At 36.6% G+C, this 144,179-nt stretch overlaps 1 protein-coding gene across 6 annotated transcripts; it reads left to right on the forward strand.

Annotated features, from left to right (window-relative positions):
* The first annotated feature begins 3,884 nt into the window (after positions 1-3,884).
* Positions 3,885-110,331, forward strand: epha3 (EPH receptor A3). 6 transcript variants are annotated; one of them, XM_023336866.1, is made up of 19 exons: positions 3,885-4,084; positions 13,703-13,767; positions 21,364-21,375; positions 22,117-22,777; positions 64,800-64,955; positions 68,220-68,579; positions 74,331-74,455; positions 81,038-81,200; positions 82,639-82,744; positions 83,177-83,241; positions 84,214-84,339; positions 86,391-86,576; positions 91,431-91,492; positions 94,091-94,300; positions 98,712-98,861; positions 99,387-99,580; positions 105,128-105,283; positions 107,653-107,771; positions 108,644-108,732. In XM_023336866.1, the coding sequence occupies exons 1-18, from the start codon at positions 3,991-3,993 to the stop codon at positions 107,732-107,734; spliced, it is 2,973 nt and encodes a 990-aa protein (XP_023192634.1). In that variant the 5' UTR covers positions 3,885-3,990; the 3' UTR covers positions 107,735-107,771; positions 108,644-108,732. The 6 variants fall into 6 exon arrangements, with proteins under 6 accessions (XP_023192634.1, XP_023192635.1, XP_023192629.1 ...); XM_023336867.1 differs by having other exon boundaries at positions 107,656-107,771; XM_023336861.1 differs by lacking the exon at positions 107,653-107,771 and having other exon boundaries at positions 108,644-110,331.
* Positions 110,332-144,179: the final 33,848 nt, after the last annotated feature.

Below are 144,179 nucleotides of genomic sequence, written 5' to 3' on the forward strand. Positions count from 1 at the left end.
ATGAAGAGTTGTGGCGTTGGCAAACATATGAAAGCGTTCCTAGTACGATGTTTGCTGTGGGGGGATAGAGTTACATGCCAGCAGCCTGCTGGCTTCTCCTCCTTCTCAACCCCGCAAGTATGGAGGAATGCACTGCCCTTAGAACCGCAGGGAGGAAGAGAGCACTGACAGCGAGCAGTAAACACACTCAGCTTATGTGTTTGTTTGTTTGTGCGTTACTGTGTAAGAGGGCCAGGACATGGCAGCTTCAAAGCTGCTTCTAAACAACATCTGCTCCATGAGTCTGGAGCGGTATTCAGCCTTGTCGGGACACACCACGACTTCGAACTGTGGCTGTAAATCAATATTTTCCTCCTTTTTGTACTTGATTGTTCCACTGGCAGGAGATCAGGATGGACAAGCGTTCTTTGAGAAAAGTAGAAAAAGAAAATGTTGGAATGAATGTAGATGGGAGGGACCCATCACATTCTTCCAATTCACCGCAATAAGAAACAGATTTTCAGCAATTAGTTGGGACTGACTTGGTTTATTGACTAAAAGCATTGACATAGCTTCTCAGACAACCAAAGAAAAACAATTACAATTTATTATCTTTGGCTGTCAGCTCAAAGTTTTTTTCCAAAGCAACGAACGCCATACCACGTCATTCGTATGTTATTATCAGAGATGACTGGTTATGCTCTTTCCTACTGTGTCACAAAAAGATTTTCTACATTATTTTTCATGACAATTTACAGTTAATTAACTACCTCAAATCTTTTTGTGATTCTAAACAGTAAAACTATCATGACAAAATGCTAAATCTAAATTAAAGAACATTGCAATAGTAATTACACCACTTTGATCTATGTTCACATTTTGACATAATAAGGCCACGTGTCAATATAATTATGTACATTATTATGAATAAAACACAAAGTAGTGAAAAATTTTAATGTAACAATAAATGATGATTTTAAAAATGTTTTAAGAACAAAAACTAAAAAATTAAGAGTGTGTGTTTGTATTCAGTCCACCTTTACTCTCATACCACTAAACAAAATCCAGTGCAACCATCAGTATACAGATGTAATCTCAAAGCTATAGAAAAAAAAAATCATCTGCATGTAATACAATCTAATGGTAATAACAGCTATTTGGTGAAAAACTTAAAGTGTGAAAGTATTTACAAAGCACTATAGCTTTCTTTGCAACTGCATTGAGATCTTTTCTCTGCTTACATTTATAATATATTTGTAAAAATAAATCAAGGCACGTTCATTGCCAGAATGTCAATCTTCTGAATTGATTGTTAGCTGTGTGGCTTCTCATATTAATCTTTTTCTCTGTGTAATAAGTGAATTAGTAGGATGTAGAGGATGATGTATGACAAAGGCTGGCGTGTCTAAAACCTGCTGTAAATCCACATGCCATAGTCATTTAATAATGTAGCAAGGAGAGCACTCGCATCATTCTTCTCTGCATTCACCACAAGCTCAAGAGCTGTGAATCTTACAGTTGGTGCTCTTTGTTGGCTATTAAGGTAGTTGGTCTAAGATTTACAGTAAATACACTGTAAAAATTCAGCAGTTAAAGCTAAATGGTGCTTGAACACGTTGACCTCACAGGATACACAGGGGATGATGAACAAACAACTGAAAATTTCAAAACATGGACTGTTTGCTTGAAATTGCGTAATTGGTTTAGCAATCATCTTCAAGAAATTGCATGGTTTTTTAACTTGTATGAAGCCTTAAATAATTTCTCATATAATGGTTAGTATAAGATTAGCAGTATAGCATAATTAGATGTATGGAGTAGTCTGCATCTATCACACAGTTATGCTACACATGTTCCAACATATTTCCATTAAGCACGCTGTAAAACTCTACAGTTGAATCCAAAGGGTTCTTGAACATCCTATCCACCAAAAGCATGCAGAGCATAACATGTGAAAACACCCTAAAAATCTGAATATTTAGTACTGTCTTGAATTTGCATCATTGTGTTATAGATTATGTTTACAAACATTTTCCATTATTCCACAATGTGCACATATACATTGAACTAATGATTTTAAAAAGCTGCAGCATCATCAGTGCCAGATTATGAATAGCATAGCTAGATGTCATTCTAGTGGCATGAGAATCCCAATTAAAAGGCAGACAGAAGATCATAAAACTATACTTCTGTGTTAAGTTATACTGTTCTATATATATATTTGGCTTGGAATATCATTTATGCAACACTGATTAATATATGATTAAACATGAGGTATTTGTCCATGTGTATACTAATGAGATCATTTGAATTTTGGAGTGAGTTCTCAAAGTCCAAATGGCGCTATATTGTTGTGTTCACAGTGTGCTGTGTCCTTTAACTTTTCCCATATATCACATGCCTTGCCTTAACCTCCAGCTCCAACCCCCAACCACAACAGCTGGTGTCTCAGCAAGAGCCCTGACGTTATACTGCCACCCAAGCCTTTCAGGATACAACAAGCTTTGTGATGTTGGGGGCCCCTAATGGTCTTCTCAAAGAATTGTCCACAGTAGACCTGACCACATGCATATCACATGTCCATCAACATAGAAATGAATAAAACATTGTCCCTTCATGAAATTAGTATGACAAGTAAAAAGATATAATCTCGGTAGTATAAAAAATACATCCAATACAAAATTAAAATATCAACTTAACTTTGTTAATTTATTTTAGATCACAGATTCAACAGCAAAACCTCTCATGAAATGACAATGTAAAATAAATGTATTAAAAACTTTTTGAGATCACTTTTATTTTCATGTTGTTACTTTAACAACTATAACAGTGGTTTTTCTAAAAAAAAAGTCCTAAAATTAGACCTAAACCACTTATTACATTTTATTTATTTTTAACCTTCAATTGTATAGAAGTTAAAGTATTGGGTTGAAAAACTTAAAGCAGACAGCTGGATTACACTGCAAAAAACGAACCGTAAGATTTTTCCCCATGAATTCTGTTGTTGATGATGCAGGAAGTGAAGTGAAATTGATCTTAGAATCAATATGTTTAACAGATAAAATACACAAGTGAAATAGCTGAATTTCAATAAAACAAGAGAGAGTTAGAGTCATTGGCTAGTATGTGTTGTTCTTTGAATGTTAAGTTCAGTTCTGTGATTGTGTTTATGTTTTTGCTGCTTTGCTGTGCCTTTAAATGGCCCCCAGACTACAGAATACTCTTACTGACATAAATGACCATGAATATCACCTGATTAGCCTGCTAGGAAGTTTAACTGTAACAGTAGCATAGCTGCTAAGCTAAAGCATTAACTTAAGGGGTATTAAGATAGTAGCCACAAATAATCATGCAGAAATTCACTAAAATAAATGACCAAAATTTTAGGGGTTCAGTTATGCTTTTGACATTTATTATTAGAATTATTTTTAAGTGATACAGAAGACTGAACATTACATTTATAGACAGATACATTTCATTATAATTTTCTGCAGTCTACCTCTGACTTTTGTTCTCACTTGTCACAAAATATTACAGCTTTAGGTGTGCATTAACCTTCTTAACCTTATAAACTATAATATAACATAAATGCGTAGTTAGAATTACTAAATATTTCACTAATCTTACCAAATCGTTGTCTCAGTAAAACAAAACAGCATCATACAGTCCCTGTCACTCCATTTTTTTTTAGCTCGTCCCTGAAACCCAGGTCGTATTTCTTATTAGCTCGATTCAAACATTTAAAAAAAAAACATAATATGCAAAATAAAAGTAAAATGTAAAATAAAACCTATAACTAAAAACGTTCCTGCTAGACTTCAGTTTCTGCTTGACCTGTGATGAACTTGAGCGCTGTGTTTTGCTGTTGGTTTGACTCTGTAGGACCCAGCGGAAAACTGCTCTTGCTGAAGGGAGACGGAGCAGGAGAGAGGGGGGGAAAGCTGAGTGGAGAGAAGACGTTCCCAGACCAGTCAGTGGCTTCATGGAGTTCTGTACCTCTGATCCGCCGCCATGGATTGCAATCCGCGATCACTTCTTTTCATTTTACACCTTCTAATCTCCTGCGTTGTCCCTGCTTTCTTCATCATCTACCCCCCCAATGAAGGTAAGGCAACTCTGCGGACATTTGAATCAACGTGAGCGCTCGCTACTCTGTGTGTGTCAGTCAGTCGGCGTGTGTGTATATGTGTGTGTGTGTGTGTGTGTGAGTGTATGAGAGGGAGAGAGAGAGTGTGTGTGCATGTGTGTGTTTAAATGGTGCGCTTCACTCGGCACTGATCGCAGCATGCCATGCGCCCGTCGCGGATCACTGTTCAAATAACTGCGACAACAATAGGAAGATGATCCAAAGCGCACGGATATGACAGTGTGGCATCAACAGACACAAGACGTCATTTAACTAGCAAACTGTCTACGGACGTTCAAACTGAACATAGATCTCGAGAAGGGGGCGTGAAAGGCAGTTTTGAGACTGTTATTAGTTATTTAAATCTACATGAATTGAAGGTCCGTTTTGAAAAAGTTCCTGCTAAATGCGCACCTTGGGAGTTGTTACGGAGATACAAGGGAACTCTTCATGTCTAACTGTCGGTTACTGCCTACCCACTAATCCATTCGGGGTAAACGCCCCAGTTACAGGGTAACTGTGAGCCGAACTTCATTTTAAGGCAATAAGTAGAGGATGAGCACAGTCGCAGTGCGCGTAAAAACGCACAGGATTGTACTTTTAAAAAAAGAAAAGAAGAAAAAAAAAAACGCATATTTTGACCCCAAAATATACTTGCAAGCCACTGTGAACATGTACATTGTAACAGATAAAAGGCTTTGCAACAATTTAAATTTTCACATGAATTTTACCTTCTCATCAAACTCGTTATTTCTCAGTTGTGTTCCCTGTGAAAGTTAAGGAGACTTTTTCGCCCGTTATTAGACGGGTCCTATAAGTCTACACTGTCACTTCCCCATATCTGTAAAACGACGCTCAGCAAAAAATAAAGACTGTAAAAACGATAAATTGCTGAATTTTTACTATATTGACAAGCTTTATGAAATTCTCAAAACAGTGTATATTCTCAAAAATGCTGTAATTTTGTCCGATGTCTATCAGTTAGTGCCGAGCAGAGAAGCAAAAGTCAGACGAGTATTGAAGATGCTCATCTCGCAACACTATTAAAGTCGGAAAGCAATCTAAACAGGATGACGTATAATATAGTTGGTTAAGAGTTTATAAATACAGTAATTATGCACTGTATTTATACTTCTTTGTTTAGCTAGCCGGACACGAACTCACTGATGTTTCAAATGAGTGCAAATAGGTTAATCTTTTTTAGGAAAGTGGTTGATCAAAGACAAAAAAAAGCAAATTTATTAGATATACGAATCATATCTAGAGTTATCAAATTATGTTTTATTTTTCTGTTGCCACCGCTCTCTGGAAGCTCTCGAGTTTTAGGCCACACAGTGGTCTCCCTATTTGAGACTTCCCAAGTGAATGAACTTGAAAATGTACTTTTCAAGAGTTGGGCAAAGTGTCCTTATGAACTCCGAGGTTAGTTTGTAAGACAGATAAATCTAACTGAAGCTGATTTCGGGTTTGTACGCTTTGAAATGCCTGTTGAACGATATCATTAAACTTTTTATTTTTTTATTTTTTAGATAATACAGAAGAGAGTTGTCTGCTTTGGTCTCCCTGCAGTCAGGGACGATCGGACTCTGGTTCGTTTGTATAAAGCAGTGCAGGAGAGGAGAGAGCATTATATGTAATTTATGGTCGCTCCTTGACGGCGTGAGTTAGGAGAATATGCTGCGTGACAAAATGGAATAAAAACCAAACGCTTTACGCAGACCTACAGCAAACAGCCCAGACTCCGCGCGAGGAACTTTATTCAATGGTGCAAGATATCAGTACTGGAATGTGTGAAAGAGATGTATTGCTGATGCACGTTAGTGAAACTGAAAGAGATAAACACTTCACAAAATATAAGAAAAATATATCACGGTGGAGTGTGTGTGTGTGTGCGTGTGTGTGTGTGTCTGCTTGTGTATTTTTTTTTCCTGAGAAGACACTTTTATCATTCGGCATTCGTGAAAAAAAGGCATACACACAAACGCATCAAAACCATCTCCTTTAGAGTGTGGCTAGTTAAAAGCGTAACATGCCAGAAATTAGGCAATTAAGTTAATTGACAGTTTTCGATCTCATAAATCTGCCAGGGAGCGTCAGCGTGGAGCTGCTCCGTCCTTACAGAAATACATGCAGATATCAGGAGCTTATGATCTGGGTGAAAACACAATTTCAACACGAAAAGCAGCTCGCAAGAGTGAAAATGCACTGCAAAATATGTAACAGCGTCCATCATTACGACGGATCTGACTACTGCCCAACGATCAAAAACACATAGCAGAGCTGATGAACGCAGACTACTGATTTATAAAGCACACATAAGCATAAGCATTGATTTACCATTATTAATCACCATACTCATGTTCCAAAGTCACTACAAAACCACTACAAGTTGCTTTACCTTACTTATGGGTGTGTCCATATACGATATAAGTGGAAAGTGCTCCAAGCTCAGTTTTTGTAAATCAAAAACAAAACTATTTTAATAAATATAAATCTTGTTTGAATTATATGATGAAGAAATTCTAAAATTTCACTTTTGGCATATCACAAAATTAATTTTTTTCTTCTTCTTTTCTATTGTTTCGTGTGCCTCTGTGAGTAGGTGCTTTTGTTTATTTATATATTTGGTCAGTTAGTTATTACTCAACACGCTGGTAATTACATATCCTGCCTGCAGCAGATTGGATATTCATTTGAACATGCCTGCTATACAGCAATATTTCGGGATATTTCAGTCACTGAGCAATTTAGCTGGTAGAGAATAATTTTAAAAAAAAGGTCTAGAAGGGAAAGACCTTTTCTCTTTTTTTAAATTTTTTTTTAGAAAATGCCTTTTTTTTTTCTTTTTTTTTTTTTTTTTACAGATTTTATGAAGAGTGTTGCAGCATTACTTCCAAATTAAATACAAATGTTTATGCAGAAGCTACATGTAATCACAGGTTAAGCAAGCGATAATGAACCCTTTTCTGTTTATTTAGTTCTTCCTCATTGAGAGAACATGTAAGGTTTTTTGTTCTTTCGTTCCCCATGTCCAGCTATGGCTCAACCGTTTTTGACTTTTTCTTTTTTGTTTCATACACTCGTGTGGCCTTTAGTAGGTCACGACGATCTCGTTGAAACCTTTCGATGTAGTTGCAAGGTATTTATTTATCTATTTTTCAACTAAGTAAGTTGCATGCTACATTTGATTGTCGCGGTTCTTTCTTTCATCACTGATGGAAGAAAACAAAAAAAAAAAAGTTTTGAATTGGCGCAGCTTGTCCTCTCAGGTGGTGTGAGGTACAGGCCCGCTGCGGGACGCCTGGAGGCCGCGGGTATTTTTAGCTGCTCGCCCCGAAGAGCCCAGAGCTGCTGTCCCTCTGGGACACATGAACGTTTGTGAGCTATGGTACCTTTCAGAACTGCAGGAAATTTTAGTGCACTCACAAAATAATAATAAAAAAATATATAAATAAATAAATTAATCCCAGCTTCTCTGTATGTGCTGTAAAGCCATTGTGTGTGTGCTCACCAAATGAGGAAGACTGGCAATGTCAGTTTAACATGATTTCAACTAGTTTAGAGTGAAACTTAACGATTATGTAGATACTACATGTTCCCATGCTGTACACAGTATGCAGAGGAACATACTTATGTCAGTGCTAGTGTTTTTGTTTTTACAGTATGGTAAAAATATAAGGCATAAAGTATGAAAACAGATGGAATCAAAGAAAGAAAGAAAGAAAGAAAGAAGGAAAGAAAGAAAAAAGAGAGAGAAAGATAGAAAGAATATGAAATAAAGAAAGAATGGGGACAGAGGGGCTGGGCAAGTAGCAACAACATCAGACAGAGCGACTTTGCTCTTGAATAATTCATAATGGGAGGTGAACACTTCACCCTTTAACACAGACACAAGTCGCCTTGCTTTGCCTGCAGTGCGGCCTGCCAGCTCTCACATGCACAGAAGCATCCTACACAGAAACATTCTATTCTATTCTATTCTATTCTATTCTATTCTATTCTACTCCAATCTATGTGCCTGATCAACATCTTGATGCCGTTAGTCTGCCTCTGGATGTTCATCAGCTGTGCACTAGTTGCAGGGGAAGCTCGAATTAAAATGTGTGCTGGAAAAATCAGCAGCTGTAAATTATGAGAACACAGACATCAAAATGAGCAGTCCCTCTCCCCCTTTACGTGCCTGTGCTCCCCTGCTCAACATATACTACGCTGGGCAATACCAGATATATGATTATACTGCACGCACAATCATCATATATCTAGTGTCATTGACTGCCTCCATTTGTCAGGTTCAGCTTACACATTGTGGGTTTTTAGACGGTGGTCTTGGTTTGCTTCATATATATTGATTCACCTGTTTCCACCTCTGATGTTTTGCTCCCTCTCAGACAGGCTGGCTGAGTTTGCTATTAATACTCCCGTTTAGAAGCATTCCCTGATGGGGCAGGGGCCATATTCTTGGCTGACGTTAGCTTGCTAACTGATTCTGTGGGTCCATGTGTGTGTGTGTGTGAAAGAGAGAGAGCGTAAAGGCTGTCAGCAAATCTTTGTGTACAGTCTTATTTTGTGTTAGTTTGAGGGTTCATGCGCAGTAATAGCAGAAATCTTGTGGTGAAATTTCAGCATATGTAGCTCAGGGCGCAACTGCATACGAGGGCATACGACATGTGCCTTAAAAATGTTGAACTTTATCTGGTACCTGATTGCCAATGGTAACAATATAGACACACATTTACGTGTACATTCTGGTGTATTTGAATATTTCTCAATGTTACCAAATTCAAGCAGTGAAACTCATGTGTTTGACATGTTACGCACAGTGGTGTGTTTAAATTTGACAATGGCTCAAATGTGATGAAGCCCAAAAATCTTGTTTATTAGGAAAACAGTAATAGTATATAAGAGAAATAATAATGACACATTTTTGAAAAAGAAATTCTGGCCTGCACAATCATACGGAAGACCACTGACTTGAGAGTTAGTCCTAAAGAATCGCAGGTAGCTGCACCAAAACACATCAATAAAAAGCTGAATGGAAGAAAGAAGTGGAGTAGAAAAATGTGCACAAGGGACAGGGCTAACCACAGTCTTAAAAAGATTTTAAGCACACCTAATGAAGAGTTGTGGAGTTAATAATTATTTGTGCAGGAACATAATCTGCTTTATTGGTTCATTGTTTTGTATCAAGTCCAAAGTAAGCTCAGCTACCAACCAAAACATTTTGAAGCATTTCCTGAGTACCTATGCTGACAAACTTTGATTTTAGATATTTATTTTTAAGAAGGACTTGACACGTGATGACACTGTCAAAGTTCGGACACCTGCTTAAAGAACTATGAATGGCCAGAAAACCTGAATGAATTTCACCTAAGCCCATAATCTGTTAAGTTTTGTGAAGAGGAAGATAAGAGATACCAGAACCAGCAATACAGACTCAGACATTGAAGTAAATCAAACAACATGAGAAATATCTCACTTTCATTCATTTTTGTTGAACAGAGTCTAACTGACTGACACAGCAACACAGGACACAACAACGATGCAGCTGTGTGCATCATTTTATATATGTATTTGTATTTTTGTAGCCGGTATCTGTGCATCTCTATTTGTGTATTCCCATTGTTTCCTTGATGGGAAAATTTATTTGTGTTTACTTGTATATGCGTCGGTGCTGATTCCTCAAGCCAAGTACAGCTGAAGGGCCCTTTTTCCCTTCCTGCGATATGAGAGCTGTCTAATTTTCTGCACTCAAATTCCTTCGCTCAGCTCAATTTGAGATGTGGGCTTGGCTTGTTGAGAAATGTAAATTGGAAGCAATGGGCCTGGATGCGGAGCTGCTATTATCTGACATGAACAGATAGCTTCATTAGACTCTAATAGTAATGTGTATTCTGCCACTCAACTGCCTGAGTGCTGCTGCATTGCTGTGGCTCGACTTAGAAGCCAGAAGTAGATAAGTCTCTGTGTTTCTCTTCCTTTCTGAACTTCTTTGTTGCCAAATCTGCGGATATTTATAAAGAAAATTGCTATATTAGTCCATATTAGATTGTTGCCAGCTATCCTGGGATAACATTTGGAAAAGAATCGTCACTGGATTCGGAATGCTAGTTTGACCAGGAGGATCCAGGGAGTATGCGATTGCAGTGCTTGATGTCATAGCTGTAGGGTCTAGTTGCATTGCTGCTTCCCTCTGCTATGGGTGTGTGCAAGTTACTTGTTTGTACGTGCTTGGATCTAAATCACTTTGCTTTTGGAAGGAAATGAACTATAGAGATGAGTCAGTTTTGTTGGAAGAGTAATCTTTCAGGGAGTTTTTTTTTTTTGCTTTACTTTGTGATCTTTTGTGACTTTAGAAGAAAAAAAACTGCTTTGGAAAGTCTTTTAGCTCACTAATAAAAACATTAAAATCATGATGAGCATTTTCTCAACAAAAAAATGGCAAACTGAGTTACAGCTTAGAGTTCTCTTTGACACTTGCAGATTCAAATGAGGTACTCAGTTGTGCTTCTGAACAAATGGGAAAACTTTTTTGAAATAAATGTTGAAAAATATCGGCCAGCAGCTGCAGCATGTTGTACTACTGACTCACAACGTGTCGTTTTCAGCTCAGCATCAGACTGGCATGGCTCTCCAGCAATAGTAAAGCAGCATTAAACGGTGATCTGTGGTTTTTGCTTGGCAGCGGATTCATTACACACATTCTTTGTGTAATGAATCCATATAAAATGAGTTTTTCTTTTGCATCAAACTCAGCATAGATGTGATTCTGAGCTCTGGACTGGAGCTGAATTGGTTGTTTCCTCTTCTCTCTCTTGGAGGAGTCAGCTAGCATTGGGTTATCAATGGCAATTTTGGGGAACTGGCAACAACTGGACAAGGTTCTTTCTGCACATTTTTGAATGAAACCAAGACTTAGTCTTTTGGTTGGGTCAATATAGTCACCTGCATAGTTTTGGATTCAGAGCTCCTGCGGTTTCTGGAGTGGCCCTTCTCTCTGCCTGTAGAAAAAATGAGGGCGGGGTTCAGGTAGTCAGTCCACTGTCTCCCCATGATCGCCCTCCCAGGTGGCAGGAGAGAGAGATCGTTTATTATAGACCTTTACAAAGGTGTGCCATAGACCTCGACCGCACAGTTTCCTTCCTAAAACTCCTCCTCTTCCTGTTGAATCTCAAAGTCGGTTGATGCAGTGCATTGTGGGATTAATTTTCCTTCATGGCTGGATGTTTGATTTGCATCTCAAGTTTGTGTTTCTGCTTGTGACAGTTTGCCTGCTGAAGTCAGGTTTATGTTAAGCAAATAAGCTGTCTCAATATTCTTTCTGCGTGATCCATACTGACAGCTTGCTTCAATAGCAATCTTTCACTCTGCGAGAACACAACAGCAGAAAATGCTCCAATTCCATTCAGAGCTCAAGGAATACATTGTATGTCAGAGGTAATTTGTTCAACATATCCATCAGCAGGAATGACACTTTCCAATAGTACTATTTACCTGCACTGCTGGTCATAGAATTTCTATCAGCACTGCAGAATTTAAAAAATAAAATAAAACTCTGCTTCCACTGACAAGGATATGACTTCAGCTCACCACAGAAAACTGTTTTCCAGGGTTTCAGCTTGCATCATAGCACCGCTGAGTTCCTTGTCTTATTTGTCCCATGTCATATTTCCTCTATTAGACATGGATTTACTCTATCTGCTGTTGAATGCCTGTTTGAAAAATAGAGCGGCTTCTTGACAGTGGCTTCTTGAGCACACAGACACATACATGCCCACACACTCACATATGCAGGCTACATTTCCATTCTTTCTAAATGGATTCATATTTTGGTCATAGTGTGGCCAATGGAATTTTGGACTACCTCTGAAAGTGGTGATTGCATTTAAATTTTGATTTGAAGCACTTTTGCTTTACCTGGTTACACTTCTGTCGCCATGAATGAGTGTGCAGCTAGGTAGGCTGGTGTTTGAATGGGTCAAAAGCACGACTCTTTGAAACTAAGCTTGTCTCTTGGCTTCTTTAAATCCTGGCCGTATTTTTTGTTCACCACCTTCAAAATACCTGCGAGGAAAGATATGCTTTCTGTGTTCATCTGTGTCTTATGCAAGGTGTTTGTAGTTTTCCAGGCAATATAAACCTCTTTCACAGTTGAGAAAACATATTCAGCTAATACAAACTAAAATGCAGCATTTGGCATAAATGGAAAAAGGAGAGTTATTTTAGTTGTGAAACGTATTCATTGGCTTAAACTCCTCTGAGTCAGTAGCATATCTGAGTAGCAATGCTGAATTTTCTAAGTCTTATGCTCAGAGATGCATGATTTAATTATTTCATGCAAACCTTTTACTAAGGCTTACCATCAAACAGTCGAGATCATTAACCTAGAACCTAATAGTTACTAAATTTAAGCTTAAACAATCTTAACATCTCAGTAGCTCTGTCAGTATCCTGAAACATTCTGCAGGGTTGAAGCATTGGGTTCTCCCTTTCGCATGGATCAGAGGTATGCTCCTTCTATTACTGTGAAAGTCAACTTTTAGCAATGGCATATACATTTAGAAACTTTTAATATTCCTTATCAAGTTTATATTGCAGTGCACTGAAATAATGAAATTACAACTTCCATTTTTTCATAATATATACACATAATTTATTGTATGTTATTGAGATTTAATGAGATAAAACAGATTTAGCTCCATTCATTGTACTAAACCAATGGCTCTGACTAGCATACCTGTTCTTGCATCCCCACATCATGATGCTGCCAACACCATGTTTATTTTTGTTTTGTTTTTCTGTGGGGATGATGTGTTGAAAAAATGTTAGAGCATCATGCATGTAAGGCAAAAAGTTCAGTTTGACCTCATCCTATCATCTTTCTATTTTCAGATGTTGGATTGAATTGACACAGCTTCTTCCAGCTTCCAGTTAACTCTGTTCAACCAGCCTCTTGCTACTGAAAAAAAATATATATTTTCAACAGCATCGTATTATCTTATCAATATAACATAACCTATCATTCTTGTTCAATAATGACTTTCTTCTCACCACTGTTATACTTTATTTAGGAGCATGAGATTTGTAAAAAAAAAAATTGAAAGCTTTCCACTTCACATGAATTGGTCACTTGCATAAAATAAAATACTTTAAAGTTTGTGATTTTTGGTCACATATCAGAAAGCAGAAATGGTTTAACAGGTATGAACACTTTTGCAAGCTGCTATAATCCGTAAGGACCAACAATGAGGATGTTGTTCCTTATGCATTATAAGGAACAATCTACACTATTTTAGATTGTTAACATCTAAAATAGAATAGGTCTGATTGTAGTGTTAAGCTACAGACCAGGTTAGGAACCTAATAGTTAATAAAGGTTTAAAACAGAAACAGAGAGTCTTTATTTGTATCACTGTCTTCACAAAGTTAGCCATGGAGCCATTTAATGCCATCGTGTGAGTCACAGTGTGTGGCAGCTGAGTAAATAATCAGTCCTTGAGGTTGGAGATTTCTCCTTTGGGATTAAATGAAGGCTAATTGGGGCTAACAAGAACTGGTCACTCATATGCTGTCTGCTTTTCCTTTTCTCTCCTACCACAGTTAACCTGTTAGACTCTAAAGCAAGCCAAGGGGAGCTAGGATGGATTTCCTACCCATCACATGGGGTGAGTATCTTTAAGTCTTTTACCTTCACCACTTTAATCATGCCTGAACTGCATGAAGACTTAAACCACAAAAATCATGATGTTTAGACTCCATTGATCCTCTTATTGAACAACAGAATCAAGTGTAGATTAACCCACTTTCTCAGACGTTTTTGCCTGTTTTTCATCTTGCAGGTCAAAGGTTAAGTATTCAGTGTGCCGTATGGTTGAGATACGTAAGGGAAACTGTACGGCATTCATGTGCTCTCGTTTGTGCACATATGTGTGTGTGTTTAAAGAGAGATTAAGGCATTAACGGGCTTCAGGTTCTTGCCCCCAAATGATCCTCGTAAGAGGAGATATAAAAATGACTACCTCTAATAAAATATTACAAGAACAACATTGATTGTGTTTATACAATGCATGCAAACTTAGAAGTCTCATTTGTTGAACATTATTTGAGTTACTTCAAATCACAGCATTTTCTATTTTGATATCAAAAGTTTATGTTATTTCACCACATTTGTATTTGTAGGAAAAGGTTTATCGCATAATTTAAAACAAAACATGTCTTCAAATGTTATTATTCATAAGTTTTTATCATAGAAAAAAAGTATGGTTTTTATTGTGAATTGAACATGTATTGCTTATTCTTAATCTACGCCTAATAAAAAAAAAATATATATATATATATATATCTGGACACCAATGTAAGGTACTCCTAATCAATTAGGACAAGAGATAAAATGTTTTCTTAATAATTTGGTTCATTTAAATGAAACATCCACAAAATAGTAACCACAATCTTATTTACTTGAAGATTTTCAGAATTCTATGTGGTTCAAAACATTTTTTACATGCATTGTCACCCCTTAAAAATTTTAGTGCTGGTTTACAATCATGAAACCAATGTATGAATAAGAGTAAAATACAATTTACATAGCATATTGTTCATTCTGCAGCTTGAACATATGTTGAAAAATCTTGAACTGTCCTTTTTTCCTCCTAAATTCAAAACATATCACATTTTTGTAAATAATACAACACTTTATGTAAAGAAGTTATAGGAAAAAGCTGCGAAATAAAAAAGAAAATGCAGCCTCTATCATCTGCGAGTCTGTCTTTCTCCACCAAAGCCCTCCAGTGGGCTCTTGTTCAGTGTTTATTTGTCTAACTAGTTAGACTCCTGCGCCTCTGGGCTGGCCTCCTGTCACCCACCACCCCCACTTCTCTTTTACTCTCTCTCACACAGACTCATGCACGCCTTCCCCCTCTCTCACACACACACATACACAATTCCCTGTTTTTCCTTTATTAAGTGTTAGAATTACTCTTTGGCAGTAGCTTAAGGTAATCCCGTCATTTGTTCCATTGGACTGCCAAACCTAGTTTCCTTCGGCCGTATACAGCGCTGGCACTGTCGGAGTATGCCGAACTTCTCCAATGAGGATCAACCGCAATGAAAAAAAAAAAAAATCACAGAAAAAACTGCATGCACTTTAAAATCCATTTGGTCTACAGACGATTGCAGACTACACAATCGCAACTGTGCGACTAAATGACGGAAGAGATGGATGTTGTGCCGGCTTAGGTTATTTGCGTGTGAGCAACTAGGAAAATGTGCACTGATACGGGTACTTGATACAGCCCTGGCCATTGGAATGTGTGACAGAGGTTATGCAGTTTGCAGAGAAATGTCTGTTTTATTTCAGATTTTTTTCTTTGAACTAGTTTAGATAAGAAGTTTGTGGTTATCCAATTTGTAAAAGTGCTGTGAGAATGACCGTTGATGTTATTCCCTACGGAGAACCTTTCCAAGCAGAATGAGCAGGGAATTAACTAAGGGCTGAAAAGATGAGGAGAAAGAATAGATGGAGAGGTGTTGAAAGTGCAGAGGAAAGTGAGAGGAGAAAATGACAGAGATGTAGAAAGATAAATGTTGGTAAAAATCGGGCTTTTGTAGTAAAGTATTTGCCACTGCCATGACACGCACTAGATATCTGTGTTGAGGGAGATGTCTAATGTGAGTTTTCCATCTTATATAGCACTTTGTATGTTGGATAAAAAGTTCAGTTTTCATCTTATTTGAATAAAACCCATTCTTCTATTATGAGAAAGACTTCCAAAGCATGATGCTGCCTGTCTCATCTGACCAGAGAACCTTCATTTTTGAGAATGGAAGAGAAGTGAGTGACAGGGAGATCAAAAAGATGAGTAAGGAGGGTGAATGGAAGGCTGTGAAGGAAGCAGGAAAAGCTCAGAGGGGAGAAAGTCAGAGACACAGACACAGATAAATATTGCTGATGATCAGGTCCTCAAGGTGAATCATCTGTAATTACTCACGTCATCCACTGACTACGCTCTGATAAGCAGCATGCCCCTCGGAGACCGCTGCTCAGAAATGATTTCTCCAAATGTGTGGCTATGGCGGAGAACCCTTTCTACCTCCCTCACACATACACGCAGATACAAACTCATTCACACTGATAGAGAGGCTTCAACTATTGGCCTACGGAGACGCAACGTGCTCTGGTCAGAACAAATTAAGAGCTTAGCCTCCCCAGGATGTTCACTCGGGAGCCACCGAATGGACTGATGGCTGTGCGTCTGTGTGTTTGAGTGTGTTTGATCCAGATATACTGTTATCTGTCTGGGAGGCAGGCTGATTGCTTTGCAGTGTCCGGGGGGCTTAACCCATCACTAAAGACTGTTAAAGATTACATTCTCGCATGCTTTGAAAGCATTCTTCAGCAACAAACCAACACCCCAGACACCGGCTCTGCATGCAGAATAGAATTAATGGGTACATACAAAGTGAAGTACAGTCTTCAAAGCAACGGGGGATACAACGTGGTTGTCTTTGCCAGGAACTTGGCTTATTGCTGCAGTATTTCAAATCTTCATTCATGGCTACCAATATTAATTTGTTTTAAACAAGTTTAGGTAGCTGCTTTCACACATGCAGTGCAGGATAGAAATGTGTTTTTACATTTGAGGAGCTTTGCTTTATAGGACATATCAAGGGGTGTATTATACCAGAGGATTCTCTGGGATTCACATTGTTTCCTTAATTTTCTTGCATTGAGTCACAAGTCAGAAAGGTTACTTTCTTCTGTGTTCAATATCTTGATTCAAAATGGAGAGAGTCAACTCTAGACTTCAGTTTAGATGTGAAAATGGATAATGTGAGTTTTAAACCAACTAAAAGAAAATAACTCTATAGCAAAGGAATTTGTGACCATCTCAACAGTAAAGCCTACAAGATCAACAATAGCTCTTGCTCCTCATAAACACTTTACAACATAAGGGCTGTCCTTAAATTAAAATTAATTTCATTGAAAAATATGAAGCCAACAACATGTTGGATCAATACATTAGTATTTGTGCAACAACTGCACGCATACTAATAGTCAACTACCTATTACAGCATCCTGGGGAAGTTGGTGTGGAGGAGCTGCAACAAATCTTTTATTGCAGTTTGCCACATGTAGGTTACCCATCAAACATGTGGAAAAAAGAATGGTCTAGTCAGATCAGATGAAAAATCAACTTTTTTCTCCTACAAATTGCTTGCACTGTAAACAACTGTCGCCCACGTCAAAAATAGAAGAGCCGATCTGGACTAGGCAGTCACTGTTAATCCAAAATTTAGAAGTGTGGCCTTTTGAAAGTCCATATTTTATGTAATTTTATTATCATTATTGCTAAAGTAAAGAGATGTGTTGCCTTTGAAAAATAGTCAATATACAATAAATTAAAAAAAATAACACGTGTTTTGAAATGATAGTACTTATATTAATATTTCAAAAACTGTTTTAACACAAACTTTTAGAGAGCTCCTATAAATTTAGCATCCCTTAGTGATGTGTTTTATATTTCTTTAAAAACTAGAAGCATTAACTAGGCTCACCAAATTAAGAGTCATCCACAGAAAGGTCTCAAAGCTCGGCTAATGAAATAGCCTCTCAGTTGCCCTGCTGTCGTTTTTAGGTGCGGACGTATCATAGATATTTCAGCTTTTAAGAGCACTCCTCACTAGCAGTATCAACAATTGATACTTTAGTCACGCAACATTGTTTATTTTACTAACAATTACAATTTTGTTTTTTCTGAGAATAGTTAAAACTCCAGAAGAACTTTCCAGATGGTTCTGTGAAGCAGACCATCTGGCACATCAGGTTATGTTTTCTGAACTAGTGATATCATATATGATTGCGCCAATCTTGCATTGGAGCCAAGGCTGTGTCTTTGATGGAGCTGCCAAATGCATTCATGACTCAAGCTCTTTTTTAACCCTAAGCCATAAAAAGAACACCCTTCGTAAGATCATCCTCAAACCCAACACTATGTTGGTTCACGGCCAATTTAATCAAAATACATTCTAAACTCAGATCTGAAAGCACCAATGTGGAATATGTTTCAATAATGAAGTTAATTCTGAAAAAAGATGTTTTAGACTCCCGACAGGTGTTGATCTATTTTACTTCTTCCGAAATCTGTCAGTCACTGTTACATCTAAGTGCTTTGTCACCCTATATAGCCCCCCTTTAACTACCAAAGACCCTAACATCTTTGAACGAGGTGAATTAGAGTGCTGACTAGGTGTTTTTGAGGAGGTCCTGTTGCCATAGCTATGTGTTGATCAGCTCAAGTTACCACATTTCATTACTGTCTGTTTTGCTGTTTCACCTACAGCACAGATCAGAGAACCCAGGGCAGCATCACACCAACCTGTGCCTCAGCTGCGACCATTAAGGGTCAGGGTCAGAGGTCATAGAGACTAGTGTAGGGTCACTGTGTTGTTATATATCAATTAGAGTACAACGAGGAGGAGAGTTGCGCTGAAGAAATATAAGATGATGGCTTTCTTTTTCCTGATTAGCAAGTAATCCACCTTTAGTTTTCTAAATATATTGGTGTGTGATTCACACTATTAGAGAACATTCAGCTTGAAAACTTTTATAGAAATCTTCATATAGCTACATGCATCTGCAACACAACTTACCCTTGAAAAGCATTAGAAAACAAAATACAGTATGGCATTTATTTTTTATGTCATAAAGATATTGCAATAATATCTTGCAAGTTTTAAAGGCTTCTGCAAACATTTGTGAATCAGAATAGGCGTATCTAAAGGAGAAAATACATGTATCAGTCTGAACTCGCTTGGATATTTCACAACATATTGAAATGTAGACTGTCTTAAAATGTGGGACTGATGCATGAAGACATGCAAAGTGAAGTGAAATGTCAGAGTATGCTGTCAAAATGAAGTCCTTTATGTGGTCTTGAGGTCAAAGCTGTAGACTCGGCACACAGTTGTGATGTTTTACAAATGCACACATGCAGAGGAAGATAGAGTAGAAAATCCAGGGAGCATTTCAAACAGAAAAACAGATGCTCTGAATGCAGCAGAACAAGATAATTACCTCAAAGTAGTGGTCAAATTTAACTCATCGTGAATCTTTCTCTTTTGTGGAGGCAGTTTCAAACAAATCTTATCATGTTTGTAAATTGTAAAATTTCAAACTCAGTAACAGTCTATTGAAGCTCTATGAAAGAAGTTATGCTTTGATTCATGCAGTTATCTTAGAACTTCTTTGATTTTTATGAAAATAACCAGATAGGACAGCCATGACGTCCTTCAACTGAAACATTGATTTATTAAATGACCATAGTTGGTGAAAATCTATTTAAATTAAAGCAAGGTTGTGCATGAATATTAGTGAATATGTAGACTCAAGTTTACATGTTATACAAAGTGATTCATGAATCAGAACCAACATATTTAAACAGGGGTGACATGCATCTAGAACAAACTCTTCACAAATTTAATTTCAACACATAAAATCAGAGTGAAAATAAATTAAAAATCCAGTTGTAAAAATTAAAATATTTAAATGTCCAGACTCTTGTTTAAAGTTTAATTAAGCACAGTTGTATTAGTATACACTACATTGTTCACTTAGTACCAATATCTTTTTGGTACTAAAAAGATATCGGTACTATTGGTATTAAACAAAAATATGTTTAATTTAGTAAACATATTTTTGTGAATTGCTGGAAAAATTGGAAACCTGCTGCTCTGCAAAAAATTTCAGCAAGATAAGTTGACCTAAAAATGCAAACAAACACCAAAATCTTTAATGATAATGGAGAAACACATTTAAGCATGCACATTTGTCAGTGTGTTCACACAAGCAGATTTTCTTATCAAACACAATGTCAGCAGTCAGTAATCACTATGACAAAGCTGGTACTCCTTTAGGTTTCTGTTCTGTTAAAGTCTGTCAGCAACCCTTTTCGGCTTGTCATCACATCATTTTGTGCTTGTATTTATAGTTGAGCATTTAAACCTGTGAGTACAGTCAGGTGAAATGTTAACTTTAGTTTCACCTCTATATTTAACTCCTTTGAATTCTCCCATCATTTCCCTGTTATTGTAAGAGCTTCAGGGACCGTTCACTGCTCTCAGATGAATGAGGCGATGCCAAAGGAACCATGACGGGAGAGACTAAACACAAACGAAATCTCTCCCTCTGAGATTTCCTTTAATTATGTCCCTCTCTTTTACTACTTCTGCTTTTACTTTTTAAGGCTTTTACTTTTGTCTCCGGTGCCTTCCAAAAAATTCATACCCCTTAATTTTTTTTTATTTTGCCTGAAAAACTTCAGTGTATTTTACTGTGATTTTATGAGACGTGACCAACACAACGTTCAACTATGAAATGCAAAGAGAAAGGGTGCAAAGTTTTCAATGTTTTCTTTTGTTGTTGTTTTAACAAAAACAGTTTTGTAATTTTGTATTTTGCCTTCTTTACTCTGATCACCTTTAGTCCAGTCCAACCAATAGATTTCAGAGGTTACATAATTATTAAATAGAGTCCCTGCATATGTATTTTAATCTCAATATGGATATGAATGCTCAGAGTTGATGTAACATTTGATATAGCTAAATTCAGGGAATGTGTACAGAAAGTATACAGCAAGATTTACGATTTGAAATTGTGTAAATGTAGGCATAGAGTTGAGGTAGAATGAGTAGGATGGAGGTAGAATCCAGTTACTTGTAATATTTTTCTAAGAAGAATGGACAGAAATATCAGACTTTACCCCCAAAACACATGCAGCCATAGAAGCATTTGGAATGTAGTTGTGCATCATGATTAAGAGGGAATTAGATACACATGCACAGTACAGTTCTGAATTGTTAATGTATAAAAATAGTTTCTCTTTATGTTGGTCTATTGCATACAACCTTAAATGCACCAAAATGTGAAAAAGTTACATCGGTATTAATAATTTTTTAAGTCTTTGTGAATTAATGAACTCTTTCATATCTGAACACAACAGAGGGACTTATTATTTAGGCAAAATTCTATTAAAATTTCACTAAAACGAAAAAGGAAAACTATTTGCTCATTTACACCCATTATCTCATCTTAACCATTATAAGCCCACTGTTGCAGGTGTCCATCCCTCATTGCTGTGACTCAATGTTGATTTGCCCAGACAGCAAAGCCGAAGAGCATGATCAATGAGTCTTCCCGCTGTGTTGAATTCAAAAGGAATGACCCAGCTCTCTTTTTCTCCTCTCCTCTCTTTGCTTTCTCCCAGTGGAGGGAAAATGTAAGATAGACACGAACGTTCCTGGTATACACTCACATCTGTCTATACCTCGTAGCTTCTTTTTGTTTCATTTAGTGGATTCAGCACGTTTTCTTTTTTAAGTAGAAGTAGTTCTGTGATGCAAATAACAAAGACTACAGCTTGAAAGTCCTCACTATTAGAGAAATTAAAGAGATCATGTTAGTGTAAGGGTGAAAAAAAAAAACACTATGAGATTTTTGTTAATATTTAATATTAATTATGCAGCTTCACACAAATTTAGAGCAACTGAGATGGAAACATCACACTTCATGGCTTATCTTAGAGATATTTTCACAGCATCCTAATAGAGAAAAATTGGCTATGGCAGCAAGTTTGCTTTTAATTAATTTGAATCATTTACAAAAGATCTGGTAGTGTGATTTTTTTCACCCTTAAGTGTTTATTAGATGTTTAGTATTCAGAAAGAATGAATCTGGATCTAAATAATTCATTATTAAATGGTTACAGGGTGGAGATAACTATTTTTCTCTCTATCTCCCCTCCTTCCCTCTTTTTTCCTCTAATTCCAAACCCCTAATTGTCTTCAACATTATATGAATCTCTTTGCCTCTATTTTCTTCTCTTTTCACCATCTTTACTCCCATTCTCACTTCCTAATTTTCTCATTACTTTCTTTATTCGCTGTATTTCTGTTCTTTTATTCCTTCCTGCTTCCCTCTGCTTCTCCTTTCGACCCCTCCCTCTTTTTGTTTGTTGCAGTGGGAGGAGATCAGTGGTGTGGACGAGCACTACACCCCCATTAGGACCTTCCAGGTCTGCAATGTGATGGAGTACAGCCAGAACAACTGGCTTCGCACCAACTGGATCACTCGCCAGTCAGCGCAGAAGATCTACGTGGAGCTGAAGTTCACCCTGCGGGACTGCAACTCCATCCCACTGGTCCTTGGCACATGTAAGGAGACCTTTAACCTCCTCTACCTGGAGACAGACGATGACCAGGGAAGCCACTTCAGGGAGCATCAGTTTCTGAAGATTGACACCATTGCTGCCGATGAGAGCTTTACCCAAACAGACCTTGGAGATCGTATCCTCAAGCTTAACACTGAGGTGCGTGAGGTGGGCCCTTTGAGCAAGAAAGGTTTCTACCTGGCATTCCAGGACGTGGGTGCCTGCGTGGCTTTAGTCTCAGTCAGAGTTTACTTTAAGAAGTGTCCACAAACTGTGAAGAATTTGGCCTCCTTCCCTGACACTGTGCCCATGGACTCCCAGTCCCTGGTTGAGGTCAAAGGCTTGTGTGTCAATTACTCAAAAGAGGAGGAACCCCCACGAATGTACTGTAGCACAGAGGGGGAGTGGCTCGTGCCTATTGGGAAGTGTCTCTGTAACCCAGGATACGAGGAGAGAATCAGCACCTGCCAAAGTAAGAAACTTTTTAAAAATATTTTTTTTGCATTCTTTAATGTCCAATGTCTCATCTCTTCCTGTGTGTGGAACCTCTCTGATCTAAATAAGTCAAAGACCTTTCCGAGGTCACAGATTGATGTAAAGACTTCTACACTTCATATCTGTCAGTTTAAGGGCTTTAATGTGAAATACTTGGTCTTTGTGTGCACATTACATACTTGACTGTGGATGCATTCTGTTTGGGAAACCTTCAAACAAATCCAAGGCTCCTGAGGTGTCTCTGGATAGGTTGCCCAGCTGTACACATGTATCTCTCTATATGTAGACGATGTGTTATCCAGGTCCGTCAGCAGGCGGGTGCAGCCGGCAGTAATTTGGTAGTAACCTTTTCTTTGACACATCATTAGCTTTGGAAGATTTTAGCTAGAACTGCACAGACAGATCCGACAAAGGGAATAGACTGGAGTGGATTATAATGGAATAGCTGTGGTGATGATTGTGGGTGCGGGTGAAAGTATGGCAGGAGGTTAAACTGAGATTGATGCAAATATCTTTGTATATCATTGTCTGGTCATCATGACTGTTCTGCTGCTTGCACAATCTTCACACATGTTTTGAAAGGGAAATTGTTCCTGTTGTAGTTCCTTGGAAAAAATTTCTTACAGACCAACACAAACTATAATGTAGTTGTGAAGCGGGAGAACGTAATTTATCAATTTTAAATGTCTTAAACTCTGGAACTGTGGCAGATGTCAAAAATCAAAATCAAATCAAATTTTATTTGTATAGCACATTTCAGCAGCAAGGCATTTCAAAGTGCTTTACATCATATCAAACACAGAAACACAATGCAACATAGAATCAACAATCAAAACACGACATTAAGTCAGGTTCCATCAATAAATTTGTAATTGATTACGTTTCCAATACAATCCTAAACAGGCGGGTTTTTAGTCGAGTTTGCATCCATAGAAGGTTTACCTGTTACACTCCTACTGTGTTACATGGAACAAAATACCTATTGCTATTTTTATTCCCACTCACGCTCACAATCACACAGTTTAAAACGATGTAGACAGCATTTTAATGGACTTCTGGCACAAGGCTCCGTACACCTCTTTCACGGAATTTCGAGCAGGGACTATGCCGTCCCTCACTGATTTTTGTGCAATGCTATGGTACCTATTAGTGTCTAGAATTTACAGGGTTTCCGTTACGCGCAATGACCCTCAGTCACTCGTCGTTTTTCTTCCGGCACCAGGCTCCGTACACCACTCACGGAGCCTGGTCATGTCCATGTGTCATTAGATGTGGATCACAATCCGGTCTTTATAAATGTGCTAATAAGAAGCCATGTATGAAAGAAAGCCGTAAAGTAAGTTTTGTTTGCAGTTTGTCACAATCCATGGAGAATACACAAGAAACCTGAAAGAAACTTGTAGAGGTCACAGCCACATAGCTCAAATTTCTTTCCTAGTTTAGTGATCTAAGCCTATTTTTTTGGCATTTACGCCACATGCTATGTAGAGTGTGAAACAAGCCACACAGAACTCTAATTACACCATCCTTGGGGTGAAGAATGGTAGTTGCAATGTTATGCTGTGAGGATTTTTCAGTTGGGACAGGGAAACTGGTCAAAGTTGATGGGAAGATGGGAGCTAAAAACAGGGCAATTGTGAGAGAAAACTTGTTCGGAGCTACAAAAGACTTGAGACTCCGACAGAAAACGTAATCTTACTGATCTTGAGCTTTTTACAACTTGTCTGTCTCTAGATGTAGGAAGACAGTAACTACTTCCTATAATGGCTTTAAAGCAGAAACAATACTGAGGATTACAGCAAAGAATATTCCATTTTGCATTCTCAGCTTTTGTAGCTTGTCCCAAACGGTTCCTTGTTCATCAGTGCTTTTCTCTCCAGAGACATGCCCGGTGTTAATTAAAGATCAAAGGCAGTCTACTAGGTCAAGCCCCTGCTGTCAGGGCCAGGGGACGCTCTTTTTCTGGAACTCTGGACTCCAGACAAGCATTTTCGCATCGCCCAGATGCAAGGTTAATTTTAGTCAGCATGGCTGGATAAAGTCAGAAAAAAACAATATAATAAACAGAGACCGGGAATAAAATATATATCGAATGAATATATATTTCAGTGGCTAGAAAAAGTACATAACCTGTCATATTTTTGTTGCATTTTTCTATCTGTTATTCAGACTTTCTCAAAAATGTAACAAAAGAACAAGTTTGATAGATATAATGGAATGATGTTATGGAAATATATGTTGGACTCCCATCAACACACCCACACACGCACACGCACACACAAGCCCTCACCCCTCCCACTTCGTTGTCACCCTCCATTCGCTTCCTGCGTCTCTGTGAATTGTGTGAATGTTTGGATGTATTTGACAATCTCTTATTAGTTTCAGAGTGCTCTAATGGACTCTAATAAGGTCTTGTGTTACTACGGAGTGGGACAGCTGCACCAAGAGGCCCCTGCAGCCCCCTGCAAGCAGCCGTCAGGGGCCCCCATCATGCCGCACGCTCACCAGGCCCTCTGTGTTAACAGATAGATGGCCAAATGGCGTTAGGTCGCCATATATGCTGGTACCATAAAGAGGTGGAAAACATATTTACAAGGCTGCACACATGGAGTAAAATGATAGAAACAGATGCGTGAGGGATGGTTTATCAAGTATACACATGTTACAGATGCTCAAGCCGGCACATGTTGTGAAGCTTTATCGCATTAGTCTGTGATCTATTTAAAATTTTATTGTAAATGGACATGAAAGCCTTTAATTGTACTTGTACAATCCACTGTGATTTTACATTGAGAAATCTGTTAAAAATGTCTATCATTTCTAAGCTAAAACTGCAAAATCAGCTGTGAAAAGTTAACTGCACCTTTAAATGTAAGTTTTCAAATTACATTTTTCTTGCTAAGAGAAAAAAAAACTGTCCACCTAAGCCCTACACAAAAATAACATTTGCCCCCATTTTTAAATTGCGAATTAACTTTTATGTCTTGGACGCCTATGTTCAACTTTACTAGCCACACCCAGATCTGAGTACTATTTGTGCTAAAGAATCACTCAAAGCAATCTCCCTGACAACATAAAGCAGGCTAAATGGTCTTAAAAAGCCACACGTCATGTGTTTTCTAAAACTTTGGGAGTCCAAAGAAATGCAGTGAGCCATTATCTACAATTGGCAAAAGCATGAACAGGTGAAAAATCTTTACAGATTGACCTTCCAAAACTACTCCGAGATTTTTTTTGGTTCATCAAAAATGTCCCAAATTTATTCAAATGCATGTCTTTTAGGTTTATGGTGCATTCATACTTTCACAAAATGCCATGCTGGTTTGAATAAAATGTTCCCCTAGATTAAACAAAATCATAATTTAAAAACTGTTTTTGTACTTACACAGAGTGTCTTTGATTTTTTTTTTTTCTATAAACTGGAAACAAAGAAGCATTGATGGAAAAAATATGGAAAGAGTTAAATACTTTCTCACACCACTGTCTATTTTCAAATGAAAGAAGAGAGGAGAAACATTTACTAGAGTGGTGAAATTATTAAAATAAACTTTATTTTTGTTTTCATTAATACTTTAATGTAGTTTCTTCTATTTCAGTAAAATATTTTATTAGTGGGATTGTGGGAGTGTGAGAATATTTGTTTTTATTTCCAGAGACTCTAAAGTATGTTTAACTTAATTATTTGAGTACACACCACTAATAGACAATCATTGCATTGTTGGGCTGTAATTTTGTGTCCATGTTTGTTTGCTTGTGTGCAAGGCCATAGTTGCTGGTTAAATGTCAGACTGTTTTTTCAGTGGCGCCGTTGAAAGAAAACACACACTCTGCCTGGGTGAGGCCGTGAGAGTACATATCCAAGCTGCAGATATATGAGAGTACATGTACTTTTTTATTTTTTTATTTTTCATTTTTTTGTGGAGGACTGAATGCATTACTGGAACGATTCAATGAGTATTTATGTGAACATATTTTAGTTATATGATCCTTATCAGAGCAGCTGGTGTCAATTGATTTATTCATCATGTAGAAATTCAGCGCTGATGCAGAGTAATCAGAAATGTCCAACATGTATAGTGGTGTCACTCGTCTGGATTACTGTATATCTTGCAAGAAGCCTTCAGCTTTTCCACACAAATGTGAAGCCAGATCTAATCTCGCTAAGTCCATCTTTCATCTGTCAATACAACAAAATGGAGCAGGTGAACCTACTCGTATCTACCATCAGTGTGAAATTCCTGCAACCTTAATTTGATCCTAAAACAGCTAACGGCGGCCTGTTTGTGAAAACTGTGTGTGTTAAGAGGATTGTGTGTCGGTGTGTGTGTCTATGTGTTGCATGGGCAAGCAGCTGTTCTGCTGTACGGTGAGAGGAGATCCAGGTTTACATTCTTGCTGGATTTATCAAGAAACAAAGCCCTGAAACTAGCCAGCTCCACAATATTCATTGTACTGCAGAAAAAAATCTTTGCACAAAGACACACTATCAAATCTACTTCAAGCTCATATGCATCACTTGCCTGAAATTGTTCATTCATTTATTTGAAGTGAAGGATCTGGCTTTATACACAAATGTCTTGTTTTGTCAGTTTCTCGCTTTCAATATTGTTCCTACTTTTCTAAGTCCTTTTAGACTTAAACAATATATCAATATGACCTAGACTTGATTTATTACATCAACCCGGCCTAGATCAGTCTTGAAAAAAGATATTTTAATTTCAACAAGACTTTTACCTGGGAAATTGAATAATATAATTAGTATTCAATTCAATGCAATTAACACTATATTTATATAGTATTAATTCATAATAAATGTCGTCTTGAGGCACTTTACCAATAACTTCCTTTAAATTCATTCAGTCATAAATTACAATTCATCCTTCTGACTAAACTGTAAAAAAATTGACATGTTCAGATTAACATTTTTTTCCTCTCAGCAATAAAAAAGGAAAGCTAATTAAAAAATAATTAATCAAATTAAATTAAATATTATATATGAAGTATTTTTCTATATATCCTTTTTTCCTGCAAAAGTAACACATAACTATAAATAATATATATATATATATATATATATATATATATATATATATATATATATATATATATATATATATATATATATATATATATATATATATATATTCTAATCTATTATTAATATTAATATACATTTATAGTTTTCTGGTTCACATTTTTGCTATATATCATCCATAAAACATAAATACAAACACAAATAATCAATAAATACTCAGATTTTATTTTTAATTTTTTTGTGGGTGTGTGAGTTTCTAGCTGTCCAAAATCAAACAAAAATGTCTGGTGATTGCTCCTTCTCTTTCGTCCCACATGTTCTTCTCATCCCACTGCCTGATGGTCTTGGCTGCCGAGTTCAAAGCACTTGGTCCATATCACGTCAAATGTTTTATATCACTCTTCACTCTCCGGCTTAAGTGATTTAGCGGCTGCCCTTGTGCACAGAATTGCTTCGCTCTCAAGCAGATATTTTGAACTCGCATTATACATCTTCCACTGAGGCTGTCACGCGAGCCTCCATCAACTTGACCAATCATATACTTAGGCTGGGCCTGAGCTGATTTATTTTTGCTTTTAATAATAACCAAAGCTCTGTTCAGCAATATTGTGTGCTCACGCAATGAATTAAATGATTTTCTGTAATGACATTGTGGCTGCCTCTATGTAGAACCTGGTGAGAGCACACAGATAGATTTTTGCTCTCTTTCTCACAGATGTTTCAAAAAAAGTTTGCTCTTGAGTCTGAAGTAATCAAATTTATATAATTCAATCTTTATTTTATGGTTCAATAAAGATTTCTTTATTACTGTACTCACTGTTCCTTTTTAGAGATCTAAAGTATAGTACATTTAACAATAATGGATAAAATATGAAAATATCATCATTATAATACGCTGTGTTTTTTATTCGAATTAATAAATTAAAATGATGCGTCACTGCAGAGCTCCCACATTTGTGCTGACTCTTTCCTCATGATTTTCATCAAACACATTGGTCTTTGAACTACATTTTTTTTGTATATTTGTCTGCCAGACTGTTGAGATTGAGTGCTGTGAATACATGGAGCTGCTGGCTCTCCTCTTGTCCCCTTGGAAGGACTCTGTTTGTTTTTGTTGGCCATTATATAACCACCGGCTCTCACAAAAACACGTCAGTTCCACACACACTCACAAACCCCTTTGAAATCCACACACACGCACAGCAGTGGTGCTGTCTGTCCCCCATGAGTTGCAGCAAGCACAGTGTCTTCCTCTTGTCCAGGACTGAAGAAAAATACTCAGTTACTTTGGATCTATACCCAAGCATGTGTTTGCATACTGTATATTTATATGTGTGAGCTGTTACCCTTTTCATTGCATTGTCTGTATCGGCGTACACTCACAATGGGCGAAAAACAGGCACTACATAGTCCTGTTCCTACTGAAAATTCCCTGTTAAAGGGCACCTTCACTCTTTACGGTTGAGTATCCTACACTTCCGCTACAAATTTCTAAACCGAATCCAGGCAGTCAGATCAATTCAATCTTTCCTGTGCGTACTTGTTTGGGTGAACCAAGGATACAGTACAGAGCTTTGTTCTAACACTGGTGTTCTGTTGCTTAAGTCTCCTCTCCTCTTCTCTTGTCAGTTTAGCTTAGAGTGGAGGCTTTTGCTGCTGCAACTCTTTGGCTGTGTGCTCCCTGGCATTTAGCCCTCTTGGACCTGAAAAGAAGAACAGAGGCGGGAAAAGAAGGACAAGCCCTGAATTGAGTGTTCTCATAGGAAAGGTCTTGAACCAGATTGTTAACAGTATATTTGCCAGATTCAAATCTACACCCGGGCCCTCTTGCCATAATAGACTGGTGATCTGTCCAGGGTGGGCTCCACTACTCTCACGTTGACCGCTGGAAGGCTTCAGAACCTCCTGTGACCCTGAACAGGATTAGATTGGTATAGAAAATGGATGAATGGAAAACTTGAACCATTTGCCCCTCGGAAACTATGTGCAAATATTTACATTAAAATACAACATCCTTTAATCAATCTTACATACAGTAATACTAATGTACAAAATTACCTACAGTACTTCCTGGTCTCCAGCTGCCAAAAAGCTTCTGTAAATTTTACAGAAATGGTTTTACAGTGTTTTCCATTTGCAAAGACATCTGTAGCAACTCACTCTGGAGAAGTTTTCTGTAGACTTAGAGCATTGGTCAGATGTTTCATAGATTAAAAGTCACTTTCATGATCACATAAGGAATCATTGTACTGTATCTAAAGTTGGATAGGTTACCTGGCGATGTAGTTACACTGTAAAGCCTCCTGGTTTGGAAACAACTGGGCTATTGGGTTAGATCAGCAACCAAAAACTGTTTCAAAGCTTAAAGTTTGTCACAGAAAAATAACGATTCGCGATTTGTTTAGACATCCTTGAATCTGATTAAGAGATGCAGTCCTGATTCTGAAAAAATGTCATGCTTGGACCCTTAAGAAGAATTGTTTCATAAATATGTTGGGACGGTTGACATGGTTGCATCATTAGTCTGTACAAATCAATAATCACATGAGCTGCTGTAAATTTTTCATTAGTTTATGTTCTAAAGAAACCTATTTTACATTAACTTTATAACACATTAAGATAAAAAATAACCTTCTCTTCCTGTCATTCTAAGCTATGTAACATATTTTAATTTATTTACTTATTGTGTTTCCCTACATGCCATTCTATTTGTCATTTTGATTGATTTGACTATAATGTGACAGAAAAGTAGAAAAATTAAATTTCCATAATGTATAAAGTTAAATGAAGGAGATTAAAGTCATTATTCTACAAGCCCAAAGCTGAAAGCAAGTAAACAAATGGCCATTTAAAAATGATGTCTAAGCATATATTTTGATATTGCCTTTATTTCATGGTCGTAGTGGTTTGAACTTGTCAGGAAGCACCAATTGATTGGCCTAAAATCAGTGTTGATCAATATAAAGCTTCCATTGGCCTAAAGACAAAAAGGAAAACATCACTCGATGGCACTGACCAATATTGTGTGGTGTGTCCTGGATCTACTTTGCCCTTAAACTAACAGGATTTGTTAGACTTGTAAGATTTATACAAAGATATACAGTATATCTTTGTATATATGGCGAAGTTTGTGAAGCTGTTGCCTTGCAGCAATAAGTTTATTTTGCTCCTTCATTATTTTTCCCTTAAATTAAGCATTTGAGTTTCTTTTTAAAAATTTTACTTTTTTATGTGAAGCAAGTAATGCACTTTTCTAAAATTGAGTTTTCTGGGGATTTTCAAAATAACTGAAATTTGGATATAATCAATACTAAAAAGAAGACTATGTGTTTATGTATAGGCTTTACAGCCATTCCTATGATGGTGTTCTGTCTGTCTAAGACGCACTTCCCTGGTGTGAACTTCAGAACCATGTTCCATTCAAATCACACAATGCTTTGTTCTACTGTGATACAAATTAATGGTACTATATCACTCCTAAGTGTAGTTGTAGAGCCTTAGGACACTAATATGGTTAATTAACACAGCCAAATGGTAGACTGTAATTATATTTTTTACTCATAAAATATTAAGAATCATATGTCTTAAAAAAATTTCTTACTGCATTGAAAATCATATTGAGCATAATTTTTTCTTAGTATCATTTGAAACTTTTGTGTTGTGACAAACTTAGTTTGCAGTTCTTTAAATGTGGCTAAAATAGCTTACAGATCTATGTTGGTACTTTTTATAACATATTTTTTTTGTTCATTTTTCATTGTTTGCAATACAAAAAGGATTATGTTGATACTGGCTGTAAATTATTAACATCAGCCCTAACTTTTTCTATAAGTGCATCCTTACTGTGGAAATAAAATAAAAGTGGAGCTAGGGCTGTCATGCTGAGAACATAACAGTAATCATATTTACTCTCTCCGTAAAGCAGCAGAAGAATTATGTGTTCTAAAGGAAAGAAGTCACAATAACCAAAACATAGAGTATGATTATATACTATTTTCAAATTCAGCCTAAATTAGTGCAGTGCACACCAAACAAGAAAACCTTTCAATAATTTAATATGTTCTTAAAGCAAATACAGTAAATTGAGCCACCACTGCCATACAAAATATGAGATTAATGTATCATATGTTTTCTGATGCAATGTATGTCAACCCCATTTAATTTACAAGATTCTTCTTCATCTGTGTTTGCACACATAAAGTGGCTCACATCAGTGGATTTTGTGAGTGCTTCTGAGTGTGTGTGAATGTGTTTCTGGCATGGAATAGCAAAGGAAGCTGTAGCCAGGGACCCAGAAAAGGTTTGTTCATTCTGGGTATTATTGCCTGTTTGCTTTTCTCTTTTGTGGGCCTTCCAATGCAGGCTGGGGGCAGCGGGTAAAGCCTGTCACCCCGGGGCCCTGGTGCTGCTGGGACTTCAAAGCTGTTGGTAACCACAGGCTCAGGAATTCAACTTAACTCTGAGGCTGACGCATACACACAAACACACGCCTGCACACAAATATACACCAATGCATAGAAACAGAATGATGCCAGGAGACTGATGGAGGTCTGAATGCATGGGGCGTTTGTTTGTTTGAGAGGCCCTGCTTGCTGACTGAACATCTTTACAGTAGGTAATTTATAGGTTTACGTGTGTATGTGTGGTGTGTCATTGCATGTATATCTTCAGTAGATTCTTTAAATGTATCATGAATTCATAGACACAGACAATTGTAATGGCACCCATTTTATAGTTGTTTAAAAACACTTGCAAGAAATAGCTCCATAGCTGCACACAGACAAATTTAGAGAAATCCAACCTTTAATGTGTGTCTGTTTATTTGATGTGGGAAAAACATAAACTCTAATAAAACGACTTGTTTTTAACTAAATTCCCAGTGGTATAATTATTGGGACCCATAACCACTCAAATCCTTTTAAAACAAATGTAACAGAAACATTATTTTAATGTATACTAGGAACTTATTAGTAATGCAAAGCTTTCTGTTTCCCTGGGGTAAAAATACAGCATTACAGAGGCATATTTCACTTAGCTGCTGGTTGCTAGAAAGGACAAGGACCCACATTTATCTTGCCACCACACACAGTGAGGCTGGTGGTGAAGAAGGTAAAACAAACTCTTTAACGTTCACTGTTGGGGTCACCAAGTCTCCATCACAACCATGTAATACTTTTCACAAACAATTGCTTGGGGTAATAGCAGGAAGAAAAACTGTTTTGTCTTACCATTGCAATTTTACACTTGGGAAGATGGCTAAACTTGAGTGTGACATTTACTGAACATGTCACTTTTCAGCAACAAACACTACATTAAGAACTGGTGTATTACAGGATGAATATGTGTAAAAACTCTTCATGCCAATTGTTAAACATGTTGGAGGATCTGTGATGCTCAACAACTCAACACATGAAAATGGCTGACCAGACACAAAATCAACCTACTTCCTCAGTTCCCTGAACAAAATACTACTGAAAATCTACAGGGTGCACCGAGGGTAAGTAAGCATAAGAGGACCTCTGGATTTGAGAAAATATGAGAAATAATAGAAGAAGGAAAAGTCAATCCATCCCTCTCCATGCTTCAGCCTTGTGAAATATGCCAGAAGACTAAGTGCTGCCCTTTATGCAATAGAGATGTGAAAATAATTATCAGCAGGGTTTCTAAAACTTGTGGCATTGGTGATTAAGTTTCAGCAAGTATTTCTTAACATAATTTCTCCCGTCCCACGAATAAATTAATACATTACCTAGGTTTTCTAGATTTTCTTCCAGAAACTTTGGGAAAAAGTTAGGTCTGTGCTTTTAAAATTATTTCCCATGGGGACATCTCAATGTATGCATGGAAGCTCCACATGACCACTCTGTGGTTCAGCTTTAATAAGGTAGAAGGAGGGTATTATGTAAAATACCCCCCTTCAAAAACATACCTGGAGTGTTGTTTTGATTCCTTCATGCATGATTGAGGAATTCTTGCATCTCCTGTGGAAACACTGCCTATTTCCACAAAGCTCCTCCTTGGATCTGCAGTCCTCAGTTGAATTCCTTCCTCAAAGAGCACAGTCTTCTCCACTCAGACCCTCCAGACTAGCGGCAGCAGCAATTAGCAAACTGTGAGTCTGCTGAGCTCATTATATGGACTCCTTCAGTCCATTGCCACTAAGAACCACTGTAAACAACATCATAGAGGAGCATTGTGATATATATATACAGCATTTTTACAACTGAAGATAACATTGTTACTTTATTGTGTTATGAAATATCACAATGTGTCTGGAAAATACATAATGCTGCCCCTTTAAAATACTTTAGAGAAAGGGGGAAAAAAGTCCAGTAAGCCTAAACATGTTTCAGAAATCATTTGTTGTGTTCATTTATCGTTCATAACTTTGCTGTTGCTGATATAACTCTTTTGTGCTTCAAGATGCATGTTTCCGTCTGAAACAGGTGATAGCTACATTGGTCCACTGTGTAAAACACACAAAAACCTCAATGTTTCTTGCCACATTTCTACATTCTCAGGGATCTGCCACTAGAGTACGTCCATCACAACATTAGCATCTGACAGTGTTGCACCTTTTCTGTTGGGACTGGGCTCTTCACGCTCTGCGACAGACAGGGACAGGAGAATGAAAACAGTAGGAAACGTCTCGCTTGTCACAAAATGAATGTTTGGATACACGTGTAATGTAAGAGCCAGGGAAGGAGAAATGTCGGAGCAGAACATGGGAGTTAGTTTGTCATTTGTGATAAATGAGAGGAGGCAAGCTGGATAGACGAAGGAAAAAGTTGACGTGATCTGAGCAAGGAGTAAAACAAATGTCTGTCTTTTTGCTCATGCTGAAAACCAGGTACTTTGTGTAAGGTTTTCTTTTTGGCAACTTTATTGATATATTAATGCTGACATTAATTTTATTCATTTCACATAAAATAACTGTTTGACAATGAAAAAAAAAACATTTTTACCTTGCAAATGTCCTTTTATTTGAAAAAGATTTGGCCTGTCAGATGTGGTCAGTGGAATATCTTTGGAAATCATTCCGAATTTACTCTCCTGACAGATTTTTTTTTAACTTTGATGAGATTTGCATCTGTTAGCCAGGACATACACTTCATCATTTCTACTCAAACCAAATGACTCAACTCAAGAAACTCTTCATCCTGGTTTTGTTCTCTTTGTATGCTGAGATTTGAGAATCAAAAGGCTTCTTTGTCTTTCTGCTGCTTTGAATCTTCCTTACTAATACTGATTTGATTACTCTTATTATTTGTCTGCTATGCTTTAATACACCGTAAATTATTATCAGAAAATCCACCTCTAATCACGACTGTTTCATTGAATAATGATGTTTGTCGTTTTTAGCTAGTGTGGATCTCTGTGATCTCTTCTCTCAGAGGAAGCGCCAGCACACAAAGACAACTGAATATCATCCTAATAACAATTCTGGACTAAAATGATTGTGTGTCATTTTTAGTATAAATTAGTATCATATTCATAAGCAACAATGCATTTAAGATGTGATAATTTTATTATGAACTACAATATGTTGTAAAATACATGGTACAATACTTGGTTGTGCCCGAAGCTGTAACCTTAGGCTCTTCTAGGGGCTACTGCTATCAAGTGTCTCAGTTAATCTAAACACACCCTACAGGCATGTATAATAATGCGTATAGTTGTCAGAATCATTATGGACTCACTGTGAAAAGAGACCTTGCAGAGTCGTGAAAAGTCATTGTGTCACCACCTAAATGTCTCTTAAAATGGCTGTCTCTATTACAGATGTCAGTGTTTAACAAGCTTTTCATTTCAAAAGCAAAATCTTTATTTTTTTTTTTTCAGTTAAAATGCTGCAACAATTATAACACATATAGGCTTCCACTGGTCTTTTTGCAATTTAGAGGGTACAAAGCTGTGACTATTAAAGCCAGATGGAAGCTCACTAAAGTGGGACTGAACGTAAAATATATGGTGGGGGTAAAAAAGTAAAATAACATTTACAATGTTTAACATAATGTTTTATGTCACTTGTGCAAATCAACAAGTGACATGTTAAAGCAGTAACAAAATAAATACAGGAAAATTTAAATATACTTCTGTAATCATTAAATACTCAAATCTATAGATTGGCCACAGAACCGTAAAACCAATTATTTTACTTTTAGATGTTAAATAAACATTGACTGTTCACTTCTGCCCTGTTTTACTTATTGGACCAATGTCAATATATTAAAAACGGTCAATGTCAATGTTAATTGTTTCACTGAAGTATTTTAGGACTTGGCCAAGTATGCTCTTTTTTGTAAATCCAAATAAGGTCACTCAAATTCTGGCTTGATTTAGACTTGTCCTTTATAGACTTGAGGCTTGACTTAAACTCCTGGTCTGAGCTTCAAGTCTTAGTAAGAGATTTACCTCATGTAATGATTAGAGAAAGGAGACCGGTGTCTGCGATTCAGCTGATGTTTTACTGTGAAAGTATGCATCTGTCATTGGAGGGAAACATCCAGCTGAAAATATCAAAATAAAATCACATCATCTTTGGTTCATTCAGAAGTTGTACATGCATTTATTTATGTTTCAATAACTTAAGCATTGATTTGGATTTGGCTCTAACACTTTAGACTTGACTTGTACTTAAAAAAAACTCTGCAATTGCAAATGTGTTCATTTCATTGATGGCTTATTTGTTGTCACAACTCTAGGTTTTTGTTTACCTCCCCTCTCATTCTCAAGTATTTTGCAGCTGAGTTTAGACTCAGCTTACTAATTAAGAGACATCAAACCACGTTAGAACTACTGGTTCTGTTACATTGGACTAACTGGGGTAGAATGCAAAGGCACATCATATTTGTCAGATTTTTGTTTACTAAAAAATAAAGAGAAATGTAATTTATTTTCCTTTCACTTCACAACTGTCCAGCACTTTGTGTTTGTGTGTCACATAAAATCCAAACACTTTGTGGGTGTGAGAAAATGTTGACAAAAAAAAAGAAAAGCTTTTACAAGCCACTTTTACACAACTGATTTTCTCAGACTTTCAGGTCCATAAATACGCTGTATGCAATAGTGTACACGCCCATGCACACTAAAAAAGCAGTTTTGGGTAAGAGTCACTGTTAGTAAATATGCCTGCTGTAACAAGCATTTTATCAGCTAATAAAAGGATGACAAAAAAGTCTGACATAATCTCAAAGATGACAGCTTGATAACTTGCTATGAAAACTTTAATCTGATTTGAACTATACTTAATGTGCATCAGACGGGAAATTTATCTGTGCTTTCTTGGCGGTGAGAGAATCTTGAAAAAAAAAAAAAAAAACTTTAAAACGAGTCAATTTGACCTGCAACATAACAGGAGGGTTAAGACACACTCCCTTTTCTAATGTCACACAGTATGTTAGTTAAGATATTTTCCCTTCAAACATCTTTGAATTCCCAGATCTTAACCGGCCTTTCTAAGATGATCTATAGATTCTGACTCCATGCATCCATGATCCTGCCTGCTGCCACAGTTGACAGAGATGAAGTAAAAGGTCTCTGCACTCATATGTGGAGTACTTGAGCGAAACTTATCCACCCACGAGGAGCCAAGTGGTGACATTTTAGCTTCATCTGTGTCGGTTGACTTTGAAATGATGTCAGATGGAACAAAACGCGGTTTGGTGTGTCTGCATGTGTACAATCTGTGAGAGAGGAGTAGGTTATTTGTGTGTGATAAATGTTCAGCTGGGGGCGGACACGTATGTGTGTATCAGTTTGCAAGTGCTGATTAAACGCAGTCAGGCCTCAGTGGTCAAACCTTTAGCGTTCCCTGCACGGTACATTCTTCAACCGTTCACATTCTCAGTAGAGCCAAATATGGACATTCCAGCCTAAGACCACAGAGGACCACCTAAAAGTCCTGCAGATGTGTTTGTGCATGCATATTTTCCTATTCTGATATTTCCTTTGTGTTCGTCTAAGGTGACAACTACTTTCCTGGCTTTGAAAAACATTAAAAACATGTTTAAATTATTATCATATGTTGCCATTATATTCATGTCCTAAGAATTGCAAAAATAATAGAATTTCTCTTGACATGCTTTTATATCTGACACAGGTTAGTAGTTTTAGTTACCCCATCAGCCCTTAAGGTCAATTTTCATTAATAGTAGCCTTTGTAGCAGCAAGTATTTGCACTGACAAAATTGCTTCTTCTGTCAAACTGAAGCCCTCAATATCAGTCTTTGTCTCAGCCTCTCCTCTTATGACAGCTTGAATGAAGTGTCATTTCCACCAGGACAAAGGACCCAACCTTTAAAGGTTGAAGGATGCTTCAGAGATGAGCACTGACCTTTCTTGTGGATTACACACACACATTCACATATTCATCCCGCAAATATGCATGGCAGGTTAGAGGCAGTGAGAAGATTAGCCGGGCAAAATGGCAGACAGCAGTGTCCAACATGATTACTGTACTCATCATCCACAGATTTCCCACCTTCGCTTATTCATTTCCCTCCTCCCCTATCTGTTCAAATGGGTGGCAGGAGACATTTTTCAAGGTGAAGGTAGCAGGGCCCACACCCTGAGATACAACACACTGATTTTTTCCGTTCATTCTGCTCTGCTGGTCTTTCACTCTTAGGGTTCAATTTCAGAGCCTGAAGGTGATGTCAAAGTGCAAAATCTTGACAAATGCTTGAGAAAACTGATTAAAACAATTCCAAGACTACCCACTTTTTAGTTTTTCAAGGTCACTTTAGATAGGTTTGTCTTATAATTGAGGGGGAAAAATGTGCTATGATCAATAGATCTGTTTGTGTAACTAATATCTGGTAAATGGTTTTTCTTTAGCTGCATTAAAAGTTGCATTAAAAGTGTCAACTTTGCACTTTTCGGTAAATAATGACACATTTGAGAAAGGTTGTGTCAAACTTGTGTTAGAAAGTTGATATTAAACATGTCAACTTTCCATTAAAAGTTTGTTATTCACTAAATGACACTTCATGACCACAGTCATAAATATTTATGAAGACTCTTTCATGTTTATGACATGTATTGTCATGTTTATGACATTACCATATCAGTCTTGTTGTTAGTCTTGGTGCAGTTGGATTATGATATTCTGGGATATTGACATTACATACTCTATAAACAGTTTCTAATGTGTCAAGAATGTAATGTTATCAGAAACAAAGATTCACAGTTTTTAGGTTTCTCAAAAATATCACTAAAATCTTATCTTCTCCTCATAAAGCCATATAATGTTGTCTAATAAACTGAATGTGTGATTACACCCCTACTTATTAAAGAACAATGACACTTTTGTTATAATTTGTGTCACTTGTGGGTGCATTAACAAAGAGGATTGTAACTTAGATAAAAAGAGTCTATGTGTATTTTCAAAATCAGTATTAAGTTTACCAATAAATATATCCATTGTGCTTCTCTGTCATGAATTCTACTTGGCATTGCTGGGGTGTGTTTGCGTGTGTATGGAGGTGTTTGGGCAGGTGGGAATTACAGTTCAAAGTCTGGGTTAATTGAGCTGTAAGGTATTGATGAGAGCTCAACTCTAATGAGCTTTAGCCAATTAATCCATCGATTTACATGTAAATTGCTCCTGAAAGGTTACTGCTTGTGGTTTGGATCTGCATGTACTTACCATGCTAATGCTGTTCTGAGTGACAAATCAACACACATAAAGAGTTGAAGGGGTGAGGGTGTGATGGATTGTGTGACAAATATAGCTCCAGACTCCTTGATTGTTGGTTGATAGATTGCACTGCATTGCATTATCAGTTAAACAGGGTGTAAATTACTACGCCACAACTCAACCACAGGTGAACACGTATAATTATGATCCAAATGTCTTTCATCATGTCTGTCTTGTTTTGTTGTTTTTGTAGTGCCTCATTTTATTCATGCATTTTTTTATTTCATTGTCATTAAAGGCTCTTATAATGATTTGTTGTGGAAAGCTGCTGGAAATCCTGTTAAAATAACAACCCTCCACAGATTTGTAATTCCTCATGAGGAGGAATTGTGAGCTTATAAACTCAGCTGTTTCTGGTCACCAGTCAATTTTTCAGTACAGTCTCTCTAGTTGTCAAGTTTTATTTGAGCACTCTGCACTGAGAAAATTTAGGTGCAAAGAGCAGTTTTCTTATTTCAAACTGTCGTCAGTAAATTGTGCTCCTAAGAGACGTTGAAGTAAAAACAAAAAAAAAAAAAGATTTTGGAAAGTTTTCTTAGAGTTCATTAAAAAAGGAAAACATTATAATAATTCAAGCAGTTTTTCTTCGTTAGTTCAAAGCGGCACATAAATGTTTTGGATCTAATGTGAAGCCAATCACATTAAGTGTATTTTACTTTTTATTCCATGGTAATTTAGGTTTTCCGCAAAGCTTGAGGATGTTCTAGTAAAGAATAACTCATTGTTGTATTCACAAAAGGGCTGTGTGGTTTTTAAGTAAAACAAAGTGGTGTGGTGAGCAATCTGCTGTCTGCTAAGTGAGGTTTAGTGTTAATTACAGCTTCTGTTAGCCTAAACAAGATACTCAATAACTTGTCCAACGGTGGGGAAATTTTACTATTTTTATTTCTTGTAACTGCAGGTGATGTTGCATCTAAAACTAAGCAGGATTTGAGCAGGATTTTTTTGTCTTGCACTTGAGTTAGCTTTTGTGTTCATGTGTGAATGCATATTTAAGTTTCACCAAGACGATGTGAGGCTATGAAAAACATTCAGTCTTTGTGTTTGTGTGTGTATAATTGCATACATTTTGAGACTGAAACTAGCACATGTTGAAATATGCAACTTCCAAAGCTAACAGTTACTGTTAAGTAAGATATGCTGCATTATAATGATGCAATCTATCATTTCTTTCATGTCTTCATTCCTTTATCCCCTCAGTCCTCCATCACTGTCTCTGTGGCCTCATTAATTTAGGCTGGACTATTTATGGTCCCATAAAAACAATAGGGGAAAAAGAAGAAGGGTTTTACTGGCACAATACTTCCAATGCATGGGAGACTTCAGGATTTGTTGAACTAGAGGGAGCGCACCACATCGCTTTCAGTTAATTGCACTCAACCCCAGACATCTGTTTATCATTGGTGAACAGTTTCATGTACAGTCATGAAAAGATTAAGGAGGCTCTCCCTCCACTCTTACATTTCGTAAATCAGGTCATAGTAAAAAAATAAAAGAAAAAATGTATTTCTCTCCAAATTCTAAAATCAGGTACATTTGAAGTCAGATTAAAAACACACACATAATACACTGGCTAATTTTCAATTAATCCAAACGCAGCCAAAATTCTGCAGTATATGTAAAAATAAATAAGTGAACCAAAAGTGCTCTATAACAGCTTCACTGAGCTTCTTTTCTGATTGTTGGTCATTACCAGCTAACATCTAATCTGGTCTAATTTCTGACTGTGTCAGTAAAATTACCGTAATAGATTATTTCTATTATTATTTCTTTTTTTTTCCTTTTACTTTTTTGGCATTGTTTGCCAAGCAGCAGGCTTTTCTATTCAAGAGGAATAGAATTAAGAATTTTATAGGTGACTCAGTGACTGACAGCTGTCATAGAAATAAGCATCTGATATGCCAGATTCCCGGTAAAACCATAACTAACTGTAAGGTCAGATTTTCTGCTCCAGTGTCACTCCTGGTACTGGTTAAGGTGTATTCAAAATATTTATAATTTGTAGAGGTTCTTAAAAAATTTGAAAATAACATACAACAATATAGTCGTTTCAAGATACAAGCATTTTTTATGATTGGCAAGAGCAGCACAGTCATATGTAACTTTTTATGGTCATTTCTGTTCTTCAGACTCGCAGTGTCAAGTGACACTTGCTGAGTTTTAAATACATCTTCTGGATGTGTTTGTTTCTCTGTGATTTGAGTTGAAAAAACGCCTGAAGCTATTTGCTGCTATGGTGTTTCCTCCCTTTCAAAGCTCTGCCACTCTGTGTAAAGGCTCACCTTACTGTTTTCACTGACTGGCAATTCTCATCACTTCATTTTTTCCGCTGAGGCAGTATTGGTAAAAAAAAAACAAAAAAAACATTTGTTTTCAGTTGCCATTGTATTCAGCAGCAGCAGAAACTCTGCTGTGAACTGGCAGTGTAGACACATGGCACACAGGTGTCAATGCCTACATATGCTCTGAGTTTATCAAACAAAGAGCTACAAACCAATCTCAAAGCCTTCTTTGGAGCAGCTGAGCTCATGTCCTCAGTCAAAAAAGCAGGATATACATGTATTTTCTTCAGTGATGTTCTTTAATTTAATTTAATTCAATTCAAGTAGATGATATAGGACATTAGTTACTTGCTATGCATTTGGTCACAGATTTCTGCTTATAGCAATCAAGTTGTAATGAGATTTGTTATATTTCTGCCTTACTGTCATCTCTGATTAGCAGTAATAATATGTATCTCACTTATGTTGCTGAGATTCTACGAATCATAAACCTTGACATTTATTTGTGCACAGTGTAAACATTATTTATGCTGTGACTGGACTTTGAATTGGAGGCCAGTTACAAACTGGCTGCAACTTCCACTTAACTAAGAATGTTTCATTGATTGCTAACCACACAAACAATGCAAAGTATTATTTGCATTTAGATTTATATCTTTGGACAGTGTCAGAGTTATTTGTAATTGTACAATAATCATTACAAAATCATATATGGTTAAAAACATTTGAAGAAATAAAAAACAAAGAAGCAGCAGCACAACCAAGAGTCTGCATTCTATGGATATGTGTCCATCTAAAAGTTTGATGAGCACAAAGGTCATGAACTTTCTGACACTTTTATGTGTTTGTTTACATGTAACCATGACACGTCCTACATCTGCCTGCAATGACAGCTCTTCACCAGGTTTCTTTTTGATGATCGACTACTCTTTGTTGGGAGAGTGCGGGTTATCGCCCTGCTGCAGAGTGCAATACCATGTGTTTGCTCAGCAGGGGAACATTCCTGCTGGCCCCATGATTTCCTCAGGTCATTCATTCAGCTCTCTTCCCACTGTAATGGCATTGTGCTGGGGCTCAGCTACCCCACCAGGCCCCCCACGCTTCAGCCTTTGGCCTCCCTGACAGCGCTGCCCTTCAGCTGCCTGTCAACCACACCAAGGCTCCAGAGGGTGATTGGAGAGTGGGAGGAATGGGGGAAATGGGGCCAAGGATGAAGCAAACACTGTTAAGTGGTCACTTGCAACTGCTGTTTACACACATGCTATTTTTACAGTGAATATTTCTCATCAAACATTGGTTGCTACTGAAAGATAATTTGTACATTCTGGATTAAACTGTATCCAGGTTAATAGATGCTTTAGAATCTACTTGAAGAGAAAATATTTACTAATCCTTTAACATAAAATAGTATCTTCACTAATAACTGGTTTGTCTGCTAGCTTGTATTTGGCATTGAGAGGTTTAACAGTAAGTAAATGCCCTTATTGCACTATTGGACATCAAGCCTGTTAAAAACCAGCACTTGCTTTTTACAGAAGGTCTGGACTCTTGGCTATTGAGAATCGATTTAATCTGATTTTCCCAATCACTACTGTATGGCCAAGATGCATGTAATGTACCAGCTCAAACAAAGGAAGCTAAGTAATGCAGTTTATGACATTGACACTCACTTTGTTTCTTTGAGTAATGCATTTTGATAGTTGTAATAACTTATGCGAGTCAGTGGATTCTTAAATTTTGAGGAAAAAATAGACTTTGGCATCAAAGCAACTTTGGAAAAGCAATGTACCCTGTCCTGGTCAAGTTAAATGTTGTGATTTTATCCCAGTACACCTGCACTTTTAGAACAGCATATTATTCAGAGAGAACAAGATGTGAGGTTCCCAAAAATTCACTCCAACTCCAAAAAGTTTTAGTGGGGTCCATTTCATGCATTTTTAAAAGATGTTGGGCACTGCCTGAGATTTAATGCCTGGCACACCCTCAATAAATCATGTGACATTTAGTTTGGTTTCTTTTTTTAATTCCTGACCAGTTTTGTGGTCCAAACTTGTGAAACTGTACTACAAGAATTGCACATTATTTTGTTTATCTAACAAGTAACTTTATTTTCTAAAAACTAAAATCTACTTGTACACATCATTAACTTGAAAAAAGCTGTAATAGATTGTCTTACTTCAAACCTGCTGATCTTTTAATTGGACACAGTCAAAGTGGGTTTTGTGGGGAAGAAAAAAACAATCCTGGTCAGCACATCACTATTAAGTCTGCGATGTGAGAAATTCTTGTGTGAGACTCCAAAGGAGAAGAAAATAGTACCCACAAAACAGAGAAGAACGGCATCTGCCACCGGTCATGAATCCAATAAAATATACACAATACACATCTCTTCTCAAAGCTTTTCTTTCTTTCTTCATTATGCGTGTATAAAAAGGGCTGTTCATCATTATTCAGGGATAGAGCTGATTAAAGGTGATTAAGCCCTGCCCATCCATCACTCTCGCCTTTCAGCCTGACACTGGCTCCAGTGTTGGGGAGAAACTCCAACGTATCTATAAGTGATACAAAGAAAAAAAGACTGTCCATGGAGCTATGTGATTTTCCAAATATCACATTTACTTTAATTGCAAATAATTTCCCAAATAGGAAAGAATGATACACTTGGGTCTTAATAATTGATGCCTAATACTAAAATAATACCCAAAGGATTTCAAATTGTGGTTTTAATCTAAATGGGCCATGGCAGCTCATTCTTTACAAGATGCATTGGCAGCCCTCATGATGAATGTCTACTTTCTCCTGCGATGAATGACGACAGTGAAAGCCTTTCTCGCTCTTGCCATTCCTCGTAACAACAACCTAAATTAATGCTAACCAGTGTTTCCAAAGAGGACAGAGTTTCCTTGAGTGAGACTTAATTGATTGGATGTTTTGGTGTCTGGTTCTTATAGACAGTTTCACAGTTAATAACAGTGACAGTGTCAACAAACTATGTGAATTGTGGAAAAAAAGGAGCTTGACTAATTGTTCTGTTTTTTATATCTAGCCCATGGAGGCCTGGGCATAGTGGGTCTTTACTAGCATGCCAGAACCTATAAGATTTCTTACAATTTAATAAAGATGTTTTATACACCTGTAAAGAAAAAGAAAAAGAAAACTCCAACGACTCCACCTAGGGCAGAAAAAAAAATGTTGTAAAAGTGTTTTTAGACCATTGTGGGACAATAACACTCTTTTTATAATAGAGTGGTGGAGGTTTCATTGCGGTTTTTACAGAGTATCAAGTTTGGTTTCACTCACTGCGGTTGAGAAAGAATAAGACCAGACCAAGACCAGATTCTTATTTATAAGACAGAGATTTTGCTTCAAAGTATGTGAAAATGCTGTGTGTACAATTGAATTATTATAAAAACAAAACACAACTAAACTAATATTGCAGCTCTTACACCATGTACAGTGCCTGTTACATTTATTGGAACCCTTGGTTGAAATGTGGAAAAGGCCATGAGATATTATTACTACAATTGGAGAAGAAGGCTTGTGTAAAAAACAAAATGATTATTTGATTTATACACAATTAATTGGTGATGAAAAGTCTGATTATTAAACAGATTTTTTGAAAAAAAAAAATCTGTGTCAAAATTTTTAGCAATTTCTTTTAGCAACTCTTTAAAATGGGAGAGACAAAAGGTCCAGAATCAAAGGTAATACAGAACTCAGAAAATGAATGGAAAAAGTCTTTACGCTACATTTGTCCTTTTCTAATGTCTAAACAATGAAATAAGCCATAAAAATGTTTGAAGCACTTAAAAATGGATACAAGGGCACAAGTGCTTCTTTCCATACAGAGTGAGAAATTCAAACATATTTTAGGACACCAAGCAGAAGACAACAATTTGTGATATCAACTGTCTTCTGTAGTGACATGTTTGCTCATACTGAGGGATGGCTTTTAATTGTGCTACATGTAATTGGACCCTAAAGTAAACTGATGACTGGTTTGCATTGCATTTTTTATGAAGTTTGGACCAAATTAATTATGACTGTGTTGGGAGAATCAGTTTGTCCATCTATGTAATTGGTTCTTTTGGCAGCAGAACAATATGTGGTTGCTCTTGGAACAAGTTTAAGTGAAATCTGTGAGTGGTGCTTCTCGAGGACAAGAAGAAACCCTATAATTTAACGTCTTTGTTCCACCACAATGAGCTGGGACGTTTCGGACATGACTACACTAGCATTAGCTCTGCGGGGTTCTACTCTGGAAATAAACTTCTGCTGAATGTGTGCTTTTCTAGGTGTCCCAAACACCCAGTCATTGAAAAAAACATGTTTCTCTGCAAGGTCATGGACCGTGAAATGTTTTATTGCTGATAAAATGCTGTGCATCTGTGTCTTTTTTATAAATATGCTTCAATTTGAGATTTTGATACAATATTGGTTGTTTGGGTTGTATACTGCTCTCTTTCACTTTATACATTTTACTATTTCTTATTTCTCAAAATTTAAGTATGAAATTAATGTATAATCTAAAGATAAAATGTAATAGTTCCTAAACTATTAGTGGCACTACACCACACCATTGATGACTTCTGTTGTGGTTTTTTAAACCACAAAAAAAGTATTTTGCCCTTTGTAAAACCGAAATTTCGTTCTGTATACACCCTGTGCATGCAAAATGACAATAAAGTCAGTCTAAGTCTAAGTCTGTATCAATGATTTGGATGTATAGCTTAACTTTATATATATATATATATATATATATATATATATATATATATATATATATATATATATATATATATATATATATATATATATATATACAGTATATATACATGTCATTTATCTCTGTTTCAATTCTTGTATATTCATATATTAATTTTAGTCATCTGGGTTTATATTATTTTGCTTCTCTTTTGTTGTTTCACCAAGCTATAATGGATCTCTGGTGATTGGGCATTTTCTAAAATTACAGTAGTGCAGGGAGTTTATGTTGAATGGACCCATGTGAATAGTATCTATAATTCTGTCATCAGTGATGAGTTATAACACAACAGAGACTAGACAGACTACATGTTGTAAATGCATCCTAAATGAATCCTATGATTTTATCTGAAGTCTTTCTTGGTGTCATTTTTTTTTTTTTTCAAATTTCTTGTGAGCAATGCATTATATGGATTACTTGCTCAACGTGAATCATAAATGATAAATGCAAACAACAATTTAATGACTATTAATCAGTAACTTAATTGTCTAAGCACCTCTGTGTGCGCGTCTGCTGCTGAGGGCAATCTCAGTCTCAGGAGGAGGAGCAAGCAAGAAGGTAGGGAGCATGGCGTAAGGCGAGAGTCTTGATGTGTATTTGGATCGTGTCAGGATGTCTGGCCCTGTCTGTGGTTCACCTGCGCCAGTCTGTCATCCATACACACACATAAACACATGTGCACACATACATTTACAAATAAACTGAGAGAAATGTGCGCTCACTTGCATTCAGCAAGGGCAAAGATAGCATATATTCATACATAATCTGTGTCTGTCACCAGAATCACAAAGTGCTGATTTATAGAGAGTTTTATATCTCTCAGTCGTTGCATGAAACAGTAACTCTCTGGGTTTTTTTCTTAGCAGCAACACATGGTAGGACACCCGTGGAGAGGTGTGTCATTTGAGGAGTGATTTAGTGCTGTTTTGCCCTAACCACTGCTGAGACACCTGCCCTAGGAATCCTGCAGCTCTCTGTCCTATGGACACCCGCTCGCACATGTACACACACATTGCTCATCAAGGACGCACCCATATGATGGACACATTTGCACAAAGTAGTTTAGCACTACTATTACCACCTCATGCATCACTCCCCTGCAGATGAGACTCCATTTATCTGTTTCAGCAAAGCATTGCGGCTCATCGTTTAAAGCATTTAGATATAAATTCCAGAAGTTTCATGAGCCACTTAATCCTTTTTAGAGCAAATACACTTCATCATTGACTTTTTGGAGGGTTGATGTCAGAGCTTGTCCTTCTATTCAGGGATAATGGTTCTTGCGGTGTTTCTACTCTATCAGCTAAGTGTCAAGGTAATTTCTAAAATAGTCAAGAAACAACATTTATTTCAATCTAGCCAATGAAATTATGTGTCTTCCCATGATAATCCTAAAATTTTAAATATGGTTTATTTCACCAAAACGTAGGTTTTATTATATCTTCTCTGAAAGGATGCACTTCAAGTCAAGCACTTATGTATTTCTTGTAAAAGTAATTGTAGATACCCTCCTGGTAACCCCTTCACTGCAGCAGGAATCTGCACAGAACAACAAGGCTGGTGTGCAAAAAAATGCTACAACATACAGTAGCTATAAAGGAAGATATCAAAATCAAGTTGGAAGTCAGGGGAAAAACTGTTTAATAATATTGGTTACCTACAAAACACATGTGCATAAAACATAAACCATTTGTACACACATAAAGCAGTCACCAAGTGATTGCCTTTAAGTAAAAATGAAATGATCCTAAGCACATTGAAATAACAGATTCAATGGAGGTGTTCATGATCAAAATCTGTAGGTGTGCACAGACAGCTAGTTAGCGTGAAATCTCATCATAGAACAATAACAAATTCAATCAGTCCAAAGCTTTATACAAAATCTGCTTTTCAATGTTCTTTAAAGATGTTTTTCAGTCTTCAGTAAATTATAATTCTAAAACACTTGGAGAAATAGAAGTTAATTCATTTTCGAACTGGGATTTTTTTTGTGCACATGAAGCCAAGTCACCCACAAAAAACATCTTTTGCTTTCTGTTTGTTCTTTTTTTTCTTTCCTGAACATGAGAAAATGGAAAAAGGTATTTGATATGACTGAGCTGAGTAGGAAACTACAAACTGGCATGAAGCTGTGAACTTTATTAATATTATTTAGTTACATGGGGCCATGATCAAATTGCCTCTCATTGTATTCCCAGCGGCGTGTAAGAAAATCCAATTAGCCATCTAAGTTGTGTGCCACTCAAAAACATTCTGACCTTCAGTCCCAAGTCAGAAACCCATTTGTTCTATTCTAAGATGAGAATCAAAATGATAAATAAATCCCCAACAGTTGCCATATTAAGAACACTGTGATAGTTTAATATATTTTAAAAATGGCTGTAATACTTTTAGCCATTGAAAAATATTTCAGGAAAATGTATCATTTACACAACAAAAAAACCTGAAACTCTGTAAAATTTGCCTTCAAATGCACTTTTGAAAGTTCAAAAGACTTTATTTGTTTCTAAGCATTTTTTTTATTTCTGTACAAATGCTAAAATATATCAAAAGCAGTATAGATAGAGCCATCATATCGTAATTCTTTATGATATGATGAAGGAATAAACGTGAAGGAATGCATTGCCATGTCAAAAGCTTTTACTTTGCTCTGTGCAAAGTTAAAGCATAGAGCAAAGTGACATATGCCACATTCATATGACATAGAATGTGGATTAGCAATGTTCTAAATAATATTCACATATCTCCTCTGACACTGGCTAACTTTTTACAGCTTTATTACAAATAATCAGGTGTGCACATGTAAAAGAAATATTTAGCAAAGTATATAAATCAAAATGGGTTCCTTATTAGTTTTCTCATATCAGCATGAGCTGATCAAGTGTGAGATGGTTGCCTTTGGATACTTTTGTCATACATAGGATTATGGGACAATGGTCTGGCCTGTTAAATCACCAATTTGAAGGCAGCTAATGTCCTTGTGTGAAAAGGCATCTGGTGTACATGACTGGTTATCTGTTGTGTAAAGAGAAAGATAAAAGACGTGTAAAGGACTGACAGAGGCAAAGAGGCTTAAAGTCGGTTTGGATTGTGTGCTGTTTCCTGGGATTCAAATTCAGGAATGTGATTGTTCTAGTAGATGTCAGGCTCCATTAATAGGTCAGTGGCTTCTTCACAATGCTAACTAAAATCACAACACAATATGTGTTTTCAACACAGACAATGCTGCTGGTAGTGGGTTGGTGCAGAGATGCTAAGATTGTCACATCTTTGTACGAAACAGATTCATGGACATCTATATGTACAACGCGAGTGTACCAGCTGTGACCAGATACAGACCTGAAAGAATTCTTCAATGCTAAAATAAATTCCATTCAGATGAAAATTATGTCTATGAATGAACTTCTTGTTTTTCTACTGACATTCCCGCTGTGGTTTGGGAAGAGAACTGTAGTGGTGTAACAAAGCAAACATTGAAAAATATTTGATGACCTCATCAAACCAGTTTAGGTCACCTTTAATACATTAATCAACTTACTCCATTTTCACCATATGGCATGGAATGTGGTTTAGATGTAGTGCTTGCAGCATGAAAGCACTATTGTTCTGACTTGTCACAGGGTCCTAATATGTTTAGAATATCCATCCATCCATCCATCCATCCATCCATCCATTATCTAACACCCTTGTCCCTAGTGAGGTCAGGAGGGGTGCTGGTGCCTATCTCCAGCTAATATTTCGGGCGAGAGGCGGGGTACACCCTGGACAGGTCGTCAGTCTGTGTGTTTAAAATATTTTAGTGTCTTTTTTAAAGGGGCAGTGTTACGTAAAATCATCTGTTTTGAGTTTTACATCATGTAATAATGTTATTACCCCATCAAAAACATACCTGGAGTGTTGCCTTGATTCTTTCATGCATGTTTGAGAAATCCTTTATTCTCCTGTGGCAACCATTCAGCTGTGCAAAATGCCTGGGTGGACCTAGCAATGCCTTTGAGGTGCATCTCCTCCTCAGAGCTGCAGTTTCTAAACTTCCGAGCTTCTGCTGAAAACATTATTGAAGGGTTGATAAAGGAGAGAAGTTGTGATGACTTCCTGAAGATGGACTTTCAGAAATAGCAGGAGTTTGTGAAGAGACAAAAGCCCAGTTTCAAGGCATTAAATTACAAAGTCAAATTTGATATACAAATAGCATTTGTATATCAACTGAATATTGATTGTGCTATAAAATGGCACTATTTCTCTGGAAAAAACAACACTATTCCTGTACAATTTTTTGAACTACTAAAAGACAGTTGAGTACATCTGTTGTATGGAAGGCTTTGTATTACACTGATCCTCATTATACTGGAAATAAAATACAAAGCTGTTTGTTGAACAGTGTTTTAAAAATTCTAATTCAGTTTCAATATGTTCTCTTGTTTCTTTCATATTTATCATATTTGTATCGCATCACATCACATTATGTTAAATCAAACATAGATGGAAACAGGGACGTACATTGTTTCACATATGTGTACTTATGCTCATATATGTTGAATGTATCAGATTAGTGGCATGTAAAGATATCTTTGGAGCTCTGACTGCCTTAGTAGTATGAGATTTTCTACAGGCACAGTCATGTATATACAGTATATACCGATTGCAAATCAATAGCCAAATGTATAATGTAGATGTTTTGTAATGTTCAACCTTCTATAGGTTGTTTTCTCTAACAATCAAATTTGCACAAAACAAAGCATAACAGTGCCACATTAGTGTTTTGAAAATATCAACCAAAAACTTGAAAAACTTAGGGTGGAAAATTCCAGTGGTCTGTAGACGACAGGTTGGGTATCAGAGACAGAGACAGATAACAATGCCTTAATCAAGTAATGAGCTTCCAATTTACCTAGCATGTTTCTGGATTCTGGGACATAGCTGTTTCACCCCAAGGAATCCCAGGCATTCATAGAGAGGACATGGCAACTTCACATTGAAAGCCCTCTGTGAATATACAGTATAAACCAGTGGCCTTATCTCTATTTGACAATAGTGTTAATCATCAGATTTCCTTCCCTAGTCTTTATACTTTAGACCCATATACTTTGATGTCTTCCATATAAAATTAAATGTATGCCAGCTTGTGTGTGTGTTTGCCAAAAGTGAATTTGGACTAGTGTGCTGGATGCCCTGGATATTAGTGACCTGGCTAATCTCTGGAGTGTGAAGTGTTTAGGAAACAGTAATTGCATCCTTAATGTGTACAGGAGGGAGTTGATCCATGCTTCTCTGTGAAATGTGTTTGCACAGTTCTTGCCATGTTTTGTCCCAATTTATTGTCGTCCACAGCAGCTTTACACATGCACACAGATGCCCATTTGCATGCTGTTTTACTGCGTTTGCCTTTTCATTCTCTGTTAATTGTGTGTTAAGAGCAGGACCCACAACTGTTTTTTTTTTTTCTATAAAGATATTTAATTAGGGAAATAAAGAAATTGGTGTTGCATTTAAGTTTATTTATTGATTTATTGAAAATACAAAAAATATTAAAAGTAGTAGAGACCAGGTAAGCATAAATACAAGGCCTTGGATGTTTGTTAGAGGACATCAGTGAAAAAAACAGCATTAGGAAGACTATTGTAGCCACCATACAGTTAAGGAGTGTTATGCATTTCACATAACACGTCAACCCGTCATTTAAAAATGGAACCAAGCATATTTATGTTTATGCATTTGGCAGGCATTTTAATTTAAAGTGATTTATAAATAAGGATACAACAACGCAGGGAATATAAAAACTAACATTAAGCTACTTAAAAGTAAGTCTACCTCTCAAGCTCTTCCAGAGGTAACAGGGAATGACAATGTGGAAATAGAGTGTAGGCATATAGCATGCAGTAGAGGAGTTAGATACATTAGTCTCATTAGTTAGAGACAAGTGCTAGGGTAGGCAATGCTCACTCAAGGCCAAAGAGTTTCTCAAGGATAGACAGGAGAAAGTGTTCTGATAGAGCTCGGTAAGTTATCGCATCATTGTGGAGCAACTTACAAAAAGAGTCTGAATTGTATTGATATTTATGTCATAATCTCTGATGACCGGAGTGACCGAGTCATGTCAAAATCCTTTCCAGTAGTTTGTTTCATGAAACACTCTGTCAGCCAACATTAATAGATTTGATACAAGTGCCTAAAAGTAGCTGGTGGAACTCAGTGGTGGAAGCTAGTCGAGTGTCCCAGTATTCAAGGAATAAGATGACCATAGATTACACTAGAAGCAGGGTGGCGTGTTAATTTTGTTACAACCTGATCTTTCTTGTGCTTAGTAATCAAAAGCTGCACAATCAAGTGATGAAAGCAACAAAAGGATGTTTGACTAAGTAGCAGCTGATAAGTTGAGGCTGTCACTATAGTTTCTCGTAAGGGTTCTGTCACAGCCAACAGAATTGGAACAAGCCTTTTTAAAACCCAGATTTTGGGTTTTAAAAAAAAAACAAGATTTTGGGTTTTAAAAAAAACCCAAGATTTTGGGTTTAAAAAAAAAAAACAAAATCTGGTGATTTTGGTTATCTGGTGTATGATGTTCTGTAACCTGCTTGAAGTGCACTTTCAAGTTTAAAAGAACTTAGAAGGAGATTTGAAGGAGAGAGATTTGATAGTTTACCACATGAGAATGATGGAGGGAAGGTTTCTTGAGCAGCGATGTTACCCAAGTATGTTTGAGTTTGGTAGCCAGTGTACCTAATCTCAGTGAAGCATTAATCACATATTTGCCCTTTACAGCTACCATAAGAGAGATGGATTAAAGTGGATAAGTAGGTTGCTCTCCACATATACTGATGTACCGGGTCAAGAGACAGTTAATCAGAGAACCAGCGAAGCAGCCCACAATAACTCAGGAGTTACAAAACTCAGGTGCAGGGAATCTACTGACATGAAGATTATTAGTTTTGCACTCCACCAATCTAGCCATTATGAAAGAATGGCAAAACAAAACGATTCTGAAAACAGCCCACAAAAAAGTACATGGCTTAATACATGGCTGATGGACAAAAAAGGACAGAAGCAAAAGGATGTGATGCCATGCATAGATCCAAAGAAGAAGCAGAGAAACAAAAAAAAAGAAGTTTGACGCATTCAGAAGCAAAATCTTGCAATGCTTAGAGAGAAAAGAAATATGTTTGGGTTTGAAACACCCCATGCATACATGTCAGATTTAAAGCTTGTTTAGTCCTTCTCATGTTTGGAGAGACGCCAAGTGCTGTAGCACATCTTTTCAGCCAGTCTGTTTTCTTATAAGTATCAGCTGTGTTGATTCTGGTAATTTCCTCTTAAGCTCGTAAGAGCTTTGATAAAAAGGAAAGAAGAAAAATTGGAGTTCTGCCCCTTCATCCAGTGCTACTCCATATGCAAATTAGATGTTCATATGACGGTCAATATTTGCTGTTATCTAAAATTACTTTTTGTATCATCATTTTTTGCTGAAAATATACCTTTTGTTAACAGTTCGAGTGGATTTGGCCACTTGCACTTAAACAGTATTCTTGACAAAATGTGAGAAACAGTATCGCGTTTGTTGTTATTTCATATTAACTGCCACAACACTCATGACTCTTGCTTTCATGTCTCTATAGTGTCAGTGATGATGGCCCTACTTAATTCTTCCTCTTTTCCTACTTCCCTTCTCTTTCAACATTCCCACTTCTTCTCCAGCTCTTTTCATCTCCCTCTCCCTCCTTTTAGGCTCCTCTTTCTGCAGCATGCTCCTCATCAGGCTGCTTTATTATGCAAATCAGAAGTGGATCTGACCACTTAATTAAGCTTTACTGTGCCAGTCTGTGTGTACGATCACCCACACAGATGCACAAGGAACGCAGACTACTCACATAATCATGGAAAGGTTTTTTTTTTTCCCCCACCTGGGCAGAAAGAAATAGTTGATGGTGCTGTGGTGACAATTAGCAAATGGAGGTCTGCATTGCAGGCCCACATTAAGACAAACAAGGCATTTAGGGAACAGAAGCATTTATTTAAACCAGTTAAGATAAACAAACTCAATTAGATAAATAGCTAGTCTGCAGTTAGCTAAAGAGCCCAGCGTAGTTTAGCCAATGTGCTGTATTTAGTTCTCATTACTACATTTATTTGATGAAAATCGTATAATTTTGTTCTCAAACTCTTGTCGTCTACGTCTTCTTATCACAACACTTCTGGCACATGCTTTGCCTCCCTCTGAATGCGAAACTATTATGGGATTGGCCATAATTTTATGGATGTTTATTTATGCAGGACAGAGCTCAGTAGTGATATTTTCCTAAATTTAACTAGCAGCTTCAGCAGTTTATCAGCTCCCAGAAGCTAACAAACGGAGTGTGACTGCCAACCTCTCCGGTACAGAGACAAGCATGCTGTGTGTTGGTGTGAGTTGGAATGGGGTAATCTAATGAATGTGGTTATTAAAACGGGTGTCAGTCACTCAAAAGTAGATGATGTACTTCTCTCAATCCATCTGCTGCAACTTTTGTACCAAAACACCAAACTTCCCCAGCTCAGTTCTGGTTTGATGCAGCGGAAGAACATTCAGCCTACAAATATTTTTACTGACTTCTGATAAAACTGAAAGAAAAAAAAATCAGCTTGTCAATCATTATTTCCTCCCTTTTTTGATCTTGTGAACTCATTAATGTTGTTCCTCTTTGCCATGATGACTGTGTTTACTATACTGTTATAAACCACAGCTATTTTTGCCAAAACATCATGATGTATGCTGCAGTCAGAGGGGTTTCAGAGAAGCTTAGCATGCCCACCATGCTGGGCATTTAAGCTTCTAATACTCACTTAATCAAGCCAACTTTATAACTTATTTATATTTCTGCTAAGAATACAACTTGAGAACTCATGTTGCTAAAAAGAATGCATCATCCAGACACGTATGTAAATTTTAGATACTATGTTCAACCTATGTGTAAGACTTTACTTTTTGTGTTAAAATGTACTATGGCTCCTGAGAAAAGTACTCCCAGAGCATAATGATGCCACCTCTAAGTTCCATCACAGTGTCTTGCATACACCAAATAATTTTATGACTTTATGACTCTCTTCTTGCCACTCTTCTAAGGATTTGTGGAATGCATGACCAATAGTTCTTCTGCTAAAAAAAGATTTTCTCCCACTTCAGATGTGGATCTCTGCTGTTCCTCCAAGGTTTAATTAAGCCTCTCAGCTGCTTCTCCGGTCAGTGCTGTACTTGGCCTTTCACAGATTTGGTACACTGTCATGTCTTGCTTGGACAGCCAGTTGTGCCTCGATCGTCATGCTGGATTAAACAATGTTCTGTGTGACTTGTTTGAAGCTTGAGATATTGTTTTAGAATTAAACTTTTTTTTTACCTTCTCCATAATATTCTCGTAGACCTTTCTTGTGTTTTTTGGTCTTCATAATACTATTTGTTTATAAATGAGTTGCACTTGATTTTTAGTAGTATCAGAAAAATGGAGACTGACTACAAAGATATTATGATCCACAGTTTTCAGGTTTTTATTTGTAAGAAAATGTTCACTTTTCAATGCACTTTTGTTTTGGTCTTTCATATGAAAATCCAGTAAAATATGCTGACGTTTGTGGTTCTAACATGTCAAAGTATTTAAAAGTGAATGAGTATGCATGTATTTTTATAGTGTCAGTATGAATTGAAATTTGTGCTATGACATTCAAAAGTGTGTAATAAGTTTTTATCTCCATAAATACAAACTGAAGCAAAATTTAAAAGACTTATATTAAAAGAAAAGTTTTGCTCTTGGGAAGCAAAAATGCATTGAATTGATTATAAAGCAAAATAAAAGATTGTTTTTAACATTTGCCATTATAAGATTCTCAAAAGTGGGATTTTTGTACCATACAATGCCAAGGCACTATTTTGTATCAGTATTTTACAATTTGCTTATCTGACTGTCATAATATTCATCAAAAGAAACTTGAGGATTGAGTTTGCACATTTTAATGTTTTCTCCAGTAGACGAATTTAAGACTTGGAGGGTACGGTACTTAAGGCTAACTTTTCTCCTATGAGTGGCAGGCATGAGCTCACTGGTCTGCTTTAGTTAATACTGGCACATGGGTTTACTGGGTTTCCAGATTGATTGTCATGGAAAATGACATAATAATCAAAATTAACTCAGATGGAAACATGGGTATTTGCCCCAAGACACAATCCAGCTAGTCTGATTATTGGTTTCATTTATACTTCTGACAAATCAAAAATTATTTTATTGGGTTGTCGACATATTAGCTTCACCAAATTGATTGTAATTCAGCATAATGGATGTTGATGTCACTTTGTGTGTAGAGTCCTGTCATCATGAATCAGTTGCCAGTATCTCAGTGTGAAAATATTTTATTTCAATGATACCTTTGCCTCTTGTTATGGGAGTAGATATCATAAGTTCTTGTTTAATTTTTGAACAAATTAACTTTGTTAATTTGCTCAAATTATATATATGAGAGAGAGAGATTGTGATAGCATAAATATTATAAGATAAACAGAAATCATACAACAATGTGTATTTTTAGATTTCTTTAACAGATTACTGCTGGTCCCCAACAGAGATTTCATTGCAGGGGGTGTGATGTTTACTGTTGCCATGTTTCCAGCACCGTTACAAGTGGCTCCGGATAAGACTGCCAGAAAAAAGACTGAGTTGTCAAAGCACATACGTTTTCCATTTCAAAGGGAGTGATTTCAATTAGGAAAAGGACGGAGCAACATAAAGAGAAGGGGGAGTCAAACAGAAAAGAAGTGGAAGTGGGATAGCAGGATAAGGAGGAGGTGGGAATGGAGTGAAATAGAAGGGGCGGAGAAGGAAAGTGAAAAAGTCATCTCAAGCTTGTTAGTTTGAAAGAGAAAACAGGCAGGGGGAGGAATGGAAGCAGGAAATTAGTCTTACTCTAGCACAGTTTTTTATAAGACTAAACCTTCTTGCATTTAAAGAAAATCAGGACCAAGCCTGACTGTGTGACTCAAGCAGATAAGAACAAGATCAGGAACAGAGGAGACGTGCTTTTGCATCATCAGTTGGTCAGTAAGTGATGAGGTCATATGGACAAGAGTCACGTGAGAGTTAATATGCTGATATGACCCTTATTACTGGTTATGCTAAAAAAAAATATATATATATATATATATATATATATATATATATATATATATATATATATATATATATATATATATATATATATTTATATATATATATATATATATAGTTTTCTAATTAAATTGTGATTCAATGATTATCATCTGGTGGTTGCTGGGTCATATGTAGCCTGCAAGAAATTTCTATTTGGCTGGCAAATTATAACTTTTATGTTAACTTGCTTTGACCAGGTCATGCTTGACCCAATCAGAATGCGAATGCACTGAGATGGTCAACATGACGGCTGCTGAGTGGCTTAACAAAAAGTGCAGAGAAGCAGATGGGTTAAATTATGAAAAACAAAAGTTCGCCTTTTTTTTTTGCAGAATTGCTGTTCAAATAGCAATGCTGATGTTTGAACAGCAATGCAAGCATTATTTTTGTATTTTTTTATTAGTATTATTGTCCAGAAAAATATGAATTTTAATGTGTCCACCTACAACTTTGGTGATTTTCACAAGCAAGCATTTGGAACAAAAGTTTCAATCATATCTGATTGGGAGATAAAAATATGCATACATGGGTAATGTGTACACACAGCCATTCACCAAATAATGTTACGGAAACGTTCATTTATTCCAGCAGCTTAATTCACTAAGTGAAACGTATGTAGATTAATTACTCACAGACTGATGTTTTTAAGCTTTTATTTTTGTTAGTTATGATGTAATGATTTTTTTTCCCCTTTCAGCTGACATGACCGTTTATTTCCACTTACAATAGAAAAAAAAATTTAAAAATAGAAATGTGAGATTATATTATTTTCAACAAATACTTTTAATCTCACAGTCCCACAAAGACTCATTGGAACACATAATCTAATTAATTGAATATGTATATGCATACATTATACACAGGCTACCAACAGGATCTTCTTGACAGTCTTGTTTCGCAGTAAGTGGTCATACAGGGTGGACAACATAATAAACAAGGAGGACTACCTCCAAATTCATCAACCTTTCCTCATATCAACATTTAGATGATTGAAACATGGGTTCATTCCAGCGTTCAGTTAAGCATAATTATCCCAAATACATCAAAACAGGTTTTATAATACATAAAGCAGGCTTCCTTCTGGAATGGTCCCTACCTCAACCCTATTAAAAATGTAAAGACTATGCAGACAGCCAAGTCCATATCAGGAAAATAACCAATTAACACGGGCTTTACTGTTTCTTATGCAATAAATGATTAAATATCCAGCCAGGATTATTTCAGAAGCCCGTTGATGGCTACAAAACGTATGCACATAAATTAGACCAAATACAAAATACATTCACTTAATGTTGTTGCTTTTAAAATCATTGTATGTCACCCTCAAAATGGTTCAAAATCTAAAGAAGTTTTAAATTAATTTGAGATTCATGCAGATGCTAAATATATAAAAACTTATTATCAAACCTGTTGGAAGAATAGTAACTTAGACACACAATGTACTTTGTGTATCATGCTTTATATTAGGTCATCACATATATATGTCCTGAAAAGAGAGACCTCATGTTACCACTAAAGCACCCAGCAGCAATGTTAATTATTGATAGGGTGTTCTATGTCCCAAGTCATTGATTGAGCAAATTGCAACCCCAGTTATATTACAACCCCAATATCATGTGTTCAGATATGTTTGTACATCACACATTTAAGTGAAACGATCATGTTACATGTTATATTGTACAGCTGGTAACAGATCACTGTGTTATAGGCTTCCTGGACTTGCAGTGGCAGTGAGACAGTCCACACATGTAATTTGGGCTTTCGCTTTCTTTTATTTTCCTGTTTGTTCATGACATTAAGACTGAAAATAGTTTTGCATAAAAGACTAGTTCCCATATTGTGACTGTTTAGATCAAATGGTTTGACTAAAAGAAAAAAGAAACAGATTTTAAATTGTCACACTTAATGATGAAGAGGGCCACACACAAGACAAAAACTCTCTGCAAAAGGTATCATACTCTCAGCTCAGATTCCCCCACACTGCTATGTTACGGCAAAGCATCTTGATTTTCCACAAAATGAAGAGTAAACCTTATGCAAGCAAAATCTGATTTTACCATCAGCATAAGTCAGAGTCTTTTTACTCTGACAAACCTGACTGTTTTAAACTGAGCCATAATATCAATTTCCAACAGTTGTAAAAAGAGTTTCAGGTCTGTGGTAACAAAAATCCATATATATCATAAAAATGTCACAAAAAACACCAGTTTTGGTTATCAACTTTATAAGTAATCTGATTGCTCAAACAATATCTTTTTCCTGCTATGCTTTATTCTATTTTATTTTCCATTAATTCAAATGTAAATGCAGCAGCATTCTGGATCAGCTGCAGCTGTCTTTTGGCAGATCTGAGAAGACACTCTTGCAGTAATCAATTTGACTAAAGATAAGCCTTCTTCTAAGTGACCTTCTTGCACAGTAAATCAGTCTGTGAGGATGTCCTGATCTTGCTAGATTTACGCATGGGCATTCACTTCATGCTCAGTGCCCTAGAGATTTTTTTGTATCCATCCCCTAGCTTATACTTTTCAATAACCTTTTCTTTGATTTGCTTGGTGTGTTCTTTTGTCTCTATGCTGTAATGGAAGCCAGAAATACTGATTAACTAGTGAATGGAGCTCCCAGACACAGGTGACTTTATGCTAAAATCACTTGAAATCTACACTCTGGTGAACTCCATTCAACTCATTGTGGCATCAGTAGCACTGATTGACTGGACCTTAGTTAAATTAGGTCAGTCACTTTACAAGGGGTGACTATTTATGAAATTACTTGTTTTATGTTATATATCATTTTTTTTGTAGAAATCAGTTTTCTCTTTTAATTTTAAAAGGGAGTTTTTAGTAAAAAAAAAAAAAAAAAGAAGCCAAAAATTTGTTGATTATGAATGATTTGTAAAAGCAACAAAAAAAGGTAAAATCTTAAGGGTGGTGAATACTTTTCATTGCTAAATTATGTCAAATAGCTTATACTCTTTAAGATCGGACAGGACATGGATAAATGGTAATTTTCAAGTTCAGGTTTGGATTAAAATATTATGTTTCCAATTTTACAATTGAAACCCTAAAAGCGTACTTATTATTATTATTATTATTATTATTATTATTATTATTATTATTATTATTATTATTATTATCCAGTTCCCCTTTATCAATACTTGGTAGATTTACTTAAACCTATCACTCTGCCACCTTTACAAATCAATACTGTAGATGGACCTCCCATAAAGGCTGAATTTGTGGAATGCACAACTAATAGTTGTCTGGTAAACAGACTTGTGGATCTCTGCAGCTCCTCCTGATTGACCACAGATGTGGACTTTATTTAATAGATGGATGAATAGTAAAGGCATTGGATTTGATTAAAATACCAGAGTAAAGCAAATTCAAATTCATGCCAAACTTTTCCATTTTCTTTTAAATAAAATTTAAAAAACAGATATTTCCCATCTACTTCATGGCTTTGACTTTGTGTTGGCCTGTCACATAAAATCCTAATAAAATATGAAAAACCCTGGTGTTGTAATGTAACAAAAGAACTGGTAGGGTGAATACTTTTACTAGGCACTGTTCACTAAGAAAAAAAAAGAAACTCTTGTTTTCATTTCAGTTTTATTATATTTCCAAAAGGAAAACAGGAGTACAAAAATAACAACTGAAAAGTGCAAACTATATGTGAGTTTGGCATGTTTGAAGTGTTAGGAGAGGAGGTGTTCTTGGAACAAATCACACTTCTAAGAACTATTGATGGGGGAAAGGGACATCCCTCTATTCCCAATGTTTAGCATTGAGAAAAAGCAACAATCTGGTGTATAGATACTTTTTAGGTATTTTTAGACAAACACATTTATATCCTCCAAAAGTGTAACAATTTAGCAGAGATAAAAGCATCACATTCCTATCTGTGATGTCTTCCCATATGCTAACATTTCTGTTTTAATTATGTTTCCATTTAGATTGGAGCCAGTAAGTTTGTCTTCAGAGCTAAAACCAGATGGCTGAAGTCCAGGCAGCCGAAGTGAAAAAAATGCATATTTATTAAGGCCATTACCATGTGGGTTTGAAAGTAAAACATTTTAAAATTTAAAACACAAATCTGAATTACTTTTTTTTTTATCAACATCAATATCAAAATCTTAATGTTTCCATTTCAGTGGCTTACCATTTATATATATATATAAAGTTGAAATTAGTTGATAATGTAAGATGATTTATTTTCCCTTTTCAATTAATGTGGTAACATACAAGATGGGTTACTTACTAAAGTTGATCCATAGCTAAGGAATGGACTTTACCAAGCTCCGCCCACAACCGACCCACGTGACCGTAAGTCTCACAAACACAGCCTGGCAGCGCTTTCTATGTAAACATGACTCGATTAGTGCATCATTTCTGCCGGATTTTCACAATATATCAGCTACTACAATGGACAGAGGAACTAACAAGTTCATGTCATCATCTGGGAGGAGGTTACTGGTTTCTCAGTCACAAGCTGGTTGCAAACCTGAGGCCAGCAGGTGTCAGTCAGTTATGGTAGATCTGAAATTTGGTTTGATGACCTCAATATGAGAAGCTACAGACTGATAGGAGGAACCAAAGAGCTCTGTAAAGGTAAAGGCAAATCTTCTGAAGCTGGGATATAATTAATTTAATTTCACATAATTACCGCGGTAGAAGCCATTTGTTGTGTATGAAATATGTTTGTTCTATTTGATGTTTGTTGTGAATGACGTAAAACGAGGTAATTAGTCCAACGTTTAGAAACTAATGCGCCACAGCAAAGGGAAACAAAGGTAAAATAACCCGAACAGGTGATCAACTCAAAACCACTCCTACTTTTTTACACTCTCACTCTCTCTTTGTAGTTTAAGCACACCTGTTACCGTGGCAACCGCCTGCTCCCCGCAAGACGAGCAAAGATTAAGTTAAAAACATAACATTCAGTCCGTTACGATATCAAGTTTCCAGGCTTGATATTTATTTCTCGATTATTAATCAGCGCTTCCCTGAACACAGCGATGGTTGATTGACTAGCTGTACTTGGTGCTAACGTGGCTAACACGAGTAACAGTTTAGTCCAAAGCCTTTTCTGCTAAAATAAAATCTTTAGTGTATGACAGATACAGTACACATTGCATATTGATTTGTTTAGCTAACGTAAGACTGTGTAGCAGACAGGCTTCAAGGTGTAGAAGTTGTATCAGTTCTGCCATTATGCTGTACTTAGCTAAAGGGAAGCTAACGGTGTGTTTGTGAGACGGTCACACACGTGACCACGTAGAATGGCCATCAGCCAATGAAAAGCGGCCCCTCTGGTAAGGTCCATTGTGCTGTGCCTTTAAGAGGAGCTGTTTCTTTCTTCTTCGTTGTTTTTTTTTAAGAGGGTCCGAGACGTTCTGTTCTGTTAACGTAAAGGTTGAATAAAAAGTCTGGACAGCTACGCTCTCATTGTTCTGCTCTTTCTCCACCCACGACCTCCTTTTTCATGGTAACACAGATTTATCTCACATCGTAGTGTTCCAATAAGTTTAGTTGAAGCTAAATCCAGTGGTTTATGGTTCATTAAAATAGCTTTGGCAATTTTGATTAGTGATATACAGCGATGAAATGCTTGGGCTGGACATATTATGTCAGATTTTGTTTCTGAATATTTGTTACATTGAGCTTATCCATATTGCCTTCTTCTTTTGATGTGTTTTTCACATCCCAGGAACATTACTTCCACAACCCAACGTCCACTACAGTTTCTACTACCTGATTGGCCAGGAATGCTGGCTGTCATTTTTAATTTCACACTGTATTTTCCAATCACGGTGGTCTGTCCTGCATTTGTCAGGGAGCTTTGTTGTTGCTGGAGCGCACAGAACTATTTAAACTCCACTCCTCCTCCTGTTACCCTGCACACACAGTGGAGCATACCTGCTGCCACGCAGTCGTGCACATGTATGCGTTGTTGAGTATTTAGTGCAGCGCGGGGACCTTGGCGTGGCAGTGTCAGTGATGGATATGGGAGTGTTGGCTTTTGCAGAACAGCGCTGTCTACCACTGGGATCTGTCAGGCCTGTTCTGCTGAGCCCACACATTCTGCTGCCTTGCTGCTTTTGCTGTTAGCCATTTATTTAATATTGTGTGCAGGTACCCGAGTATGTGTGTTTGAGAAAGACAGAAAGAAAACATGCTTGTTTGTTAACATACGTCACTGTTAAGTACTTGTGATTGAATCGCTTCAATTTTATTAAATCATTAAGTGATTTAACATGGTTTTATTATAAAGGATCGAGTGCCTGTTTTTAGTTTTTAGAGACATGGTGATCTTGAGGTTAACATATAACGGAGCAGCTTAGGTATGTCAGTAAAAACAATTCTGTTGGTTCAAATGTTCTTCATCTCAGAGTGGGACGACATAGAATAATAGGGATTTAAATCTTTTGAGAAGAAGAAAGAAGCCGAGAACAAGAAGAAATGAAACCAAGCTGGAGAAGAATTTACAGGGGGAAAAAATAAAACATCCGATTTCTTTTTTCCCCTTCCCCTTGATTTCTCCCTCCTACCGTCACCCATTTAATTTCAAATTCAGTATAGGTTGGTGAAATGTCACCCCAGTTGAGCGGATTGCAACATATTTTTGTTGAGTAGGAGTTAAAAGAGCCGCTGAGTTCAAATTTAATACCACAGATATTTAAAGAGAACATCCTTTTCATCTAAGGGGACAATTTGCATTATTCATGTTGTGCCTTCTGAGAGCTACAGAGACAAAGATGTTTCGGAAAAATATTGTTTTACAAGGATTCAGCAGGTCCCTGGTACAATAACTGCAGATTTACAGTACATTCAGTATTTTTCCCACACTTTGTTTATGTGCGGGGGGGGGGGGGGGGGGGGGGGGGGGGTGTGCGTGTGTGACAGATGAACTGCATTAAACACTCCCCATCTTTCATTTTGTGCTTGCTATTGTTGTAGTTGCCCCGAAGAAGAATCAGGCTATTATATAGCTGTCGATGTGCTGGTTCAGCATGATGCTCACGTATCTGTCTGTGTTCTTTTGTTTCCAGTGTGCAGGGCTGGCTTCTACAAATCTACCCACGGCAACATGGAGTGTTCAAAGTGTCCGCCTCATAGCTTCTCCCACCATGAGGGGTCATTGCACTGTGGCTGTGAGAAAAATTATTTTCGGGCTGAAGGAGATCCTGCCTCCATGGCATGTACTCGTAAGTGTGTGTTCAGACTTCTCTTAGCATAAACATTTTTGGTTAATATCAAACACATCAATATGTGTGGAGTTTCCAGAACAATCCGCTTTTTACCCTAGAAGTACATGGATATCAAAAGTGTTTTACATAAATTTTTTTATTACCTCCTTCAAATTCAGAGTTTCACGTACTCTAAGATTTTTATTCCTTTAAACATTTTGGGAACCCCAGATGATTATGTTATGGGTTTGCAAACTTCTTGGAGATAAATTGCAATATTTGAGTTAATTGGAGGCCCAGCTGTGGATGTATTTCAAGACAATAATGGAAGTGGGAGTATAAGGGCCATTATAAATAAAAACAGAAATAATGTGGCCACAGAAATGTACACTTCTACCTAAAAACCTCAGAAATTTCTAGATTAATTTTACATAATTACTATACAAAACTTTGATATTCTCTGGCGTCAAAAAGTCGTAAATGTGAGGGAAAAAAGCTGTTTTCCATGATTAAAGCATGCATTTATCATATTAAAAGTTAATTAAAATGAATTCTCTGACATTGAAAAATCTGAAATTTCAATTTAAAACTTAGAAGTTTATTGAAATTAGAAAGTAAGACATTTGTGCTGAATAATCCCAAATGTCCTGTAACATTGAATTGGTAAAATTATGAGATGCACATCTGGATATCTTCTACATGTGAGTGGTCCATTTGGACTCTTTTCCTGTATCAGAACATTTGCCGTGAACACCTCAAACAGGATCCAGAATGTCTTGGACAGAGAGGGAGAAGATGCGACATGACTTCATCAAGTGTGTATCTGGGAGATGTGATAATACAGAGAACCAACCCATCTGTAACACGTTTTAGAAATGATCTATTTCTACAAACTATAATGTATGAGTTCCTTTCTTACAAATTTCTGACTTGACAATGCCAGACAATATCCTAAGTTTTTTTTTAAATTATTATCAATATTTTTATGATGAATCTGTGTCTTTCATCATGGAAAATCAAAGTTTTTTTTTGCAAATTTATGAATTTGTAATATCCTAGAACATCCAAGTATTTTCAAGTTAAGTGAGAAATTAATATAGAAATTTCTGAGGTTGGCTTGCAGATGCAGGTGCCTCCTGCAGGCATTCCAAAATGCTTTCACTTCAAAACTATAAATCATCTCATTCCCTGATGGTAGATTATGTATGCATCCGTTACAAAATGGGCTGTGCGGAGAACAGTAGAAAGTATAAATCAGGGGCTACAGTCAGAGACAGAATCTTAATTAGAAAGACAGTCACGCAAGGTCCCTGTTGTGATTATCTCAACATCATCTTGTCAACTACGCAAATTTCACCTCACTGGGACAGTTGGAGCAACGCAAGAGATGAAAATGAATTGATGAGTTGTTAGGAGATAATGATCATGATTATCTCAGGAGAGGAAATTTACTGTTAGCAGCCTTCTAGAGGTTGTTTCAAGTTGACTCGGAAAATTTAATTTACATTCTTGGAAAAGAAAGTCGGGCAGAGGGAAAATTAAACTGTTAGCGCAGACAGTTGAGGAGAAATACTACAGTGTACCATTCTTCATTATTTAATATCAAACATATTAGACATGTCAGTCTTAGCAGCTTTGTTACCCAAAGTAATTAGTTTTTGCATTACTTTAAATATACATTATTTGTGTCGAACTAAACTGTACATATTGTGCTCTGACTTTTTTGGCCCTTTTTTAATAGTGTTTGCTTATTTCCATGTTTGGAATCTGCCTTTATATATTTTTTTGTTAATGTTGGACTTCCTGTAACACCTGCACCACAAATTATTGTTTTTAGACTTGCAAATACTGAAAAGACTCACTTTAACCTTTTATAGGTTTTCTTTAAAGTAATCTATCAAAAAAAATCTGAAACCGAATTTAGCTGGAGAATTTATTTAAACCATTTAAACAAAGGACTTTATCTTAAGTCACAATCTAAACATTTCATTTCCTTTTCTTTTCTTCCCCTGCCTGGACACTATTTAACTGAGTTATATGTCAGTCTTGTTTTGTCTTCTGTGCATTGTTCACAGATTTGATCTGAGGATCTGGAAATCTGTTTGTAATAGCACATTGTACTTTTATATGTCAGTCAAAAGGTTATTCAAGAACGACTGTTTTTTTTCTGACAAATGCTCTGACATACCCTTCTTTTCTTGTAGTTTCAGAGAAGAAAACTGGCACAAACTGAAATAATACACTGACCAGTATTAAGTCATAAGACAAAATGTGAAACACTTTTGCTCGTTTCTTTAATGCATAATGTTTCTGAGACAAAATACATATTTGATTTACTGTTCAAAGATGTGTTTTGTGACATCTGAAGCAAGGCAATTGCATTCCAAAAATCTTTTTAAAATGTCTGCTAATTTAAATCAAAACTTAAAGCGTAAATTTAAAGCTTAAAGTCTGGGTCCTGTCTAGTCCTTGGTCTTGTGTGAAAGTACCAGTTAGCAGATGTGAACTGCTGTCGACGGGTCTAGTCTCTAGGGAATTTTAAGTAGAACTGACCACATTGACCTCTTTCCAAGGCTTCAATACCTTTCACATCAGGTTTGCAGCGATTGAGTAATTTATTGTAAGGCAATTGGAGGCTCAGCTTCTTTGAGCATTGCTTCCCACCACTGCTCCCACTGAAATGGCAAAGGGATTTTATCCACCAGCTGAAATGAACAATCAAATTCAAATTAAAGTTCACTCTCCATGACAATAAACACAGTGCCACCTTCAGGCATCTTGCACAGAGAGATAACAAGCTGGGTTCACTGTTGAATAGGGCTCACAACTCCAGATTGCGCACAGGTTGAACTGAAGGAAGATATGAGTTATTTTCTATTGTATTCATGCTTCCAGCTGAAGTATGAATACAAACTGTATTTGTCAGGCTTTCAAAGAGGGATCTTGAATGACTGTACACATATTAATCCTTTTATAAGAGAGACATAATGTGTCTTAAAGTAAAATCTTAAAAGAGAATAATAATGACAAGACATGCAATTATAAACAAAACATTGTCATCTCTTGTGTTGCCAAAGCATTTGTCATAAATCTAATTACCATTGTTTAAATGAAATTGCTAGAAACATTATTCTCTATAGTTAGATTACTGGTGTATACTAAACAGTTTTACTCCCCTCTTTCTGTTGTAATATCATTTTTTTACCCCAAACTCTCTTCCCTTCTGTAAATTGAATTGACACCTCCACCTTGCCTCAACCTCTTCCTTTATCCTCCCGCCAGGACCTCCTTCTGCTCCCCGGAATGTGATCTCCTCCATCAACGAGACCTCAGTTATCCTGGACTGGAGCTGGCCAGAGGACACAGGAGGACGTAGGGATATCACTTTTAATGTCCTCTGCAAACGCTGCCGGGGTGCTGCTGCCAATGGGAGCACCAGTGGGACTCTGAATTGTGAGCCTTGTCGAAGCAATGTTCGCTTTCTGCCAAGAGCAACTGGTCTCCACAACACCACCGTGACAGTGGGTGACCTGTTGGCTCATACTAATTACACCTTCGAGATTGAAGCACAGAATGGCGTATCATCACTGGCACCCAAAATGAGACAATATGCTGCTGTCACCATTACCACCAATCAAGCAGGTAGGAATGATTTAAACAGTTAGACAGATAAAAGCTTGACTAATTTCTTTAAACCACTCACCAGTCACTGTATTAAGAACACTTTGCTAGTACCTCATTGGATTCTCTTTGCCATTAGAACTGCATCAGTTTTGAAAAAGAAATGTCTTAATTCTTTGTGGCATATAATTAACAATGTGTTTAATTTGGTCCATGTTGACATGAAAGCATCAAGCAGTTGCTAAATATTTGACAGCTACAAATACATATTAAGATTTTTTCTTCCACCACATTGCAAATTAATCTAGTGAGTGAAATCTTTGAGACTATTAAAGCAAGTGGAATACAGTGAACTCATTGTCATGTTCAAAAAACCAAATTGAGATGATCTGAACTTTGGGACATAATGGATTATGCTGCTGGATGTAAACACCAGAAGATGGCTAGACTGTCATCTTAACTCCCTAATTTTATAGATTAGGATTTCTCACTCAGCTGATTGTTTCATAAGGAAATCTAGAAGTGATATCTGACACATTTTTGTGGATTTGATCTTAATCCTCTAAGGTAAAACAAAACAAGATTCTAGAAAAAACAAAGGAATGTTTAACAGCTGCAGAACATCATATACGAACAGAAGAACATTTCACTGTATATCCTATGATTCTTATCATATAATAACAACCTAAATTTGATACGCTCCAAACATATGTACTCAAGCCATCAGATCTGGACATTTACAAGCCGATTCCCAACTGCAATTCTCTTGTTTAACGACTAGCATCATATAACCTCCTTCCTTTCTAAAGAACTGTCTTTTCTCTTTAAAAAGTCCAATACCATAAGAATGACCTCCTAAATCTCCCATCAATCTTTTTATACAAACATCTTTCTCTATCCACATTCTTTGAAGAACAAGGAGGCAAAAAGAACCATTGTTGTGAAATTCCACGGATGAAATAAATCTAGTGCCAAACCTCAGAAATCCTTGACTCGAGCAAGGAATGCATAAAGATCTAGCTCTAGTTTGCTATGTTGTATTTCCTTTTTACTTCCTCTTCTCTCTTTCTGTACAGACAGTCTTTAAATGTGCTGCCAGTTTAATAGTTTATTCTCCAACATCCCTGATCCTTCTTGGTGAAGTTCCTCAATTGTTCGAAGTCATTTTTCTTTCTAACTGTCCCTTTGCACAGCCAAGCCACATCTAACAAAATTTTTCTTATTAATTTGTTTGGTTTTTTTGAGACATGTTAAAGACATTTCTCTCACAAAGGAATTCTTTGTGAAACAATGAAACAATTAGCAGGTGATCTAGTATGCACAGACATCAAACTCATCACAATAAAAATTATTGGAAAAAGGCAAGATCTTTGCTTTAAAACTGTATGTACAGAATAAGGTTACATTGTAGCTTAATACTATTTTTGTCTTGCTTTTGTTTCAATCTTCAGTTTCTTTTTCAATGTGTGTGAACCATCTGTAGAACAGCTTGATTGCAGATAATGAGAACACCCATAGGCTGATCAGAACATTTATCAGAATTTCTGCTGTGATTTATTTTGAGACTGAAAGTATTCAGAACAGAATGCAGGATATTCTACTTTATCATCATCTCATGAGTTTCTGACTGACATTTTTTCCTTGTTCAAAATATCTTTCAAACTCAGAATCAATTTGGTTTTACACTATTCTACCACAGATAAACTGTGGTAATTATATTGATTGATTGGAACTTGAAACTTAAATTTATTTTTCTGTTTTTATATTTGGGTCCTCTTAAAGCTCGATACACTGAAGGCCCTTGGAGCTCTTCATTGCAATTTAGGACATGCCTGCAATTTTTTATTTTTAAATTACCTGATAAGATGTAAAAGCAAACTTCTGTTGCCCCTCCCCTCATTTTCACATAAAAGCAATAACAAACTATATCCCTAGTAGCTGACATTGAGTAAAAGTGTATATTCATTGTTTCTTGCTGCAAGTGGATTTATAACATGTCTTCCATTAGCTGTTCTTTTGTGTCATAGAAAAAAAGAGTGTCTATTTTCAGTGTGTAGTCGTGTTAGTGCAGATGAGATCAAAGAAATGACAAACAAGTTATTGTTATTAGGATAAAGGTCAACTGTGTTTAAAAATCAAGTATCAAAAAAACAATGCAACTGAGAATGAAGAGGTCATTTAGTAAAGCTTTAAAACCTTCTTTAGCAAGCTTCATAATCCGTGTTATTAGTCAGGGTATTCTCCGCCAATGTGAATATATATTAGATTTGAAGAAGGCTTATCACTACTAAGAGGCCTGCATGTGCTAGGAATTTTAAACACCAACCCAATGTTTGAGCAATCAGCTCCTTTATCAGTACTTAGCAAACACAGAGTTAAATTACATGGCAGCACATACATAAAAACACAAAGCACGCATCTTAACATTGTGCCCACGGTTCAAAACAGACACACACAGACCTCTTGCTCTCTAACAAATATCTCAGACTGCAGCTGCACACCTTCCATCAACCCTGAGAGTTTACAAGGATTAGGTATGTCAGGGCACCAGCCCTATCCGTCTGCTAGTTTTTCTCAAATACACACAGGCGTGCACACGCACGCACACCCTCCCGCAACCCCCCCCCACACACACACACACACACGCACACAACTATAGATGCCAAAGCTGTTAAAAGCTGGATTAAGTGTTTCCCTGGGAAGGAGCAGGGTGTCCTGGCTGGCCTGTCAAGGTGCTGTCAGATAGCTCTCCTCCTCTCTCCTCCATTGCCCTCCACTTGCAGTCATAAGTATGCTAACAACACAGTAACTGTGATCCACACATGAATAGAGTTGGTGAGATGTAACTGCAGTTGAACTTTGCCACGCAGGACTGTTACAAGGAAGCATGGGAGCATTATATTTGGACTGATACATCTTGAAAACTCATTTTAACTATTATATTGATGTAACATGGCTGTTTGTGTCACAGTTTTTGTATTGATTACTTTAAACACTTAAAATACCTTCACAAGTCAAATTCCTTCAAAGTGTTCTCACTTTGCGACCACAGTTTTAAATTTGTTGGAACATACCATCAAAAAGTATGATAAAAGGTGAATAATCTCTTAAGTTTTATGTCTTTTCCAGTCTCTATCAGGTATTCCCGTATTGCCATATATTTGTCTCCATTCATCACTCCAAAAAACATGACAAGCTTTCATGTTCATTGGGTTGAATAACATTCCAACAACATGACACTTCCACTAGCATGTTCAGTGCAGCTCTGGGGAGTTTTGAGCAATGTTTAGCATTAGCCTTTCTTAACACATAGCTTGTTGCATCATGGACAAAAACTTTGAATTTGATCTCATGTTGCCAAAGCACCTTTCTTACATGTTTGTGTCCCTGACACTTCCTAGAGCTTTCCCTCCACATTGTCTTTCTGCTTGCCACTCACCCTCGAAGATCACATTTACGGAGTGAAGATCCCTCAGACATATTCTCTTACTGGAGCTGTGGTTTTCAGAAGTCCCTCTAGAGTTACTATGGGCCTGCCGACCTCTTTTCTGATTGACGCTCTCCTCAGCCAGCAAGTCAGTTTAGGTAGATGGCCATGTCTTGATAGGTTTACAGATGTGCTGTACTTCATTCTTCAGATGATGGATTGTACAGTTGAACATTTGAGATATCATTGCATAACCGAGCACTGACCTGTCTTGTATGTTCTTTGATCTTAAAAAAAGCTGTTTACTTTTTTTTCCTCTGAGGCTTTTAAATAACAGCAATTTTTAAATACTGAGATATAAATTGCACACAGGAACTCTAGTTACTCATTTGGTTACACATGCACAGTGTGTCTTATAGGATTAACACAGTAAACAGAGGCCAAACAAAGACGACCATCCCATTGTTCTGGTGTTTATTTGCAAAAAGAAAGTTCATTTAATTTCACATGTATGTGGTACATACCCTGCACTGCCTACTTTTCTATGGTATCATTATGAAAAAATATGTAAAAGTTAAAATGGTAACAACACTTTTAAAAGACAGTACCCACAATCAACAATCATTATCCACTGCCCCCGATTGTTGTATGTTATTTCCTAACGTGAATTACACCAATTGTCAGTTTTGAAAGCCACTATATTCATTCTGTGCTGTGTCACTTTTACAGTTTTGCCTTAGACAGAAAAAGAGAGTGACAGGAATTTAAGTGCTTGGCGATAGACATTAAGAGAGAGATAGAAGAGGGGTGTGGAAAAAAAAAAGGAGAGGAACTTGAAGCTGCCTCCAAGCGACCCAGACTCAGTAAATCATTACCACCATAAACCACAGAGCCAATAAAAAGCACAGCCTCACCCCGCTGTCGGAGCCAAAGGGAGAGGAGGAGGAAAGGAGGCGCATGGGGGTATAGAAGCAGATTCTACCCATCTGGATTCATTACAGGAGAAAAAATAACTTCCCACAGAAATACACACAAGCATACATATGCACACTCAGACGCATTCTGTGGCCATATAATCATAATCAAGAGAGGCTTGAACATTTCAAAGACAAACATGTTTTTTCCTGTGGTCTAATAAAATTAAAAGTCGATGCCTCAGATGCTGAGTTGGGCCCGAAGCTGCCTGGCAATTAGAGAGCAGAAAAAAAGGGAAATAAGAGAGGGAGTGAGAAGACAGAGGGAGAGAGAGAAAGAAAGCAAAAGAGAGAGAGATAGAAATAGAGTAGCAGACTGAGGGAGAAAAGCAATGCTTGATAAAGGGAGAGATGTGTAGAATCACTAGATTGGGACCATGTGAACTCCCTGAGGCAAGGCGATGCATGGGTGAAGGATTGGCAAGGAAAATTGGCAAGGAGACGAGCTCAACAAACCAAAAGAGACGAGGACAGTGGAGGGAGACAATGAAGTAAAAGGTTCCCAATGTTTCCACAGAAAAGTATCACAGGCCCTCCAAACATGTGTTGAAATAATAGAATCTGCGGTAAAATCTGACAGACAAATTATGACATTTGGGCTAAAGTTTGGTCTATGAGACTATGAATATTTTTTACTGTACTTTATAATACAATGAGCGACTTATTTAGTTAGCTAGTTGCTGGATCTTTGGCGTTTTTGGTGTATTATTTGTTTTTTGTTTTTCTGAAATGTTTGGAAGTAGATTTGAATCTTTAAAGCCTTGTTCATTTTATCATATATTATTGAAGCTCCCTCAGTTGAAAGAATAGTACTATGAAAAGGGGTACTGGTAAAGATACTAGGAAAAATCTATAGGTAGAGCTATGGGTTATATTCTTTGTTTTTCAAACTATAATAATTTTTATCTATCTATCTATCTATCTATCTATCTATCTATCTATCTATCTATCTATCTATCTATCTATCTATCTATCTATCTATCTATCTATCTATCTATCTATCTATCTATCTATCTATCTATCTATCTATCTATCTATCTATCTATCTATCTATCTATCTATCTATCTATCTATCTATCTATCTATCTATCTATCTATCTATCTATCTATCTATCTATCTATCTATCTATCTATCTATCTATCTATCTATCTATCTATCTATCTATCTATCTATCTATCTATCTGTCTATCTATCTGTCTTGATTCTGTCCATGTTTCACCCTCACAATTCAGCAAACTGAATTAGGGTAATAGGAGCTACAGACAGTTTCCAGTATTCAGCACCAGACCCTGAACTTCCATTGAACCTTACATTAACAGAACCTTCTCTCTCCCTCCTACACCTTGTGTCTGTCTATGTCTCTGGTCCAGCTCCCTCTCCAGTAACAGTGATCCGAAAGGAGAAGACATCTCGAAACAGCGTCTCATTGTCCTGGCAGGAACCAGACAGACCCAACGGCATCATCCTGGACTATGAGATTAAATACTATGAAAAGGTTGGTGGAGAAAATAGTTATAGGGTCATAATAACATAAACCTTTAGTCCATGTGTCTTCAAAGAAGGAAGGGTGATCTATAGACCCTCTTTTGAGCTAGATTTCATTTTCAAAAATATATTAAATGATTTTTCTTAGAACTGACTGAAGCAATTAAATGCATATAGCACATACTAGTATGCTTTAAGAAAAAGACATTCCACTGTTGTTTATGAGTTTGTTTATTCTACTGCATTGACTCAAGTTTTCAGTATACACCTGGAAGCTCTGTTTGACTGAGGTCAGATACCATTCACACCACAAACAAACTTCTCTAAACTTTGGAACCGAACTGAGATCACCTCATCCAAACGATCTTGGTATGGTTGTTTTTCTCCATACCCTAGTGTTATTGCTATGGTCATGTCTATATAAATGAACTGTACCAAAGAGGGAAACTAACTATAGTTTGTTTAAAAGAGCCTGAACACCTCAGGGATGAAAACACTCCTATGCGTTTCCCATAAAATGATGCCGACCAATTAGCTGCAAGAAGAAATAGTGTGTTGACCAGTTTTGAGCCTGTAGGTGTTGTTTTTGTGTACCGGTACATTGCTTTAAAAATTATACTTAGAAATCAAGAGTTTTCAAACACAATAACATAGCCATGAAACACCATGAGACTTGATCATACCCCATACACATCGCATGAACGGGTGCACATAGTAAATACTCATAACGTCACTGGAAAAAGAGAATGAAGCTCCAACAATAAGAAATGGAATTAATTTGTTACATCTAATCAAATTACATTAGTCAGACTTACTTTATTTAAGTTTGATTGACTTTGATTAATTGTAACAAATTAGCTACATTTTTTTGAGTTGGACCCTTTTTTTTTCAGGGCCTTAACTTTGACTCGGTATCATGTCAAATAACAATACAAACAATCTATGCAAAAAAAATTGAGATGCAAATGTTACCTGTTTTTTTTTTGTTTGTTTGTTGTTTTTTTTAGTGTTTATACTGATAGAAAGGTGTTCTGTCCTCGGAGTTAATATCAACCATATCAAAGACTACCACTTGATTCCAGCTTACAGAGATGAGATACTGATCAAAAGGCGACTATGTCTTTGTTCATCCATTGGTACACAACAGTCTTTAACAGGATGCAATGGCATAATATAATTAAAACGACAGAGAGCTTCCCGAATGTAATCTTTTTGACAAGAAGAGTGACTCACTGAGGAAGTGGATGAAAGTGAAGCAGACAACACTGCAGACACAGCACAATTAGAGCAGGAAGGTATTCTTGAACAGTACTAGCTTTATTTAATGGAAGTATTTTAAGCTCTGTCCTTAGGGAAATTGTTGTGTCAGTGTTTTAATTTTTTTAATATAGTGATTTTTATTATTAATGTCTGAAAAAGGTTTAATGCTCAGCATTTTCCATCCCCCAAAGTTTAACTAAATTCATAAAACACATGTCAAGGAATGTGCTTTTTCTATTTTTTTTATTAAATATTAAGCTGAATCTGTACTCATACTTTTCTAGGTCTTGTATCAGCACTTGAGCTTGGAAATATATTTGGCGCACTTCGACAATCTCACTACCCAGCCAAATGGCTTTCAGCTCAAAGAGAGATCCTGCATTTTAATTCAAACTTTAAAACAACCATTTTCTTACCATATTTGCTATAGTTTTTTTGTGTCCTCCTTTATTTTTTTTTTATGCCTTATACTCATTCCCCTTACATTGAACACATTTTTATTTTTCATCCTTCATTTCTGTCTTTTCCTTAATCTCTCATGCTGTTCTCCTCTGCAGTTAGCTCCTTAATGGAGACAAGTTTTATGGCAGACAGTAAATGCATCTGTGGGGCCCCTCATTTCTCTGTGAGGGAAATTAGTGCAGAACGAATTACACTGGCTTTCAGCGCCGATGCTGTGCTAGGTTGACATTTGATGGTGTAATTAGCCGTGGATGCAAGTTTAATCAGTCTGGCCTATTCTCTGTGTATTAATGCATGTGTATGTGTGAGCATCAGTGTAACTCAGATCATATTGCTTGAATGCCAATGGTGGCCCTTTATGTCTTGATTAGTAAGCTGACAGAAGCTCTTTGCTTCCTAAACTCTGTTCTCTTCTTTGATATATTTTTCTTAGATGTTAAAACAAGAAAAGTTAATAACAAAGGGTCAAATCTCTTTGCATGTCTAATTGTAAACGGGGATTGCTGAAATTCTAGCATATGCTCTGCCATGGCAAACCCTTGATAATTAAAAACAGAACTGTTATGGAGTTCAGACGATAGACGGAAAGGAGAATCTTGACGCTTTTGCACCAAGTCCCAGTATTTGAAAACCTTCAAGAAAAATAAATGTTCAGTCCAAGGATTTTAATCCCTTGTCAAAAAGCTCTCCCTTCCAGAAACCAGAACTTAACCAACTAGACAAGACTCCTCCTAGATCACTGAAAGAGAGAGGCCCCTTTGTGTAGCATGCAGATTCTCACTGAGCATACCAGCTATTAGGGCCCACGGTGCACAAATCTGAACACAAAGTTTTCTTTGTAAAAATCATACTTCAGTTTAGCATTGAAGTTTATAGAAATGCAGAGTTGAAAATCATATGTTTACACCTAATAAAAGGCAAAATATTTTGTTTCCTTATATTTAACATTAAATTAAGCTAAACTTAATAAGAAAGATCACTTTTTTGGCTCTAACAATCTTCAAATTCAGAAGAGTACATTAATTTTATTCTAGAATTGCCTTTTAAACTGTGTGATTGAGTCAAACATGCTAGGTATCCTTCAACAAGCTTCCTCTGATTGCTGACTTGCATTTTTGCCCTTCCTTATTGCAGTTGGTACTGTTTTATTTTTGAAGTCATGTAAAGTCGTGTCAAGTCATGTTAAGTTTATTATTTTCTCTCATACCATCTAAAGTTACTCTCAAACATTTGAGATTGTGATCAGGACCTTTTGACTGTCTCTCTAAAACGTTGCCTTTGTTGTTGTTGCACCACTTTTACATTGTGATCAGTATCATTGTTCAATCGGAATACATGCTTGCATCCAAATTGCAACTTCCTGACTGTCTTGAGATGTTGCTTTAACATTTCCTCATAATGTTCTTTTTCACTGTCACCATGTAGTTTGGGAAGGTCTAGAGTCCCGTTTCTCTTGCAGCAAAACACTCAAATAATATGGTGCTGTCCCCATCAGACTTTACAGATGTGATGGTGTTATCAAACTGTAAAGCATCCCTCTTGTTCCCTTTAAATGTAATGATGGTTATTATGGCCAAACTCTTCACTTTTAGTTTCATCAGACCACAGGACCTTTCTCCATATGTTAAGGTTTTTGTCTCTGAGAACATATGCAAACTGTGAGCTGGCTTTCCATGTTGCCCCTGGAGTAATAGCTTCTTACAATATAAATGACCTTTTATTCCATATCAGTTCAGGGCATATTTCACTGTAGATAATGACACTCTCTTTCCAGTGTCAGTCAGCATCTGCACATAGTCTTTTGTTGATTTTCTAATGCTGATGTACACCTTTCCACCAAGACAAAGAATCCTTCTCCTTTCTGAGCGCTATAATGGATACTTCGACTTGTGTAGAATTGGTAAACATATGAATATGGCATCTGTATAAATCAGGAAATTTTGCACAAGAATGAAACATATTATTTTGTGTGATTTCTTTTGATTGTATCATGATGTCTCATAATGAAGTAGATTTGAAGGTTAATGTTTATTAGAGACATTCCCCCCATTTAAATCACATGTTTTCAATTAACCTATCAGAAGCTTGCAAAGCCAGAACGTCATCACCATCTTCTCTAAATGATTTAAAAACATATTACTTAAGGTAGCAGCATATTAAATAATTTTGTGATATGATAATATTGGTAAATATTGTGATGTTATCAGGTGTGATATGTGCCTATTTCCTTATTTCCTCTCTCTATGTTTTCTGTGCTTCCATCAGTCTTTGACATTTCGTATTTTGAGCAATGTCATGTGTGTCTGGTAAGAGCACCTGCTTCCGCCAGACTCTGCCCACCTGGCTAAATATTTCATCAGCATGTAAAATGCAAACTCATAACGCTGTGACTATACTGTTTTTGCCAGTGCTTATTGCACTCTAAGCTGTCCTTTGTGATAAGAATATTGCAATGATGATTGCTCTGTATCTCTTTGGATTAACTCAGCATTTAACAATATATTTGATTATCATAGCTGACCTAAAACATGAAAGGTTTTGTCTAAATTCATGTTATATTGTGAGAAAAGTTGAAATGTCTCTTTTTCTAATCTACACAAATATGTAGTTTTACCTGTGTGTATATGGTCTTTAGAAAGAAATAAATATAAGATAATATGCATAGATAATAAGTAGTGTAATCCAAAATACTGTATCTTAACATTATAACCACATATTTTGTATGATAAACCAACACAAAGCAGGACTAATACAGATACCATAATTTTCAGATCTTCATTTGAATTCGAATTTGTAAGCCGTTTATCATTGCCTTTCCATTTCACGATGTTGCAATGTTAATGACTTCTAAATCCCAGTACATTGCATTAAAAATTGTGGTTCTAACTTGATAAAATGTGGAAATGTTAATGAAGTAGCAATAGTTCATGAGAAAAAATTACAAAATGCTCATTAAAGTGATTGATTGTTAATGGAACACCTGGCACAGCAAAGGACATAAATGAAACATTTCATAGGGATTTTTTTTAAAGATGATCTATTTAACACATTTGCATTCCTGGTCTGCAGACACTTAATCAGGAATTTCTGGCATCAAACTTTAAAGCAGTATCCTTCTGGCCAAGCATCACTCTGTGACATGTTTTAATTTCTAAAATAACTTCCAACCCTACATACCTTATTTATATGTCACACAGTTATGGAACTACCAGCTCAAATGTCCTACGTGTTAGAGCCCTCGTGTTGTTCATTTCCTATCCCATACGTAGCAAGATCTACACAGCTTTGGTGATATTCTTGGGAATTCCCAACCAGAAAGCTTCCCAGAAGAAAAGATGTGTTTCATCTTCAGTAGACCTGTATGATCTATATGATCTGTCAGTCGCCTCCACTGGCAAGAAGGGGCGCTCTGCAGCTACTAAGACATTCACAAGGGCACTTTGTGAAAACATAATTTGTGGGGGTAGACTTTGCTGACTGCTTCTGTACTTTTTATCATTCTAATCTAAAAAGCTGAGATAGCTTAAAAACCAATCGAGTTCAAGCTGTTTATTTAGTCTTAAACAAAAGGAATGCCTGTTGAAACAGGTATTTGCAAGACTTCTGTTGTGCATCCATGACTGCATGTGCACACATAAGAGCTGTAATTAGCTGCAGCTTTGTTTGGACTATCAAGGCGAAGCTGAACACAGGGGCCTTGTTAAAACCTAACAGGATTTTAGTGAAACGTCTATATTGTGTAATGCAAATAGTCTCCCGCCCTCTCTTGTTGTTTCATCACACCTGTGTTTTATTTTCAGGGGATCACATGTTGTCTCAATCACTGCCCTGTGACAGGCTGCCTAAGATTTATAGTCGTGATGAAAAGTCGTTCCAGCGCAGGTCTGGTGTATCAGTTTCCTCCTCAGACACGTACATGTTTGAAAAGCTTTGCGTACCATTAAAGCTCTTCCCCATGAAGAAGCGTGAAGCTTCCTCTGGACACTGACTACACAAGGTTGGGTGTTCATGTCTGTGTCTCTTGAAGACCCTATGCTGACTGCCTGTTCAAATAAACATCTGGCATTAAATTGGGTCAATAAAAAGAGTCTTTGACATGTTCTAGTCTCGACTGACTTTTACGAGTTTGTCAACATTTCTAAGCATAACTCAGTTTTGGGATTGATGATGAAGTCATCTGCAACAGATTTTTATTAGGGTTAAAGTCAGGCTTGTGCTGTTTTTTATCTGTAAAACCATGTTTCATTGCTTAGAACTGGGTCAACAATAGTGTGTTTGCAATTTTGTGTTGGCCATGGACTGACAACATAATCTTAGACATAAAGAAAGTTAAAAAATTTAAACCTTTGGGGCATTGCGAACTTTTGGTTTTTCATTGTTGTAAATAGTTTCAGTCTAAAGTGATTTTCTTTATCTAACAGCTAAATTGAGTCTCGTCTTGTCCTTAAGAAAACTCAGTAAAATATACACATGGATATGTTGTATATCCTCTCTTTCTCATCCAACCTTTGCTCTGTTCTCTGTTTTTTCCTCCCTCCTTTCTTCCATTTCACATCTGGAAACAATGAATTGAATGCAGACCTGGTGTGTAAATCTACCTGTTGTCCTATCACTAGAGATCAGTAGGAAAGAAGTCATAAAATATAAAAAGGATAATTCATCAACCTGAGAAGGAAGCTGTCAAATCCTCTACCCTCCCTTTTCCGGTATACACGTGCATGTATTCAAAAATGGGTATGCATATGGTCTGTACAGTACTAAACATTGTGTATTAAGTGAACTATATTCCATTATGGCACCAACATAAAGAGAGTATAGAACATTAGTATTACAAATACAGAATTTCCAACCGTTTTCTGCTGTCTTCCAGGAAGAACAGGAGACCAGCTATACCATTCTTCGAGCTCGGGGTTGTAATGTGACCCTGAATGGTCTGAAGCCCAACACAGCCTACCTGCTCCAGATCAGAGCTCGCACTGCCGCTGGATATGGAGCCAGCAGCCCCAGCTTCCAGTTTGAAACCAGCCCTGACTGTAAGCTTAGCATGCAGAGGATTTTTTTTTCTAACTGAAAATCTGTTGTGCTGTGCAAGAATACTTTTTCTTCAATTTCTGTTGCGTCACTACCACTAACAACACATAATTTTAAGTTACAGACCAAATAAAGTAGTGTGTAATTTTGAGGTGAAAGCAAATGGTTTAGTTGTTTTTTATTTATTTATTTTTGTACAAATAAAAATCTGAAAAGTTTGGCAGACACATTTATATAGCCTCATTTACTTTGATACACCTAAATAAGATCCAGTGAAACCAACTGTGCATTTGATAGTAAATTGTAATTAAATCACTGTGTAAATCCAGCTGTTATTTGAAGCGTTGAATATTTTTTACATTGGACATTGGAGAATAAGCAACATCATGAAGACCAAACATGAAGTTTATTAAGTTGTAGAAAAGTATTAAGCAGGGTTAGGTTATAAAATAATACCAATCCAACCCACTATGTAACTTAAAGTCTAGAAAATATTTGCAAACCCACCAAGAAATGGCAGGACAAGTAAAAAAGAAATCTATTGGTTGTCTTTCTTCCATAAATCTGCCTTTTATGGAAGAAAGACAACAGGATAACATTGTTGCAGGGGAACCCTGGGAAGCTCTGCTTGCACTTTCAGACAAGCCATGCAGGGGACAGAGCAAACATGTTGAAGGAATAGTTATAAACTGGTTGTGCATCTTGGTTTCAACCCAAAATACAATATAGGTGAAAAACTAAAACTAGAGATTGCCTTGAACACAATCTCTACAGTCAACCATGGTGATGCAGCATCATGCTTTGGGCATTTGTAAGTCAGAGAATACAAACAGAACTAAATGTAGGGCAGTTTCAGAAAAACAAAACAAACTTGCTAGAAGCTGAAAAAGACTTAAAACTTTGATGGATGTTCACCTTCCAACAAGAAAATAATACTGAACGTACTTCTGGAACTGGAATGAGGTTTAGATCAAATCACACTGATGTGTTTGCCGGCTCAGTTGATGTCAATACACTTTACTGAAAATCTGTGATGAGATTTCTACCCAGTTTTTAAAAAATAATAACAAAAATATGAAAGATTGAGTTGTTTTGCATAGAATGGGCAACAATTTCAGTTACTAGATGTGTGATGCTTGAACCACTGTATTCAAGGTAGTTACACAAAAAATTACTAATGGAAGCTTGATAAAAATGGATAGTAAACTTTTGAATTTTTCATTTGTAAACAAATTAAATTCAAATCTAATTTTCTTTCACTGCATAACTGTTAGCTGGTGTTGGTGTCTAACAAAAATTCCAAGTAAGAATACATCGATGTTTATGGTTGTGGTACAACAAAATATGAAAAACTCTTCCGCAATGCACTAGTTATGTTACTTTTTTTCAGATGATATGTGTGGTTTGATGTTCCCAAACACGTGCTTGATTCTCTTTCAGCAGCCTTCTCAATCTCCAGTGAGAACAGCCAGGTTGTCTTAATTGCCATTTCCTGTGCGGTGGCCATCATACTGCTCACCGTGCTGCTCTACATCCTGATTGGAAGGTCTGTCCCCAGTCAGTCATCTGGATTTTAAATTGTAGTCTCCTTCAATCACATCAGTTTGTTTACTCTCTGCTTTCAGTTGGAAATGATTACTAATTGAATAAGTGTTTTTAAAACAATTTATTTACCTTATGCATCACACACTACAAATTTATATTCAAAACATCTGCGCTTGAGCTATCCATATATTGTGTGTATTTGTGTGCGTGGTGGTTGCAAGCAGATGTGTGGCTCAAGTTGGCTGACAGGAGTCTTCAGACAGACCACACTGTAAATCCATGGCACATTACAAGACTTACTTATCCTCACTAGGCTTATAAGAGCTGATTTCTCACACACACAAAGCTCTCACCAGTCTCCAGGCTGAGCCATTGGGTGAAGTCTTACTGGAAATTGTGGCTCTAGTTTGGATTTTTCTCTCTGAATTGGCAGGTTTTGTTGCCGCAGCAAATCCAAACATCCTGATGAGAAAAGACTTCACTTTGGCAATGGCCACTGTAAGTATGCTGTGCACTGTCTTTTTCATGTCGTTTTCTGTCATTTCATGAACTTGAAAATGTAGCTGCAGAATTACGTCTCGGACAATGCTGGCTTAAGGCCAGATGTTGCTGAGCTCAACTTGATTCCACGTTAACTATTTTAAATGTTAACAGAAACTGGGCCATGTTGAAAAGGATGTGTTTATGTTATTATGAAAATGTGTTATTAATTTACAAAATGGAAAACTTTTTTTTTCACAAGAATTAGCTTACAGTTAAGGATTTTAGCTTTTAATAAAGTTCTGTTAAATACCATTTGATAATAATTAAAATTAACTTTATTCAAAGTTTAGTTTGTTTTTGTTGTTGTTAAAGCAACAATGTTTATTTTACGTTATTGTATCTTTAACCTTTGTCCAAGCATCAGCCCCTAACTTCCCAGGCACCAAACAGACTCTGCTACATTGTGAATAATTTGTTTGGGTCGATTACTAAACATAAATTTCATCATGTCAAGACTACTAAACACAATACAAACACTGCAGGGTCACGAGGGGGGCTGGTGCCTATCTCCAGCAGTCAATGGGCATGTGGTGGGGACATATATATATATATATATATATATCACTTAAAATGCTGAGTTTCTTTGATTTTACTTTTTATAGATGTGTGTTTGAGTAAAATGAACAGTGTTCTTTCATTCTATAAACTACAGACATTATGTCTCTGAATGTTCAGGTAAAAATTTTGTATTTATTTGCAGAAAATGAGAAATTGTCAAAATAATGAAGTTCATATGCTTTTAGAAATAACGATACCAATGTGTTAACTTAGGAAGAGTTCAGAAGTCAATATTTGGTGGAATAACCAATGGGGTTCTCAATTTTTTCCAGAGCTTTATATATGGTGACCCTCTTCTAAAGTTAAAGACCTCTCCCTAAGTGACTTTTTTTATATTTTACTGATCCCTTCTTCTTATTTTTTCTGCAGTGCGCCTGCCAGGAATCAGGACTTATGTGGATCCCCACACGTATGAAGACCCGAGCCAGGCTGTTCATGAATTTGCCAAGGAACTTGACGCCTCCTGCATTGCTATTGATAAAGTCGTGGGAGCAGGTAGGACTGAGGAAACACACTGTTGCAATAGTCACACATGCAAGATGTGGGTTGTTTTGGACAAGTTTTTAGTAATACCAGACTATGTTGAAGAATGAATATAATCATCTCCTAGGTTCTAATTAGACTTGTAAAAATATACTCCTTTTGTACTCACCAATATTTTTAATTGTAGCCATGTGTAATTTAGAAATTTCCTCATGACCCTGAATTCAGAATGACCTATTGAACCAATTATATTAAGATTAATAATGCAGAAAAAGTTCTCAATATTACATCACCATTAATGCCATTTGTTTTCTCCCTTCTTCATAATTAATCTACATGGCACAAGAGTACTTTATGAGGAATAAATTAAATTCTACATGTATCAACATTTTCAAAGCACTGTCTGGATGAGTTATATTTGTGTTATGTACAAGAATAAGAAACATATTATGTTTTGGTTTAACGTCCATCTATCTTTCTACTTGTTACTTATAGTACAGGAAAACAGAAAGTAATGTGAGGCAACCGTCAACTACCCGTAAGCAAATACCATGAACCTTATTCTGGAAATAAAACTAAATTCCTGTCTTGTTATTTTTCCCCCCATCACGTCCCATATGGTAAAGCTGATAACTTGAGCAGGAGTGAAGACTGGACAGTGATCAATTATGATTCATGTCGAGTTCAGTCAGAATAGATAAATTCAGCCTCTAGCACACAAGTTCAGACTACTTTCTAGAGTCCCATCAGACCTTCACACTGCAAAAACTGATGGAATGACCTGGGAAAATAGTACCAGATGAGACGCTGGACCATAATCAGGAAAGCTGCTTTCATTTTAGAGGGGTGATTCAAATTTTAATACTTTTAAAGAATTAAATCAAGAACCTACTTAATACTTTTCTCATTAAGTTAAACTTTACAGTCTCCAATAAATATGTGACGTAGCTGTCAAATCTATCCTTTGATGTTTTTAAAAAAAAGTAAGTGGAGCTTGATCTTGGTATTTAATTTTGGCAACTTAAAGTGTGAACTGAACCCCTACATTTACCAAATGCAAACGTTGCTGTCCATTATCTGTATCCTGCCTACTATCCAAATTTGAAACTTTAATGAGGACACAAAACCAAAACTCATTAAACCTCCTGTTTCTTCAACTCTGCTTCAGCCCCTCTGATTGTTAAGTCGACTTTGATCTTGTTGGCAACTTGTGAACTTGTGTTATAAAGCAAGAACAACACAGTTTGCCAATCCTCTTAGATAGGTCAAAGCTAAGCATCACATCTAAACACCATGGTTCTCCTAAAACAGGAAAGGGGTGAGTGTTCCTAATTAAGCCTTATTAGAGCAGGATCCCCTTTCTGAGAGTGACCACATGAAGAAAGTGCCTCTGCCTGTTTTTTTTTTTTTTTTTCTGTGCATAGCTGAAGGCCAGGGGAATGAAGCAAACCAGGAAAGACCAGGAACACTTTTTGGTATTTAGACAGGTTGTAATTATTCTGGTTTAAGTCATTCCAGACTGTTGCTTCATGTCCACTGTTTGACCCACACTCTCTGATCCGGAGCTGCTTTTGGATATAAGTGTACTGGATTAAGAAAAAGATCTGTACGTCTCAGCTCTGACGTCACCTCACCTAAACTTATTTAGGGTGTGCATGCATTTAGGCTCAACACACATTCAAAAACAACACAAAGAGGTATGACCAGACTGCAGTTGTTGTATAGTCTAGCCAGAAGTCTGTCACATGGGCCTATGAAGTGGCTAGACTACCTCAAAAGCTTGCACTCCCTTACAAAAACATACACATTCTCCACAGACTTTCTCAGTTTATCTTACGATGGACAAAACACAGCCAACTCCTCAAGATCAAATAAAGCTCCCTGAGCTCTTGAAATACTGATAACACTATTTAACTCCAGATGGCCAAAGGTTTGAAAAATCATATTATTGAAAAGACAGGCAGACAGACAGAAAGAAGTTAAATGTATATGACAATTGAAATCAAAAATTATATGCATTCAAACAAGTGATTTGTGTTGTGTTTATGTTATCTTAACTGTAGGTGAGTTTGGAGAAGTGTGCAGTGGTCGCCTAAAACTGCCCAGCAAGAAGGAGATCTGTGTGGCCATCAAGACTCTTAAAGGAGGTTACACAGACAAGCAGAGGCGGGACTTCCTTGCAGAAGCATCAATCATGGGACAGTTTGATCACCCCAATATCATCAGGCTGGAGGGTGTAGTGACACGCAGTAAGTGCATTCATAATCCATTTAGACATTTATAGACATCGAAAGATTTCATTTCTCAGTCAATGCAGCAAAATAATTTTGTTCAAATGATATCTTAAGCGCCAGTCTTCAGTTATGTTGCCACACAAATTTAAAGCAAACTTTTGACATGTTTCAAAAAGGGGGAAAAAAAAGAAAGGCATGTTACCATTTGCTGGTTTGGAGCAAATAAACCAGGCTACACACATGATAATTTTCTTAGATGTTGACGTTACGCATGGCTGTAGTAAACAAGAAGTATAGGTTGCAAACTAGTGTCTTATCTCATGTCTTAGAAAAACAGAGAGTTTTCACCTCCGAGCTTTAGGTTTGGACCCCAATCTATTTCCCACTCTGGGGGGGAAACTTTCCTACGTCACAATTTATTCAGTAAATATGCTTCCATCTCCCTTTTTTGTGCGTTAACTCTTTTTCAGAAAAGCCAAAAACCACCACAAGTGAGCTTAAAAACCTTGTTGAGAAATTGAGTAAATTATTTCAAATTATACGGTTTCCACAAATCTTTTCTAATGCAATACTCCATGAGGCACATAAAAAAAAGCATTGATGGAAACATGCAAAATAATGTATAACCCTGATACATTTAATTTTATCACATGCAACTGCAATGAATATTTATGATATTTGATGTAATAAACAAAAATCCTCTAGGGAAAAGAATACATATGAAAGTTGTAAACTGAGTCTGCAACTATTAGGTGACAGCTATTAGACAACTATTAGAATTAATTTTCATGTTCTGCTGTTCTACTTTTGTTTCCTTTTATCACTTTACAACCTCTAAGTGCAGTGTTTGTTATTAGAATCTTATATAATTTACCAAACAATGTTTTCCATATTTCCAAAGTAAAAGCAAAAAGATAAAGTGATAGTTTTGTATTTTTCTTTTCGAACATTATAGTAATATAAAATCACACACATGAACAAAGAATGCAAAAGACACATTAAAAAAATGCTTTTCAGTGTGAATTGTTTCACAAATTAAAATAACATATGGCTGTGCATTTGTTTTTAAGCCAAGTAAGGCACACAGAAAACACGTAGAAGAAGATCCATTGGTCCACTTACATTCAAAAGTTTTGGCCTCATGCAAAATATTGCTTGGAAGAAAGTTTACTCTGCACATTTTCCTGAATAGATCATCCCCACCACAAATCATGGTGGTGGCAGCATCATGATATGGAGAAGCTGGTCAGAGCTGACAGAACATTGGAAAGAAATTCTGACAAAAACAACAACAACAAAAAAACGAATAAGAGCTGAAAAAGCTTTAATACCGGATATGAAGTTCCACTAGCAGCTGTAACTGCAGCAGAAGGTTGGCTAAATATATGCACATCTATCTGAACCATGTTCCCTTCCACTTCACTATTATGCACAACTTTCATACATCACAAAAAAATTCCAATACAATACACTTAAAGTTTGTGGTTCCATTGTTATAAAATTTACAAATATTCCAGGTTACAAATACTTTTGTAAGATATAGTATGTTGGATTAGCCAGAATTCAGGTCAATTAAATGTTTTGTTTATTATTTAAAGAAACATTTTGCAAACAGAAAACACATTGACCAGAAAATGACGCGGTTTCTATATTTTCCTTACGAGGATAGGATTATTGTTTTTTGGTCTGTTATTTTTTAGACCAATTGTGGATTTGCAATTGTCTGTGAGAAATGGTTCCACAAATGCCCGACACTTCTGTGTAAAAAGCAATGACTTTTACTGAGCTGCTGTGGTATAAATCTCTCCAGATCAATGTGCTCTGATCAAAGTCTGTGTCAGGCACAAGCATTAAATCCATAAATCCATATCTCTGACTTGCACCCCTCTGGGCCTCTTTATAAGACCATCATTAGCACACACAAGACCTCTTTAAAAGGGAACGACTGAAGAAAGAGGAAAATAATGAGTCTGAACTTTGCTGCTAAGAAAAAGACCTGGCCTCTTACTATCCCTGCGGCACTTGCCTAGTTAAGTAGTTCAACCGCTACAGTTTTTCTTAAAATACCTAAAGAAATTTTTCTGACTTTACTTTCTCAGATTTTTTATCTCACATTTATTTCTTATTTTTACATCCCCTGATTTTCACTATCTAAAAAAAACTTGGTGCCTTAGTTGATTCTTGAAATTGGTTTCAGGTACTTGACTCTTATCACTCTTATCTCCATCTGCATTTAGTTTTTGCAAAAATAACACTGAAATAAAACTTCATGCAAAACGTTGAGCTTGGTTTGAAACCTTCTTGATGCCAGGGTCAACTGCACCACTCTGGAGGTCTAGATTCAAACTGTTTAAGCAGAGTACTTACACACAGAGTGATATGTCCAATGTTTAATTCTGTTAATTTTGGTTAAAACTCCCACATTAAAAAAAACAGCTTCAGAAAAAAGTAATGAAAAGGGTTTTTAAATACAGAAATGCACTCTCTTCAATGTGGTGTGAGATAAAGATGACAAGCTTGTGAGGCTACTGTGGTCGGCTTTTGCTCATCTGGATTTTGATAAACTGCTGGCTCATGAACTGCCCCAAAATCTTGAATAGGCTTTGCTTTAGAATCGTGGATGGGAAAATGTTTTTTTTCCACTCAACTTTCCATAAACATTTTAAGATACCGCACACTGTGAACAGCCAGATTCTCAAACCACGACTTTTTGTGGCTTACCCTGCTATTGGTGGGTATCACTGACTGTCTGCTGGAAAACTATCAAGTCAACTGTCTCCTCTATGATTGTGTAGACGATATCACAACATTACTATATTCAAAATACTTTTTATTGTGTAGTTTTCATATTTGGAAAAAAAGAAATAGTCATAACCACCATGTTTTTTAACTGAATTGTTGAAACAAATTGATTTTTCAATGATTTCTAATTAACTGAAACACACCTTTATGTTTGATGATCTTTTTATATTAAGTTGAAACCAAATGTATGATGAGAATGATGTCTCTCTTTCTGCAGTTATTGAACCAGCATTGAATTCTGTCACAACTAGTTTCAGTTGTTACACTAAGACTGAAAGACACATCGGGTGCATGTGTGTGTGCATATGACATTTGTAGAGATGTTCTGAACACATGTGCACAAGTCAGAGTAGCACAAGTGCAGTCCTACTTTTAGAGGGTCCATTTGATATGCTTCCCCATGCAGACACACACCTAAAAGCCCAAACACACACAGCTGGAGGGTGATTTATTAAGCTGCTCCTGTTAATTCTTAATAATCCTGAGACTTTCACACCCCATTTACCTTGCTGCTGCTTTTGGCTGATCCATGGGCTGCATGTTTGCAGGATCAGACACACACACACACTCGCTCACCCCCTCATGCTCACATGTGCTTTCTTCTCTTTCAAACCGCTACACACACATCTGCATTTACACATACTCTCACACTTTAGCTGACGGAACAAAGGGGTCTTGGGGCCTTTATCTTTACTGCCAAAGTTGAGAATAGAGAGAAAGAGGGAAGGGAAGAGGGCGGAGGACAAGCAGGACGATAGTAGGCGTGTGTGTGTGTGTTCCTGTCAGCCACTATAAAAGTCATTTGTTGGTAAAGGGAACAATCCATCACAGCCTTTTAGGAAGTGGGTGTGGGTGGAGGTTGTTTTACACCAGCTCTAGTTGAATGATGAGATGTTTTACTGTAATTGTTATTGAAAGTTTTGAAATTTCTGGCAAAATCCATGCTTCTTAATTAAATAGTCACAGAAACAAAAATACACAAATGTAATGTCTGAATTAAAATGGTTTTATGGGAAATAAATAAAAGTATAATTTAGTAATTCCACAGTAATTCAAAGTAATTTGTAGATATAGATCAATTTTACTACATTAAATTGAATCTGGATAATATTTTTCAATAGAATATTAATTTACTCAAAGTATGATGTTTGATTAAATAATATTATTACAACAATTTTCTTAGATTCTTATTTTAGTTAAAATTTTTAACAAATGACACAAAAGACTCAATTTTTGTCCTTTAAAAAATATATATTCTCAATAATATAGAAAAAAGGGTTAGAGAAGAGATCGAGGGATGGGGTAACAATGGAAAGGTAGGTCAGAAATAAAAAGGGACAGGGGGAAGGAGGGCACATAAATCAGAATCAAACTGGAGAAGATGCACAAACCACAGTTAAGTCAAGAGTGACGTACAGAGAACGTATCTGGGACACAAACAAGTCCTTACTCTGACTCTCTTCAATCAACATCTGGGTAATCTGAAGATTTTTTTTTTTTACATTCCCTGCAATTTTCAAACATTCCCTGGCCAATGACTGATCAAATACAGATGGCACAAGGAAGCATGGTTATACAATCAGATGATCCAAAGAATTAAACACGTTTCACTTTAACATCTGACCTATAGAAAACCTGTGACAAGATGTAACCGATACTTGTATTAAAAAAAATATTGGCCATCTTCAGTCTAGTCCCCATAATGGGGCTTTTAGTTTTACTTTACTTTAACTCACCACACTGTTTTTTTTACCCCTCCAGGGGGTCTTTTGTGGGCTCTAGTGTCCCTTATATGACAGTAGACTGACAGGAAACGGGGGAAGACATGCGGCAAATGTCGCTGGGTCCGGGAGTCGAACCCACGACAGCCGCGTTGAGGACTCAAGGCCTCCAAATACGGGTCGCGCTAACTGCTACGCCACCACAGCACGCCCTAACTCACCACACTGTTGAATAAATTTGATTTTTGCCATTTCTGCTAATAACTCTTTGCTGCAAGTTTTATGGTAGTGTGATAGTCTGTGTTTGTAGAAATTATAACCATTAACAGAAGTTTTCAATTTCCAGGTAAGCCCGTTATGATTGTCACTGAGTACATGGAGAACGGATCCCTCGATAGCTTCCTAAGAGTAAGTAATTACACAAACACATGGACCAATGGAGCCCAGGACGACTTATTTTGCATGTTAGAAGGACGAATCATAAAACTACTGAAAATTAAGAAACAGTATCTTTGCTCCAAAGGTACAACAGTTTGTTGTCTGCATCTGCGTTCTTTTAAAAATCCCAATCTAGTTTGGCAGATGACAAGCTGAGCCAGGCTCTGTCAGAGGTCGTTTCCTGTTGAAAGGAAGTTGTTTCTTGCCACTGTCACCACATGCTTCCTTATTAGGTGGTAGTGCTGTAAAGTCATTGACCTGATTCAATCAGCTGGGCATCTTTTGATCTAAACTTTATCAATTGAATTTGCCTTAGAGTCAAATTAAAATGTATGTATCGGTAACTTAATTTTAATTTGAGTGGCTAAATCAAGTCTTATATTTAGGTTAATTATTTAGCTTTTGTAAAGCTAAATGGAGATGACATTTTTCATGAATTTGTACAATAAACTGAAACTGAAATAATAATGCAACACGTCACAGCATGTCTGTATTTTTACCTAACCGGACAAGTCAAGGGACAAAGTGATAGAATAATGTTGGTAATCTAAGATGGCATTTTAAAAAATTGTTTTTGGTGTACAAGACCATTGTTTGAGCTATGGTTTGTGTTTCTAACAACATTCTAAATAACTTCCAGTGCTATTCCAAAAATGAAACCATCATTCTTTTGAATGACGGCAACGCAGCAGCTGTAATTGAAGTTGATGGACGGAACAGTTGTTGAGAAAGAACAGACAGGCCGGCAAATTCTTTTATGTTTTTTTTTCTTTTTCGTGGAAAGAAAATAGTATATATCTACAGTATGTATTCAATATGTTTAATTCAAACAACTTATTTTCCATTGAAAACCATTTTAGTTATTTTCTCTTCCATGGCACTTTCTGATCTGTTCATTTGCTATGAAAGAAGAAAAAAAATCTGTCCATGGTTAAGCTCATGCAAGTGGAATGATTGCAGACGCCATACAATCCAGTCATAGTTGCCATTATCATACAAAAACCTATTATTAGACATTTGGGAATTCTTGCTAAAAATTAAAATAGAGTCACAGGACAATGGAGAATACTTTGGTTAGATTTTGCTGTTCTTTTTTTCTTCAATGAATTTGTTGCTGGATCAGGAGTTGCTGGATCCAGTTAGAAATTCAGTATTTATATTTGTTTTATTTATTTATTTTAATTACCAAAGCACAAGGAATACAAAATGTATACGTACATAATAATTTAATGTACAAAATATGTTTAAACCTACTTATAAACTCAGAATCCCTTCAGTTTATTTCCTATCTCATGTTTTTTTTTTCAACTTTTAGCTCTGCTCTGTCTGATGAGGTTCATACATTACGTATATACCACAAGTTCTACTTTGTAGTGCAAAGGAATTGTTTTTCCTTTCTGCTTCAAAACTGTTTTCCTTTCTGCTATTTGGAACATCACATTCCAAATAGATATTATGTAATTTGTCATACACAATTATAAGGTTCATGTCCATATTTCACATACATTGACTTTAAATTGTCAACACACCTTAAAAAAAGAAAGAAAAAAAACCTTGGAAATAAGATTTTTTTTTTATCAGTCTCATAAAATATCAGTATTTGTTCAGTTGTATTCTCATTCATTGCTTTTCCAGTACAGCTGGAATTTTACTGTTGCCATGGCTCAGTTGTTTGCTGAAGAATTGATCCACTCACTGAAATTAGTTAAAGTGCATCAGCCAAGTTACATTACTGGCTTGAAAGCATGAGTGCCAATGCCTGTTTTACACATTTTTTCCATGTCTGTACTGTATCCAAACATACCCATGGCGGCTATAACTGTTATTTCCTCATGTTTTCCCGGAGGCCTGTTCTTCATCACCAAGAACGGGGGCGCACATACAAATACACGCACATTCATGTTCTCTGTGTTATGCATCGCAGCTTATGTCAGCATACTGCATCCACCGAAGCTTTGAAGTGACTAAACCAGGTGGCCTGGCCTATAAAGGGTCCGGATGAAATAAGAGAAGAAGTGGGTCTGATTGGTTTTCAAAGAAAAACACGCTCATCATACAAACTCATCTTACTCTTAGTTCTCCTTGTGGTGTTTGACAAGCAGAGGGTAAAGCAGAGCAAGAGGAAACCCACAGATGACCACTGATACAAAACAGAGACATACAAGAAATGTTGGACACTTTTGGTCCTCTAGTAGATTCTTTGGTCATTTCTAGCTACAGGATGCCAAGAATGGAGGTTCATTGGTTCATTATCTGTAATCCAAATAATGGTTGTGGTTGTATTGTGCCAAACAAGTTTAGGGGGTATGAATACTTCTTCAAATTATTCAATTTTCTTTACCTAACTTTCATCCAGTCATTTTTATAGCCATGGGATTCAGTTAAGCTTAAGATTGAGTACAGGAATGTCAGAGGTGTTTTTTAAAGGTTAATAAAAATTTTGCAAATGCTAATGAGAAAAGGTCAGACTCCACCTCTTTTATTTATATTCAAAAAGTACAGCATTCGCAGTTTTGTACGTTTATTTCCTATAACTCTTTTTCCCTTGCCTGTTTTTCTTTCTTTTAGAAACATGATGCCCAGTTTACAGGAATCCAGCTGGTCGGCATGCTGCGTGGTATCGCCTCGGGCATGAAATATTTGTCAGACATGGGCTATGTTCACCGAGACCTGGCAGCCCGAAACATTCTGGTCAACAGCAATCTGGTGTGCAAAGTGTCAGACTTTGGCTTGTCCAGAGTGCTGGAGGACGACCCGGAGGCTGCGTACACCACCAGGGTAAGCTGAGCCACAAAGTCAAATCAAGAACACAATGAACTACATGAATTATTGCACTGAGAAAGGTCCTGCGGCTCATTATTCTTAAGCTTAAGTTTTTATTTTTGCATATCATAGTATGGACAGTAGTGTTTTAATTTGTCACAAAACTGCACACTAAGTTTTAACAGAATTTTCTTCTCTTAAACCAAATTTATTTCTTTCAAAGTATGTTGTTTAGAAAGTGTGAAACATGATGTGAAGATATATTTTTTCTTTGTTCAGTTCCCTTCAAAGTAGAATGAGTTTTAAGATTACTCTGGAAATTTGTAGATTGAATATAAAACCCAAAATATATTTTTCCAGTTGACATATTATATATATATATATATATATATATATATATATATATATATATATCCAGCTCTCCACAACATGGAAGCTCATGTCAGGCATCATAGCGGCCAAGATAAGCAAACACATGGATAAACATATGAGCACGGCACAGAAAGGTATCGGTGTAAATAGCAGAGGAGCCAAACACCAACTCCTCGTAGACCGCACAGTTGCCCGAGACTGCAAAACCCGACACACCAACCTGTGCATGGCTTGGATTGATTACAAGAAAGCCTATGACTCAATGCCGCATACTTGGATCATTGAATGCTTAGAGATGTATAACATCAACAGGACTCTGAGAGCCTTCATTGCAAACTCGATGAAGCTGTGGAAAACCACCCTTGAAGCCAACTGCAAACCACTTGCACAAGTGTCCATCAAATGTGGCATATACCAAGGAGATGCTCTGTCCCCGCTACTGTTCTGCATAGGCCTGAACCCCCTCAGCCAAATTATCAACAAGACTGGCTACGGATACCGACTCAAAAATGGAGCCAACATCAGCCACCTTCTCTACATGGATGACATCAAGCTGTATGCCAAGAGTGAGCGAGACATCGACTCACTGATCCACACCACCAGGATCTACAGCACGGACATTGGGATGTCATTCGGACTAGAGAAGTGTGGTCGGCTGATCACAAAGAGCGGGAAGGTCATCCGCACAGAAGGGGTCTCACTCCCAGAAGGAACAATAGCAGACATAGAGGACAGTTACAAGTACCTAGGTATACCACAAGCAAATGGCAACCTCGATGAGGTCACAAGGAAAGGAGCCACAGCTAAATACCTCCAACGAATAAGGCAAGTCCTGAGAAGCCAGCTTAATGGCAAGAACAAAATCCGCGCAATAAACAGCTATGCCCTCCCAGTAATCAGATACCCTGCTGGAATAATTAGCTGGCCAAAGGAGGAGATAAAAGCCACTGATATTAAGACTAGAAAACTACTAACAATGCATGGAGGATTCCATCCCAAATCCAGCACCCTGAGACTGTACACGAGCCGCAAGGAAGGAGGCAGAGGACTAGTGAGTGTGAGAACCACAGTCCAGGACGAAACAACTAAGATCCATAAATACATCAGGGACAAAGCCTCAACAGACAATGTGCTCAGTGAATATCTCAGACAACAGGGAACGGAGGTTGAGGTGCCAGAGATACCATCATGGCAGGACAAGCCCCTACATGGGATGTACCACCAGCAAATAACCCAAGTGGCTGATATCAGTAAATCCTACCAATGGCTGGAAAAAGCTGGATTCAAGGACAGCACAGAGGCCCTCATCCTGGCCGCCCAGGAACAGGCCCTAAACACCAGAGCAATAGAGGCCCAGATATACCACACCAGACAAGACCCAAGGTGTAGGTTGTGCAAGGAGGCCCCTGAGACAGTCCAGCACATAACAGCAGGGTGCAAGATACTGGCAGGGAAAGCGTACATGGAACGACATAACCAAGTTGCAGGCATAGTGTACAGAAACATCTGTGCAGAATATGGACTGGAAACCCCGAGATCAAAGTGGGAAACACCCCCAAAGGTGGCGGAGAACGCCAGAGCTAAGATCCTGTGGGACTTCCAGATCCAGACAGACAAAATGGTAATGGCGAACCAACCAGACATTGTCGTAGTGGATAAACAACAGAGGAAAGCCGTTGTGATAGATGTAGCAATACCAAGCGACTGCAACATCAGGAAAAAGGAGCACGAGAAACTAGAGAAATACCAGGGCCTCAGAGAGGAACTGGAGAGGGCCTGGAAGGTGAAGACCACAGTGGTGCCTGTGGTCATCGGGGCCCTCGGGGCAGTCACCCCCAAACTGGACCAATGGCTACAACAGATCCCAGGAACAACATCAGACATCTCAGTCCAGAAATGTGCAGTCCTTGGCACAGCCAAGATACTGCGCAGAACCCTCAAGCTCCCAGGCCTCTGGTAGAGGACCCGAGCTCAGAGGATAAGAACCACCCGCGGTGGGTGAGAAGGGAATTTTATATATATATATAGATATATATATATATATATATATATATATCTATATATATATATAATTGCAAGCATTATGTAGGTTAATCCAGAAAAACAACATAAAAGAGGATTTGTGATGAAAATAATGTCTTAACCTCATTAGCATTTCTGTGTTTTTTGTTCTTGATTTACTTCTGCAGTAGATGATCTTGTCAAAAACTGAAACATAGCAGGAGCCGTGTCATGTTCCAGACGTTCATCTGTCTTTTTTTCTGCTGTGTATATGTGTATGTGCATAAGTGGTCAGCATAGCGTCTTCTGGTCTAAACAATGCATGCAACCCTTTAAAACAGGGTTTAATTTGCTGGTTGAGAATTGCTTTTCAAATAAACAGTCTGTGTGGCATTTGCCTTTCTCACAGAAAATGAATAAAATGGAATAATAACACAGATTCACAACTCCATCATCCATGAGACTCAAAGGCTTGGTAGAAGTGTGTTTTATTGTTTCTTGTCTCTACTTGAATAAACTTTTGATTTTCGTATATGCATGTTTGGACTTTTTTTTTTACTTTACCGCCACTTCAGAGTTTAATAGAGCATAAGTTTAGGAATATGTCATATTTATGAGATTTATAAGTTTATTCATGCAACCATTTGTCTGTGTTTTCACTGTCATGCATTTTCCAGTGTTTCGTTCAGCACTAGTCAGCATAACATTTTAGATCTTTTTAGATAACAGTCTGTATAACTGTGCATTCCAAAGCAAAGGCTAACTGACTTGGCTGTCTCTGCTACGACTGGCCAATGTCAACATCCTTTCCTTAGCACTATTTTCTTCATTTGTCTTGCTTTTCAGGAAGAAAAACAAATTTTATTGCACAAAGGAAATAATTGAAATATAATTTGGTTTATATTTTCCTTCCTTTCTTTAATGTTGATGTGAATTAATCTTAATTAAGACCAAATCTGTTCAAATATTTTTGTTACAATTTAATTCTGTGAGTCAATATTTTTGCTTTAAGTTTTTATAAACCGGATGGCTTATTTTAGTTTAGCTTCTCTTTGATTAATCAGAAATTTAGATCCAGACATATTCTACTTTTAACTGGTTTGAGTACACTTGTATTAATAAAAAGTAAATTTAGAAATCTCAAAAGTTCTCTAATTTGCCATTTACCATTGTATATTGGAAAACATTTGCCACAATGGTCTATATGTGAGGGACAAAAGTTATATTTTTTGGAACCGTGAGTATTGCTAAATTTATAAGTATGTGTATTTTTTTCCATGTGCTTCAGCTTTATATTGCGAGTGGGTATCAGTATTATGACACGTTAACACATAAATGTTTCCATACTTGGAAGTAAATTTCAATACTCTGTGAGTACCTCTAAGTTTTAGATAATAGTCAGCTGAATGAATCAGACAGTCATCCTGTCAGTTTCACTTTTAGTTTTAAGGATCTGGCATGCTAAGACAACTGAATCTTCATTGCTGTTGACAGAGCCTCTGTACGTTGTTGCATGACATTAAGAAATGTTGCTGTTGGGCAATTTCCGCCATATTTGAGTTGCAGTTAAGTAAATGCCATAGCAGTGGTTCACGTATGTAATATACATATAGAACTCATGCTGTCTAACTTTTTAATATGTCCAACAATGTGTAGGAAGGCAGTGATGGAGCTTTTTGAACTAATACTGTACAACGTATCTTCCTACACCATTGAAACAAAATACAAAGTAGTGTTAGGGAGATAATAGGGTGACAAAGGAGAGGCATAAGATTCCAGCCTAGGATGGAAAATTAATTCCTATACTTTATGCCTTGCTATCAAGTAATTTATTTTTGCACATGAAGGTCACAAATTACGTGAAACAACACTTGACTAGCACTTTTCATCGCGCCAGATTTGATTCCATGACTCCCCCAAGAGCCAGCAATGTCTGCAACACACTTTTTTTTTGTCTTACATATTTTCTGAGCTATGTTTATAGGATTCATCCACTAAAAAATATTAAGGCAAAATCAGATAATATGATAATTCTTTCTCTTACTGATCACAGGGAGGAAAAATCCCCATCCGGTGGACAGCCCCAGAGGCAATCGCCTACAGGAAGTTTACATCAGCCAGCGATGCTTGGAGTTATGGCATCGTTCTCTGGGAGGTGATGTCATATGGAGAGCGGCCATACTGGGAGATGTCCAATCAGGATGTAAGTGTTGCCAATTTTCTATTCTTTTTTAAGAAGGGGAGACAACTAAACCTATTATTAGTGTGGTGTGGGGCAACCACGACACCAAAAGAGTTGGCAGCTTCGCTCAAGCTTCATCCAGATTCTCTCGCATCCTTTTCAGAACCTTTGCAAAAACTAAATGATTCAAAACCAACTACCTCTGTTGAAAGATTAAGATTAGTTTTGTGAAACAAACTGAATGACCTACATTCCCACAGTTGGAGAGTTTTATACGAAACAAAAAACAATAAAACAACCTAAATTCTAAACAAATATTTGTATTAAAACATAAACCAGTTATTGATAAGCAAGAATAAACATGTTTTTTTTTGTTTTTTTTTTTTTTTTACCTGGTCTACTTTTGCTGTTTTTATATGTGCTATAAGAATATATTTGACGTTGATCCTAATAACTCAACCATCTCTAGTCCAAAACAATTGAAAACAAAATTTTTAAAGAAACTTTATATAAATTCATTCTAATCCAGTGTGTTCTTGCCTGCAGGTAATAAAAGCTGTAGACGAGGGTTACCGCTTGCCACCACCCATGGACTGCCCTGCCACACTCTATCAACTGATGTTGGACTGCTGGCAGAAGGAGCGGAATAACCGTCCGAAGTTTGACCAAATTGTCAGCATTCTTGACAAACTCATTCGCAACCCCTGCAGCCTCAAAATCACAGCCAACACTACATCCAGGTATCAACAGTATACTGAATCTTTGATTTTCTTCATTTGAGATTTTGCACATAGAGAATGTAGCACAGAAAAACAAACAATAAAGGATATACCGTCATTTGCTAAGCCAGATCTTCCAAAACAAACAATATTTTATAATCATCTAAGAGAGTAAATTCTGGGAATTGTGAAAGTCGTAGTTTGAACAAAGGAAATATTTTTTCATTTTTTTCTTCAGCTTTGATTTGCAATCAAACTTGTTAATAAGCTCCGGTGTTATTTCTTGCTACAGCCTAAATGTACAGAATCATATCTTTTTCTCTACTCATACATTATGACCCCATGTCATAAGCCCCCTGCCTTTGAGAAAGACTCAAAGGCATTGAAATGATAGTTTTAATTATAACTGCAAGTTTACTATGTGTGAATAAGAGTTCAATTAATCAATATTAACATACAAAAGAAAGTATTACAATCTGTGAAAGTAAAAGCATTTCTATATAGTTATAGTTTCAGCTTGACAGTGCATAATTCAAAACTTCAACTAAAGAACTGCTCTCCTGGGAGAACAACTGGCAAAACTTTAAAAAAAAAATACAAAAACACTGTTTTTTGTTTTTGTTTACCTTTAACAGCACTTTATTTCTTCGTCCTCTTGCCCCCTTTTGTTGTTCTCATTGTGGTTTTTTTCCTTCTTATTTTCTTCTTCCACTGGGCTTGTCTCTATTGTTTGGGGGACAATTCTCCCAGGGGGCTGTGGGGAAGCAGGGCAGCACATGTACAGTTGTCAGTTCTGAGTGGGGAGAGAGACTGGCGTTGGGTCTACAGCAGACGGCAATGGTATTATGGAGATGTCAGAGCTCATAACATTGACTAATGATTTCTTAAGAAAGTGAAAATAGGTCCCTTGGAGTTTGCATGTAATTTTCTTGATTGGCTTTTAACACTGGGTGAGCGCGGCCTGGCCAACTGAGTCCTGCCTGGTGATTTATTAGAACTGCTAGTGCGGATATGTTTGTGTGTATGTGGAAGCGAGGGAGAGAATGTGTGGTGGCAGCGGCAGTTGCACAGCAGGAGCAGCTGCTCTCAGCTCAACACACCTCGTTTGTCTCAGGGCTGTCCTGGCAGGCTAATGTACTGCGCCCCCCTCCCTCCCAACCTCGGACCGAAGCCTGCGACCAGAGTCGAGCATCTGGAGACTTGGGAGGTGGAAGTTGGTTAGAGTTTACTGTCTCTGCATGCGGATAGAAAAAGAGTGGGGGTCACTGGGCCAAGGTTGGCTGTCAGAGACAAATTATAGGCCAACAGGAGTCCAATCAGGGTTGGAGGTCACTGTCAAAATTGCTTTTCAAGGTGTTTAAAACATGAAACTGTAGGTTTTTGTGTTTTCTGAGAAAAGACATTGTTCATTTTGATCAAAAAAGAGTGGCAGTGGCAAAAAATCTAACTTAGTGATACACTTGGTTGAAAGGTTGTAGTGCAATATGTATACTGCCTCATAGGAAAATAATATGTTCAAATCTCATTTTATGTAGTCTGGCATGCTGCCCTCATGCATTTATAAAGTTTCTGCAGGTGCTTTTTCTTTCAATACGAATATTGCATGACGTTAACCAAGCTGAGGCTTTGTTTACACAAAACCACTGTCTGGAAGCAGCTGGCATTTTCAGATGTTGATTTTGGAAAAGTTCAGCATTTAAATGGCTCTGCGTCACTGTTTAGGCGAGACCACCAAGACACCTTGAATCTGTTGTAGTTGTTCCATAAAGCATACATAAAAGTAATGATCGTAGAAGGCAAGAAGTGATTACTTAATGAAAAAGGAGTGATTATTTTTAGAGTGCTTCACTAAAGAATGATGGATGGGGTCTACAGGGAAAGTAATAAAGAAAATAAAGAAAGAAAGCAAAAAACTCAAGTTTTTTTATTTCACATCATGTTATAATGCTATAGCCTAATCAAAAACATACCTGGAGAATTGCTTTTTTTCTTGCATGTTTGAGGAATTCTTGAATCTCCCATGGGAGTCATTTAAGTTTTCCTACACGCTGGTTCACACAAAGTGCCGCCTATTTCCACAAAGCTCTTCACAGAGCAGCCCTCTTTCCACCTATCGGCTCTTCTAGACTAACACTAGCAGCAGCATTTGTCAAACACCTGGAGAAACTGTGCTGAGCTTATCATCCAAAGTACTTCTCAGTCAAAGTTCCTAAGAATTTCTGGTAACAACATAATGTCATGACAGTTAAGAGGTTAACCCAGAGCATAGCAATCTGTTTGTGCAAGGGAATAAACATGGCTCTGTAAATAAATAGTGGGTATGGTTGATTGTCTATTCTATTGCCTGGATATCTTGTTGGACACCAAAGCAACGTGCATAGCAGCTGTACCAATCTATATATTACAAGAAATATTTCATTGCCACCATGCTGGTGTGGTTGTAAAATGACTGAAGTCTGGTCATGCAGCCAGGCTGGTTGTTTCAGATTCTCTTAAATAGAATGTTCTGGTTGCACATCACTGATAAATAACTTCTGATTCTCCCACATGTCTTCCTTCAGGAAACAGAGTGTGAACTCTCACAGTGGGAGAAATGGGAGAAACTCTCAAGAAATCTATCTGCAGAGACTGTCCAAATTCTAGCAAAGTGGGCTAAAGAGGAATCAGCATCAGTTCTGACTTATTGTCCTACTTCACAGTTTTTTAAACAGATATACAGCCTGATTAAAAATTTCAGTTAAGCTGAGTCTCTAAACTTTCAGATTTCCTTTTGCTGCTATCTATTGTGAGGTAATTTCTCCCTTCAATGCCCTTTCCACATCTACTTTATCTGTTAAAGTTGCACTCATCCAGCTATTCTTTCTTCTGTGAGCTCCATAAAAACTACATAACTGTGGTATTTGAAAGCCTGAAAAATTGAAAGATAGACTACAAAGCACAAAAACTGACACCAATAAAGGGGCCAGACTAATTCTCTGCAGTGGTTTTATGCTTACTTCTGCTCAAACGGGATTTTTCTGCATTTCTATATGCTGTTAAATCCACAAGAGGCTTTAAAAACATCCTCTGGCATCAAACAGCTGCTCTCTTTTCCTTTTTCTTTGTTTATCCCCTTGCATCACATCATTCTCTTTCCTCACCAATAATCTTGTCTCTTGAGTTGCCGCAAGAAATGTAACAACATAGGAAACAAAGAAAATGATAAGAGGGAGGAAACAAGGTCATTTGCAGTTTACTTCCCAGTGGACACAGTGGAGGGGGAAATGTAAGCAGAATATAGAAAGAGAAGAAAGGAACACGAAGGCAATCGGTACAGGTGGAAGATGGAGAAAAAGATCAATAATCTTGCAAGAAAGATGAAGCTCCATACTTTATAACAGTATAATTTGGTGGAATTTTATATATAATTTGTAATTGAGTTGCTTTTTACACAGTATAAAACAACATAAAATCAATCTATTTAAATAAAAATAAACAAGAAAAGAAAAAGAACAACTAACAAATTAACTTTTTTAAATTAAATATTCACATTTTTGTCTTTTCCCTTCTCAAGCAAACCACCCCCTCTATCCAGCTACAAATTCCCTCCCTTTCAGACAACCCAGTGTTTCCAGAGAGTCCTGGGGGGCCCTCAGCACTTTGACAGGCCTCTGATCTGGCAGGAAAAGACTCAATCATTGTAAAAACACCCACTCCACCACCTCAAGAGCATCTTTTTTTTCCTCCACCTTTTTCTTCTCTCCTACTGTCTCCGTTAGAAATCCCATGTCGCTTTTCTTCTCTCAGTATACTACCTTGCCTCAGTGTGGTGCTTTTGATGGCGTTGTCTAATAGCAGACTGGTAAATTTCTCTTGACTATATTTTGAATCTCTTAAAAACATCCTTACTTCAGTATCATGCATACTGCAGAGAACATGCCTAATTGTTGGGAGTTCTTGTTGAAAGTGAATGAAAACTAAAACACAACATTTTGTGTAAAGGCCTTCTATTTAAAATATGTTAAACTTCTTGACTTTTTCAAACGTCTCTATTATGATCTCTATTCTTGCATTTATCTCTGAGTTGCATCTCCCCAGATCACACAAACTACCACTGATAGTGCCTCAAACCCCTCAGCGGTATTATGTCTGCCAGAAAGAAGTGGACTTCCTGGTATTCTAATGAGTTTGTTTACATTGCTATGAATAGCATCCCCCCTGGGAACTCTACCTCTTTCTCTGGTGCTGTACTTTCCTGCTTTCCATTATTCTCTTTTGTCCTGTCTCGGTACAGGTGCCTTTTTGGAAAGACAGGTGGAGCATGTCCTTAAAAAGTAAGAAAGGACACAAAGTGCTCTGCTGTTATCGTTAGTTCCACTTTGATCTCAAGATAGATTGACCCGGTTTCATAGTCACTGCGTTGATGTGATCCAGTTTCCCCAACTGCGAACGAAGCCAGACTGCTTTAGCATCATGAGTGACGCTGAAAACGTGATGTCCTGTCAACTTGTGTTCATTTTTCATCTTCAGCTTCCTCTCCGCTTTCCGTATCTTTGTTAGTTGGCTGTTTTACTGAGCACCAGCTAACATGGTACATTTCATTTGATCTAATTTGAACCATCCAATGTAATAACATCCAATTTTGCATTCTGCTACAGAGTACATGCTCAGCAGGAAGTGGTAACGAAGTTAAACAGAAACGGATGCTGGTTTTGATGGCAATCTTGGCTCTAAATATATATAATGAAAATAATTGACTCCCACACAGACACACATGCACAATAGTTTATTTATCATGGAAGGTTTTTCTTAGCTATAATGTAATGCTGTGTAAAGGTGACCATCAGTAATGGAAAATGTAAAACCTCTTGGTTAACTTTCATGAAAGAACTGGCATTTAATATGTTCTTTATTAGGTGTCATAAAGCGATCATAGATTTTTGCTTCAAGAACTTTGTGCCACTAAAGGGTTTCTGAAAGCATTGTCATTATTCCTATACCATGCTCTTGCAAAAAAAAAATTGATTAACTCTGAAAACTTTAAACAAAACATAAACTAAGTAGAATTAAAAGAAAAGCATTTACTCAGTCAAAATGTATCAAATATCTGTATCTGTCTGCCTTCTACAGTAGCTGTGTAATAATATATGATAGGTGTCAGTAAGATTTTGGGAGATTACATTTGAGACAAACCCTTCAAGGAGCCCCCATTGTGTTCACCTTTGAACTTCAACTTCCCTTCGGGGAAATATTTTTCAATCACACCCCACTCAAATATTTGCTTGCATGGCACATGCTTTGCGGGACAAGCTTGGAGCCAAGACAGCAATATAAACTATGTACACACTTAAATCACATAGCAAAAGCTGCTTTGCACAAGTTGTGGTTGAATGGTAGCCAGACAGCACCTGTCAGGCAGTATATCAGTTTGTCAACTGATGACCGAGGTGATGCTTATCCACCTGTTTTCCTGAAACGATGCTCTGAATTCATATGTTATCAAATATTATGAAAACTTACAGATCATGTGGCACTTTTGTACATTTGTTTCTCAATTTGTCATCTGCCTTTGTCTCTTCTGTCCCTTAGACCAGCGAACCTGTTGTTGGACAGGAGCAGTGCAGAAGTTCCCTCAGTGGGGACGATGGGTGACTGGATGGATGCCATGAGGACCTTGCCTTGCAAGGAGGCCTTCTCAGGGGTCAGCTACAGCTCCTGTGACACCCTGGCCAAGACCTCTACAGAGTAAGATTCCAACAAACAGATAAACTATCTGGATAGATTAATCTTCATAGTTCATCACCAAAATATTTTGAACTGGGTTCACAGGTCTAACTTGAGATAGTTCTTGTCCATTTAGGGCCTAAAAAGTATAGGTCATGACATCATTTACAAATGCCATTACCAAGTCCTTTGTTCTTTTTGTTTCTTTGGGGGTTTTTTTCTTTAGAGATTCACAGATGTCACTACAAATATCTGTTTGACATCGTGTGTTCGTACTCTAATAATACAGGACCTGATGCCAGCGTGATGGAGGCTTTGTTTCCCTTTAACAGACAGTTTTTGTTTGCATATACTTTTTCTAACCCAGCAAGTGATAGTAATGCACCATCAACTGAATGTGAGTCACATAACAAGAAGACGACAATGTACGGATGCAATTGACTTTATCTATTGATGAGAATTTGGGATTTTGACGCCTTCTGTGTATGCTGACATGTGAGATTCCTTACTACGTATCTCCACACTGCAGACATAACATTGCATAAAGCTGAAGTGGGCCTGTGACTGTAGCTTGCCATTTGGGAAATGGCTAAAGGGCAAATACAACTAATTTTTCACAACATTCAGTATCTTTAATCAAACTAAAATACTTGAAAATCTGTATTAGACCATTCTACATTAGTAGCAGAATATTTAAAACTAAGTCTGTGATTTAAGAAACCTTTAATTATACATAGAAAAATTAATAATAAATTATACATAAATACATACATACTTAAATGTAAGTACTTGTACTCAAACTGAGTTTTAAAGAATCTGGTATCAGTGCAGCTTCTAAAAACAGGCAGTCATTAGTGTTGAACTAAACATGTTAGATGGAAGAAGTTTGTAACAAATTAGATAATGTTGTTTTGTGGAGCTGATATCACCAGTTGGTCAACATTGGCATATTCTGAAGACGTCTTCTGTATCTGCCTTTTGTCTCCTCTATTATTTTTATCCATTTCCAATGGTTTGTAAAAACACATTGGTTTACTATCCATAGCCATGTTTCATCCACTTACTCAATGGATTTTGTTAAAATATTGAAAGTTTTTTTTTCAATCATCTTGTTTGGGAGTGAGTGGAAATAATAATCTCACACAGGAAAAAATGCATTGGTCCTCAGTGATTTTCCTGTTGGTAAATGTCTGATTGGATCAGTGTGGTATTAATCCACTGAAGACTCCATCTAAGACACCAAGCTCAGGTACAAGGCTAAGAGCCTTGGCTCAGATTATGTATTGCTCAGTATAGATTGCTCTATTGATTTGTACAGTTTTAATCTAGTCCTTGACATTCAGCACAAGGCTTGGCAATGCTCTGACCTTAGATGAACAGTCATACTCCTGCACACTGTGCTGACTCATCTGCTGGAGTAATTGATTAACCCTTTTTCGAAAATGGGATGGACCAATGAGAAAATACTGACCACTTTGGAATAGCATATTTTCCATCTGCAAACTTCAGTGTGAAAAAAATGTCTACCTAAACTGCACAGCACATGAAATAGCATACTGATATGTAAAAATCTATTTTGCACCCCTGGACTGAAGTTCTAAAATAAATTGTTTGCCATAAATGGGATAACTTCAGACATCATAAAATCAACTATGTAATTAATTTGTGTTACTCTATTAAGTAGGGAAGAAATCCTGTTATGAAAAGAATTAGTGATGGAACAGTTATTGGCACTCAGTACTGTTCAACCCCATTTTGCCAAAAAAACAGCAGTCGACAATGCTTCTCCAATAACAATTCACAGAACGAGTGATTTCTTTTGCCATTTTCCCAGGCCATTAGAAGGAAAAGTAGGCCCATGAATTCATAAACCCCAACCCACCCAAAGTATTTGGTTCCAAAAATGTCAATCTTAGTCTAGTTTGAGTAATTCACAGTTCTAATTAAAGTTTCAGAAAATAAAATTTTTACTTCTTCTTTTATGTCAGGTCAAGATCATGTTCATATGTTGGGAAGACAGAAAGTCACAAATTAGCTCCGATATAGTTGAAAATAGTAAACCTAAATTGATTTTATGCTTCAGTAAAAAGTTAAAAGTATGTTATGAAGATTGTTAGATGGACCAACAGCCAGTAATTAGCTTACAATTTGTTAGTTTTTAAATATCTTCATACTATTTAAAATGCACTCAAGTTAAATGTTGGAATTTTAGCCACATTTCAAAATTGAGATCATCCAGCTACAAGAAAAAAATATCTCAACTCATTTCAAGTTCAAATGAATCTCTTGCAAAATCTGTCAAAATACATTAAGTGTTGGATTTTATCCCAGACGTACCAACTCTTATTGATATCTTGTATAACATGTTGATGGGCCTGGCTATTTTTCAGTAGAGTGGTTCTGACGGAGGTCCACATCACACCAGCTACATGCCCAGAATGGGAGCCATCAATGGGAATCACCACCCTCTAACGCCCAGCTCCTCTCCACCCTAAAAAGGCTCTGGATGGTGGGTTAAGGACTAAGGCCCAGACCCTGTCTGAGAGCAAAGCTTTACCTCCAGAGCTGCTGCTGGGCTTCCACTCACAACTTGCAATCTAATAATGGCAAAGTTTGTGTTGTAGTACTGCAATAATTTTGTATGCAACTCCACCGATTCTACTAATGCAATGCTCTAATCTGGAAAACATAACAAAAAAATCACTTTTTTGACATGTAGCAATGTCTTGTGTGTATCATAGTCACATTAATGGTTTTGTTTGTGTAGTTTTAGTAATTTGTGTATTTCAAAAATTTTGCCAGTCTCTTCAGAATTTGCTAACAATTAATTGTGTTTCTTTTCTTCAGGTGTATGCCACTTAACGCTCCTAGCAATTATAATTTAAGTGGCTCAAACGTTTTTTTTTTAAATAATTGCTCTTTTACTGAATGCATGTACAAAAAAGATTGCTTGTGCAAGTATTAACCAAACGTCTCTGCCATGTTATCAAATTTAACAACTACTGCATTCACAATCTCTTGCAGTGCATAAGTCATACCCTTTGCATATTTTACATTTTGTTGTGCTACTGCCTCAAATGTTTATGTATTTATTATACATAAAATCAATAATTAAGATCAATAATTAGAAGTACATACCGTATATGTAAAGGAAAAAGAAACTTAGTCGTGGGGATGCTTTTCTTGAGGATGAATGGAGGTAAATATGATGCAATTGACAAAAAAGAAAAAACTCTTAGAAAGTCAGATAAAATGTGAAAAGTTTGAAGGGTATGACTATGTTTTCAAGGCATTCTACAGATAAATCTTTATCTCCTGTCTTCTCTTTATCTGATTGTTTTCTTTTTCTTTTTTTTTTTCTTAATGTTCTTCAAACACCAGGGATCTGAAAAAGGTTGGAGTGACTATTGCAGGACCGCAAAAGAAGATTGTGAGCAGCCTGAAAGCCCTAGAATCCCATACCAAGAATGGTCCAGTACCTGTTTAAAAACAATAACAAGAAATGAAAACCACCAGAGACTTTTCTGTTGGTCTGTGTTTACACACACTAACACAGTGGCTACATATCTAAATAATATGGAGATGCAAATGGATGGAAAAGAAAAAAAAAATGTCTCATGTGATGTCTTTCACGCATTGTTGAAAGCTTTCTAACAGAGAAGTGGGAAAGGGTTCAGAACTGACCTGCTACCTTGTAAGCTGACTGGCTCACCCCTCTCCCTACAAGCCCACATTGAGATGCCTTACTGACTAATAGAGGGGGGAGAGAGAAAACAAAAGGTAAGGAGGTCAGAAAGACATTATGAGGAACGCAAGCCTGGTCGTTATTGGAAAACATAGCAGGGAGAGACAAAATGCTGGAGCTGTCCTTGGCTAACGCCGGCGTCTTCCGAAGGGAGGAGAACAGCTGATATGCCATGAGTAGAAGAGCATGGCAGACATCCACAGCTGATTTATATCATCTGAATTGATGAAGTCTGAGGCTGGGATATGAGTTGCAGCTACCTACATTCAGTACTCAGTCCAAGACATGGCCAAATTCATGTGGACTCACCTATTGTTTGACTCTGTAGCTCTAACATAAAGCATTTGCATTCAGTAGACATGCCACTAAAAGCAATAAGGTTGTAATCCATCAAATCCATTCATCGTATGTATTAAATGCTGTGCTTTGAAGACGAAGTGGCATTAACACTGCACACCCAGAATTTTCATTATTGTGACATCTTTGTTCCATGTGCTAATGTTACGTACTATTACCCACCACCTTCATGTGGAATCTCAGGATGAGTATATCCTGTTTTTTCCTACAGCAGGAAACCGGTGGAAAGCTGAGATGGAAGGAATTTAATGACATGAAGGTAAAGAGGAAATACTTAGAGCAAAGCAAATGCAAGGAGCCCAAAACAGAAAAAGTGATCTGTCGGTTGCTGGTCATTTCACCCTGTTCCATTTCATACCTTTGTAATTGTGGTTGTTCAAAACCTAGCTGTTCTGGGTTCACAATGGCATTATGTATTGTTTGACTCTTTGCACCTATCATCCATTAAGTAATACTCACTTTTTTATTTTAAAGTGATCCCTTATTACTTCACTTTATAATGGCACCCAGCAGGAGATTAGTCAGAGCTACTGTAGTTTGATCAGGGGTTCATCCGTATCATAAATAAATGGGAATATGGTATAGTACCAATATTTTTCATAAAATATACAGTTAAGATTAATTATTCTGGAGATTTCTACAGTTCTTGAGAGGGAGTTCTGTTACTCATAAAAAATGTTACTAAAAATACTGATAAGCAATATTTTAATTTTATGGATAACAAATGGTTTGTTTACAAGTATGAACTGGAAGTAAAAAGAACTAAGTAGCATTGCATAGGTAAGACATGGGGGTACAGGATGGCAAAGGGGTGAACAGACCCAATTGTCTGTATGAAATGTTTTTGTGATGCAGAGTTGTTTTCAAATATGACTTTGAGATTAAGTTTCTTCTTTGGGAAAGACAAGTTTGCGCCAAGACTTCAAAACAGCTGATTTTTTTTTTTTTTTTTGAATGGGCAAGGTAAGTAAGTAAACAAGGTGGTCAAGCTGAAGATTTTACACAATAACTCAATGAATAAAGCCATGTGAAAAGCTCTCTCTTTTTTTAAATTTTGGTTTCAAATAATTTGAACTACACTTAAAAAAATATAGAAAACTAACTTAGAACTAATGAATCTTGTTGTTTTCCAAGCAAAAAAATAGAGTGCCTCCTGTAGTTGGTCTTGATCATGGTGGAATCATCAAGAAAACATTTCTTTTAGTTTAATGTAATAAAGTGTTCCTCATGTTTTCTTTAGAGTATAGCTCAATCATCAATTGCCCCAGTCTGACTCAATATTAAAATGTTCTGATAACAATGCAATACATCCAATAAATTATTGCTTTCTGAAATAGTAACTTGATATGCCACGTCCATCATGGGATTTCCTAAAGGCACCTTAAAATATCTATGTAAATGGAGTACATATTAAACGATGCTAGTCTTCTGCTTTGATGTCACCCAGCTGGTCCCTCAGTGCAACACTTACCCAGTATTTTTGAACTGGCACTTTGGTACTTTGTGCTCTTGAACGCGTGATATTTACAATGAAGATGCTGTCTTTATGCCTCTTTAAGCACTTGGTACACATTACTGTAGCACTTTGAATGACAACGTTTTTGCCTTGGCTGTAGACTAAGCTTGATTAAAGCACAGGGGTGCTGTTGGTGCTTTTGGGAAACCCAGCCCTGTTCAGTGTGTCAATTCTGTCTTCCTTTACTTGGTCTACCTGTGGATGCTGCTGTTGCTGATATGTGTTTGAAATTAGCATGTACATAATGTAAAACCATCATAAAGAAAGCAACTAGCACTCCGGATCTCACTATATACATGGCCATCCATTTTTTTTGTACAAATGTTTGTATGTATAAATGATTGAATAAAAATTGTGCAACATTTTTAATTAAAATTGAGGAAAAAAATCATCTGTATTATATTTTATCCTACTTTGAATCATACTTGTTAGTTTTTTCTACAATAAAAAGGCAATTATGATTACATTATTTATTTGTTAACATTATACAATGCATTGATGATTTTTGAGCGTAGATTAAATTATGTGTCTGTGATGTCTTGATATGATTTTAACACAAACTTCATAAACGTGAGACATCTGAGAGAGCAATATTGTTACGGATCCTATACAAATCCCTAATTTTATGTCTAAAAACTGACGTGTGTCTGTGTGAGTTTGTCTGCAAATGTAGATGGCCTTGTCTACTAATGTAAAATGGTTTGTAGTGAAAACATTTATATTTTTATAATAAATAATTCACAAAATATTTTCAAAAAAAATGAATGATTACACAAATGCTCCTGTGCTTTATTTCACATGTACTCTAGAAAAAAAAAGCAAAGCAAAATAGAAAAAATCTTTTATAGAATGCTATTCTTAACAACTGATAACATAAAACTCACAAAATCCAGGCTCTGTCTCATTGGGCTAAGGCATCAATATCTGTTAGAATGTGATCCTCTGGGGTGTATCGTATAAATGGAGCGCTCTCCCCATGTCCCATAATTAAACAAGAGAGTTCCCCAACTGCTTTGAGGATGTTTAAAACTTTTGTAAGGAAGTAACTGTGGTAGTTCATTTATGTGATGGCAGCATTTTTAGGTCCTGAGAATGTTGCACTCCAGGTGCCAGTGTAGCAGCTTATGGTATAAAGCCTATATTCAACAAAACATGAATTGGTCATTAGAAAAATTGAAGCAGGACTGTTCATACTGGATCAATGCCATGACCAGGGGCGCCTGCAGGATATTATGGGGCACACACATAGCTATCTCTGAACCTGACCCACATGAGCACATCCCCAACACACACCATGTGCGTGGCGCACAAAAACAGTGTAAGGCCCAATGCACATCATGCAACACATACACACACACACAGACTCATTAGCCTGCACAGTCTACTATTTTGTTTCTTTTTTTTTTAACATATAACATAATATTTTTTTTTACTAAAAGGAAAATCTCAAGTTAAACACAGTGAGTACAGCAATACAGCTACAGGTGCTGCTGGCCAAGACAACAAGTTTATCACGTCAACACTGGGCTGGCAACAACAACAACTGATCGTCTCTACGTTGATGATAAGTGCAATATAGCTTTCACATTTTCTGTGAAACCAACATTTGTGAAAGAATGGCCCACTCTGAGGAACTCCAGCCTGGTAGCACCATGGGATGTCACCTGTGCAATAAGTCTGGGAATTGGCAGGTCTCAATAGAACAGTAATTGTTTCGCTACATTGTGTGAAGTTTGGTGCAAAGGACATCATTGTGTGGTGTTTTTTAAAAGATGGCTCAGCTGCTTATTTCCAGTGGAAGGAGATCAGAACGCAGTAGTACATCAAGACATTTTTGATGTCTGGTCCCCTTCCTTTTCAAATGAACATGGTGTGGAGGACTTTGACAGATGTGCAGATCTTATCTCGACCTAGAAGAGATTTGAATGACAAACTGGTGCAGAGACTGTGAACTGGCCTTCTCGTCCAACAGTATTTGTGAGGTCAACAATAGTGTTTGACCTCACAAATACTCCGAAAAAATGGTCAAATAATCCCATAAACAGTACTAATATTTGCATACAGTATAATTTCAGCTGCTGTGACTGTGAAGAATGGAACAAAACCCTATGAATCTTTATATTAAAAAGTATCATTGAAACCTTTTCTTTGTTAAGTAATTTAATATTTTTGGTAATGTAGAGTAGATATGCACTGCCACATGTTAGGATAACTTAGTAGTGTGCAGGGCTTTGCACAGACACCCCTTCTCAGATATTTGCATGCAACCGATAAGCTGATGCAAACAATGAACATCTTTACTCTACAGAAAGGCTGAAAATGAAGATGTAATCCCAGAAACCTACATACAGTACATACCTTAAGTAATCCCACAGATTTTGCAGAAACATCCTGGCCCAGAAATGGTACTTGTGGTGGCAGAAATGCAGTTGGATAACTGAGAAAAAATGAGACTTTGACTGCTTTTCACTGTGAAATTAGAGCGTGGAGGGTGGTGGATCATGATGAACATTTACACTAACAAGTTTCTTTTAGGAATCAAAAGAAAAAAAAGAAAACTTCAGTGTGGTTAAATGTAGAACCATATAAGTTTCTCTCTTATAGGATGGTTCAACATGTACGACGTTACCTTAGGAAAAATATTTTTTCCAGACTTAGTTTTAGAAGGCTCTGTAAAATTAAGTCTCATTTGTTTACATTTCTTCAGTTTCATTTACATTCATCTTCCACTATAAAGAACAAAAACAGCAATGTACCAAGAATAAAAGTATTAATTTGCTAACTTCAAATGGATTTTATATATCAACTTCCTCATTCACAACATGGGAAAGAATGGCTTTGATCATTCTCTTTTGACTTTGTTCTTGAATTTGATGTACAAGAATGTAAACGCCGACAGCACTGGCTGTTCGACATGTATTTATGTTTTTATTCCTGGCAAACAACGATGGTGGGCTTGCATATGCTTCCTCTTGAAGATCTGAGTGAGGTATCCATTAAACAGGTCTCCTGATACACAGATTCTACTCTTCCACATACTTATTTAAAGAGCCTTGTGCCAACTTTAATGTTTTATTCCAGTGTTGATAGGAAAGTCTCTCACAGATTTTGCATTGAACATACCAAGAACGCAAACAAAGCTTTTGACTGGTACAGTGCATCTGGAAAGTATTCACAGTGCTTCACTTTTTCCACATTTTATTATGTTAAAGCCTTATTTCTAATTGTATTAATTCTACACACAAATACCCCATTATGACAATGTGAAAAATGTTTGAGATTTTTTTCAAATGTATTAAAAATGGAAAACCCAGAAATCACATCTACATAAGTATTCACAGCCTTTGCCATGAAGATCAAAATTAAGCTTCTTCCACTGATCATCCTTGAGATGTTTCTGCAGCTTAAATTTTAGACAGATTCTTACTAGTGTGTCTTGCAAGATAAATATGCTTTCACCACAAATTACTGATGTTGATGTGAAGAACAGCCACATTGAAACGCACAATTGGGCTTATAAATTCTGACTGGGGTAGACTGAGTTTCTCCCACAATGGGAAGTCATATTCCAGTTGATTTTTTGGACCAGGAGGTCAGAACTTTTGAGTCCCAACTCCAAACCCAGCTCATTTGTGCCTAATTATCTCCACCTGTGCTCTTCAGAATATGAGCCTCTCCCAGCCACAGCACTAGTGGCAAATTGTCAGAACCTACATGCAGATGCACTAAGCCTTTTCAAGCCAAGTTAAAAGTAAGTCAATCTTTTTTTTCTGTCATCTGAACTCCTGCCTCTTTGCCGGCTTCTTGTCTGGTTAGGTTTTGCTCTTTCATTTTGGACCTCATCTAATTTTTGACTATTCTCTTTCTGCTGGATTTTTAAGCCTGTTGGAGAGTGGTGCCCATGTCACCAAACATGGACCATTACTTCAACCACATCTCCCCTGGGATTTCTCCATCACATATGAAATAATCTCAACAGGTCGGTCATTTCCATTCTGGGCAAGATTTTGCTAAACTGTCATGCCTCAGTCACTCACCTCACTGTTCCAGATCTCTAAACGGTTCCAGTGTCCAGAACTGCAATAATCATTTTAAATAAAGACTGTTAAACAGGCAATTATGTGTGTTTGCTGTATTTTTGGATCCAAACTATCCCAGCTCATTATACTTAAAATTATATTTTTCAGTGTCAATACTTCTTTTCAGTTTCACTTTAAGCTGACATCATTTTAGCCCAATATAAATGGGTTTTCACTCTACTACTGCAGAATTGTTTCAATTGGCAGTTTAGAAAATATCCCAAATGTACACTTTATATTAAGCAAACAAGCAAAACATCAATGATTATAATGAAACCCAACACATATTCTGCTAATCTTGACTCTGATGTGTATGTATATATGTGTAGCTAATATTATTTATTATATAAATAATATAATATTATATATATATATATTTTTTTTTTAAGACCGAGTCTCTGAATAGGGTATGTTAAGTCTGACAAACGGCACCTTAAATATAAATTTCTCATTAGCTTTTAGCTATTGTTATACATGGCTTGAATAAGTTTGAGCAAAGGTAAGTCCTTGATTTCTACTTTAAGCATAGTTCAATAATCAGATTAATACAACTGTACATGTGAAAATAAAACAAAATGTTAAATATTTAAAAGATTCCTAGAAACTGTTTAGTATCTCCACAACATATTTCTTGAGACATTTTATGCCACAACTCATCTACCTCTACAAGACCTTCCTTTTTTCACAAATGTTCTACATCTGCTCCAAGTTAAGCCTCTACTGCTAAACCTTCCCACTCTGCTCCTTGTTTCCTCGTCTGAATCTAATAAAGCATTTTGTTTCCGATCATCCATGGTTAAAGTTGATTTGTTGTCTGACTTTAAAGCAGATTATCTGTTTTTCTTTTTTCTTTGGGGAGACAAGTGAGGGAAAAGAATGGTGATGACTCAGCCCAATGTCCAAATTCTGACAATAACCAGATGTTCTGAGGCAGATGTGCACAGAGGAAAAAAAGGGAAAAATTGTACTAGCCATTTCAAGTCAGAAAACAATGAAGACCGTATGCTTACCTCCACCACTTTGGTTTATTTTCACGTATAAGACCTCACAGCACTGAAACCACTGGAGAGATAGGAAAAACAGAAGGCTAGCTGAAGGGGTGGATCCAGAGTCCAGGAAATGTGAAACTTAAAGAATGATGAAGTCTATGTTGGAGAGGTAATTATTGTTTCAGAAGTAAACTTTTTTTTTTGTAACTACTTTTGTGAGTAATATATGACTAGCACTATTTATTTTTGTTTTGCCCTACACTGTTAATATAGCAGCAAAAACAAAGAACATGTTTTTAACTGAAAATAATAGATAATGGAAACAGAGAGATATGCAAGATATGCTACCAACTAAAATAGGTTTGCAATGATGCATAAGGTAACTATGCAAGCTTTCTCATCCATTTAATTTTCCAACTTTGTCACTTTATAGTTAACTTGTAATTTTATTTAATGTAATTCACATCTGGTACACTACATTTAATTTATTGTTATACCAAAACATAGTAATGCATTTTTTGTGTGTGTAATCGTATTTAGCTCTCTAATTCAACTACCTTCCCCTGCAATTAGACATATTGTGTAGCAAGTTTAACATATTTAAAACTTGCTTGTCTGCAGGCCAAAGATGTTCTCAATTCTTCATGGCAACACAGCTGACGCTCAATCTGATTGGAGACTGTGTGTAAAAATCAGTTTTCATGTAATGTCAGACACAAAATTGAAAACCTTTCAGATATGTATTGTCAAAAATAATGACATTTCCCCTTTAACTTCACAATTATGGATACTTTTGGTTAATTAGTTCTATAAAATTCACTGTTTGTGGCTGTACTGTTGAAATCTGTAGTAAAGTTCAAGGAGTGGGAATAGATTTGAAAGACACTAGAGCAGGGGTGCCCAAAGTCGGTACTCGAGGGCTGGCATCTTGCATGTTTTAGTTCTCTCCCTGGTGGTAGTAACAACCTATTCAGCATGTCAATGTTCTTCTTAGGCCTTCTAACAGCCATCATTTGGTCCAGGTGCATTAAACCAGGGAGAGAACTAAAACATGCAGGATGCCGGCCCTCGAGGACCAACTTTGGGCACCCCTGCACTAGAGCATAGATATTACTCATTCCATTGCTGTTAGTGACCTCTGTTTGCTCTTCATGATTGAATAATGTGTGTTCCTTATAGCAAAAGATTAAATATTCTGTATATTGTAGGCCAGTGTTTTTATTTGTAAAGACTTTGAGTATATTATTGAGAATATGCACAGTTTTTACATGCACACAATGACAGAAATAATGTATTTTTAAAAAGCTGTGCAGACAGATACCCACATCCCCTCCTCTCTGTGAAGGTTCATCTCCTCCCTGCGAAGATTCATCTTCTGCCTTTGAAGCATGCTCTGTGGTCTCATCCATCTATCTCGCTGCTCTTTCCTTTAGGTTTCCAGTAAAAAGTGGCCCCAAGCTGTGTGCAGCTGCTGCTCATGGCTTGATGACAAACTCCTGATGCCTCATTCAGCAAGTCCTGTTGCCTGCTGTGAGGATGTCAGTCTTGTAAAATCACTTCCTGCAAATAGAGTTCACTGATAAAGGGCCAAGATGTCATCTGCTGGTTATCTGAGTTACAAACCATGTTAGTCTTACTGCAGTGGAAAATTGTGGAAGAATGGTTCTGCCTTACCAGTGTGGTGCAGAGTGCAAGTGCAAACACATAATTTCCTTGTGTACATTGCAAGGAGCACCAACCTGTCACAGCTTTAAACTACATGGTGATGTGTACATGTGAACACACTTGAAGATCAAACACTGTTTGCTTTGGGCTTGGACCTGTTTGAGTTCTTTATAGGAACTCTCTCAGTGGATTTAATCTTTGATGGACTACCGTGTGCAATAAATATAGTATATAAGATGAATGTTTCAATACTGAAAGAGTCAAATATCCACTGGTTTGGCAAATAATGGCTTTGCATCAACAAGAGTGTCATAACATACTTCATGGTATAGAGACTCAAAGGGAAATTCTGTCCTCATTTCAGGGAGAAATTCAGATTATGTAAAGACCAAGACCCAAAGCTTTAATTACAGCTATTGTCTTAGTATAAAGTGTGGGAACACTAAAGCCTCATGTAAGTTTTCTCTTGTGACCAATTGGTCCCAAACCCAAGAATTGTATTCCCTTCTTTTATTGGCCAAGTTGCTTAGGAGTCATCTAAAAATGTCCTAAACTAGTTTGATTTTCCATGTGGGCATGAGTTAAACAATGACACTGGTGAACAAGGTGGTGTCAGTCTAAGCAAGGCATGCAAAACCTGTAATTTTGACCGTGAGCTTATTTAACCTAAATTCTATGTTGTGATTATAGTTTTAAAAGTACAGTATTTATCCAGAGCTGATTTAATTCCTGGTATAGCTCGAAGGGAAATTTCTTACACCAGAAGGGAGTTCCTCCAAAATGAGTGGCTGTTTAGGTGGCTGCGATGAGATTAAAGTCAGTGTTCCAAATTATTGTGGTAGACCACATATTTTACCAGTATGTTTTCTCATTTGAAGGAACTGACTGGAAGTAGCATTTATATTTTGGTGTGGCAAGTTATGGAAAGAACAAACATCTCATACTGTGTTGAGTGCCAGGGATAAAAGTCTTCAAAAGGGATTTAAAATGAGTCAAAAAAAGAGGCAAAGTGTTCCTTAAATGAGGGGCAAGAACCTTAAAACCCTGATCACTTCTGATTTTTAGCTTTGTTTTTAAAAAATCCAAGAGTAGTTAGTCATCTGAACTTAGAGACCGAGGAGGAGAGTACAGGTGAAGAAAGTCCTGGTTTGGACAAGCCGAAGGCAAGAGAGTGCAGCCAGTCTGATCCCAAAATAAATTGTGTTACAATAGTTAAGGCATGTGGTAATAAAGATGTGAATGATTGTTTCAAAATCCTGCTTGGATTTTACTCAGATTGGTGGCAGTGGATTGAAAATATAGAGTCAACTAACCATGAGTCAAATGTTGGGTGTCGCAAGGGCCACTTTTGTAGTTCAAAATCTTCAGCCTTTAATTTCATTCAGGCAGTCGACATTTGTTTTTTTTCAAATGTAGACTTGACAATCATCAACATTACACTGAAACACAATTCCAAATGTCCTCAAAATGAAAGGGCAGCAAAACCAGAGAGGAAAGAAAGGGTTGTAGAATAGACATCTGAGGCATCCGACATCTAAAAAAAACAAAACACTGTAGATGACAAAAACTCATTTATAGACACAAAAGGTTTGGTCAGAGAAAAAAAGTTTGATTTTAATTTTCTGGTTTTGATGATTTAAAATAATTCATTTAGCAAAATGTATTTGGCGATAATTATTTACAATATTCTAGGTATGTTAAATATCAAACATCATTTTTAAATCCAGAGAATTACTTTAGTATGAAAATTTTGGTAACACTTTATTTGACGGGTTGTGAATAAGACTGTCATTACCACAAAGACAAAAGCTCATAAAGATAATAAAGCTCTGTTAGTGGTGTTAAGATTGCTGTGTCTTTTACTTTATAGACAGGCTATGGAGAGGCTGGTTTAGCTGTTGTTGACACTGTTTTAGGGACAATTGATTTTTCATAAAAGTAGAGCAAAGTAATGCAGTGGGACTGTTGCCAATGTAATATCAGCACTTTGGCATCTCTCATTTGAACCCCCTGTTCTAGACCATCTTCAATTCATTTTTCATTCCTTTATCTCCAATCTTTTTTTAAGTTTTTGTCTCTTTCCCTTATACTTCAGTGCCTGGAACTTTTAACTTTTTATATGCTCATTCTCCCCTAGATCTCTTCTTACCTTTCGCTTCCTGTTTCTCATCTCTCCTCACTGTTTCTCAGTTGGTGTTAATTTTGCCCAATTAACATCAGAAGAAATATGCCATATAAGAACAATTTGCTTTCAGCATATCAGTCCAAAAAAGCAAACAAACATATCTGGCTTCCTTCACTTTTTAAATCTGGCTCAACAGCAAGAAAATTAGTTACAGAGAAAAGGGGGTAAAGACTCATTTCCTCCACTTGTGCATGTTTGCATCATTCACCTATTGTTCCCCAGTTGAATGGAATTGTCTATATTTAGTGCATTAAAAATTCAAGTCTTTACTTAATTACAGCACAGCTTTAGATTTTTGCTCAGATTGCTGCCAAAGGGAGAAGAATTTGTTGTTGATTTGTATGAAAATTTGCACACTGAATAACCCTGAACACAAGTTTAACATGAAGAATATAAGTTTATAAAGTTAAGAACCAAGGCACATTAATTTCACATGACATGTTTCACTGTCATGATAGGATATTATTAATTAATACAATGTGCACATCAATATTTTTCATTTTAGGTTACAAAAATGACCTAAAATTTCTAGGTCGTAAAATAATTTGTTCTGTTAAAATTAGCAGTCTGGATGCTGTTGTTGATGAAGAGATTCACATTCACAAAGTTATGTTTCCATGCCAGCTTCCTCCTGCCACATGTTGATGTGCCCCTGAGCAAGGCACTTAATCTTAGCCTAGCTTACCAATTTGCATATCGGGGTGTGTATGCGTGTGTGTTAGTGTTGTATGACTTAAAAAGCATGACAAATTATGTCCATTTACTTTTTTTGATTCGGTGAATACATACATTTTCTGAAATTGAATACAAAAACCTATGCTAAGAATGCCAAAAAGATTACCAAGCTACAGCATATTTAATTGGAAAAGTCTGTGTGCACAGAACTTTAAAGAGTCATGATGCATAATACAAATTTTTTAAAAATTAAATCTGGTTTATTCACTTAACATTTGGTTAAATTACAAAGCTCCAGTTGAATAGCTGTTCTGCCTTCTCCTCAAAGCAAATGAGCTGAAGTGCTCCAAAAGTACTCACCGAACACAGATCAGTATTGCCTTCTTCACATAAAAGAACTCACGTAATCATGTCTGGGCTCAGTCTCTTTTATATTACAGTCATGTGAACAGTACTTTCGTCAAGTAAGTTCTTGTAAATCATAGATTCTATGACCTTTTTGTAAAAAAATGTTGACGAACTATGCAGCTTATAATCAGTGAATGAATAAATACAGAGCAGAAGTAGGGCTGCTAATTGGATTTGTGCACTTGAATGCCCTCCACACCAATGCTAAATATGCAAAAAATAAAAAGAAAATGTTTTGAGCAATTAAAGTTATATATTCTAAGTCCTTGTAAATTGTGTCTAAACTATGACACTGAAAGTCGGGCTTGGTTGGCACATCTGAACAACAACCACATTTCCAAGAATATTTTGGCATTGATAGACATTTTGATGCAAACAGTTTGTACGTTTCACTTTTCAACTGCATTTACAGGATAAAATCAAAAGCAACAAAACCAATTTCACATGAAAATGTGTAGTGGTGTCAGGTTTTCTTTTTTATGTGCTGTTTATGATCTTTCTTTTTAAGATTTTGAGGATGGCACAACTTCGCTTGAAATGTTTAAATGTATCTATGGTTTAACTTCATTGCAAATAATTGCTTCACTACAGTTGTATCAAGATGAACATTCGTAGCCAAACTATCTTAGTATTTTTTTTTTTGACACAATTTTTTTTTTTTCTGAGACAAACTTTCACAGAACTTAAATAGTTTTTATTTTTTATTTATTACTTCTGCCTTTCATCTTCTTGACTGGTTCATCTTTCTGTCAATTTATTAAAACCATATATCACCTGTATCAAACCCTGTCTGGAAGACACAGCACATGGGCTGATTTATTTGGGAGCTTCCTCTGTGTCTGAGAGATTTTTATGAGCGTTGTCGCAGACCATAGATGCATTTTTGACAAGCCTTTGCTTTGACCACTGTTATTCCCCACATTTTTCTTGCCTTCTCACTAAGCTTGACCTCAGTGAATGGAAAGGCCACATGTTAGTGTCACCATTTCCTTAAACAAATAAATTGCATAGGATGTTGAAGTCAATCCTTACCAGCTGCTACAGTGAATAAGGAATGCTCATATTTTTGGAAAGTAGGTTGCAATATTGTTGCAACTTCATTTTCAGGTGCTCCAGGTGATAAAAGACAATACAATGAATTGTTAGAGTTTTCACCCAGATGCACATCCTCTGGATTGTGTTATATTTCTATTGTAGTATCTCCACACTGTCTTTAAGTTATAATATTCTATTATATTATTATTATTACTGTTATTGTTAATCATGTTTTTTTATATATATTTCCGTAACACTTGAATGACTCGAAACACACAAGAAGCTATAGTATGTTACTGAGATCAAAGAATTTATAATTATCTCTACTAGATGTGTTAGCTAAACTCTGGCCTCTCAAGATAGTTATTAGAGTTACCCAAAAAACTATGTAGTAGCTGATAAAATGATGGCAAATCTTAAACTTTGAGACTTAATTGCCCACAATGTGGACAGCCAATTTCACGGATTAGATCTGAAAAAATAAATGTATCAAAAAAGTAGGTTAATGAGATGAAGAAAAGCAATGGATAATATTTACTTTGTAAAATGTCAGGTAGACCAGGAGACATCTGGAAACCATCAGTGTATGAGCACACCAAGGAAGAGGCATCAACAAGATGCCAAATAGTGTTCAATGACTCACCAGGTTAGCATAGCATGAGTATGCTCCACCCAACACTGAGTGGAGTTTGACCAAGATCAATACTGGCATCGGGATTGATGATAATAATGCTGCATAAAGTTACTCTAAATCCTCTTTTTTTCTCTATGTACATGTGTGGGTTTTCTGAGGGGTCCTTCAGCTTCCTCCCACAGTCCAAAAACATGACTGTTTGGTTAATTGGTCTCTGAATTGTGTGTGTGCGTGCGTGCTTGGTTGTATGTCTCTGATACGGTTATGGTGTGACCAGTCCAGGGTATCGTGGTGATGAAGATACCTGGAGATAGGCACCAGGCCCTCTGTGACTCTCTGCCTGGAAAAGTATAGAGTTTTCTCATGGCAAATGTATTATGATGAAAAGTTGTAAATGTGGCAGAGTTCAAGTTTTACCATTTTTATGGCCTATTAATATTCTGGCTATCATCAAAATTTTGAATAGATGCTCCGATTTTAGCTGATGATTGACTTTCTTTATCTGGCATTTGTTGTATTCTCTTTCTTGCTTCACATAAACATGCAAGGAAAGTGAGGTATTTATTTCTGTGTTAATCCTGCCTGACATTTACAATTACCACAGTGTTTGGTTGCAGCCCAGTCTTGCTTTAATAGCGTTGTTGACTGTCAAGCCTGGTTTAGGTCTCCTTAGATCTCAGCCCTGCTTTCATAGGGGCCTTATGGATTGTGTGTATGGTAGAGGGGGTGTGCAGAATAAGGAAAGTATGAGTGCAGAAATGCGATTCAAACTCATGCTTCCATTTTGCAGATTTAAACAAATACTAGCAGGGCCCAGATTTCTTGTGAAAGAGACTTTGGTGGGATTTTTTTGTCATTGTCAACACGCGCACCTGCAGGCATTTTGAAAGACATTTTGCTGGCCCGTTGAGGACTGACATAAAACCATGGGGAACTCATTGTGTTAGAAATTATTAAACCTTTCCACTTCCGATGATTGTCATAAGAGGGAAAAAAACATGTATAAGTCAAGCTGTATGGGCTGGGTTTTCATGCTCTGTGATTCTGACTTCCTCTCCACTTACAGCTGGCCAAGCAGTTCAGGGAAGCGACTGCCATAATGTACTAATTACATGAACAGTGAGCAAGTCAAAGACAGACAGACAGACTGACTCATGGGGACTGTCAGACATTTTGTATTGATTTTGTAAGATGATACTGTGCCCAAGTGGGGGCATTATATTGTTAATCTACCAATGGATGAACAAACATACTGTATGTCTTTGCTTCTATGTTAATTTCATATTATTTATTAATTGAACTGTGTATGGTTCACATATCAGGTGTATTTGTTTTATTTGAGTTTAATTATATTGCCAAGAAATGCTGAAGGTGCCATTAAAAAGACAAAATCTTTATGTAAAATTTGAAAAGCTACAAATATTTGCTTTATGTGTAATCTATTTAAGTCAGAAATGAAAACTGTCAATATTGGGCAAACACCACAGTAAAACAGAACAAAGTACCTGACTTCAGGTTAGAGTTATTGCTGTTTCAGCTCTTAGATCTATCCTGCATGTCTGTGGGTGTGAAGTTCCCATCTTTTAGATGAAAGTTGAATCCTGTAATCTCAAATACATACTCACTTCATTTAATAATACACAACATTCACTTTCAAAACTTGACACATTCAGCAATCAATAATTTTAAGGCTAATAACAAATTATTTCAAAGTGTTCTAGACTTCTAATTTAAATGTAATATTTTTGCCTTTAATAAAATTCTTTCCTCAGTCTTATCTCAATGTTTTATCAGGCATTCAGTTAAATAAACGAAACAATAACAGCCTAACAAGGTTGTAGACTCATCATGTTCTGAGAACTGAAAAGCATTCACTGACCAGGTACATGACAATAAATTTGCTTTAACAAATGGTCCTACAAGCACTGTGAAGTGACCTGTAAGACAGTTTTGTAAGTTGTCGTTCACATCAAATGTTTGTATGCTTTATGTCATCTGTCATTTGTAAAAAAAATAATTTTCAGTTTAGCATGCAATAAAGATTTGGCATGAATGTGATTTTTTTTTTTTATCATTGACCCAAACTAAAAGTCTTCATGAGCACATGTTGGCACGTCTACATGGAATAAATTGGCAAATGAGGAACAGAAAATCTCACACTGACTGAGGGCATCTTGCCGACTTTCCCTTATAACAGAGGTATACTTATCAAAGGTCTTGCAATAATGTGATGGTCTGCTAACTCCCCAGCATTTTCAGATGGAAAATATGACAAGACATTCTTGTAAAGTTCCAATCTGTTCAAATGAAACCCACATAAACTACACACTTCCACCTGCCATCTGAAACAGGAGGTGGTAACATCAGAAGGAACATTTAATTCATGTTAGGCAGCTTCTTTTCATAGCTGTAGTTCTCAGCAAGCTTGCAGAGCTCTGTTAAAATTTCATAACGTCATCCCACTTGGAAAGAGTTCTTGTGTTATTTATGATATGAAAATCAATCTCACACTGACATCAGAAAATGAAAGAATTATTTTAGTGTGTCGGATGTCATGATAACAGGACAGTTTGAACCAAGGTCAAAGATATCTGATCATATGGACTCTCATCTTGGATGACGAGAGATTATATTTTACAAGATAATAACAATGGAATAAATAAATGTACTTTGAGGCTTACAGAACAATTTCAAAGGCACATTTCTGGAAGGCTATTCAAATCATCTGAGATAAAAGAAAGTGTTTATTACAGGTCATTGGAAATGGATTCATACTGCTTGAACTATTACACATTTTGTCACATGTCCACAAACTTCAAGAATTTTTTTTTTTAGGATATGATATTAGAATGACACAAAGTGATACACATGTGATGTGGAGGGCAAAGACATATTATTTTATCGGGGTGTCTTAAACGGCACTTATAAATTATTTACATAATTTTGTCATATATGTAGAAATTGAAGTAAATTCTATATGAATGGAATTTAGCACATGCATAGATGGCGGCCAAAATGGTGGATAGTCACACAAGCTTAAAACCAAGAGTTCTTAGATTTCAGCTTGTCACTCTTCACAGTGGAATTGAAAATATCTAAACATCCCTTCCCTTATGAAACTGGACCTCGTATTTTATTTAAACTTTGCATATTTCAAACTATTGCACTCATTCTACCTCTGCAGAGCTTGGAAAACGCGGCTGACAGCCTTTATCCCTATCTGGCTGAAATCAGAAACTAGTCATCACAGTTCAGACCATCTGTTTACACCAAGACAAGCTGTAGAGCTTATACTCAGGGTTACTCAACACTGCTTGGCACTGTAGCTGAATACCAGTATAAAAGAGCAGACACATTGATGGTGAAAACAATTGACAAAACTATATAAATGCAGTGCAATACCGGGCAATAGTCATAAGTTATGTTTTAGTTCTCCAAGCCGTTATTCTAAGGTGCCAAGCTGCATATTTCAGAAGAGGGTTCTGCTGGTGAAACCCAGATCTAAGTCAGAGATTCCTTAAGTCCGCTGAGTATGTGCATCACTTTCACAGGTTCTGATATTTTTTAGAAAATTTTACAAAAAAATTAAAGGTAAAATCTGTGTGTACCGTTTACGTAGCATATTTAGATTATTTTACAATAACTAGGACAATAACTATAAAAGTACATTATACTGAGTTTTTATTCATTAAAAACATCTGTAAGATTACAGTGAGGTTTAAAAGTTGCTGAGAGAAAAACAAATTGTATACCACTAAATATTCAAAGCATTTAATTTAAGGTGTGTTTGCAACTTGAAAACTGTTCATTACTTTCTGTATATATCATACATGCCCAAAAATAATCAGGGGACTAAAACTATGAACTAAAATTAGTATAGCACTGACAAAAGCTTTAACAGCAACTAGAAACATCAGGATAAATCAGTTTCTCTGCTGGAGAAACAGGTTTATTATTTTTGATAATTATTTTTGGTATCATTGTCAGAAATTTGTCAGAAATTTCTGACAGAATTCTGAGTTTGTCAGAATTCTGACAATTGATGTTTTGACATCAATTCTGACACATCTGTGGGCGTTTAAATGCATTTCTACTCTCCACATATTTTTACTTTTTAAATGTTTTTTTATTTATTTTTCTTTGGAGGGATCTACACAATTAAGTAGATGATATTATTGAATGATTTCAAGTCAAATCAGCTTGGCATAAAATGCAAATATCAAATATATTACTGTCAAGGAAAGTCTGAACGTATGGCACATGAAATTTTATGGCCAAACAATTCTAATGTAGTGCATTGTACAGTTCTTACTTTGTTAAATTAATGTAAATGAAAACTGTTGTTTTAAGTGCTTTTATAGCTGTATTTAAACTTTTCACATCCAAATAAATTGTTGATTTAAACTATATTTCTATATATTTTTTCATATATCTTTCACCTAATTTAAGGCTGATGAGAACTTATTGAAATGTAAAATATCATAATAAATGTCATGCTCAATTCCTTGGCTACAATGCTCCCATCCACTTGCTAATTCCCCTTTTGTTGTAATTGCATGGTAAAGCCATTATCATCTGGATCCATGGTAATCATATTTGCAATCTGCTCTCTGCTGTAATTGTTGAACTTTCTGACGATGTGCGCTTAAAGAAATGAAATCCTGGCAGCAGTAAGGCTGCAGCTGCTTCCCACTTATGGGCTAAACTTCAACAAATTTCTTCTCATTCTGGGGCCTATACGCTGGACAATGGAGAGTTAAGTTCTTTTAGATGACTTGTCATTTTGTTCCTATTAACCTACGTTAGGTGTTGATATTTTATTCCTGGAGATGAAAGATTAACTTCAGCAGAGCTCCATGACAGTGGAAAGAGAGAGAGGGAGGGAGTTACAAGAAAAGAAGAGAGAAAGCACCAAAAGAAGGTGAGCAGTTTGATGTTGACTCTGTGTAGTGAATCAGGCTATTCAGGGAAAAGAGCTGCAACTGTACCGTGCTTTGTGTGTGTCTGATGGATGTAAATGTGCTACCATGTATTTGTGCCCAAACATGTGTAGGCAGATTTGTCTCAATGATTAATTTACTTTTGAAAACGTGTATTGACTTTATTTACCCTTTTTGCAGGATTTTCAATTTTTACATTTCCTGTCACTCACTCTTACTCCTAGTTTCTGGAATACATTATTAGAAGCAGCTAACTGATTAACAAATTTAATACATATATTTCAAATATTCAAAGTCCATTCAATTGCACAAGAAAAGATAATTTTATCTTTTTCCTAAAAATTTAACACATGTAAGAGAAACTGGAGTAGCATCAGGGGTAAAGTTGCTACCTGAAAAGTTTAAACTGAGGTATTCAGGAAAAGTTTCCACAAACTTAATATGTACATACAAATGTGAACAAATATATTTATAACCAGCAAGCCTTGTTAAACATTCATAACAATAAATGGCAGTAATGTTTGCGGTGACACATTGCTTGCAAAAATTCATGACCCCTAATTATTGCGCCATCAAGCATAGTCTGCCTTCTAATTTATCAAATATAGTGTGATAATAGGAGGTAGGCTTTGGATGTGTTTGCTTTGCCACTGCTCCCGCACGTAAACATTCAAGTTTGATTCCTAGGAACATATATTACTCTTACCTCCTAATAACTTTAGATTTTCAAACATATTTCAAACATATTTATTTCCCTTGACCTTTTTCACGTTTTGTCAAAACGTAAACATAAAATCATATATTAATGAAATATTAATACATTTATGAAACATTAATATATTTTAATAATGTTTCATATGAAAGATCCACTCAAACGTTGTACAATGTGAAAACAGAATAACAACTAATTTATAGATTAAAAGTGAATATGCGTTTATATTCCGTCAAAAATGTAGAGATGGAATTTTTAGAAAATACTTTTTTACAAAATCAATTGATCTCACTCAGATTAGATGATTTTTTTTAGGTCATTCCACAGATATTTAATTGGTTTCAGGTGTGGACTTTTTGCTAGATGTCTGTGGATCTCTGCAGCTCCTCCAGAGTAACCATTAACCTTTTTACTGCTGCAGTCACACAGGTGACTTGGCGCACAATCATGTCTTTGAATGGGTGCAGTTGGGATGTACACTTTAAATTTGTACATGATGAATTTAGCATTGCCCCATGTCATTTTCACAACCTTGGATTTTGTTTTATAAGGTAATTCAATTATAGGTGAGCATTTCTCAATGAACTCATTGTCTGCTTGTCCCAATACTGTTCAGCCTGTCTGCCAATTTAGGTAAATAAAATTGTATTCTGGGAAGAAGCTGATTTCAGACACAAAGTTTACCATTTTAAAACCTCTGAAGGAGGTGGCTTCTTCATTCCAAGTAGTATACTTAGCAAAAAACAAAAAGCACAATTTTCTCAAAAATTCTTTTTTTCTCTCTCTCTGATTCTGCTTTGACCACTCATTCAGGGTTTTATTTGTGTTTTACATTTTGGGTTTTTCTTTGGTGTTCTGAAAACAACCGATGGTCTAATCCCACCTTGGAACTAAATATACTGTTAATCTACACACATTATTTGTCTTGGTAGAACCAAAGACATCATAAAACTTAAAGAATTATAAAACCATTTTATTAAATGTTACAGGAGACATGAAAAAATAAGGTATCGAAACCTTGGAATAATGTGTGACTGGGGCAGTAGTCACAAAAATCATAACCACGGCTTGTACTTATTTTCATTGTTGAGTCAAACAGGGGCCAAATTATTGGTGTATGAAAGAAAGCTTATGTCCCACAGTTCCTCCAATCTGCTTCTGATAACAGCTAATCCAACTGTCAATTAATGTCAAAATGGAGGTACAGTTTATTCAGCTAGGACCTAACAAGGACCAGACTGTCTTTTTCTTTCATTCTTTTTCTTTCCTTGTTTCTTTCTTTCTTCCTTCCTTTTTTCTTGTGAGTGTGTGTGGGGGTGGGTGTGTGTGTGTGTGTGTGTGTGTGCGTGTGTGTGTGTGAAACTGAGAGAGCAAGGGACAGAGAAAATTGTTTGGTAAATATTGAAGGCTTCCCTTTTCATGTTTAAACTTAGTCATCAGGTCTACAGTTTAGGAAAAATGTCATAATACCTTCAATTTGGAACCTTATTATAAATGTTGTCAGCATGACAAACAAAAACACAAACTCTGACAAACCCCTTACCTGTCACTCTGAGGTCTCAGAAAGTTCACTTGATTGCAACGTCTGCAGCAAAGTCGGGAGATCAATACCAGAGTCTCTTCAAACGTTGAAAAAAAAAAAAACAGAATACATCACGGTAGAAGGCAAACATTGATTGTTCAAATAAAAGAAAACATAAATTTCTTTCAATAAAATACGAAACAATAAAAAAAAAAGTCGGGCAAAATTGCTATGCTTTGATCAGAGAAGAGAGGCGAGTGTGCTGCTTGATTTCCTTTTGGACAGGATGAATAGTTTTCTTTGATCGCATTAAAAGGATGGCGTGCTGGAGACCAGGCCTGTGTAAATCCTGTGTTAATGTTTGATGCATGCTTTGAATCTGACTATGCTTATTAAACATTAGTCAAAGAAGACGTTGAATCTAAGATCGTGTGGTGTGAAGATGAAGATATTTATAGTTGGTGTAAACTGAATAGCTATTACAAAGAATTGTAGCTGATGCAGCTGGCATAATGTTGGCTGCTCTAATGTGTCAAGGTTTTGCCTCCTTAAGTTTCTCTCAGTATGCAGTTTATAACTAAAGCTGTAAGGGTGCAGCTGTGTATATGAAGTTGCAGTTGCTTTGTGTGGAAGTTCTTAGAATCAAATGTCTAAGGTTTCCTTGAAGGTTAACTTGGCACCACTTACACTGCCCTTAAAGGTATTCACAACTCTTAAACTTTTTTAACATTTTATCACTTAAGACTACAAACTGCATCATATTTAATTAGGACTTTATGTGATTCACCAATCCAAGCTTTGCAATAATTAGGTGAAAAAAAGCATATGCATGGATGCATTTATTTTAGTTGTTTTTTGAAAAAAAATGAATCTGAAAAAATAGGTGTGTGCATTTATTTTCACCCTGTTTTAGTCAATACTTTACATGACATTTTGAGAAAAAAAAAGAAATCCTGGACCTCTCTGGTGTGTTCCATGATCTTTTCCTATGTCTTCTACATTTTTTAAATTTTCTGCATATAGCACGCGGTGCTCAAAACTTAGCATTAAACTGTATGACTGAAATAAGAATTCAGTTTATGGAGTGGAAAAATAAATATCACTACCTTTTCAAAATTTTCTCCTAAGATCAGACACAGACAAACATACGCTATGATGTGGTTCTTATTTTTATCAGAATTGAATTTATGCTGGAGTTACAAAATAATCTACTTGCCAGCCACAGGAGGGACAATAAAAACATCATAAGGGGTTCCAGCGCAGGCTGCCAATAGTTCCCCTTGCATGCAGAGGCATAATTTCCACTGGGAGAGCCCTGAAGGTACAGCCTTCTCACTTTTCAAAATAACACGGTTTCCCCCTTATAGTTTCCAGTTGATTTTCATCCCCCTTATTTTCTCTACACTACTGCAGTGCCTGTTGTCACTCTCTTTTGTGGTGTTACAGTACCTATCTTTTCAAGATCTTTGTTTGCCTTCCAAATCTCTTAGCAAGAGCTGCAAAGAGGCAATGTCTTCACGCTGTTGCTTTGTAGCAAGCTCCTGTGTTCTAATCTATCACTTTCTGTGTATAATTTAGTCCATAAGCCCACATTTTATGTTAATTAGTCCCTACAAATCCCTTTTAGGTATGTGAGAGTGCATGGTTTCCTGTCATATGTGTCTCTTTGTTATGACAGTTATGCATTCAATTCCAGCGTCCTCATCAATCAATGTGCTTAACCTCATGTAGCCTTGTATCTTTGTATAAGTGTATGAATGAGTTTGCGATACTGAGTATGGCTGACTGAAAATGTTTCTATTTTGAAGTGCTATATAAATTGAGTCCTGCTGGGTCCCATTACAAAGTCCTGTAATGATTAAGCAGGTATAGAAAATGGATGGGTGGATATGATTTCAACATGCAACTTCCACTTTTTCTCTTAGCGACATTTACAGAACAAGTTGCTAAACAAACCTTTTTAAATCTACATGTACAGTATTTACTGTAGCTCTACATATATAAATCAGCCTTGCAGAGGGCCGCCAGAAATCTTGGGCCACATGACGAAAAGTTAAATTGGGCCCCCTCTTAGCAGCTGCTGTTACAATTTTTAAGGCTTGCAATTATGTTGCTTTCTTTGGTCCAGTACGCATACTAGCACAATATTCACTAGTGAATTACAGTCCACATACTGCATGCAAAAAGGTTGCTTAAACTTTTTTATTGTTAGTTTTAGCTTATTGAAATGTCTCTTCCCTCCAGCAACAGTAACAGGCAACGCGCAAAATATACATAAAACAATCCAGACTTCTCAAAAAATGCTATTTTGTTGCATTTTGTTCAAGCTGCGGTATATAACTTTAATAAAAAAATATATGTTTTCTCCATATTTGTTAAAGCTGTCACCATGTTGTGACAGTTTTCTATGAAATAGATAATCTGTGAAAAAATCAATCTCCTTCACCTCCTCCCTGAGCTGCTATTGCTGGCTACAGTAATGCAACTTTCCGGCCAAAACAACCAATCAGAACCAGGAGGACAGTCTTAGCACTTAGCACACTGCTAAGTGTGCTAATGGAAGATTTTATTTATTTATTTTGAATTTTTGTGAGTAATAAATAAATCACTTTTGTTGTATAATTGTAAAACAAAAAAACACATAGACTCCCTGGAATGATTCTAACTAGCTTGTCATTGAACACAGTGTTGCTCATCTTTTTCACAGGGACAGGGTTTAAAGGTTATAAGGTTATGCTGACTGACTCTTCTGCTGTTAAATGTGTTAAAAGGTACAGAGACAAGTTAAATATATGTATATGTTGTTAAATTATTTCCTTAATTCATTAAATGGTAGTGAAATGGAGGCAAACAGCACTCTGTAGCTAAGGTAACTATGCTAAATGGTTGATAATCTCACAGTCTACCCACCTCTGTTGGAGAAAAACTGGGCTATAAATTGACACTCTTTCTCTCTCTCGTTTTGAAAACCTGACCTTATAGTTTTTCTTGGCAGCATAGTAACTGCCACAGTCGTTCTTGTCTTCCACTGACTGCTGCTGAACACTTTCACCGTGAAGCACGCTAAGCAGGAATGAACCATTTCATGCACATCCAGGGGGGGTTCAAATTTAGATGTATGTTTTTTGGTCTGGGAGTGGGAATATTTCATTTTTACTGCTAGAACACCTTTAAAAACACTATGTGATTAATTTTGTAACTGACAGGGGCCCCATTATTTATATCTCTATAAGAAAAAAAACACCAAAAAAACTATTTTTGTGGGAGGGCCCCCTATCGATCAGGGGCCCTTGGAATTGTCCTAACTTTTCCCCTCTATATGGCTCCCCTGCAGCCTTGTAACTGGACAAAAAACATATGTACTATTTCAAGGAACATAGTACAGTAGAAAGGATGGTATTTAAATTGAGCAGATGAAGGTTATATGATATTTTAACATGCAAGCCTTGCCTCACATAATTTCAGTATGGAGATAGTTCCCCTGTGGACTATTGTAACAACATCACCCCAAACCACCATACAGCCAAGGTGGCATATGTGACTGGCCACTTAAAAAACCAGGAACAAGTTTTCCAGGAACAAGGCTTTTGGAGCTATTTACAGATTCTGACAGTGTGGATTCTAAGCTTTCCAATGTCAAATAAAAAGAAATAAAAGAAAAATTAAGCTATGACCATTTCAATGTTGGCACTGTGCAAACAAGATTAGTGAGAAAGCAGGTTGGCTCATAATCCCAGCCTGAGCGCCAGAACTGGCGCATGTGCGTAAACCTCCTTTGACTGTTATGCGGATTTGATGACTTATAAATGAATTTGGCCCAGATCTAAATGCTGTCTGGGGAAAAACCCACCTGGTTACTGTCATAGTATAGTCAGGACAGCTGCAGCAGCGCAGCACAGATCTGCGTGTGGTGACGTGTTGGTCTCCTTGAACAAACAGATTGCAGCAGAGCAGACTTAAATGTATGATGGACAAGGAGGTCTTTCAAATTCAACATAATATGCAAAAATTATTTTATACATTTCACAAAAAAAATAGTGCTATGTATTGTAATTGTGTCTTAAAAATAACAAAAGTTCTGACACCCACCTTGTGAAAAACGGAAAAGTTCTCCTGCAGAGGCAAATGCCTCCGATCAGATAACTGGTCCAGGTGTGTTTTCTTTCCACCAATATCTTCTGGTGGATGTTTCCATCTCAGAAGTCAGGATGTCTGCCATAGCTTTAAGATGCCCGTGTTTTCTGATGTACTGCCGCTCTTTCTTCTGCTAAAGAATCTTTTCTCATGTTGTATATGAACTCTGGTGTCCCAAGTGGAGATTTCTCCTTTCTTTTCTGGTAGGACTTGCAGTAAAAGTTCATGAATCTTCACAATTTCACTGTATCTGTCTTCTTCAAATGTGACTGTGGCGATGTTTGGTAGCCATGTGTGTTTTCCGAACATGTAGCGAATTGGCTGAAACCAATAAGAAAAGTATGTGAATAGCCTAACGAAGTCGGTATGCTAATCAGCACTGGATTTTTCCCACCCCAGAAATGGCTCAGGTTTACTATGTAAATAAGCTGATTTCAAACACCAAGTTTACCATTCTTAAGCAGTTTTTGCAGTTCCTTCTCTGACAATTTTTTTCTGGTTGTGCCACATTACATACATCACATTTCTCTTTTAATTTGCATTTTGCCAACAAATTATGCCTGATTTGATTAATTTGCATACTAAATACCAATGTTTACATCTAATTCATGTGCTGTTTAAATTATCCATGTACAATTTTTTAAGGAATCAAAGTTTCCACAACAACCATTTTCTGAAAATCGTCTGTATGTTTTGTCAGAGACCCACTGATAGCTCTTTTCTTATGAGGTAGAAGTTTGTACATATGCAAGTTTATATAAATAGTGTACACATTATGTTGAAAATATTTTTTTTCTTCTAATCACAAAGGCAAGGCATAAATTTGACAAAATTAATGATGTTAGAGTGAAGCTTCATAAAGGGGGGAAAATTCTAGCATATATCATGGACTTAAATTTCAGTTTACTCTGAGATGTCAATAAGTAATTTGACATTGTTTCTCAAGATGTCAGAAATGTCTTAAGCTTGTTATGACATAAATCCATGGGATACTAACCATGACTGAATTAATGTCTACCAGGTGATTAATAGAAGCAATAAATGAAAGACCACCATGATGGTGACTCTGAAAGCAGGATACAAGGAATATTAGGCACTTTCAAACCATTTTCATAGACCTCTCTTGTCGTCTCTGAAATTAAACAAAATTCAATGCCAGACGTCAATGAAAGAGCTGTTTCTCAAAAATGTACAAGCTGTGTCAGCCTTAGGCTTGTTGAGAAACTGCACAACATTATATGTCAAGTTGTTAAAACAAAATTTTCTGAACATGCTAATTCCTTATAACCATAATGAGTGAGTGATTCAGTGAGGGAAATTTGCATTTTTAGAGGTATTTCACAGTTCATGTAATGAAGTATACTGGCAGATGGTAAATGGCTGTTCACTATTCTCTAAGAGTGATGGAGGAGACACACGGTTCTTTTAGCACACCACATGTTTAATCCTGTTTGACATATAAATAAAATGCATGCTTGAATAAACAAAATGTGTTTATATCAGTAGTACTCAATGTCAAACAAGCCCATGAGAAAGGTTTTTTTTCTGAGTCCAAATTTCCTTCAGTTCTTTTTGTACTTCAATGTTTTCTTTACACGTGTTCTCACAATGAAGAAAAAATCTGTTAGATGCCAAAACAATGTCAATTTCTACTGTCTTAGCTGCATTTGAAACTTACCATTTATGGAGATGCAAACTAAAATATATACAGATCTTTAAGCTAAATGGCACATCTAACCATATTCAAAATCGAAGAAAAACAAAGGTCTCAGAATTTGCTCTTGGGTGTTTACTTGATGTTGTATAACTGTTCATCGCTTAAAATGGATTTCTCTTTCTAAAACAAATACATGACAGAAAAGTGAAAGTGTTTCTGGTGCTGCAGTAGACCAGTTTTGCTTCCACCATGTCAGGTCAATTTACCACAATCAGAATAACATGAAGTGTTTACATGGACACCATATAATCTACAACCTCTCTCATTTAGATTAGAAATTCATTCCGATTGATCTGAATCTGATCAGAATATTTGGATTGGGGTGTTTACACTTTTTTAATCTGATCGACCATTTATTGTGAATACTTCTAGCATGTAAATGTAATTACTGTGTTATGGCCCTCCATTGCCGTCAGCACAATCAGGTTAAGAAACACTGATGTGATAAACAGAATGAAAACAAAAGCAATAAACAGAAGTGAAGAACCACAAACCGACCAAGTAAAAGTTTTATCCAAAATTTGCTACCTTCAGTAATTTCCTTTGTTTAAAATGAAGGAATAATTATATATAAGTATATAAAAGTATAAAATATTTATGATTCAGTTTTTTTCAGTTTAGGAGATGGAATAATCTGCTTCTCTTTGCTTTGAGTAAGAAATAAACTGAAGTCATGCCTTTCCATTCTCTCCTTGTCTAAAATAACTGAACTACAAACAGAGACATAACTCTGTTGCAAAACACTTCTCAGATTTCTGCATATTTTCCACATGTCCTTTGACATGGCCTCTCAGATCCACAGAACCCTTCAGTAAATCACCACTAACTTAGAATACAGGCCTGGTTCTTGGAATAGTGAAGAAATACAAAGCCCTTATGACCTCTCTAATGCACCACTGTCCCGTGAATGTGTAAATCAGTCTGCCGACGCTTTCCCAAGGCTGCTCTCAGTCAGAGGGTCAGGGACAGAGAGGATGTAACCTAAAAGGTCACTGACAGAGAAAGTTGTTCAGAATCAAGAAACTCGCTAAGGGACTCTGAGTTTAAGAGGAAAAACATGTGATGAAGGTCTTTTACATCCAAACAAATAAGCGGGACAGGATTTGGAAGATGAATGAACTTCAACAGGATGAAAAATTCATCCTGCTGTTATTTGGTGTATAGGTAGGAAGCATGAATCTATAATTGAAATGTTTTAGCTTGTATTTATTTTAATCAAATTCTGATTCATTTGATTCCTCACATACTACTAAAAATTCTCCTTCATTTTCTTAAGTTTACACTCTTTCAATAAATTAGAATACATGATTAGTCTGATCTGTCAGTTTCAAGTACCTCTTGAAAATAACATTTCAGCAGGTATTAAACATACTTTGAAGTAAGCTCACATTTGTGTCTTGAATAAACATTTTTTATTGGTTTGAGGTAATATTTTAATTATTAATGTCATATTTCGATTAGCTCTCAGAGGAAAATGATCATAATTGACAGAAATAAAGAGTCTGAAGATTCCAACTGTGTGTAATTAATTTATATAATGTGTGTAATAGATGGGCTTTTCAATAATATTCTAGTTTACTGAATTGGTTTGTAGGCTCACATGAAACTTTTTTTAAATACACCATCATACACAGTGAGATGGGAAATAGTGTTACAGGAGTTTTACTTTCTATATCATTACAAGCTGAATGTGAAACATGGTTTTAACTACCTCCTTGTTGAATACATGCCTTGTTGACCTCTCTTTGTTGTCATTCTCAAAAGAAAGATGGTAGGCCCAACATCCTACCATACTTTTTTGTTTTCTTTTCTTTTTTTGCACTTTCCTTTGGTATGTTGTTTTGTTTATTTCCTTCTAATTCATGTAAAGCACTTTGAATTGCCTTCTTGCTGAAAATGTGCTATATAAAAAAAATTATCTTACCATTCCTGCTGGAGATTGTCATCTAATTTTAAGGTCTTACTTCAGAAATAACTTCAGTCTCTGTATCACTGATTCTTAGATTGAATCTGATTAAACTTATTGGGATTAAAGATGCAAACTTTAGTGTGTGCTGCTGGTTTGGGACAGAATAAGTTACTTTGTTAATAATTATCTTGAGCATCTTGAGGCCATTTCATCCACTCCAAGCATTTGACTTACCAAGATGTGTGAATTTTGGTAAATTATCAGTACAAGTAGAGCATTTGTGCAGCATAGCATAACATTAGGTAATACTATAATTAGTTCCTTGGTTTGACATTTCCTGAGCACTGTATGTGTGGTGTATGTAGTTAGAAGTTTTACCACTTACAGAGTTAGAACATATCCAATAATCAGTGGCAGCAAATTAAGCTGAAGATTACATTGTTACAGTGTTAGATGTATAAAAAGGTGATGATGAAAGTCTATGTACTTAATATGTTAATATGTTGTTGGAAAAAAAACATCATGTCTATGCATCATAACAAATGATGAGTAAACATCATTTGTTAAGATGTCTATGCATCGTAACAAATGCTAAACTTGCTAGAATCATAATGAGTTTTCTGCTCCTGGTCAGAAAACCATTTAGAGCCACGAGGACCATCTTTAGTAATGTCAATTAGGCTCATGTACATGCTGCTCACACCCGTCCTCCACATACCATAGTTCAAGCTCAAGTTTGTTGTTCTGCTGCCATTGTGCAAATGGCAGAGAAAAAAATGATATGGGAAAACTACATGTTATTTTGTACTTGCTTGTTGAATTTTTCAAGTTAAGACCACAGTTTTCTCAGAACTCCCTACTGCATCTTTAATGAGTTATGTTGTGTTGGCAGAAAAGATTATTTTCAACAGTATTCAGCATTACCTAAGAGAAATCAATATATTCCAATCTTTTCATCAATGAAATTTAGTGATCACAGCATACCAAGATGGTGTTACAGTTTTATGAAAGTAATTTCTAACTTGAAATAGGACACAAAAATGGACACACACTCTCCTACGCACACACATAGCCAACAGCAAGCCACTTCTGGTCCAGGAGTGAGGTGAAAATAGTATTTTCTTCTCATCTGAGGCTTCATTCAAGGTCAGCCAAGTGAGAAAGAGCTTACCACACAATGTGTTACAGCTCAGACTCACAGTTATATGTGCCTCCAAAAGGTGGAATATTGATTCCTTAGACTTTCTTTGTGTTGCTGTGGAGGTTTTTTGATAGGGTGTATTGGGGGTTCCTTATTGTTTGAGTTGTTGAGCTGAGCAGTGTTGGAGCAAGATAATCAAATGAATTCAACCAGTTTGTTCACAGCCTCTAGGCTTTGAGTTCTTAAAAACATATGAGGAGAAGGAATACTTTTTGATTCTGAAAGATATTTTTTCACAATCCTCGAATGTGTGTTTGAAAGTTGATCTTGTTAAGTGAAATACCACAGTACTTCAAACAGGAGAGCCATTTCACATACTCCACAGAAATAGACAAAAATGTTAAAAACCAAGTTGGGCTCGATAGAAAGGTATATAAGTTTATGAATAGCGAAACTGAATGTACACAAAAGTGTAAAACTTTCCGAAGTAGATTTAAATTTACCAAACCAGTGCTAGGATTTTAATAAAGGTACATTATAAGTCATAAAAAAATAATTTATATATAAATGATAATTGTAATAGATGGACTTCAAGATTGAGTCAATTTGTTATCTATGGTTTTTCTCTTCCACTCTCATCTCTTGTGAGGTCAGAGCTTTTGCCTGATTCGCTCACATGAAGTTAATCTGCTCATCAAAGCACAACATAAGGAGACCTCAGGGACTTCTAGACATTGACAGATTGTCCAGCCACAGTTGCAGTTCCTTGCTATTTCACATGTGGACACCCCTCTGTTAATGATTGAAAACTCCACAACAGTTGCCACAACAAGCTGACCAAAGTAATAATACATTTTAAAACATTACTGAAAATGAACCTGTGGAAATCAGAGATTGTCTTTGAATTTAGGTTCAACATAATTATAAAAAATTAAACTGATGAAAAAGACTGGGACAAAAATGTTGATACCTTTAGAAAAGACTGAAAATAAATTGACCATAGGAACATGTGAAACTAAGTTTTGTTCTCTAATTAGCATTAGAGTCATTCTGCCTATTTAAAGGGTGAGAAGTAGTCCCTGTGCTGTTTGGTGACATGGTGTGTACCACAGTGAACATGGACCACAGCAAAAGAAGGCGAGAGTTGTCCCAGGAGATTAGAAAGAAAATTATAGACAAGCATGTTAAAGGTTAAATGATAAAAGACCATCTCCAAGAAGCTTCATGCTCCCATGACTATAGTTTCAATTTTTTTCAGTAGTTTGAGGTCTACAGGACTGCAGCCAACCATCCCTGGCTAAAGAGAAAACTGATGACAAATTGAGGAGAAAGATAACACAAATGATAACCAAAGGGGCCATAACAACCTATAAAGAAATTAAAGGGGAAGTCCAAGGTCAAAGTACATCAATTTCAGATCAGACCACTCATTGTTCTTTGTCTCAGTTATGTTCTGGGGCTGCTTTGCTGCATCTGGCACAGGGAGTTTGAATAAGAAGAGTACAATAAACTTTCAAGACTATCAAGGCATTCTGGAGAGAAATGTTAGAAAGCTCTGGTCTCAATCACAGGTCACAAGTCTTCCAACAAAAAAATTACCTAAAACAAACAGCTAAAACAACCCAAGAGTGACTAAGAGCAAAGCATTGGACTATTCTGAACTGGCCTTCTATGAGCAATGGTTTAAATTCTATTTAACTTCCGTGGAAGCAGCTGAAACATGTCATTTGGAGAAGGCATCCCTCAAAACTGAGACAACTACAGCAGATGGCCACAGAGAGTGGGCCAACATACCTGTGGACAGGTGAAGAAGTCTGAAGAAGACACCAATAATATGTCCATGTGTGTATATCCCTAGTAAAGTGCTTTGGAACCACTTACCTAAGATTTACTTCATGTCTCCACCAAAGTAACTTTTCAAACTTCTAGCTACCTTCTTGTTGCTGCAATATTCATTTGGGATTCCCTCTGATCTCCCACAAGAGTCCTCCGTTGGTCCTCGGTGCAACTCCTACTTATTTGCTGTCTGCCGTCCAGCATTACACCAGTAAATCATTAGGTATGGCAACATTGAAAGACTTATCAACTTTCCCTGAGCCCCTGCTGAACTTAGCCACCCTCACACTTCCTCGGAGTCATATTGATCCCATTTCTGAGTAAGAATACATAATTGACAAACTCTAGCATTAACCCCACTTCTCCAATCCACTACTCCTCTACCTGGATAATTTCCTTTTTAACAATCCCGCTCCTCTAGATTATTACTCAACATTTTGATAAAAATTATTGTTGTTGGCAATTTGACTAAATATTTTCAATTGGTTTAAACATTACAAGTAATGGCGAGCCCCTCATGCATTCCATTTATGGTTTTTCTCCAGTGTAAATATGAATGTGTGTGTGTGTTTGAGCATCTCTTCAACAGATGGGCTCTGTAGGAAAGAAATCTGTGTGCCCCCATCCTGCCGTCCTCCCCACGATCCTAAACGCATGTAGAACAAACTGACTAATTAGTAGCCTACACACACACATAAGATAATAATTTACATTTTACTGCAACAGCACTCTGATCAACTACATCACTTCACGTAGACCTTTTCTCCAACAAGAAATCTGATTGGGGTATGGCAGAATTAAAAGCTAGTTTTGGAATCTTATGATAAAAATGTTTAGTTCCTGTTAAGTATTAGCCATATTTACATCTATGTCTACAATCCGTGCCACAGTGAGACATCCAGAGGTTACTGGGTTTTGATAGAATACTTTTTTCAAATATTTTCTTCTATTAAAATGTCTGAAAAAAAAAACAAAAATAGAAGAAAATATTCCTTTGATAATGAAAGTTAAATATGCAAGTGTGTTCAACAATACTGTGTACGTCCTGCATATGGTACTTTACATACTTCCAGGTCAAATTGCAGAAATTTAAGGGGTTACATATATATGTATTTACTTAGTTTGACTGACTTTTCTGAAAGAGTTAACATTATCATTGTCATTCCAATAAATATTTAAACAATATTTAAATCCACTCACTGTAAAATTTTGATTGTGAAAAAACAAAGAAAAAGACATCCCTACTTTGCTTTCATCCTGCGGAGCCATTCTAGGTTGGGAAGTGAGGTATTAGATATAATTTGAGCTACTGTAGCCATTGTGTTTGTTCCCTCCTTTTGTTGTGACAAATGATTGGGCCAATAGATATGATCCATCAAATCTATGTGAGGCTGATAGGAGCCATGCTTATTGAAGCACAACCTGGATTATTCAAACATGTCAAGCTGAGACACCAAGGCCAGGCAGCTGACAAATAAGAGAAGCTGGCCAACGCTTGTTTTTGTTGATTATATGTCACACTGGCTACATTTCCTGTCTGCGCACCAGCGTTCCGTATCATGTTCAACATGTCTATATATTTCAGTTTTGTGTGGATGGATTATATTTAATCCTATTCACATCAACAAAGGAATTGAGAATGTTTCAAGGCTTCACTTTGCTGTTGGAAAAAAAAGTAAATATGAGGATTTAAACAATTCTGAGGATGTAAACTGTTAGAGAGAAAAGAGGGTTATGTCACAGCTTCAACTCAAACAAAACACCGCATTCGCAACACAAGGTCAGGCAGTTAGTTTGGGTGTTGATGTGTGCATATTTCTGTTTTTAGTTCTCCATTTGGGCCCTTTTGTTGAACCTCATCATCCACCTCCTGTCATCAGAAGCCGTTCATTGTAGAGAAAGCAACTACCTTTGTTTCTGCATGACTTCTCCGTCATGTAAGTAGTGCCCACTTGTTTGTGTGTCCGTGAACGGTCAGAGTGTGTGTGTTTATTTTCTGCAGGGTGAGGCCAAGATGAATGTGTGTATGTCAGTGATGGATTTCCTAAATCTGTGAAAGGCTGGTGTCCTTGAACCTCATGGTCAGCCATATGCTGCCCAGGACAGAGCCAGGGGATATGTGAGAATAAATTTGAACAGTCTGTGTTTGGGGGAGTGTGTTTTGGTCAGGGTAACGCCTCCGGAGAGGACTCACCATGATGCCTGCTAGATGCTGTTCAAATCACAAAGGTTGTAAGGTCACTCAGGGAAACCAGTATTATTAAGGCAAGTAGCCTTGTGGCCTTGATTTATTAGAATAGAATAGAATAGAATAGAATAGAATAGAATAGAATAGAATAGAATAGAAAAATACATTTTACTGTCCCTCAGGTAAATGGAAGTGTAGAGGGGTGAAAAACAAGTTAGTAAACAAAACCAAGAAGTAAGAAAATAGGCACCCCAACATAATTTTTCATTTTGTATCTTTAATTTCTCATCGTAATAAGTTATGTAGTGTTATTTCAGTTAGTCCGTGCAATTCTACACATGGCCGCTAGGCGCGCTGACGCGTTAGTGACCAAGAAAAGATTGAGCACACCAGAAGAATAAATCTTCCTGTTGAAGGTAAAAGGAGCTCAACGTGTGTGTCTCGTCTTTTCTATATCGCAGCATCACACGTTGAGGCAAGATCATCTACTACATTACCCTCAGCCATCCGAGGTTGCAGGGTAATAGAAGCATGCAAATCCACACAAAGATAAAATCTAAAAACTGAAAATACAAGCAGGACACTGTACGGTAAGGGCAAATTTACAGCATAACAAAAATACTGTACAATTATGAAAATTTGCATTCTCAGATTAATAGAAATGTGCAAAAAAATGAACAAAACGTGCATTTATTTTTGTACATCTAAAAACAACTGAGTTTGTACAAGGAAAAACTGTGCAAATGATAGCAAGGATATAAACACTTATTGAGTTTTCTGGGAGCCAAGAAGCCTCTTTGCTTTTAATGGATATCATTTTTAGTTTTTTTTTCTTTGCTGATCTACTAGATTTTAAATAGCAATGTTTGCAGATATTCAAAAATCAGGCGGACTATTATTCATTCCCAACCTGTTATGTTAAGACTGTTTGCAGTAAGTATGAAAAGGAAAATAACCTTTGGAGACAAGCACGAATCAAGAGATGGATGATAATGTAACTCTAGGCCCAAACACCAGATTCTAGAGTGCCAGGGAGGCATTCTTTAGGTTGGGAATGGGAGTAATGTATACAAGAATATCATTTTGAAAGAAAAAGTTAATTATACACCATCCAAACCAGTAGGACTCATTGGCACAATCACAAATACAAACTCTTGGTTTGACTTTTAGCTAGAAAATATGAAACATGTCAGTTTAGTTTCTGTCGGTTGTTCATTAGTATTCAAGCCTAACAGCAAGTTTGAATTCCTAAGTTTGATTTTAGAAATAAGTCAACTTAAAATCAGATGGTCAATTTCAAGAATTACAGACTGAGCCTATTGTCTGTATAAATGTCTAGCATATTAAACAGCATTCTGCTGATAAGCTAACTTTTTCAAGCTGACATGCAAAAGAATTAATGTGATCACGCATAAAATCAAGTGCAATGAAAAATGAAAATGATCAATTTAAATTGATGCTCATTACATATGCTTTTTTGCTGTTCTTTTAATGTAAAAGTACCATCCCGTCTTTGAAACTGATGAATTG

This window comes from Xiphophorus maculatus, chromosome 7 (genome assembly GCF_002775205.1).
Source record: "Xiphophorus maculatus strain JP 163 A chromosome 7, X_maculatus-5.0-male, whole genome shotgun sequence".
NCBI classification, from domain to species: Eukaryota; Metazoa; Chordata; class Actinopteri; order Cyprinodontiformes; family Poeciliidae; genus Xiphophorus; species Xiphophorus maculatus.

Bases quoted from the DNA above. Each gene is read 5' to 3' on its own strand.
- epha3 (XM_023336861.1), top strand. From the start codon at position 3,991: ATGGATTGCAATCCGCGATCACTTCTTTTCATTTTACACCTTCTAATC. The intron at 94,301-98,711 runs GTAAGCTGAGCC...TACTGATCACAG, and splicing joins AGGCTGCGTACACCACCAGG to GGAGGAAAAATCCCCATCCG. The intron at 98,862-99,386 runs GTAAGTGTTGCC...TCTTGCCTGCAG, and splicing joins GGGAGATGTCCAATCAGGAT to GTAATAAAAGCTGTAGACGA.